This window comes from Nicotiana tabacum, chromosome 18 (genome assembly GCF_000715075.1).
Source record: "Nicotiana tabacum cultivar K326 chromosome 18, ASM71507v2, whole genome shotgun sequence".
In the NCBI taxonomy this organism is placed as follows: Eukaryota; Viridiplantae; Streptophyta; class Magnoliopsida; order Solanales; family Solanaceae; genus Nicotiana; species Nicotiana tabacum.
Window position 1 is genome coordinate 38190669 of NC_134097.1, and position 144179 is coordinate 38334847.

Below are 144179 nucleotides of genomic sequence, written 5' to 3' on the forward strand. Positions count from 1 at the left end.
CAAAGTATCCGAGTCCGAGTTCGAGGCTGGGTCTGTATAGTTCTGATGTTCTGAGGTATTTTTCTTTTTCCCTTATTCTGTGTTCATGTTTTTTTTATCTGTGTATCTGTTTAGTTTAGTTTTGTTGATTTATCCATTCTTTATCAATTCATCTCCAATGACCTTTTTATTTGGTCGATTTTTCTGTTTGTTGATTAATTGTACCTGTTATAAACTACACATTCGATTTGATTAATGTCGTCGAATAATTAGTTTCATAAGTCCCCTGTTTTGTCCAAAGCCATGAATCACCCTGTTTGTATGTTTGATTCTATTTGTTGTTACCAATTGTGTATGTATAATCGATTAATAAGTTGCGTCGATTAATTAATTTCCTGTTAGTCCCTGTCCATGTTCTTGTCGTTGTTACTTGAATGGCCTGATTGTCTATTTCTGAGTAATTGATGTCAATTGTTGTAGGCAATCATTTAATCAGTTATCATCGATTAAGTCAAGTTTTATTAGTAGTTTCGTAAAATGATTTAAGGTCGAATGTTGTGTATGCTTGATCTGTGGACATTTAGCTTCAGGGCATTGTCAATAGGCTGACAATGAACCTGCATTCATGTTACCTATATTCATGTTCATTTTTGGTTCAATTTTCAGTTTCAGTGTTAATGGTTCTGCTGAGTTCTGTGTGGTGTTAATATGATTTAAATTCAGTTCATTTGTGTCAATTAGAATTCAACCTTAATCATTCAGTTTGTTAGGAGAATTGGTTATAGCTGTTAATCAAATTAGTTTTAGTTAATTGCTAGTTGAGCAGATTTTAGAATCAAAAGTTTTAATATATTTGAATAGTTGTATTAAGGGGGGCAGTAATATTAAGGGGTTTCAGGGGTGATTTGGGAATGAAACAGTTAGAATAATATGTTAATGTTAGTGTTTTGTTAGTGGGATGTTGGTGTTTATAAATTAATGTGGTAATGGGGAACAAAAGGGAATGGGGGGGCTGAAAATAAGGAAAAGTTTTCCTTAGTGGATTTTAAGTGGAAAATTTCAGATTTAGTGGGAGAAAGTGGGGTCGGGCAGTAGGTTTAAAAGGTAAGGCAGGTCTGTATAAGAGGGGGGACATTTTTTCAAAGAAAGGGGAGGAATTTTGGAGAGTTTAAGAGTGAATGAAAGCGGAACTTTGAAGAAAGGAAAAACATTCATAGTTCAAGTTAAAAACCTGCTAGATTTTATCATAAGAATTCAGTAATTTTAAAGTTGAAATAGGCTGACTTTCAAACTAAAATAAATGTTTGGCATTGTTGGTTTTCAAGTAGTATTTCCTGAAGTGTGTTATTGGACATCTGTTACTGTTTCATTGCTACTTCTGGGTTTTGCTCCATTGGTTCTCGGGACTACTGGTTGACGAATTTTGTTCCGTTGGTTTTAAGTTGCCTGTTGGTTATTGTTGTAAGCACGTGATTTTTGACCCTCCCCGAGAATTTTCACGTTTTAGTGTGAATATGTGAAATTGGGTCTAGTGTAGCTATTTTAACTATTTTTACTTTATTTCGTTGCAAAAAGAAAAATTTCAAAAATATATATATATATAAATTTTAGTTTATGTATCTCTCATAAACTTGAAAAATACAAAAATTGCACTTTATTTTTGTACTTTATATAATTTCGAAAATTACAAAAAAAATAGTTTTATTAATATTCTATAGTCATTTTTAACTTTGAAAAATACAAAAATATTATCTCATATTTTATCTTAATATTTAAAAAAATGAAAATTACAAAAAATATAGTTTTATTAATATTTTGTAGCTATTTTAAATCTTGAACAATATTCAAAAAGATATAGTTTTGCTTAAATACTAGTCTTATTTTTGGTAGTTATTTTGCTTACATAGGACTAGTTAAGCAACGTGTTCCTATTTCTCGGGTCCGGGCAAAAGAATAATATTCGGGTTCAAACTACCCGGTTTTAGGCCTAATTTTCGGACCTAGCCCGTAATAAACCGTGTCCAGGACACATGGGGAACCCCACCACGCGTGGGGAACATATGCCTCGAACCCCACCACGCGTGGGGCTCATTTTCCTTGACAAGCCCATGCTAAATACACGGACAAACACAAGGACTTGGAAGATTTCGAAATTTTTGAAAACAGACCACTGTAGCTCTTTCTTCTTAAAAAAGAAGAAAGCAAAAAACCCTACAGGCACTGTTCACGCTTCTTCTTCCTCAAGACCACCAAACAGACCCCAAACCATCTACAACCTCCCAGCTGCCCAAACGACCACTGTTCCTCCGTCTTCTTCAAAAAACCAGTCCGAAAAACCCTACCCCGTCTCCTCCCAACCCCGTCGACCCTGCTACCCATCCCTACGTCCAAACACCAGCTCCCTCCATCCCACCTTCACCTCCGACACCGTCCAAACGAACGCCGAAAACCCATCTGATCCGCCGTTTCTTCAGCTGAGACAACAAAAATACCCCACCTCTATCCTATCTTCTTCTTCAGCCTTCTGCCGTGGTTTCTTCCTAACCAAAAACGACCAACACACACACACAAGAACACAAACCCCAGCAGCTATGAAACAACTCAAAAACAGCTCAGAAACGCAGCGAAAATCATGCTGCAAAACAGGTCCAAAAACTGCTAAAGAGATTATCGGCCATCGTTCGAGTTCGCCGGACGTAGAACCTAGCTCTTGTTTTCGTTTTCTCCAAAGTTTGTCGATGTCAGATTCCTTTGTGCAAAGTTGTTATTGAAGGTTAAAGAAAGTCCGTTGAGGTCGTCTTTGTTCGTCGAGGTCCGGCGCGTCGAGTCCGTCCGTTGAAGTCGATGTAGAGGTTTGGTCCCTGGTTCTATTCGTTTCTGTCTGTTCAGGTTAGTAAACCTCGATGTATTAGATAAATAAACTTACGTTGAATGTTTGAGATGCAATATAAAAATTGGTATGGAAATGTTCTGCCTATGTTTCATTGTCTGCATTTTGGTTCATTTTCATGTTATGTTATTCTTGTTTATTTGATGTCGTTTAATTAAGTTGGACTAGACGTTCTATGACACAAGTTTGACGTTAATCTGTTCGTCCTTTCCTTCGGTTAGGTCATTCGAAAAAATAGTATTAGTGCATGCTGTTACTACTACCGAAACACTCATTCACTAAACTCCTTTTATTAAACTTTTAACAAGTCATGGGATTTTAGTTGTAAAGAGGCCGTAAGTTTTAGTATTGTTAAAGACATAAAAATGGCATCCTTTAAAAAAATAAAAAATAAAAATATAATAGTAATAATAAAAAATAAAATGAGACGAGCCTCGCCAAATAAAAGGGACAAATTGCGGGGCCCTCACAAAATATATGTATTAAATACTTAGATTCCGGGATGGGTCGTTTAGCAAATTTCACGGCCCTACCCAAAAATAATAATGCGCTAGTTGCTTTAGGCGCGCCTTTAATAATGTTATCTCCCTAAACTCGGGTGCACATTTATGTGACCCAAATCCAAATCTCAACGGAGTCGAAATATGTCTCTAGTCACGGGCGCATTGATTGTGGCGTGGCCCGAGATGCATTTCCATGACGCTGCAAATTCCTTTAAAAAATAAGAATGAGATGAGCCTCGCCGAATAAAAATACAAATTGCGGGGCCCTCAGTAAATACTTGTTTTAAATTACTTAGAATTCAGGAGGGCCGCTTAGTGAATTTCGTGGCCTTCCCAAAATAATAATGTGATAGTCTCTTTAGGCGCGTGTTTAATAATTTACTTTCTTAAGCTCGGGTGTGCATTTCATGCGACCCAAATCCGATCCCAAAACATCAAATAAAATGTGTTCCGGATTATGGGTGCATTTCATGTGACATAGTCCAAAGACGTGTTTTAAATGATGTTCACATTTCTTTTTAAAAAACAATAATAGTAAAGCGGTTAAAAGATAAATTTGCACATAAGTTCATATTGTATTAAAAATCAGATAAATAAGCCAAATATAACAGTTGAGCGACCGTGCTAGAACCACGGAACTCGGGAATGCCTAACACCTTCTCCCGGGTTAACAGAATTCCTTATCCAGATTTCTGGTACGCAGACTATAATATAGAGTCATTATTTCCTCGATTCGGTATTAAAATTGGTGACTTGGGACACCCTAAATCTCTCAAGTGGCGACTCTGAAATAAATAAATAAATCCCGTTTCGATTGTCCTTTAATTGGAAAAAACTCCCCCTGCGCCCCCTCGGGTGCGGAAAAAGGAGGTGTGACAATTGTTGCTGTTGTCTGCTACTGATCTACTAATCCTCACCTTTTTCTTCTGTTCTATTATCAGGTACACTACTTTGAATCACATCGATGTTTGATTATTGAAGTTGAAATAAAATGGAAAGAAGATTTCTGTATTTAACTATAGAATAATTGTATTGTAGTTAGATATTAGTTATGTGTTTCATGTTGTATGAAAGGTAGAGGCATGTAGTATTAAGACTATTTTTGTAAAATCACTGATTAGCAGCTCGATAGGGCATAACGTTAGATTACAGACCTAAGATCCTTGAAATGACGTGAATATTAGTCAATACAGTATGCATGTTTAATTTGAGCAGAATTGTTAGATTGTTGAACTATTAGACGTATTTCTGTAAAAATTGCATAGTTATCAGTTTCATTTTTGCTAATTCATATATTTAAAAAAATGTAGCTTCGGAATCACATCCAACTCGAATTGGTAATTAGTTAATGTGGTGAATCGATTTAATTGGTTGGTAAAATCTAGCTTTGAACTCGTGAATATTGGAATAGAAGTAACTTGAAGTTTGTGAATTTTTTTTTGAATCTTGTTAGTAACAAAGATTCGTAAGTGTTAGGCAAATATAATTGGTTAGTAATTTCGTATAATCCGTAGGCTTGATATATTTGAAGTGCGATTCAATGTAGTAATGCTAAGAACACTAATCCAACAGGTTATTTAAGTTAATGATCAAGCTTAAGCAAACTTCCGTAATCATTAGTAATTAAGTTTGGCTTAGTTTCAAGTAGTTGAAATTAATTAGTTCCAACGGTTCATTTCATCTAACAGTGTGGGTTTAAATTAGTTATAGGATAATTAGTTTCTTTTGAATATATATTGTTTGTCAATTCCGTATTTATTTATAATTTCAATTTCAGTAGTATTGGCCTATAGAATAAGGCATGAAATAATCTCCTTTTACGCAAGTTTGATTGCAATTTTCCGGTTGCGTTTGCTTTAATCCGATAAATAAGTGATGGTCTTTTCAAGCATGTAATTAACTAGGATTTTTCTCTTTTATTTTAGAGACAAACTTAAACAGAAAATGTAGACACTTTAGGAATGTCCTTTTAAAAATAAAAGAGGCGTGCCTCTCCAAAATAAAACGTACAAGCGGCGAGGCCCTCTATTTTTAATAACTATCTAGCTTTCGGGAGAGGCCGTTTAGCGAATATCCACGTCATTCACCGATTTAATAACACGATAGTCTCTTTAGGCGCATATTTAATAAAATTACTTTCCTAAATTCGGGTGCGCATTTATGTGAGCCAAATCAAATCTCAACGACGTTAAAATATGTTAAAAACTACGGGTGCATTTATGTGACGTGGTTCGAGACGTGCTTTAACGACATTGTAATTCTCTTTTAAAATAATAATAATAAAAGCGGCTAAAAGTTAAAATTTGCACAAAGGTTCAAAATGTATTAAAATCAGATAAATAAGTCGAATATGACAGTTGAGCGACCGTGCTAGAACCACGGAACCCGGGAATGCCTAATACCTTCTCCCGGGTTAACAAAATTCCTTACTTGGGTTCTGGTTCGCGGACTGTTAAACAGAGTCAATTTTTTCCTCGATTAGGGATTTAAACCGGTGACTTGGGACACCATAAATCTCCCAAGTGGCGACTCTGAATTTTAAATAAAATAATCCCGTTTCGATTGTCACTTAAATTGAAAAAACTCCCTTATACACCCTTTCCCGGAGGTGTAGGCGAAAAATGAGGTGTGACAATTACTTACCTCAACCGGATGAGAATCTACTCCGCAATGCCCTTGGCTCTCGACTCGGCCTCAAATTGTCCCAAATCTATCCAAAATTAGAATCATATCATCTATACATGCCAAAGGGACAAAGCCCACGCGAAAAGTATCAAATTAAACTCAAAATTTCGAAATTGGCCAAAGGAGCACGTCTCAGAATCCGATAAAAATCACAACAATCCTTATCCTCCCACGAGTCTATACATACCAAGAACATTAAAATCGGACTTCAAATGGCCCCTCAAATCCCCAATCAAAGATATCCAATTACAAGCCCTAATTCTCCAATTTTAACCCTTAATTTCCAATAATTTCATGCCTAATCAGTTAGAAATCACCATAGAATCGAGTATTGAGTTCACAAATCTTACCTCCAAGCATTACACCTTGAATCCCTCTTCAAATCCTCGCAAAAAGCATCAAAGTCGTTCAAAAATGGTGAGAAATGGGCTAAAAATTACGAAGATGGGTGTTTATACATTTTGCCCAGGTGCTCCCTTCATCGCGAAAGCGACCATCCTCTCGCGTTCGCGTAAGCCAACTCAGACTGCCTCTCCGCTTAAACCTTCGTGAATGCAACAGTTGCTTCGCGAACGCGATGCTTAACCATCTCATTTCTTCCTGAACGTGGACCTCACCTCGCTAACGTGTAGACCAAAGACCTAGGTCCCCAACTGCCTAACTCCTCTTCGCGAACACGTCCCCACTCACGCGTTCGCGATGCACACGCTGCCTTATCCTTCGCGTTCGCTTCCTCACCTTCACGAACTCGTAGAAAAAAATCCACCACCACAAAAGACACTCTTGGCGAACGTGAGACACCCTCCGCGAACGCGATGAACAAACCTCTGCAACAGAAATCCAGCAAAATCTGCAACTATCAAACCCAAGAATTTGGTCCAATAACCTCCCGAAACTCATCGAGGCCCTTGGTACCTCAAACAAACATGCCAACACATCCCATAAAATCATTCAAACCTAGTCGATCCTTTAAATCACTCAAAAAAACACCAAAACACCAAATCAACCTCAGATTCAAGCCTAAGAACTTAAAAACTTTCAAATTCCACAAACGACACAGAAACCTATCAAAACAACTCCGAATGACCTGAAATTTTGCACACACGTCACAAATGACACTACGGACGTACTCCAATTTTTGGAATTTCATTACGACCTCTATATCAAGATTTCCACTGCCGACCGAAAGACGCCAAATTTCAATTTCGCCAATTCAAGCCTAAATCTACCACTGACCTCCAAAATACATTCTGATCACGCACCTAAATCCCAAATCACCTAACAAAGCTATTTGAACCATTAGAATTCACATCTGAGACCTTCTACACATAAGTCAACATCCGGTTGAGTTTTCCAACTTAAGCTTACTCAAAAGAGACTAAATGTCTCATTCCTCTCCAAAACCACTTCGAACCCGAACCAACCAACCCGATACCACATAATACCATTGAACAACATATAAAGAAGTAGAAATGGGGGAAATAGAGCGGTAACTCATGAAACGACCGGCCGGGTCGTTATATCCTGTTTCTCATAAACAAACGTTCGTCCTCGAACGTGCCAAGAGTTATTCCGAAAACCATCAAATCATTGTGTAACCTTACCATGCACATACCCGGGGGTGATCCCATGTCACCCTATCCCATATAGGTCCGATAACACAACATAATTGAAATTTCACAATTCACCCTAGTCCATAATCTTAGAACCAATTTTCCACTTCCGAAATTATCTATAAGATCATAATCTCACATCTACACCCTGAATAAGTCTGAACACGCTGTATCAAGCCATAACCACAATTCAAGATAAAAATCACATGATATACCGCACAACTCAAACACTCGTAGTGATAACTTCTAATCACAGTAGCTGTTCAAAACAACCGAATACCGATAATAAATCTCTTATCAGATAAAGACTCATTCCAACACTTTTGTATACTGCCAATGATGAATGAAACATGCATAAAGTCATAACTATTCCTTAGATCAACCATTCATGAAGCTCCTTCTCCTTCGGCAAGGACCTCAGTAAATTTCTAAGCCAAAAGTCGATATTATCCTTCCAACATACTAAAATCGAATCCGTTAGTATCCATTCTAGGTCCAATGACCTCATCTCATCGAACCCGACTACTCTAGTGATATGACACATCTATGAAATCTAAATCCACAACCCGTGCGACCCGGGCACCAATTAACAACAGTCCAAATGTACTCAAATCATGGAAAAATGACTCAAATGAGAGAGCAGTACCACCATAACACAATGCTGAGAACCCATCACACATCGTAGAACCAGAACACACGAATCTAACCCGAAGGATCATACCTCCACATAACTTCGCTGCAATACGCGACCCAATCCAAACACTTTTCCATATGAGACACCTCAAGTCACCATGCTCAAAATTAACAACCATACGCAATTTGATATCTAGCACCAAGAGTGAATCTCCATAACCATGGAGAAGCAAATGGTGCAATTCCACACCGGCCTGAAAGAACATACCCAATGCACAATCAATCGTGCAATACCCAGATGCCCATCTCACTCAATTTCCGCTATAAAGCCCAAATAGAACCATACCATTTGTGCATCTAATCGACGAATCAAAATCCCACGTAGCATACAAGAGTAATTCACAAATAAATCTCAGAACACGAATAAGCTTAACAATAACCGAATGGCACCTCTCTCAACAACAACAGTTCGGAATCAACATATCCAACTCGATGCAGAACGCACATCCATATTGGCCTACCAATGGACCCCAAATCAACTCTGGTCACCCACAATAGATAAACAACTCTCCAAAAGTTCACAATGACTGAATCATAGAACATACTAACATCTGACTAGCTTTGCTCGCATCTTCATAGTCCACAATCACAAAATAACCTATTTATGCGGACTCCCAGTCTCGAAATCCATAAAGCGCACGAATTACCATATTTGATCCCAACTCTACCGCTCGAATAAATAACACACCTCTAATACTCAATCATTCCATGAGGGATACTCCTATAATTCTTTTGTGCCACCAAGAAAACTTGAATTTCAGCAGTCGATCCAACCAGAGAGCACAACAATACCAATAAAGTACCCTTAACTCAAACACATTACCCTTTCTGAAATGTATACCCTCATCAAGCCGCACCGATTAGTGATATCATTTACCTAGTCATCTGAAACTATTCATGTTGCCTAAGAATTTATGACATTCCTTCCAAAACTGAACCTTGACCTCACACATGCAAATCTCAACCATACACAACATACCGCATATATCCTGCCATCCTATGATAAATATGAGAACTTCATAATTCATTCCGAGCCACAAGCAACTACGTACTCAACTAGCCAAGAACTTTCCATTTGATCCCATCTAGAAGAAAATCACTATACATCACATGCTCCTCACTCCAATAGAAAATATACATCTCCAACCGTGGTAGAAGCCATCAAGGACTCTCCGAATCCCATTTGTACAAAATCAAACTATCAAAACTGAATCCTTCTAGCTCAACCAAGCTATGCAGGTCACTAAAACCCAAGAGCATTGTCACGAGACACTTGTAGAAACTCATTGCCTCATAAGCACCCAAATAACTAATCATATCCCTTACTATACCGATCCGACCTACTACCAAGCTGTCATATTATCCAAGTTCCATCCGAATTACCTTCGAATTGATGTTTCTCCTTATCATAATACCGAAATCCTCAACCATGACTCACCACATGAGACCCAAGCATAAAACCACACCGTCTAAGGCTCATAAGCCGCTAAATACTCTCTCAAATATCCCCAAAAGCACCACATTCAAAATAATTACCCTAAAGAGACTTCCTAGGAATCTAAAGCCATTACCTTCACCTTCTTAATACTGATATATAGAATCTATAATGATATAGAAATGCCACAAGTCCAAACATCCTCCAATATAAATCTCAGTTTCTAGCCAAACACATATCCCGAAGATTCCCAATTGCCACGTATAAGCCTTGAACTCATTGGAACCATTCTTGAGAGTCATCCACTCTGCTCAAATCTCAATTAGACTTATCAAACGGATCGAATGACTTGTGTCCCATTATCACTCCAACACCCAAGGAAGTAACCCATTCTTCTAAGCCGCCGAGCAATTTTTCCCTACTCCATACATGTTACATTCCTCACAAGCAACAACTAATTCATCTGATGTTCCTCATATACCCATAAAGCATAACACAACCCTTGTCTAAAATGTTTCTTTACATAAGTCATCCTCGATCTCAACCTCTGTAAGCCATAACGGATTCACTAGCATACCCTAAATTGGGACCAACACAACTCATAATTGCACAATCAACTGATCAATAGCAGACTCCCCCACTTGGCTCAAAGCCATGGATCAAAACACACAAAACTCATAATGCCCATACTCTAATACACGATCCAAACTCAAATTGCATCACACATATTTTACTGGTAAAAGAGGACTTACAACAAACAACATAGGGATCATGCCCTCAGGACACCCCGCAGGGGATAACCTACCAGTTTCGCCTCAAACTAACATCTCTTTATACCCTTCCATAATCATAACTATTACACAATTACTTAACCTTCCTGAGTCTGAACTCATATCACTACATGAAATCTACTTCATTCCCCAGCTAGACAACATGAAAAGATCCTTCAACACACATATAACTCGGGGCTACACATCAAATCAAGATGGAGATCAAGCACCAAATAGTTCTTTCTACCCTCAAGCAGGCCCCGCTCGTCACATTCAAATCATATGAACAAATTTCACAGTCACCTCATACTCATGACATAGCCATCCAGTCATCATTTCTACTAATAGGGACACTACTGAACATATAAATCCAGAAGCACGTGCTCACACAATCAACGCCTCAGTGCTCAAGCTATAGGTAAAACCTAGCCTCAAGTCCTCTAGACTAGTTCAACATCAACACACAGAAATCACATCTCGCCCTTCGATCAGGGAATCACAAGCCGTCAATGCACAACTGATACCGAGCGCACATACGAACGCATGGAAGGAAATTTCAAGAGTTACATTTCAAGTTGAACCAATGTTGCATGATAAGAATTTAAGAATGTGGGATTTCCTAAAGGTTCTACAGCCTCTCGAAGCTAAGTACAGACGTCTCCGTATCGATCCTCGAGACTCTACTAAACCCGCTCATGACTCGTGAGACCTATGTAACCTAGGCTCTGATAATAACTTGTTATGACCCCAAAACTAACCCGGTCGTGATGGCACCTATCATGGAACTAGGCCAGCCGACACAAACCCAAAACCAATCATTAATTTTCCATTCTTAGGATATAATCAAGTCTATTTAACAATAAACCTTTATATGATGTTTAAAACAAAACAACGGTGCAAAAAGAAAGCCTGAAAATGGGGTGTCACTAGTCATGAGCTGTATGACAACCTAAAGACCAACATGGTCGGGAAAAATCACAAAATAAACTAAGGGAGAATAAGAAGGGAGAAAAGAAGGGTTGCGATTGCCAGGCAGCCACCTTGCTAACTCCGATGAACCTGCCACGAGATAAGAAATACGTGGATCTGCACACAAGGTGCAGGGAGTAATGTGAGTACGCCAACTCAGTAAATAACAAAAGTAAATAAAGACTGAGTAGTAGGAAATGATAGATCCACATCAAGATAAACTCAGTAAGCACAACAAGCTTTCAAATCAGAATATGAGTCAATCGTCTCATTTAAAATCCAGCTTTTGGTAAAAATCATTTGAAGATGCTTTCCAACAGTTTCAATTGAGGTTCAATATAGTTTGTAGTAAAAGTGATGAAAATCATAATTGGTCCCTCGGGCAAAACATAGTTCGTATATAGCCCCTAGAGCAAACATAAATCATATACATCTCATAACATAAAAATCTCAGTGCAAATAACAAAGCCAAATCAATGATTAAATTCTGAACACCTCGTAAAAACTCCAATTTCAATGAAAGTTGTTTAAAAACATTTGTTCAACATTTTCATAGAGGCTTAGTATAAAAAAGAGTGAAAACAGTAATTTCATAAAAACAAGCCCCTCGGGCAAAGCATCACTCTCTCTCTCTCTCTCTCTCTCTCTCGGTATCACGCAGAATATGGCCTCTCGGGCAGCCTCTCAGTCACTTGTGACTCACTCTCGTCACTCAGTACTCACTCTCAGCACTCAGGCTCATTAATATCTCATAGTAATAGAAATCATAGTAACCACTACAGCGTGCAGCCCGATCCATAATTTATAGTCGACTGCGCTCACTGGAGGTGTACAGACTCCGGAGGGGCTCCTACAGCCCAAGCGTCATATCGCTGCGGCGCGCACGTATTGCACGGACAACTCATGTGCCATATTCATTCATTCCAAGAAAATATTCAGTCTTAAATAATACTCCCTTCGTTTCAATTTATGTGAACCCATTTGACTGGGCACGGAGTTTAAGAAAAGAGAGAAGACTTTTGAACTTGTGGTGTAAAATGAGGCACATATATTTTGTATAGCTATAAATCATTGCATAAAGGTAAATTGTTTCTAAATAAGGAAAGGGGTCATTCTTTTTGGCATGAACCAAAAAGAAAATAGATTCACATAAATTGATGTGGAGGGAGTATGTATATATATATATATGTATATATATATCGTTGTGGTGTGCAGCTTCTTGCTTAAGTTTTAATTAAAAATGTGTACAAAATAGTCCCAAAGGCTCACATGTTGTACTTGATTGCAGGGTTTGATCAACAAGGTGACAATTTATCAAAAACCAGCTCAAAAAGGAGTGAAACATTCACAAGTACCAAGACCAAGGCCAAGCTCAATCAAACAGGGCCAGTACGGCCGCACACCATATTGTGCAGCTCGCAAAGATGAAGTTCAGAGAGAAGGCATTTCAGGCAACCAAGCAATGCGGCCGCAAAGGATTTTGTGCGGACCGTATTGATTTCACTGCGGCCGCACATGATTTTGTGCGGTCCGTAGAGCCTAAGATCAGAGAATAGCCAATTGACGGAGCCCAATGCGGTCCGCGGTCCATTTTGTGCGGACCGCAATAGAAGCCACCGCGGCCGCGGTGCATTTTGTGTGGTCTGTGGTGGCCAACTTCAAAGAGCACATTATCTCAGCCAAGAGCCTTAGTGCGGCCGCACTCGATTTTGTGCGGTCCGCACTAGCCCCGCATGGGTATTTTTGTCCAAAATTTTCAGCCTAGTATAAATAGTTTCTTTTCCCATTTTTAGGTTAGGAGATATATTCTGGGGACAGAGCTGCACTCATGAACACGTCTCTTTTACCATTTTGAGTAATTTTAGGTTAGTTTCATTATTGAATCTTCAAGTTTTATCTAGTAATTAATTATTATGGATTTTTCTTCATCTATTTCTTTGTTTTATTCTATAATCATGAGTAGCTAGACCCATTACCTAGGGTTGTGGCTCAAACCTAGTGTGGGTAATTGATGGGTCTTGTGTTTTGATGCTTGATTGTCTATGGGTGTTTGATATTTGGACTAATTTAGGGTTTTAATGTTGAATTAGTGGTTGCGAACACTAGTTTATGGCTAGTAGACTTTGGCTCTTCTTGAGAAAGAGCGCCTAAGTCCATGAAATTGGTCCAACAAGGTAGTGGGGCGTACTCAAGAGATTGATAGCCCCAATTAAATGGTTAGATCTAGAGATAGTAATACCTGACTTGAACCTCAATTGCTTGCACAAATTATCATACCCAATTGGTCTTGAGAAAGTCAATTCGGGCAAAATCACTCGAACTATCGAGAGGTGTAGAGTGAGTAGAATTGTGCAATGGTTATATCATATTCCCCAAATTTGACAATCTAGCCTTAGATTCAAGAATCCGTCAATTAGCCACCTAGGAGAAAGTTACTACTCTAGTGTCTTTTATCTATTTGAACAACTCTCAATAGTTTAATCTTAGCTTTACTTAGCTTAATTTAGCATCGTAGTAGCATAAAATTAGAAGTAAAAACAAAACCAACAATGTTTAGAAGAGCAATTAGGAAATATTACACAACACTAATTTAGATAGAACTCAACTCCAATACTAGTTTATGCCTAGTAGACTTTGGCTCTTCTTGAGAAAGAGAGCCTAAATCCATGAAATTGGTCCAACAAGGAATTTGGGCGTACTCAAGAGATTGATAGCCCTAATTAAATGGTTAAATCTAGAGATAGTGATACCCGACTTGAACCTCAATTGCTTGCACAAATTATCATACCCAATTGGTCTTGAAAAAGTCAATTTGGGCAAAATCATTCGAACTACCGAGAGGTATAGAGTGAGTAGAATCGTGCAATGGTTATATTATACTCCCCAAATGTGACAATTTATCCTTAGACTCAAGAATCCGTCAATTAGCCACCTAGGAGAAAGTCACTACCCTAGTGCCTTTTATATATTTGAACAACTCTCAATAGCTTAATCTTAGCTTTACTTAGCTTAATTTAGCATTGTAGTAGTATAAAATTAGAAGTAAAATCAAAACCAACAATGTTTAGAAGTGCAATTAGGAAATATTACACAACACCAATTTAGATAGAAACTCAACTCCAATATCTAGCTCCTTGTGGAAATCGATCCCGACCTTCTCAGGTAAAAGCTACTTCTACCTCTCTTGCTGCTTCATAGTAGTACAGGGTTGGCCTCGATCACTTTTTGGCGCCATTGCCAGGGAGCTAACGGTTTTGGCTATCTATCTAAATAGTTTTGTGTATTGTTCTTCTTTCCTTCCATGTTACTAATTTGTGTGTGTCACAACTTCAGGTACAAAATGGCAGCAAACTTAAACAACGCACCTCTTGGAGATCTTCTGCTGGGGGAGGAGGTAGATGACAATGTTGATGATGAGGTCCCTATTGTGCCTTAAGGACAAAGGAGAGGCTGCCAGGCCAATAATAATATTCCAGACTCTCCCCCGTCACCTCCAAGAGCGGCTCCTTGAGTGCTTTCCAACCAAGGCTATGCAAGTGCAATTGTCCCACCAAGAGCGGTTCCACAACGACTAAAGTAATAGAAAGAGTTTTGTTGATGTGTTGAGTCAACACTTGATGCTCTTGTGTCACACTAAATCCATAGTGTTTAAAAGAGTGAATGTTGTTAATGATTCATTTGAATTGATGGCAATTGTTAGTCCCAATTGATGCTATATGAGGTCATTGTAGGTCGGCTGAATTTTCTTGGATTTACTCTTAAGGGGTGGGTCTTATTTTGTTTGCTTGAGGACAAGCAAAAGCTTAAGTTTGGTGGAGTTGATAACTAGGGATTATGATGCATTTTACTCTCCTTCTTGCTTAAGTTTTGATTAGAAATGTGTACAAAATAGTCCTAAAGGTTCACATGTTGTACTTAATTGCAGGGTTTGATCAATAAGGTGACAATTTGTCAAAAACCAGCTCTAAAAGGAGTGAAACATATACAAGTACCAAGACCAAGGCCAACTTCAGTCAAACAGGGCCAGTGTGGCCGCACACCATTTTGTGCGGTCAGCGAAGACGAAGTTCAGAGAGCAGGCATTTTAGGCAACCAAGCAATGTGGCCGCAAAGGATTTTGTGCGGACCGCATTGATTTCACTACGGCCGCACTCGATTTTTTGTGGTCCGCAAAGCTCAAGATCAGAGAGTTTCCAATTGGAGGATTATGCCCAATGCGGTCCGCGGTCCATTTTGTGCGGACCACAATAGAAGCCACCACGGCCGCGGTGCATTTTGTGCGGTCTGCGGTGGCCAACTTCAGAGAGCATATTATCTCAGCCAAGAGCCTTAGAGGTCGTTTGGTAGAGTGTGTTAGAGAAAATAATGCATGCATTAGCTTTGTGTATTAGTAATGCTTTGTTTGGTACACTTTCAACATATGTATAACTAATACAAGCATTAGTTATACATTATATTTGGTATTATCCTATGTATAGCTAATGCATAGAAAATTATGGTATTAGCTATACAAAGGCTACTAATGCATGCATTACCATGGTTAAAGACAAAATTATCCTTAAAGTCCCTTAAGTTAAAGAATATGGAGGGCATTTTTATAAACAATTAAATTTCTTAAAAATTATGCAATGCATTTTAATTTTTAATACACTACACCAAACAATGCATAAGAAATAATCTTTGTATAACTAATGCTTGCATTACTAACCCATGCATTACAAGTGCACCTTATTTAGCATTATTCTTATACGCCCTACCAAACGACCCCTTAGTGCGGCCGCACTCGATTTTGTGAGGTCCGCACTAGCCTCGCATGGGTGTTTTTGTCCGAAATTTTCAGCCTAGTATAAATAGTTTCTTTCCCATTTTTAGGTCAGGAGATATATTTTAGGGACTGAGCTGCGCTCGTGAACACTTCTCTTTTACCATTTTGAGTAATTTTATTTTAGTTTCATCATTGAATCTTTAAGTTTTATCTAGTAATTAATTATTATGGGCTTTTCTTCATCTATTTCATTGTTTTATTCTATAATCATGAGTAGCTAGACCCATTAGCTAGGGTTGTGGCTCAACCCTAGTGTGGATAATTGATGGGTCTTGTGTTTTGATGCTTTATTGTCTATGGGTGTTTGATATTTGGACTAATTTAGGGTTTTAATGTTGAATTAGTGGTTGCAAACACTAGTTTATGGCTAGTAGACTTTGGCTCTTCTTGAGAAAGAGAGCCTAAGTCCATGAAATTGGTCCAACAAGGTATTGGGGCGTACTCAAGAGATTGATAGCCCCAATTAAATGGTTAAATCTAGAGATAGTAATACCTGACTTGAACCTCAATTGCTTGCACAAATTATCATACCCAATTGGTCTTGAGAAAGTCAATTCGGGCAAAATCACTCGAACTACCGAGAGGTGTAGAGTGAGTAGAATTGTGCAATGGTTATATCATATTCCCCAAATTTGACAATCTAGCCTTAGATTCAAGAATCCGTCGATTAGCCACCTAGGAGAAAGTTACTACTCTAGTGTCTTTTATCTATTTGAACAACTCTCAATAGTTTAATCTTAGTTTTACTTAGCTTAATTTAGCATCGTAGTAGCATAAAATTAGAAGTAAAATCAAAACCAACAATGTTTAGAAGTGCAATTAGGAACAATTACACAACACCAATTTAGATAGAAACTCAACTCCAATATCTAGCTCCCTGTGAAAATCGATCCCGACCTTCTCGGGTAAAAGCTGCTTCGACCTCTCTTGCTGCTTTATAGTAGTACAGGGTTGGCCTCGATCATGCAGCCGGATCCATAAATATATAATCCTCACAACCAGGCCCTCGACCTCTCTCAGTTATCAACCTCACAATCAGGCCCTCGACCTCTCTTAGTCATCAACCTCACAATCAGGCACTCGGCCTCTCTCAGTCATCAACCTCACAAGCCACTCGGGCTATCAGTAAAACAGGGTGCTCAGCCCAAAATATCATTTTTATGCATCAAAGGAGTAATAAATATTGAGTTATGAAATCAATAAAAACATATAATGACTGAGTATAGATCTTAAGTCAAAATAGTGAGGAAATAATAAGGAAAAGCCCCTAAGGGTCTAAACAACTTGGTATGAGGCCCAAATATGGCATTCAGCCCAAACATAGTAATAATTTGAAAAACACAAGTGAATCAAATAGTTTTTAGTCAAATACACAATTTAAGAGTCGCTACGAGACGTACCGAGTCACAATCCTCAACATTGCATGTTCCCATGCTCGTCATCTAGCGTGTACATCACCTCAATATAGTCAAACGAAGTGAAATCCAGGGCTTCATACCTTCAGAACAAGATTTACAATCATTACTTACCTCAACCGGACGAGAATCTACTCTGCAATGTCCTTCCCTTTCGACTCGACCTTAAATCATCCCGAATCTATCAAAAATCAGAATCATATCATCAATACATGCCAAAGGGACAAAGCCCATGCAAAAATTATCAAATTAAACTCAAAATCCCGAAATTGGCAAAACCTGACCCCAGGGCCCACATCTTGAAATCTGATAAAAATCACATCACAAGAATTCTTGTCCTCCCACGAGTCTATACATACCAAGAACATCAAAATCGGACCTCAAATCCCCAATCAAAGGTTTCTAATTACAAGCCCTAATTCTCCAATTTTAACCCTTAATTTCCAATAATTTCATGCCTAATCAGTTAGAAATTACCATAGAATCGAGTATTGAGTTCATAAATCTTACCTCCAAGTGTTACCCCTTGAATCCCTCTTCAATTCCTCTAAAAAAGCTTCAAAGCCGTTCAAAAATGGTGAGAAATGGGCTAAAATTGCGAAGATGGGTTTTTATACATTCTTCCCAAGTGCTCCCTTCATCGTGAACGCGACCGTCCTCTCGCGTTCGCGTAAGCCGACTCGGACTGCCTCTCCACTTAACCCTTCGCTAACGCAACAAATGCTTCGCGAACGCGACGCTTAACCATCTCATTTCTTTGTGAAAGCGGCCTCACCTTGTGAACACATAGACCAAAGATCTGGGGTCCCCAACTGCCTCACTCCTCTTCACGAATGCGTCCCCGCTCACGCGTTCGCGATACACACTCTACCTTACCCTTCGCGTTTGTGTCCTCACCTTCGTGAATGCGTAGAACAAAATCCACCACCACAGAAGACACTCTTCGTGAATGCAAGACATCCTCCACGAACGCGATGAACAAACCTGTGCAACAGAAATCCAGCAAAATATGCAATTCTCAAACCCAAGAATTTGGTCCGATAACTCCCGAAACTCACCCGAGGCCCTCGAGACCTCAATTAAACATGCCAACACATCCTATAACATCATTCAAACTTAGTCGAGCCTTCGAATCACTCAAAACAACACCAAAATACCAAATCAACCTCGGATTCAAGCCTAAGAACTTAAAAACTTTCAAATTCCACAAATGACGTCGAAACCTATTAAATCAACTCTGAATGACCTGAAATTTTGCACACACGTCACAAATGACACTATGGACCTACTCCAATTTCTGAAATTCCATTCCGACCTCTATATCAAGATTTCCACTATCGATCGAAAGACGCCAAATTTTCAATTTCGCCAATTCAAGCCTAAATCTACCGCGGACCTCCAAAATACATTTCAATCACGCACCTAAGTCACAAATCACCTAACAAAGCTATTTGAACCATTAGAATTCACATATGAGACCTTATACACATAAGTCAATATCCGATTGACTTTTCCAACTTAAGCTTACTCAAAAGAGACTAAGTGTCTCATTCTCCAAAACCACTCTGAACCCGAACCAACCAACCCGATACCACATAATACCACTGAACAACACATAAAGAAGCGGAAATGGGGTAAACAGAGCGGTAACTCATGAAACGACTAGCCGGGTCGTTACATCCGGTCATCTCTATGTGAAATCATTACTACATTTCTATAAATGTTGTTCTTGAGATGCTAGACTCTATACTTGTGTTGTGGATCATTTATGAGATTTGTGGAAGTATTGGAATAATACGGTTCTTGAGGATTGTTGAATCATTATTGACTTAGAATGTTGTGATTGGAAATTGTTTGGAATATTCGTTAAAACACTCTCCTTGATGTCATTTATGCTTCCTGCCTTGCTTGTCCTTGTTGTATGTATGCTTGGTAAGGAAGAGTGTAAAGCACGAAGGGTGATGCCTTGCCATATCATTTGAGAGTAAAAGCACGAAGGGTGATGTCGCGCCATATTATTAAGAGTAAAAACATGAAGGGTGATGTCGTGCCATATCATTTTAGAGTAAAAGCACGAAGGGTGATGCCGTATCATATTATTGAGAGTAAAAACACGAAAAGTGATGCCGTGTCATATTATTAAAAGTAAAAATACGAAGGGTGATGTCGTTCTATATTATTGAGAGTAAAAGCACGAAGTAGATGTCGTGCCGTATCATTTGAGAGTAAAAGCACGAAGGGTGATGCCGTGCCATTTCATTTATATTGTTATGCTTGTATGTTGTGGTGAGGTCATGGCACGAAGGGTGTTTCCGTGCAAGTGGGGACGAGGTACATGCATTATGATGTGATATCTATTTTCCGTGTATATATTTGTGCCTTACCTTGAGTTGTTCTTGTTGTATTTACGTGTTTTGTGTAACTTGTTGTTATTGTCATGTACTTGACCTTTACCTCAATTGTTGTTGCACTGTCCATGTATTTTACTTGCTTAACTTGCGAATACCGTGTCTACTTCATGCTTTTATAATTATACTCATGTTGTATCCATTTTGTTGCGCTTTAGTTTAAGTCTTTCACCATGCTAGCCATTCATGTCCTTACTTGTTAACTTGCGAAGATCATGTGTTTCCGTTCTAATTGTTATAATTGTACTTAGCCTCCAATATTCTAGTTAATTGAAGTTGATATTACTTGCTTTCCAGTTGTTGTTATTACTCATGTGCTTTCTGTTTAGTTCTTTATTGTTGCTCACATGTATATCCTTATCCATTGTTGTTATCTGCGTATTCCCTACCTTCTAAGTCCTGTCATTATGTTCCTGTCATATGGTGGGTTATATTATATGTTCATTTGAAAGGATGAGTTGAACGCACGAAGGGTGTTGTCGTGCTAATTGAAATGTTATATAATTTATTTATACATGGTGAGGATGAGATAGAAGCACGAAGGGTGTTACCGTGCCATATGATTTCTCAATTGACATTTTGGAAATATATTTCATACCAGGAAAGATAGTAAGTATTCTACTGTGGTTCTTTTTTGCAAATTTTGGCTGTCTCGCTGAGTTGTTTATGATAATTTTTATCTGTTATGCTTCGAACTGCTTTTACTGTTAAACTAATGTACAAGTTATATTAATAAGCATCTTTTAACTCAAAATCTTGTCACTACTTCGACGAGGTTAGACAAAATACTTACCAGTACATGGGGTCGGTTGTACTGATACTGCACTTCTACACGTCCTGTGCAGATTTTGGAACGGAGCTGCTGGTGACGTCGGGTGCTAATTTCAGAAGATGTTTGTGCGTCTGGTTGAAGCTGTCACTTGTTCTTGGTAGTTTTAGACCTTCTTAATCTGTTTATGTGGTTTTCGAATAGATCGTGTGAAAAGTTGTATTAGCTTTGAAAATCCTAAATTCTAGATGTTCGTGACTTGTACTACCAGTTCTTGGGTAAAATTTGTGAAAGTTCAAATAAATTCTAATTTCTTTTTTTTTCTATAAGTTATTTGGTTGTTTCTTTGGGTTAATTGGCTTACCTAGCGGGTCAAGTTAGGTGTCATCATGACTAGTGGTTTTTAGGTCGTGACAGCACCTGTGTATGAACTTCCAGCATATTATGCTGGACCAATATATTATGCTGGAACTACAGTATATTATGCTAGAATATTTTCTGGATTTTGAATAGTGTTTTCGTTCATATTTATCTTTACATAAAAAATGGCTAAATTTCGATTACTTTTGAAACTGTGGCTATTTTTGAATGACCACTTATAAATCTGGCTATTTTTGAATTTCTCCCAAAAATTAAAAAGAGTGAAGGAGTGAAAATAGCACGAGCTATACAGTTTTCGGACTAATAATTGAAAAATAGTCAGGATTTGCAATGTCATTAAAAATAACCACTATTTTGCTGCAATACGAAAAGTTCCAGCATAATATACTGGAGATTGTAGCACCTACATATGAACTTCCAGCATATTATGCTGGACCAATATATTATACTAGAACTGCAGTATGTTATGCTGGAACTCCAGTATATAATGCTGAAATATTTTTCGGATTTTGAATAGTATTTTCGTTCAGATTTATCTTTATATGAAAAGTGGCTAAATTTCAATTACTTTTGAAACTGTGACTATTTTTGAATGACCGCTTGGAAATCTGGCTATTTTTTGAGTTTCTCCCAAAAATTAAAGAGAGTGGAGGAGTGAAAATAGCGCGGGCTAGCCAGTTTTCGAACTGCTAATTGAAAAATAGCCAGCGTTTGCAAAGTCATTAAAAATAGTTACTATTTTGCTGCAATACGGAAAGTTCCAGCATAATATATTGGAGATTGATGCACCTGTGTATGAACTTCTAGCATATTATGCAGGAACTCCAATACACGGAAAGTTCCAACATAATATACTGGAAATTGGAGTACCTGTGTATGAACTTCCAACATATTATGCTGGACCAATATATTATGCTGGAACTCCAGTATATAATGCTGGAATATTTTCCGGATTTTGAATAGTGTTTTCATTTAAATTTATCTTTATATGAAAAGTGGGTAAATTTCAATTACTTTTGAAACTATGGCTATTTTTTAATTATCACTTGTAAATTTGGCTATTTTTTTATTTCACCCGGTGGAGGATGAATGGATGATTCTCATATTGGGCTGAATGTTCATGGGCCAAGAGCAGTGGCATACCCTCCATTTCTATGTGCAAATATGGGCCACTGAAGCAACCTCAATGACTTGGGCATAGATTCGTGCAGTGACTTCCAATCATTTGATAACTTTTCAGGGTATGAGTAGGAGTATTCAGAGGAAATTAATAAATCGTACTAAATTGATAAACCGAGTTAAACTCAAAAAAAAAAAAAAAAAAGATACATAATTTGGTTTGGTATAAAAGATTTGATAATAATAATAGGTTTGGTGGGTTTTAACTAAAACAAAATCAAATCGAAATCAAATTGAATCGACATTATATGAACACATTTTAAAAAAATATTTATTATTTATAATCTGTAAATATTTATTAGACTTCTCATAGTTTCTACTTCTTAACATATTATTTTATGTTTGAACTTATAATATTGAATGGATACAATAAATCTATTATTGAATTATAGCCTATAGGTGTGTAGTAGACTAGTAGTAACTCGAATAAAGCCCAAATGAAACTATCTTCATTTTCATTATCTCTTACTCCCGGTACTTGTTTTATAACTTTTTTATTATTATCTTTATTGTTAGTGATGCTATATTTTTGGCAATAATGTGATGACTCATTTCACATTTTGTATTTATTTCTTGGGAAGTACCATAAAATTGTTGTATCGTACTAGGCAAAAGAAATATTTGGAAGCACTAGTGATATATTTTGTGTTGTGGAAGCCTTATCGGAAAAAAAAATTGAAAAAATCGAACAAAACCGAGGAAAAAAGTAAATCCAAGACAAGAACAACCAACTTTAATTTGGTTTATAGATTTTAAAATTGTCAAAGTTAATTTGGTTTGGTAAATAAAAAAAACGAACCTAACTGCCTCTAGGCATAATATGAGCGATTATTTGCTTTTCGTGCCAAAGGTATGAGCTTTAAAGCAAAGTATAAGATTTGTATGTACAATAACTCCTTAATAAAAAGAGTTTAAGTTCTGAATAATTTTTTTACATCAAAGTTAAGTTAATCTACAAAATTCGCACCAAGTACATTTGCTTATGAAAGAAGAGCCGCTTCTGTAACAATTTTTTAACCTCTGTTCGGATGTAACGTTTCATGGAGAACCTGATATAATACATTCAAAAAATAGAATAACATATAAACAGATGAGAATGCATGTAATTAACCATGGTTAAATGATTGAAATTGATATGCAAGACACATGTCATATATCTATTGATTTTGTGTAAACACCCGGTGCAGGTAGGTTTTTACCATTATACCTTCTCCAATTTTCTTTCATTTCATTTTAACTTCAACTCGTTCGCATTTACTTTAATTCACGTCCAATTATTCATATACATATGAACACCAAAATTTAGCTCAAGTTGCCTCAACACACATTAAAATTAACAATATTAGAGCAAAATGTGAGACAATTCACATATAAAATATGGACTTTTAGCCAAACATCAATATATATATATATATATATATATATATATATATATATATATATATATATATATATATATATATATATATTAGAGCAAAATGTGAGTAGGGGACTGTTGGTATTATTTATAATGCAAAGTCAAAAATTTTTTTTGAAAATTCATTTACAACCATTAGTCATGGGTCTTTTTATTTTTCAATCTATTTCCAAGTGGCTTCTTACATGAAGCCTTAAAACCAAGTGTTGAATGGTTTTGACAAGGGGCTATGCAAATCTACCATGTGTCTTCATGCATGGAAGACTAGGTACACTTGTCAAATGGACTAATATATTTGGACAAGTGTTAAAAGACTCTTCACACTTGTCATACCTGCAACTTCCCTAATTGTCTTTAAATAAGATGATCATTAGCCATCAAATTCACTCAATTCTTAACCAAGAATTCATCTAGCTAATCATTACTTTCTTCCTAGTCTTCTTTGTGAATTATCCAACACATAAAATACCTTCATCTTTTCTTCTTTTTGGGCAACTATTTTGTGCAAATTCTAAACTTTCAGCCACGAGTGCACGTGTTTGGAGGTGCTGTGGAACCTTGGGGAGCGACCGGTCTTAACGATTTGCACCTAGTCGGGCTGAAATCACTTTCAAGGCAGTGGCTTGCCACGACACAGTATTTTTTGATAAGTTGTAGTCTTCTTTCCTTCTTGTTCGTAGTTGTGCACGATGAAATCTGGGAGGCCAATTTTTCCTCCACAAAATGCCTCGAAGGGTGATCCCGGAAGCCCGGACCTCGAGCCAGTCACTTACCTCAAGATCGGTCGGTACCGTGCCAAGAATAATGTCGATCGAAGCCCCGACAAATGCAGAAATCTTTCGAGGAATGCACCCGGGGGCGATCAGGTCTATTCAAGCAGCTCGATATCAGCCCACGCACGCATCGTAAACCTAGCCGGTTATCCCATCCCCTTTCTTTTATCACGCAACGTATCTTGTACTAAGTTTGGGCTTCCTCCTTTCTATAAAAGGGGAGTCGCTAACACCCTGTAAAGGCAGAGATACAAACATTCTATTCCAGTGCAATAATATCTTCTCTCTTTCTCCTCTCTAACTCGCCTGCCCTCACTGGCTTAAGGCCATTTAGCTTTTATTGCTTTCTTACTTGTTCTTTGTTTATCGCTTAGTATTGGCCATAAAGAGCCTTGTTTAATCATATCCTTAAATGTTATCCCATTCCTGACTATCCCTGGTAGCTCGAGCTCGACCCCGAGGTCCCTCATCGACCAGTCCTATACCCGGTCAGCGTGCCCCTTGGTTTGATTACTATCTCGTTTTAGCCTGCATTTCATCATTAAACTTCACATTCTTAGCATCAACCGTTCTAACAACTAGCTCGAGAATAGATTACATATTTTTAGAATCCCATTTACAAATTTAATTATTGTTACCATTTTTACGGTAAACAGTTTGGCGCCCATCGTGGGGCTAAAAATAATAGTGATTATTTTCTTGTTGGTTCCATTGTACAAACGCACATTATCTCTCACACTTTTTCTTGTCCAAGATCCTTTGATTTCAGGTCGAAATGTTTGGCTCGGTAAACAGAGTCGAGAACGACAACCTCAAAAACCACGGGGAAAATGGCGTGGTTGTCCTGGCTGCTGGAACACCATCATAGAATCCCGATAATGCGCCCAGACCGATTCTCGCGGATGCAGATTCACAGGACGCACAACAAGTCAACGAAACTTCTCACACCGACAGGAGCATACAGCACAACGACCGACAGGAAGCTCAAACAAACCCAGCCCGGGAAGAACAAGAAGTTAGTCTTCATGTTATTTTTGAAATGTTGCAGGCACAACATATGTACATTTCCCAATTGCAAAGCCATCCGAAGACTCCCAGCACATCGGCACTAGAGACAGCTCCCCCCGCCGAGAAAGTACCCGAAAGGTAAAGCAATAACGGGTTAGTGTATCGGAAAACAATGCCAAATGAGGTTTCCTATAGGAAAACAATGTATCGGACAGAACGGCCGATATAGTCGGGCCCCGTCGGCAAAAGCATGTACTATTGTATCGAGCAATCAAAAAATACCTTTTTGTCAAAAAAGGGGAGGGAACTCCTTCTCAGAATAGGGTAACAAATTATTTCACCAGAAACGTCCTGAAAACTCGGGAACAGATGCAGCAGTTCAAGCGCTCCGACAGCCTCCGGATCGAAGCTTTGAAATATTAGAAAAACTTCAGGCAAGGCAAATCTCCGAGAGATCGACTTCGACCCGATATAGGTCGACTCAACACAACAATATATATTACGACAATGGATCGAAAAATATCTTTCAACATCTCATTCTTCAAACGAGGAAATTGCAGTGTGTTCCCGGCAGGAACCCCTTCACCGGATGCATCCCAAAACGCTCGGAGACTTAACGTCAACAATTTGGCACTCGCACGACCCCAGGGTTGGAACTCCGGGCTCATGAAACCCCAGCAAGGTAACTCCGAGCTCAAAAATAACGGCCTTCGAGCTCAAGCAAACTCAATAACTCGGAGACTGTCGCCAATCACCATGCACTGGGAAACCGGAAACTGTAAGACCCCGAGCCGGCAGACTCGGTGTAACCAAATCTATTTTACAAAGCAACACAAACTATAAGACCTCATTTGGCATGACAAACTGTAAGACCCCAACAGGACGACAAACTGTAAGACCTCAACAGGCATGGAATTCGAAATCCCGAAGTTTAGGCTATACGTCGCAGTTGTAAAAGTCCCGAAAGGGCATACCCTCGGTGTAGACGCCTAAACTATCACTCGGGATAAAAAATGGCTCCGTCCAAACACATATGACTACGGTCAAAACGTTTGATACAGCTAAACTAACGTGACTCGGGGACGCTCGACCGTTGCTAAACAAAAAATCGCGGGCCACTACTTCCAATATACTTCGGAAAGAACCGGTTAAAACATGCTTCCCTCAACAGGCAAAAATGAGCTTCGACCATGTCAGCTCCAAAAGGCTCTGACCTACTCAGCCTATGAGCTATGAACCTTCCGAGGTGCTCAAAACATCGCCGATAACGACTCGGAATTGAGGTTCTTCCAAAACTAGCGACGGGTTAGGCAAAACTATTTCAGAAGACCTTAACGAGCGAAAAACAAAGCCTACAAAAAGCCCACGGGCAAAACAGCATAAGAGCCATTTTTGCCATCCAAACAAGCCTTTGGGCCGCACATTAAAAGGTCTCTACGACCAAACAGCGTAAGAGCCATCGTCGCCAGCTTGAAAATTGACAACTTGAGGATTAAAATAAGCTCAAATAGTAACCCGATTCGGAGACCGGATCCAAAATAGTTAACTATGCAAGCCTTCGGGCCACATATTAAAAGGTCTCAACGGCCAAAACAACGTAAGAGGCACTATCGCCGGTCTGAAAAAGTGCTTAAGGATCAATTGAAGCTCGAGTCGCAACGCAACTCAGAGACTGGACCCGAAATAAGTAAACTGCAATATGCCTAAGGGAACAACATAAATACTACTATCGCCAGCCAAGTGAGCCTCCGAGCTACATGCCTATAAGGTCATTTCAACCCAAACTGCAAAAGGCCATCATTTTCCGCCCATGCAGGCAGGAAAGAACTTAAGGGTCAATTAAAGCTCGAATCGTAATACGACTCGGAGACTGGACCCGAAATAGTTGAAACAACAAACGCCCGAGGGCGACAAATGAAGGCCATAATTGTCTGCCCATGCAGGCAAGAAAGAACTTAAGGGTTAATTAAAGCTCGAATCGCAACGCGACTCGGAGACTGGACCAGAAATAATTAAAACAACAAACGCCCGAAGGTAAGAAATGAATGACATCATTGTCCGCCCATGGAAGTAAGAAATAATTTAAGGGTCAACTAAAGCTTGAATCACAACGCGACTCGGAGAATGGACCCAAAATAGCTAAAACAGCGAAATACCCAGGGGCAATAAATGAGAACAATCACCATCCAGGGCCCCCTGAAGTATAGCCCCTTGACGGAGGAGATCAAAGCTGGGTCTGTCAGAGTCTTATGGAGGGAAAACCTGATAAGAAAGGGAAGACCCGAGATACGGAGGAATCATGCTGAAACTTACCACGAAGTGAAACCGGCAAACCTACTCGACGACCGAGCACCCTCCTAGTGGCCCAACCCTTATTGTCCCAAAGGAACCGCTTCTACGGAACCAAGGACTCTAGGAACGCCAGGCTCGAATGATGCACTCTCTTCAGAAGCACGGGCTCGTCTCGCTCCGATAAAAGCTTCTTCAAGATTATGAAGCGCACATCTCATTTATAGCCGTACCCCGGCCTCTGCCGTTCCCCGAATAAAAAGCCGCTAAGGGCATGACCCACCAGCACTATGAAATCAGCAAACCCCGAGGACCCTCGGGAAGTGGAAGCACCTTCATTATTACCTGCGAGAAGGGCGGGAATGATCCAACACCAACCAAAGGCACCAACCATCGGCACCGCCTCCAGTTTCGAGGTAATGCTCAACCTCGAAGACCTCCATCATAGCAAGACAGCGCTCCGGCAGGCCAACAATGCCTTCACCAACACAAGAGTGGCATACAACTTCAAAAGGCCTCCGCCAAAGAAGGCTAGTTTACGAAGAAATGGGCGTCTCTAACAAACACTTGTGCGAAACAAGTTTCGGGTAATGACCAGGGTGGCCCGAAGCACGGCCAGTCCTCCATTCAGAGATCGCCTCCAGGAAGTCACCATCAACCCGGGACCGCGAGTCCTCAGACAAGTCTCTTCTCGAAGGCTATTATGAGGCCCGAAGATATTATCCACGCTTTCACGCAGAGAAAGGGTCCCGGCGGCCTGAGGTTATTGGCCTAATTCGGGTCCAGTTCGAGAAGTCACGAAGGACCCCACACGAAGTCGTTTCATCAACCAAAGGCCGGGAAGAATACTCGCGCCCAAGGCCAGTACCATAGGCGATAAAACAAGATCATGCATTCGAAACTGCCAAAAATATAAAAAGATACAGCAAGTGTCGAAGGAAGGAATCAAGAAAATATCTTTGTATTTATACAAGTGTTCGCTTACAACGACCCTCGGGGGGTCCTTACATATAATTACATTACAAATGATTACAAAAGCCCACATGGGATCCTTACGTAAAAATAAAGAAGTACAAATGATATGCATACAATAAGAGCTTAAGGGGCCTACCCTCATCCAGGGCCCCCAGAAGTATAATCTGAGCCCCCTCTTGAGCAGCAGTGCATAATCCAAAGTATCCCCGGGGTCAAAGGAAATTGGTCCTCTGCCTCATCACTCCGGACCAACAGCGACAACAACAACAACAACAACACAGCGGCATAACTTTACCCAACCAAAAGAGGATCGAGAGTTGGGCCAAGGTGCACATGGCGTAATATTTTGAGGCTACGGGCCTCAAACATGACGAGATGGCAGAAACTCAAGCTAGCAGGAAAGGAAGAAAAGATGGGTATCAAAGGAAGTTTGAATAAAAAGCCAACCATGAAAAGCCACATTTATAGGAAGGGTAAAGTAACCGATGACACCATTACCGCCCTCGAAAAGTGTAATAGCAGACGCAATAAATGCATTCATAGAAGCTGAACCGATAGCTAGAAAATCAAAGAGCTGCGACATTTCGGGTGATCTTGGAGAAACGAAAAGGAGAAATGCCTCGATACCTGTAAAAAGAGGGTTGCACCGTCAGCGCAACGTCGTTATGGGAGACCGAGAAGTGGGGTGTCAAAATCATTTCTTATCACTTCCCTCTAAGAAATACGGAGACTATCTGTGCACGGTGAAATCTGGGAGGCCGATTTCTCCTCGACAAAATGCCTCGAAGAGTGATCTCGGAAGCCCGAGACCTTGAGCCAGTCACTTCCCTCAAGATCGGCCGGTACCCTACCAAGGATAATGTCGACCGATGCCCCGACAAATGCAGAAATCTTCTGAGGAATGCACCCGTGGTCGATCAGGTCTATTCAAGCGGCTCGATATCAGCCCGCGCGTGCATCGTAAAGCTAGCCGGTTGTCCCATCCCCTTTCTTTTATCATGCAACGTATCTTGTACTAAGTTTGGTCTTCTTCCTTTCTAATAAAAAGGGAGTCGCTAACACCCTGTAAAGGCAAAGCTCCAACCATTGTACTCAAGTGCAATAATAACTTCTCTCTCTTTCTCATCTCTAACTCGCTTGCCCTCACTGGCTCGAGGCCATTTAGCTTTTATTGCCTTCTTACTTGTTCTTTGTTTATCACTTAGTATTGGCCATAAAGAGCCTTGTTTAAACATATCCTTAATTGTTATCCCATTCTCGACTATCCCCGGTAGCTCGAGCTTGACCCCAACATCGACCCCGAGGTCCCTCATCTACCAGTCTTATACCCGAGCAGCGTGCCCCTTGGTTTGATTACTATCTCGTTTTAGCTTGCATTTCATCGTTAAACTTCACATTCTTAGCATTAACTGCTCTAACAATTAGCTCGAGAATAGATCATGTATTTTTAGAATCCCATTTAAAAATTTATTTGTTGTTATCATTTTCACGGTAAATAATAGTCAATAGTATCTACTCATTTTTCTTACAATTTGAAAGCGATTTACATATAATATTGACTAATGGCTACCACTTTGAACAAAACACTTCCTGATCTCTCAAAGCTTGAGCCTTTAGATGGAAATAATTATAAGCGTTGGTCCCAGAAACTTTTAATTTTCGTTGAACAATTAGAAGTAAATTATGTTTTGTTTAATGATCCTCCTGCTGATATTGTTGCTAACAGTTCTAATGCTGCTAATACTATTACTGTTGATGATGCTACTAAAAAGAAATTTGAAAAGGATAATAAAACAGTGAGAGGGCATCTGCTTAACTATATGACTAACCCTCTCTTTGATTTGTTTATAAACTATAAATCTGCTGAAGTTATATGGGATGGTTTGGAGAAGAAATATGATGTTGATGACGCAGGAAAAAAGAAGAATGTTGTTGGAAAGTGGATCAAGTTTCAGATGGCTGATGATAAGCCAATCATGGAACAGGTTCACGAGTATGAGAACTTGATTGCTGATGTTTTAAATGAGGGCATGGAGATGTGTGAGATTCTTCAGGCCAATGTTCTGCTTGAAAAGTTTCCACCTTCCTGGAGTGATTATAGGAATCAACTAAAACATAAGAAGAAAAACTTAACTCTTCAAGAACTGATTAGTCACATGAGGACTAAGGAAGCAAACCGTCTCAAAGATGAGGAATCAGAACGGCTTAAGGATAAGATGAAATCTCTCTCTCTTAATTCTTCTAAAGCTAACCTTGTGGAATTTTCTATTACTTTTGTGAAAGATAGGTTTAAAATAAAACAGAATAAAGGACATGTGAAGAAGCAGGACTACTTTAATAAACCGGAGGGCCATATTCAAAAGTCGAAAGGACCTTGCTATGTCTGCGGCAAAATTGGTCACGGGGCTTTTCAGTGCAACCAGAGACAAGGACAAAGCTCAAAGAATGGAGGAAAAGCTCCAGTCCAAGCTAACCTTACTGAGGGTGGTGATGTCATTGCTGTTGTGGTTGTTGAGGCAAACATGGTGGCTAACAAAACCGACTAGATAGTGGACACATGTGCTTCAAGGCACCTTTATGCCAATAAGGAGCTGTTTCATGACTTTGAGGAATCTGCTGATGGTGAGTGTGTCTACATGGGTAACTCCACTACAGCTGGAGTTATGGGTAAAGGAAAAATTCTCCTTAAGTTAACTTCTGAAAAACCTTAGCCTTGAACAATGTTCTGTCTGTACCCTCCCTTCGTAGAAACTTAGTCTCTGGTGCGCTTTTCAACAAAGCATGTCTTAAACTTATTTTGAATCTGAAAAAGTTATTATTTCTCATAGGGGAGACTTTGTTGGGAAGAGTTACCTTAGTGTGGGTTTATTTGTATTGAACATCGCTCAAGAGATTACTAATAATGTTAGTACTTTCAATTCTGCTTATATTGCTGAGTCTATTAATTTGTGGCATGGTAGACTAGGACATGTTAATATTGCTTCTATTAAATGACTCAGAAAAATGGAATTAATCCCTACAATTAATGCTGATAATTTTTCTAAGTGTCTTGCTTGTGTAGAAGCAAAACATACCATAAAGCCTTTTAAGAATGTAACTAGCAGAAAAACAGAATTGCTTGAACTAGTACATTCAGACTTAGTAGATTTCAAGAATATTGTTAGTAAGGGTGGAAAGAAATACTACATCACCTTTGTAGATGACTTTTCTAGATATACTAAAGTATATCTTCTAAAGTCAAAAGATGATGCTGAAAGTATGTTTTTAAAATACAAGGCAGAAGTAGAGAATCAATTAGACAGAAAAATCAAGAGGCTTAGGTCTGACAAGGGTGGTGAATATAGTACTAATAATCTAGAAGCCTTTTGTAAGAAAAATGGTATCATACATGAGGTTAGTGCTCCCTATACTCCCTAACAAAATGGTGTAGCTAAACGAAAAAATAGAACCCCTAAGGAAATGATGAATTTCATGCTTTTGAGTTCGGTTATCTGATAATATGTAGGGGAAACTATTTTATCTACATGTTATGTTCTTAATAAAGTCCCTCATAAGAAGTTAGATAAAACCCTGTATGAGTTATGGAAAGGGATTGCCCCTAACTTGAAAATTCTGAAAGTGTGGGGGTGTTTGGCTAAGGTTGGTCTACCTGATTTTAAGCAAATAACTGTTGAACCCAAGACTTTTAATGCTATTTTCATTGGTTATGCTCAAAATAGTGTTGCATATAGATTTATGTCTTTGAATGATAATTCTATTTGTGAATCTAGAGATGCAGAATTTTTTCAACATGTTTTTCCATTGAAAAATAATGTGCCTAATGATGTGCCTAATAATGCTTCTACATCTATGCATGTTAATTCTCATATTGTACCTTCTTCTAATGTTACTGCTAATGAGCATGAAAATAAACTTAGAAGAAGCAAGAGGCAGAGAATTAAAGCTAGCTTTGGTCCTGACTTTATTACTTCTTTCTTGACTGAAAATATTGATCTTGATATTTTGAGTGATGAATTAGTGTCAATCTATTTAATAGAAGAAGACTCTAAGACATATAGTGAAGCAATGAGGTCAATAGATGCTAGTTTTTGGAAAGAAGCTATTAAAAGTGAATTAGACTCTATAGTTTCATCATACTTGGGACTTGTTTGATTTGCCTAATGGTTGTAAACCCATAAATAGTAAGTGGATATTTAAGAAGAAATTGAGACCTGACGGTACAATTGAAAAATATAAGGCTAGACTTGTTATTAGGGGTTTTAATCAAAAGAAAGACATTGATTACTTTGACACTTATTCTCCTGTGACTAAGATAGTGACTATTAGAACTCTTGTTGTTGTAGCCGCTATTCATAATTTAGTGATACATCAAATGGATGTTAAAACGGCTTTCCTAAATGGTGATTTAAAGGAAGAGATCTATATGTCTCAACCCGAGGGATTTGTGATTCAAGGGCAGGAGAATAAAGTTTGCAAATTGAGAAAGTCTTTGTATGGTCTAAAGCAGGCACCTAAGTAATGGTACGAAAAGTTCAATAGCACATTAGTGGTTAATAGTTTTATTGTTAATGCATCTGATACTTGTATTTATTCCAAGATGATAGGATCAGATTGTGTTATTATATGTTTGTATGTGGATGACATGTTAATCTTTAGCCCTAATGTGAATGCCGTTAATAAGACTAGGAATTTTTTTGTCTTCTAAATTTAAAATGAAAGATCTTGGAGAAGCAGATGTGATTTTAGGGGTTAAAATCAAAAGAACTTCAAATGATTTTTCATTGTCTCAGTCTCATTATATTGAGAAAATGTTGAAAAGGTTTAATTGTTTTGATGTAGCACCTTTGAGAACTCTTTATGATCCTAGCATACACTTGAAAAGAAATAAGGAATCTAGTATTTCTCAAACTGAGTATGTTAAGATAATTGGCAGTGTAATGTTTTCATGAATTATACACGATCTGATATTGCTTATGCTGTTAATAGATTCAGTAGATATACTCACAACCCTAGTAGTGAACACTGGAATGCTCTTCATCGTTTGCTAAGGTATTTGAGAGTTACTATGGATTGGTGTTTGTATTTTAATAGATTTCCTGCTATTTTAGAAGGGTTGTTTGATGCAAACTAGATTACTGACAATGATGAAGTTAACTCCACTAGTGGCTATGTGTTTACTTTGGGTGCAGGTGCTATTTCATGGAAGTCTTCAAAACAGACTTGATTAGTACGATCTATTATGGAGTCTGAATTCATCGCTCTTGAGTTGGCAGGGCAAGAAGCCGAGTGGTTGAGAAACTTATTGGCAGACGTGCCTTTGTGGGGAAGACAAGCTTCACCGGTTTCTTTACATTGTGACTCATAGGCGGCAATTGGAATTGCCAAAAATAGTGTGTACAATGGAAAAAGAAGACATATCCGCATTATGTATGGTGCAGTAAAATAGTTGTTGAAACATGATGTTATTTCCTTGGAATATGTAAGATCCGAAAGAAATTTAGCGGATCATTTAACCAAGGGTTTGGCAAGGAGAGTTATCCTTGAAACGTCAAGGGGGATGGGGCTAAAGCCTATGGATTGAGGAAGTATGGTGGATACCTATTTGTAGTCAAACGAAGCCACATGAGACCTCAATATGCACTATATTTCCTATCCCTATGGCGTGGTGGTAGTGCTTTATAAGGTTGACCTTATTTTGCTCTTAATGATTCCATAGTATTAAGGTAGTCTATGTGTAGATTGACTTGATGGAATCACCTATGTGAGTGTAAATGTGCGATCACCTTTTATGAAAGACTTGGGATGTCTTTCTAGAGCACTAATGGGACCCAAGGTATGTGCATGCCAATAAAAGCACTTTGTTAGTATCGTGGAGTTTGCATAAAATTAAGGATATAGTATGTGTTGTGGGAGTCTCAACTAATGTCCATTCAGTTCAAGAGTACTTCACTTTGTGGATGTTAGTTGTTGCCTCATTTCACTACATATCAATTCAAATAGAAAGATATTGACACTTAAGTACATGTTCCTTCTTTTGCCCAGAATTGTTCTATTTTTGTCTTTGCATTAGTGGGGGATTGTTGGTATTATTTATAATGCAAAGTCAAAAATTTCTTTTTGAAAATCCATTTACAACCAATAGCCATGGGTCTTTTTATTTTTCAATCTATTTCCAAGTGGCTTCTTGCATGAAGCCTTAAAACCAAGTGTTGAATGGCTTTGACAAGTGGCTATGCAAATCTAGCATGCGTCTTCATGCATGGAAGACTAGGTACATTTGTCAAATAGACTAATATATTTGGACAAGTGTTAAAAGACTCTCCACACTTGTCATACATGCAACTTCCCTAATTGCCTATAAATAAGATGATCATTAGCCATCATATTCACTCAATTCTTAACCAAGAATTCATCTAGCTAATCATTACTTTCTTCCTAGTCTTCTTTGTGAATTATCCAACACATAAAATACCTTCATCTTCTCTTCTTTCTGGGCAACTATTTTGTGCAAATTCTAAGCTTCCAGCCACGAGTGCACGTGTTTGGAGGTGCTGTGGAACCTTGGGGAGCGACCGGTCTTAACGAATTGCATCCAGTCGGGCCGAAATCGTTTTTAAGGCAGTGGCTTACCACGACACAATATCATTTGATAAGTTGTAGTCTTTTTTCCTTCTTGTTCGTAGTCAGTATTATCTACTCATTTTCCTTACATTCACATATAAAATATGGACTTTTAGCCCAACATCAATATATATAATATTTTTTTTCGACGAAGGATTTGGATAAACCCCTTCTGCCCTAGCTTCAACCATTCATGAATGTACATAGGAAAGTAAAAGAGAGATTGCATATTTAATTTGCCCATTTCTAACTCTCTGTGCTACATTTGCTTCTGCTATTTATAAAGTTTGAACCTTTTTTCTTTTATTATTATTATGGGGAAAAAGGTATAGTTACACTTGCGGATGAGTGCAAGACCTTCGATAGCTGTACTCAGCTACAACAATACTTATTTGAAGGATAGCGAGCAATTTTAAATGAATTAATTAACTGAAAGAATCTGAATTCTTATCTGTCATTGTATAATTTAATAACCAGAGGCGGATCCAGAATTTGAGGCTTATGGGTTCCTCCTATAATTTTAAATTAATATGCAATAATAACTGGATTCACAGTTAGATATTTACAAATATTTAGTGAATTTTTTAATATAAATACAGAGTTTACGCAAGAGTTACTGGGTTCTCGGGAACCCATATTTCATGCTCTACATCCGCCCCTGGAAGCAACAACGAATGACGGGCCAAACATGTTACACTATTTAAAAGGGTCGTTTGATACATGAGATAAAGATAATAATTTCGGAATAAAATTGGAGATTAACTTTATCTCATATTTGATTTGGGGTATTAATTAATATAATGATATGATTAGTTATCCCATCTAGATGATGGGATAACTAATCTCAAATTAGTAATTATACATCTCATTGTATTTGGTTAATACACATTTGCAACATCAACTTACCACTATAAACTAATATAGATTAATGTAAATATTGGATGTGTGTGACATTTTCTTTTGGTTCTTTTTTTTTTCTTTCTCCATGCTTTTGCTTCTCATTATTTTTTTCTTTTTCTATTTTCCAATTATTTTCTTTCTCTTCTTAAATTTATATAAATAGTGATTGGGGAAATCTTTCAATTTGTTTGTTTCAGGGATTAAAACCCACACATATAATTTACTTAATTGAAAGTCAAAGTGTGCTTTAATTTGTTGAGTAACACGAGTCAAATTCGGCGAAGTAAAATAATATTTCATGTATTAAAAGTCGTTATTTTCCCAAGTCATGAATATTACAGTTATTCTAGTGCTTAGCACTACTGAGAATTAATCTAGTGCTTTGCACTACTGAGAATTAATGATTGACTACCCTTTCCCGAAGCATAAGGTTATTTTATGATTTGTGATTTTGAAAGGTTGGACTAATTAAAGTGATGAATTGATAAGTTTTTCTATTTAATTAAAAGGTAGAGAAAAAGAACATTTTATAGGTCCACCACCACGAGCGGAGGAGGCATTTGAAGAAAGCAAGGGCCAATTATGGTTGAACAATAACATGCAAAAAGAATAAACTTGCAAATTTTCATACTTAATATTATTGACCTTAGTTTATTATATTTTTTTATAATAATGAGAAGGAAAAAACATAAATAGCTATATAAACTATTTCATTTTATATTTCTAGCAATTATTCCCTTGTTCAGTTAAAGTTATCCTTTTTGTTTGGTAAGAATCATTTTTCGTAAGAACCATTAAAGAATGAAGACTTTCTGCTAGAGGCTGAATTTTTGAATAAAAATTAAAATTGTCTTTGTTTCTAGTTAGTCCGGAAAACTTTGATCTTTTTCCATCCAATAGCTAAAACGAATTTATGGATATTATTACTTCTATTATTTCAAAGTAAATGGGATATAATATTTGTTCAACTAATTACTTCACATTTCACTTTTCAAACTATTTAAATCTTTTTACTATACTAGCTCATATGTTAATTTAATAATGACCACAATTAGAAAGAGTGATAAAGACGTCTGCCAAATGTACTAAATGGAGGACAGCCAAAGTATACGGAATTTGGGTTACGGAGAATTCTCCTTCATACCCAACTAGAACTGTACGGCCTCATTATTGTTTATATCCCTCACTATATTCTCTTTTCATCACCTAAAGTAAACCTCCCCCCCCCCCCCCCCAATAATTCAGAATTTAACTTCTTTTTTAAAATATTTTCTTGGGCTAATAATGATACTACTTTGTTCGGCATTTTCTCACCTAATGCTACCAACCACTTGAATTAGGCGAAAAAGTTCCTGTTTTTTTCCCCCTCTGTTTTCTGCCATTTGATTTTGGTTTTTTATTCGGTAATTTAAATTCGTATTGAGGCCTCAAGTGATATGAATTTATACGGTATAACTTATAAGCCTTAGAAGAAGCGTTCCCTACCCAAAAAAAATTATTTTCAAAACTTGATATAAGATCTCTAATTGAGGGTGAAGTGATACGGAGAATCTTATCCATCCATGATCCCACCACAATTTTTGTTACTATTTCCACCATTTTTCATTCACGTGGAGTTGTTGATCTGAGTGTCGCTTCATTAAGCATTATTTGACTTTAACTCTTAATTTATATTTTTCAATTGACTCTTTTATAGATAAACTAAATTTATATGTAGATTGAAATTGAATTAATTTAAACTAATAAATTTGCATATAACTTTTCGTTTTCAAAATACATATATTTGGATACAATCCCCTTGCTTTTGTAGCTTCTTTTAACTCGCTCTACCGTACCACCTCTGGCCTTCTTTAAGTGATTTTTTGTTTTTTTATGGTCAACAATATTTGATTTTTTCAGATATCAAGAAGGAACTAACTTCTTGTTTCCAAAGTTGTCTTTGAAGTAAAGAGCGTAGGAGTAGTTTATTATATTTTCAAGGCCAAATACATAGACATGCACCGGAACTTGGCACCGATTTTCACATGGACAAGTAAAGTTTGGCTCTTTCCTATCAGGCACGTGAATATCCTCCCATGTGTGCCAATTAAATACAGACCTCATATCCGGTCTTAAAATTTAGGAGCATGTATGTAAACGCGGCTGATGTATAATATGTAGCTAATAAAAATCCTCCACGTGTCTAAGTAGTCCATATAAGCTCTGTTTGTCTTAAAACAGATTTAGTCACTTCATTTTTACCCTAAATCAAACCCGTTTATCAACCCTCTCCCCTCTATACAGTTTTGCACTACCCATCTCCCTGTAGTCTACCACCATAAAATCCCAAGAAATTGTAGGTCGATTAGTGTTCGATTTCAATTTTCTTCCATCCTTACGAGTGTATTTTGTTGTTTAATCGACTATTAAGCGAGGTATTTGTTGAGGGGTCGGTTGCATGTATACAAACTAGAAGCCCATATTAATGAGCTACTAATTTTCAGGAATAATCAAGGCTTTTAAGTACAGGTAAGCTTGTTGTCACGATCCCAGTTCGCCCTCCGTGAACAGTCGTGACGATACCTAGTCTCTACGACTAGGTAAGCCTAACAAATGCTAAACATAAATGAAACTTGCGGAAGAAATAATCAAAACCAAAATAACTGAATGGAAACAATAGTTATAATGTCGCTCGGCATATACAACACAATATTCTCAAAACCAAATACATTATCCCAAAATTCGAAAAATCACGGAAACACAAGCCTTTGGAATATCTAACAGTCTAACTCCAGAATATCTAACAAGAAAGAAAATACAGAAGGGAAATGTTTAACAACTAGAATAGAAAGGGACTCCTCAGTCTGCGGATGCGGCAGATGTACCTCGAAGTCTCTAGAGCAGTCGCCTCCCTCAAGGATGGTAGGACTGAGTAGCGGTACCTCGATTTGCACATGAAAAACATGCACAGAAGGGGCATGGGTACACCACATCGGTACTCAGTAAGTGCCAAACCTAACCTCGGTTGGGTAGTGACGAGGAAGATCATGACCCTACTGAGGTTAAATAAAACATAAAGATCAACAGTGTAGTACAGAACAATATAAATAAGTACGACAGTAAAATAACACAGGATGTACAGAACAACAACAACTATACAGAAACAAGGTAAACATGGAAAGGAAATACAGCTCAGCACCAATAGTAACAATCGGGGATCTCCCAAGATACCATCCTGTAGTCCCATCTTTATAAATCCAGTGGATCTCCCTCCCGTAGTCCAACTCATAGTGCGCGGGGATCTACCGGAATCCCGTTCCGTAATCCCAAATATAAATACCCAGTACTAGGGGAATCTACCGGGTGCATTCCCGTAGTTCCATATAACTGTGAAGGGGGATCTACCGGAATCCCACATCCGTAGTCCCAAAATAAACAGGCAAGGAGGAGCTACCAGAATCCCACATTCGTAGTCCCAAGATAAATAAACAGCAGCAACAGGAAAATATATAGAAATGACAATATTTCATATGAAGGCAACAAGTGATTCTAGCATAGCATGCTGCACAGAATCCAAGTAAGGCAGGTTGAACAAATAAAGCAATTAAGTCACTTAAACATACTTTCCTAAGCTAACACAGGCTTAATAGTGCAAGTAATAGAAACAGGAAAGGAAACTTGCTAATAATTACATAAAGAAAATCAGATTTCCAACAATTAGCAGAAGTACGCACTCGTTACCTCACGTAAAAGGCATTTCAATTACCAAATATACCAATCCTAAGGGAAAGGTCCCCCACACAAGGTTAGACAAACTACTTACCTCGAACCGGCTCAAAAAGCAATCCGAAACCACGCTCTTGCCACGAGTACTCGACTCCAAATGACCCAAATCTATTCAATTCAATTTCATAATGTAAATAACACTTCAAGTAACTGATTCTACAATTGAAGTCTAAGCTAATACGCGAAATTATGTAAAATGACCGAAATGCCCCTCGGGCCCACGTCTCGAAATTGGGTAAAATTTATAGTTTCAAAATCCTCAAACTCTCACGAGTCTAACCATACAAAAATTATCCAAATCCGATGTCAAATCCTCAATTAAAACTCAATTTCTTGGTCTAAGAACTTTTCCCCAATTTTCATACAAATTTCGAAATTAAAGGATGAATTCATGTTTAGATTAATGGGTTACAAGCAAAAAGGAGTCTAGAATCGTTACCCAATCGATATCTCTAAAAATCCCTCAAAATCCCGCTCAAATCCGAGCTCCCAAGCTTAAGTTTTGATAAAAATGGCTAAACCCTCGATTTCGAAATCTTATATCTGCCCAGGAAATTCCTTCTTCGCGAACGAGAGGCTACTATCACGAACGCGATGCACAAAAGTCCTGCTGACCAAATTCCTCTTTCGTGAACGCAAGGTCCACTCGCGAACGTGTAGCTTACACGGGCAGACCCTACGCGAACGCGAGGATCATGTCGCGAACGCGAAGACCAACGGGTCCTTACTTTTGCGAACGCTGGACATCATCGCGAACGCGAAGCACATTTCAGCTGCTTCACCCAGATGCTCTACGCGAATGCGATACCCCCTCGAGAACGCGATGAAGGTTTTCTCTACAACACAACAGTAGAAAATCTGCAATCTTTCCAAGTCCAAAAATGGTTCGTTGAGCATCCGGAACACACCCGAGGCCCCCGGGACCTCAACCAAACCTGCCAACCAATCCTAAAACATCATTCAAACTTGTTCCAACCTTCGGAACGCTCAAAACAACTTCAAAACACCTATTTTTCATCGGATTCAAGCCTAAGAATTCCAAAAACTCTAAAAAACGCTTTCGATCAGAAAGCCTATCAAACCTCGTCCAAATGACCTGAAATTTTGCAGACAAGTCACATTCAACACTACGGAGCTACTCCAACTTTCGGAATTCCATTCCGACCCTCGGATCAAAAATCTCACTATCGGACTGAAAACTTCAAAAATTCAACTTCCGGCATTTCAAGCCTTATTTAGCTACGGACCTCCAAAACAAAATCCGATCATGCCCCTAAGCCCGAAATCACCAAACGGATCTAACGGAATAATCGAATTTCCATTCCTAGGTCATCTTCACACTATTCCGACTACGGTCAACTTTCCAACACTTAAGCTCTCATTTAGGGACTAAGTATCCCAAAACTCTCCGAAACTCAAAACCGAACATCCCAGCAATCAAAATAGCAGAAATAAACTTGGGTAAAGCAGTTAATAGGGGATCGGGGAGTTAATTCCTACGACGATCGGCCGAGTCGTCTCATCCTCCTACACTTAAACATCCGTTCGTCCTTGAACGAGCATAGAGACATACCTGATGTAGTAAAAATATGAGGGTAATGGCTGCGCATATCCTGCTCGGTCTCCCAGGTCGCCTCATCGACCGGCTGGCCTCGCCACTGAACCTTTAGCGAATCAATGTTCTTTGACCTCAGCTTTCTAACCTGCCTGTCCAATATTGCCATTGGCTCCTCAACATAGGATAGATCCTTGTCTAACTAGACTAAACTAAAATCCAACACGTACGACGGATCACCGTGATACCTACAAAGCATTGAAACATGAAATACCGGATGAACGCCTGCCAAGCTGGGAGGTAAGGGAAGCTCATAAGAAACCTCCCCAACATGCCTCAATATCTCTAAAGGGCCAATAAACCTCAGACTCAACTTTCCATTCTTCCAAAATCTCATAACTCCCTTCATAGGCGAAACCCAAAGCAGAACCCGCTCTCCAACCATATAGGAAACATCACGAACCTTCCAGTCTGTGTAACTCTTCTGTCTGGACTGGGCTGTAGGGAGTCTATCCTGAATCACCTTAACCTTCGCTAAAGCATCCTGAACCAAGTTTGTGCCCAATAGTCTAGCCTCACCCGGCTCGAACCAACCCATCGGGGATCTACATCGTCTCACATATAAAGCCTCATACGATGCCATCTGAATGCTTGACTGATAGTTGTTGTTATAAGCAAACTCCGCCAATGGCAAGAACTGATCCCAAGACCCTCCAAACTCAATCACACACACATGGAGCATACCCTCAAGAATCTGAATATTGTGTTGGACTGTCCATCCGTCTGAGGTTGAAATGCTGTACTCAACTCCACCCGAGTACCCAACTCATGCTGAACAGCCCTCCAGAACCATGATGTGAACTGAGTACCTCTATCTGAAATGATGGACACTGGAATACCATGCAGACGAACAATCTCCCGAATATAGTTCTCCGCCAGCCGCTCCAAAGAATAAGTAGTACACATAGGAATGATATGAGCGGACTTGGTCAGGTGATCCACAATCACCCAAATAGCATCAAACTTCCTCAAAGTCCATAGGAGCCCAACTACAAAGTCCATGGTGATCCACTCCCACTCCCACTCCCACTCTGGGATCTCTATCTACTGAAGCAACCCACCCGGTCTCTAGTGCTCATACTTCACCTGCTGACAGTTGAGGCACCGAGCTACAAATCCAACTATATCCTTCTTCATCCGCCTCCACTAGTAGGGCTACCTCAAATCCTGATACATCTTCGTGGCACCCGGATGGATGGAATACCGCAAACTATGGGCCTCCTCTAGAATCAACTCTCGCAGCCCATCAACATTGGGTACACAAATCCGATCCTGCATCCTCAATACCCCATCATCACCAATAGTCACATCTCTGGCATCACCGTGCTGAATCTTGTCCTTAAGGACAAGCAAATGAGGGTCATCATACTGCCGCTCCCTGATACAGTCAAATAAGCAAGACCGAGAAACCACGCAAGCTAGAACCAAGCTGGGCTCCGAAAGATCCAATATCATAAAATGGCTGGCTAAGGCATGGATATCCATCGCCATAGGCCTCTCCGATGCTGGTAAATAAGCCAAACTCCACAAACTTTCTACCCGACGACTCAAAGCATCGGCCATCACATTGGCCTTGCCCGGGGTGATACAGAATAGTGATATCATAGTCCTTCAGCAACTCTAACCATCTTCTCTGGTGCAAATTTAGATCCTTTTGCTTGAACAAGTGCTGCAATCTCTGATGGTCAGTATAAATCTCATAAGAAACACAGTATATGTAATGACGCCAAATCTTCAGGGCGTGAACAATGGCAGCTAACTCAAGGTCATGAACAGGTGTAGTTCTTCTCATGTATCTTCAACTGTCTGGATGCATAGGCAATCACCCTACCGTCCTGCATCAACACCGCTCTGAGGCCAACCCTCGAGGCATCACAATAGACTGTATAAGACCCCGAACCTGTAGGCAATATCAAAATTGGGGCTGTGGTCAAAGATGTCTTGAGCTTCTGAAAGCTCGCCTCACACTCCTCCGTCCACTGGAATGGAGCACCCTTCTGGGTCAACCTGGTCATACGGGCCGCAATCGATGAAAACTCCTCCATAAAATGACGGTAGTAGCCCACCAAACCAAGGAAACTGTGGATCTCGGTAGCCGAGGATGGTCTGAGCCAACTCTACACGGCTTCTATCTTCTTCGGATCCACTTGAATACCCTCACTCGATACCACGTGGCCTAAGAATGCCACTGAATCCAACCAGAACTCACATTTTGAGAAATTAGCATATAACTTCTTCTCTGTCAAAGTCTGAAGCACAGACTTCAGGTGCTGCTCATGATCTTCCCGACTCCGGGAATACACCAGAATATCATCAATAAAGACAATGACGAACGAGTCAAGATACGGCTGGAACACACTGTGCATAAAGGCTGATGGGGCATTGATCAACCCAAATAACATAACAAGGAACTCGTAATGACCATACCGAGTCCTGAAAGCAATCTTCGGGATATTTGGCTCCCGAATCTTCAACTGATGGTAACCTGAGCGCAAATCAATCTTAGAAAACACCCGTGTGCCCTAAAGTTGGTCAAACAGATCATCAATATGAGACAAAGGATAATGGTTCTTAACTGTCACTTTGTTCAACTGGCGACATTCAATACACATACACATAGAACCATCCTTTTTCTTCACAAACAAGACAGGAGCACCCCAATGTGATACACTGGGCCGAATAAAACCCTTATCAAGCAATTCCTGTAACCGATCCTTCAACTCCTTCAACTCAGGAGGAGCCATACGATACATGGGAATAGAAATGGGTTGAGTGCCTGGCAATAGATCAATGCCAAAATCAATATCCCTATCAGGCAGCATGCCTGGAAGATCAACTAGAAACACATCGAGAAAATCCCGTACTATTGGGACTGAATCAACTGAAGGGGTATCAATACTGACATCTCTCACATAAGCTAAATACGAGTCGCACCCCTTCTCAAACATACGCTGAGCTTTAAGAAAAGAAATAACTCTACTGGGAGTGTGATCTAATGTACCCCTCCACTCAACACGCGGTACACCTGGCATAGCCTGCGCCACGGTTTTGGTGTGACAATCAAGAATAGCATAATGGGGTGACAACCAGTCCATGCCCAAGATAATGTCAAAATCTACCATGCTGAGCAACAATAAATCGGCTCTAGTCTCAAAACCACTAAGAGCAACCAAACACGACCGATAAACGCGGTCTACAACATGAGAATCTCCCACAGGAGTAGAAACATAACCAGGGGAACTCAAAGAATCCTGAGATACACCCAAATACTGAGCAAAATAAGAAGACACATAAGAATAAGGGGAGCCTAGATCAAATAGAACCGATGCATCTATGTGACAAACTAGTATAATACCTGTGATGACAGAATCGGAGGCAACAACCTCGGTACGGGAAAGAAGGGCATAGTATCTGTCCTGGCCTCCTCCCTCTAGGGTGACCTCTACCTCCCCGACCTCCACCTCTAGCTGGCTGAGCAGGTGGGGTAGCAACTGGAGCTGTAACCATAGCCTGAAAACTCTGCGAGGCACATTGTGGCTGAGAAGTCTTTGGAGGTGCACCCCTCCCAAGTCTGGGGAAATCCCTTACCATATGATGTATGTCACCACACTCAAAACAAGCTCTGGGAGGACGTTGTGGCTGTGACTATCTCGGACCAGGTCTGCTGGACTGACCTCTGAAAATACCCCGCATAGGAGGCCGCTAGAAACCGGAGGTGCATAATAAGGCTTCTGAGGCCTAGGAGGAGCTGGAGCACTACTGGCCGCTGGAAGAGCTGAATGAACAGGATGACTCATATAACCCCTACTATGACGGCCTGCAGCTGGGGTACAGGCATCAGAATAATGTCCCGACTCTCGAGACCTCTTGGCCTCCCTCTCCTCTCTCTCCCTAGCATGCATACCTTCAATCCTCCTAGCAATGCTCACCACCTGCTGATAAGAAATATCTATCTCCAACTCACGAGACATGCTAGACCTGATACTGGGAATAAAGCCCTTAATAAACTGGCGAACCCTCTCGCGAATAGTAGAAACCAAGGCTGGTGCATGCCTAGCCAAACTGGTGTAATAGACAACATACTCTGAGATAGTCATAGCACCTTGGTGCAAATGCTGAAACTCTCTGCGCCATGCGTCCCTGAGGCTCTGAGGAACATACTCCCTCAGGAACAGATCTAAAAATTGAGTCCAAGTCAGTGAAGCAGTCTTATCTGTACTGTCTAACTCATAGGTGCGCCACTACTCATAGGCGGCTCCTCGAAGCTAGAAGGTAGTGAAGGAAACCCCGCTCGATCCTGATATACCCATGGTACGGAGAATGCGGTAACACTCATCTAGAAATCCCAGAGCATCGTCCGATGCTAGACCATTGAATACGAGGGGCTTGTACTTCTTGAACCTCTCAAGCCTCAACTGCTCATCCTCGGAAGCCGCTGCCCTGTCCTCGGGCTGAACCGGCACTGCAAGCGGCACATGAATAATCTCAAGGACCTGCTCAACATGCACTCACTGCTTAGGAGTGCGGGCGGCGGAAGTCTGTGCTCCTCCCCCAGCCTGAGACATAGTTGCAGCAAGGGGAAGCAACCTTGCCTAAGCCAAAGTGGTGTACATGCTCATGAACTATACCAAAGTCTCCTAAAGATCTGGAGTAGTAGTAGCAGTAAGCATGTCAGGTTCCTTGACTCCGGCTGGAACTGCTGGTGGTACCTCATCGGCAGCTCGCGTAGGTGCTCTTGGTGCACCACGTGCGCGTCCTCAGCCTCTACCCCGGTCCCGGCCTCTAACGGCTGCAGTAGGGGGTGCGGGTGCCTGATTATCTCGGGTAGCACGTGTCCTCACCATTTGTGAGAGGAGAGAAGACAGAAGTTTAGAATTGTGATGTCAAAATATCGCACGACATGGATATCAAAGGAAGTGGAATTTTCCTAACAGTTGCATAGCCTCTCGTAGATAAGTGCAGACGTCTCCATACTGATCAGCAAGACTCTAATAAACCAACTTGTGATCCATGACTCCTATGAACCTAGAGCGCTGATACCAACTTGTCACGACCCTAGTTCGCCCTCCGTGAACTGTTATGATGATTTGCGGAAGAAATAATCAAAACCAAAATAACTAAATGGAAACAATAGTTATAATGCCGCTCGACATATCCAACACAACATTCTCAAAACTCGGAAACTCACGGAAACACAAGCCTTTGGAATATATAACAGTCTAACTCCAGAATATCTAACAAGAAAGAAAATATAGAAGGGCAATGTTTAACAGCTCGGATAGAAAGGGACTCCTCAATTTGCGGACGCAGCAGATGTACCTCGAAGTCTCTAGAGCAGTCGCCTCCCTCAAGGATGGTAGGCCTGAGTAGCGGTACCTGGAGCTGCATATGAAAAACATGCGCAGAAGGGGCATGAGTACACCATAGTGGTACTCAGTAAGTGCCAAGCCTAACCTCGGTTGGGCAGTGCTGGGGAAGGTCAGGGCCCTACTGGGGTTAAATAAAATATAAAGATCAACAGTATAGGACAGAACAGTATAAATAAGTACGGCAGTAAAATAACACAGGATGTATAGAACAACAACAACTATACAGAAACAAGGTAAACATGGAAAGGAAATACAGCTCAGCACCAATAGTAAACATGGAAAGGAAATACAGCTCAACCCCAATAGTAACAATCGGGGATCTCCTAGGATACCGTCCTGTAGTCCCATCTTTACAAATCCAGTAGATCTCCCGAGATCCCGTCCCATGGTCCAACTCATAGTGCACGGGGATCTACCGAAATCCCATTCCGTAGTCCCAAATATAAATACCCAATACTAGGGGAATCTACCGGGTGCATTCCCGTAGTTTCATATAACTGTGAAGGGGGATCTACCGGAATCCCACATCCGTAGTCCAAAAAAAAATCAGGCAAGGGGGAGCTACCAGAATCCCATATCCATAGTCCGAAGATAAATACATAGCAACAACAGGAAAATATACAGAAATGGCAATATTTCATATGAAGGCAACAAGTGATTCTAGCCTAGCATGCTGCACAGAATTCAAGTAAGGCAGGTTGAACAAATACAACAATTAAGTCACTTAGACATGCTTTCCTAAGCTAACACAGGCTTAATAGTGCATGTAATAGAAACATGAAAGGAAACATGCTAATAATTACTTAAAGAAAATCAGATTTCCAACGTTTAGCACAAGTACGCACTCGTCACCTCATGTACAAGGCATTTCAATTACCAAATATACCAATCCTAAGGGGAAGGTCCCCCACAGAAGGTTAGACAAGCCACTTACCTCGAACCCGCTCAAAAATCAATCCGAAACCACACTTTTGCCATGAGTACTCGACTCCAAATGACCCAAATCAATTCAATTCAATTTCATAATGCAAATAACACTTCAAGTAACTGATTCTACAATTAAAGTCTAAGCTAATACGCGAAATTATGTAAAATTATCAAAATGCCCCTTGGGCTCACGTCTCGGAATCGGGTAAAATTTATAGTTTCAGAATCCTCAAACTCTCACGAGTCTAACCGTACCAAAATTATCCAAATCTGATGTCAAATCCCCAATCAAAACTCAATTTCTTGGTCTAAGAACTTTTCCCCAATTTTCATACAAATTTCGAACTTAAAGGATGAATTTATGTTTAGATTAATGGGTGACAAGCAAAAAGGAGTCTAGAATCATTATCCAATCGATATCTCTGAAAATCCCTCAAAATCTCGCTCAAATCCGAGCTCCCAAGCTTAAGTTTTGATAAAAATGGCTTAACCCTCGATTTTGAAATCTTATATCTGCCCAGGAAATTCCTTCTTCGCGATCGCGATGCACAAAAGTCCTACTGGCCAAATTCCTCTTTCGCGAACGTGAGGTCCACTCGCGAACGCGTAGCTTACACGGGCAGACCCTACGCAAACGCAAAGACCAACGGGTCCTTACCTTCGCGAACGTGGGACTTCATTGCGAACGTGAAGCACATTTCAGCTGCTTCACCTAAATGCTCTACGCTGCGAGACCCCCTTGCGAACGCGATGAAAGTTTTCTCTGCAACACAACAGCAGAAAAATCTACAATCTTTCCAAGTCTAAAAATGGTCTGTTGAGCATCCGGAACACACCCGAGGCCCCCGGGACCTCAACCAAACCTGCCAACCAATCCTAAAACATCATTCAAACTTCTTCCAACCTTTTAAACGCTCAAAACAACTTCAAAACACCTATTTTTCATCAGATTCAAGCCTAAGAATTCCAAAAACTTTAAAAACACGCTTTCGATCAGAAAATCTATCAAACCTCGTCCAAATGACCTGAAATTTTGCACACACGTCACATTCAACACTACGGAGCTACTCCAACTTTCGAAATTCAATTCTGACCCTCGGATAAAAAATCTCACTATCCGACCGGAAACTTCAAAAATTCAACTTCCGACATTTCAAGCCTAATTTAGCTACGGACCTCCAAAACAAAATCCGATCATGTCCCTAAGCCCGAAATCATCCAACGGAGCTAACAGAACCATTGAATTTCTATTCCGAGACTGTCTTCACACTGTTCTGACCACAGTCAATTTCCAACCCTTAAGCTCTTATTTAGGGACTAAGTATCTCAAAACTCTCCAAAACTCAAAACCGAAAATCCTGGCAAATCAAAATAGCAGAAATAAACTTAGGGAAAACAGTTAATAGGGGATCAGGGCACTAATACTTAAGACGACCGTCCGGGTCGTCACACTTGTATATTATTTATATTTATGATTGTTATAGTTATAGTGGTGATTTTGAAATTTTTCCTAAAAAGCTAGGTTTTTTTTTCAATTGAGAGAATATGAGCTGAGTTTTTTGTCGTTTATTTTGTTTCACAGTGTACAATATTTGTCATAGCTAGGAAATTATTTCACCATGGTGGTATTTTTACCAATGAAGCCAAGCCCAAAATACATAGGTGAAAGACACGTGGGAAACTATGGTAATGAAAAAGATAATTTTTCCTTGGTCGAATTGCAATTTTATTCTAAAGACCTTGGGTACAATACTGTTGTTGGTTTCTATGTTTTGAACCAAGAGACAAAAGACTTTGTTTTGTTGGAAGATGACACTCGGCTTTATAATATTGTCTCTCCTCTTAAAACCTTATAGTATTTGGACTTATTTATTGAGCATGCTATTAATGACCATATTGTAGTGGAAAGGGTGGTCCCATGTGGTCTTACTAGTGGAACAGATGGTGAAGACAACCTTTCATTTATTTGGTCTAGGGCAACACATGTTGGGTCAAACAATATAAATACAAAAATACCCGCTGAAGATAACCTAAGTGTGGTTGAAGGAGCACAAACAATAGAGGACTTGCCACTAGAAGATGTTGTAGTTTTTGAAGACTTATATGGGATTGAAGACACAACAGATTTTGATCTTCTATCAAATTTGGATAGTAGTGAGTCTGAATTGGATGTCATATCTGATGTAGATGATAGTGAGGTTGATAAAGAGCTAGGAGAACTAAGAAATGAAAGAATGAGTAAAAAATAGCAAAAAAAGAATAGAAAAAAACCTACTGCAACACATGAAGTACCAATAGGAGAAGCTGGGCTAGATAAATGGTTTGAAGACATTGAAATAAATACGAGAGACAAATATACAGGGAACTTAGGTGGGGATGAGGACTATCTTGGTAGTTCAGACCTTGGAAGTGATGATTCTGAGGATGAGTTAGATGTTAAAGCTGAAAGGGGTGTTGATTTACCAGCTAGAAGAAGAAGCAAAAAGGTTAGACATGATCCTAAATGTAAAGTTACTATTTTTGAACTTGGGATGGTATTGAAAATGCTATAGAGTTTGGAAGGCAGTGATCAATTATGATATTGAGTACAAGGTTTAGCTGAAACTAAAACCAAATGAGAGCCACAGAGTACTTGTAAAGTGTAGGACTGGCAGATGCAAATGGACACTGTATACAAGTAAAGATAGAGATTCTGGTGACTTCATTGTTTAGAGGTACCATCCACAACATAAATGCAATAAGTACACCAAGAATAGGTTGTGCACACCAAAATATATTGCTCACAAATTTAGAGAAAAACCATATCCATACCTGGTATAAAACTGTGGGAGTTACAAGATCATATCAAAGACAAGATTGTTTTGTATGTTGGAAGAACTATTTCTTATAGGGCTAAGTGTAGGGTAATACAAGAGTTCATGAGGGACTGAAAAATGAAATTTGCAAGGTTGTGTAATTATACTGATATTATTAAGGAGACTAATTCTGGGAGTACTTACTGGATCAGAACACATACAAATACTGTACCTGAAAAGAATTTATTTGTATATTTTTACATATGTTTTTGATTGTTACTTTTTAAAAGTAGCATGGAAAGGTGAATTATTGGTAGCAATTGGAAAGAATGAAAATTAATAGATGTTTACCATAGCATGGGTTGTGGTGGACCAAGAGACCAAGCATTCTTGAACATGGTTCATCAACTTGCTGAAATTATATTTGGATCTAGGAGATGGAATTGGCTTAACACTGATGTCAGACATGCAAAAGGTGATGTATTTCTATTTTTAAGTTGTTATTTTACTTCATTTACTCCTACTTCATTCATTTTTAGGTCTGTTTTTACTTGTTATTGCAGGGATTTTTCCAACAATTGCAGAGTTACTACCATTTAATGAACACAGAATATGTGCAAGACATATTTGGTCCAATTAGGCTCAAAACTGGAGAAGTGAAGAAAGAAGAAACCAATTCTGGAGATGTGACAAAATCAACATATGAGGTAAAGTTCAGGGAAGAGTTATATGCTTTGAATTTATTTGGTGGTCCTAAACTGTGTTAAGGCTTATTGAAGTATATTAAAGAATGTTGATGCAAGGTTTACTTTAGTGAGTTTTCTAAATGTGATGTTATTGAAAACAATATGTGTGAAACTTTTAACTCTTGGATAGTTGGACCTAGACATAAATCAATTATAATAATGTTGGAGGAAATTAGACACAAAATAATGAATAGGAATAATGACACGAAGAACTTTGTTGAGACTTGGATAAGTGACATTTCAACAATGGCAAGGATGATTTTAGAGGAGAACAAGGAATTGTCTAGGAGATGTAAAATAAGATTCAATGGACATGATGGTTTTGAAATTGAAGAAGGTGATAAGAGATTTATTGTTAATCTGGTGGCAATGACTTACACTTGTAGATCATGGATGTTGAGGGGGAATACCATGTCAACATGCCAGAACAACATGTTGAATTTTGGTATAGAAAAAAATATTCCTAAAGGCTTACAAGTATTTTCTTCAACCCATGCCCAATGTGAAGATGTGGCCAAAATCTAACAAATTCAGTTATTGAGCCTCCAGAGCCAAAATCAATGCCAAGTAGAAAAAAAAAATGTAGGAGAAAAGCAAAGTATGATCCCAAAAAGGCAAAGTATGGCAAACTGTCCAAGGAAGGAGTGAATATGACATGTTCAAAATGTCATCAAGTAGGACACAACAAGAGAGCCTGCAAAACAAAGGTAATATGTTGTTCAATTATGTTTAATTGTGTTTTACAAATTAATACTCAATTATTTATTTGGTATTAACATTGCAACCTGCTAGGGGCAGCCAAGTCAGCCGACTCAGCTAACTCAACTAAGACAACAAAGACAACAAAGACAGCCTGCTCAATTTTCAATTTGTGATGATACAATTGCTATCACCAGATATAATCCAACACAATCAACTGGTGCAGGAAGGGGAAGGGGAAGAGAGAGAGGTATTGGCTTAAGAAAAGGATCATTCCAAACAGCTGCTTCTAGAGGAAGAGGATCTGAAACCAGTCAAGAAAGCACATCCTCTAACATTGGATAAAAGAAGCCAAGATTTGTAGGATTTGGAATATATACAAACACTATGAGTGGAGAAACAATTCTGAATGTAAGCAACAATTATTTGAAGCAAATGTTATTTTATCTTTTATATTAATTGTGACTAATATGTGATATTTTTCAGCCTGGTAATCTTTCTGAAAGAGTGATATCACATGGGAAACCTCTGAAGAATATAGCTGAAACTAATACAGATATTGAATTTAAGCCGCCTGGTCTAAAATGGAAAGGCAGACAATCAATAACATCTAACCAACTCCAGCGGATGAGTGCATCAAGGAGTACAAAGACTTTCCGTCAAGAAGGCACATCCTCATCTTTTCTGTCAAACCAAAGGGTTGGAACCAAGTGACTTCATTGTTTAATATGGTTTAGGTGCTTATTTAGTTAAGTATTTGGACATGTAGTAATAACTTCTTGAAAAATAACTTTATTTTGGTATGGCCTTTTGGTATTATATTGGTGGTTACATGATTAACCTTTGGTTTAGTTCTTACATTGGCTTCAACGATAGCATGTGCTTCATCTCTTGTATTTTGGTCTTATATCGGCATCATGAAAAACCTATTTTGTAGCTATTTATGAGCTTGGTCTTGTATGTATAAGTTTTCATTTGGCCAATATTATACGATCTTACTATCAACATTCATATGCTTGTATTTTGATCTTGTGTTGGCATCGTTTATCAATACCATCTATACAAATATTGCAGCAATCAAATATAGTATAAGCAATGTAAAGTACACCCCAAAATACCATTATCATTGATTGAATACGTAGTCCAAAATTTAGGTATAATTTGTGTCCCAATTACAACCAGTGATATCGAATACAATGGGTTGTTATCGTAGCTAATACGATCAAAGTAATACCATTCCAAACCCATAACATAAATATCATAACTAACACCAAGCAACATTTTTTCCACCTTTTAGTATTAAGTTAAGTTGCATCATTCTTTTTGACCTTCTTCAACAACCCCCATATCATCCTTGTAGCTTGATCTAGAAATTGAGGTTCATACCACATAAAAAATTTGCATCCACCTTTCTCCTACATAAAATAGACCAAAAAAGATACAATTTGTAAAATCGGCAAACAATGAAGAAGAATTTAACAACGAAGATAAATTCATGTGCCTACTTCGTCAATTCTGCAGCGATAAAATCAAAGACCTGGGTTTCTCTCTGAACAAGATGTTTTCAATAGAGAATTGATCCCACCGTGACAAATAATAGGTCTATTATGTGAATTCATTGTCCTTTGCGAAACCGGACCAGACAAATCCACTGTCAATTACATCGAGTAACTAAAGAAAAGAGGAAGAAAAAAATAGAAGAAAATCATTTACATGTTCGAGCCTTCAGTTACTGGTATGAAACAAGAGAAAGATATTGAGAAATTTCGGTTTGGATCTTCGATCTCCTCTGTTAGAGACAACCTAGGATTTTTTTGGGAAAAAATACGGTAGATTTTCGGGTATGGGGAAGGGATTATAAAGAATCCAATTTTTTACGGTTGGAATCCTCCATGTCAGCAAAAAAATCAACCTTCACGCACCTATTTTTGTAAAGTCACACTATATTACAAGTCAACAGTCTGTAGATAATTGGCACACATGGGAGGATGTTCGTATGCCTGATAGGAAAGAGCAAATTTTATTAGAGTTAGAATTTTTTTGAATCAATCAAAACTTATTTGAGTTAGAAATAAATAAATCAATCTATCAAGACTGATTAGAGTTAGAAATTTTTTAGAACTAATTGTTTATTTTACCGGAAATTGGTATTCTTTCCCTATTTGGAGATCATTCACTATCTTTTTATCAAATGTATATTTTTTTCTCAACAAGAATATTTGTGTTTACCGTAAAAATGGTAATAACAATTAAATTTGATTTAGTGGTTCTTAAAATACGTGATCTATTTTTATGCTAGTTGTTAAGCAGTTGATGCTATGTGAAAGACTTAGAAGCGAGATAAGAGCTTGAGAGCAAGGTGATAACCAAACTGAATCGCTGTCAATCGGAGTCTCGAGCTTACTTATTTGGGGCCTTGGGGTCGAGTTCGATGTCCGCCGAGGGTGGTCGATAGAGACTAACAGTTAGAATAAAATCAATGACGGCTCTTTATGGCCAATAATAAGCAATAAATGGAGAATAATAAATAGAACACAATAAATATGGGCAATAAATGGAAGCAATAATATAAAGAGAATATGTTAGAGAGCAGAGAGGATATTCTTGTGTATTTAGTATTGAGCAACAGATCACTACAAAATGACAAGGATCCCCTTTATATACGAGAAAAAATTCCAACATAGTACAAATACATTTATTACAAAGATATGGAGATGGGATATCTAATTGATGTCATGATTCGGGTCTGCTTAGCTCACTAGACTTTGTGAGCTCTAGTTATGCGCCTTGGGAACTCCCCACTTTTCCATTATAGCCGTTGGTCTGCATCGCCCCAAGGTCGAGCGTCGATAGCCCTCGAGGGTGAACCTCGACCCTAGTCTCGAACCTGCGAAATATGCTTATGAGGCACCACAACGAAGGAAAATTGAACCCTCCGATTTTACCTTATACAGATAGTCCCCGCGTTTATTAGAGTGAAAGTGATAAGAAACGACCTTGAATTCTGACCCCTCTGGTACTTCCGTAACGATAGTGTCCATAAGGTGCCAAAAGACGGTGTACACACAGCCCTTGAAAACCTTTGCATTGATTACAGCGGTTGGATGTCCCTTGGCCTCCTTCAACGTGCATGCGGGGCCTTTATAAATACTTCTCTTCTCGTTCTTTAGAACTCACTGTACCACCAAGCCCCCAAAAAGGTTCCTTCTACCTTTACTTTTGTTCTTTCTTTGAAAAGCAACTTCTCTTTCTCTTCTGAAATCTTTTAGGAATGGCGAAAACTTCCGCCTCTGCGTCTCAGGAGAACGTGACCTTCTCTTCTCCACCTCCATCTAAAGGCAAAGCAGCACTGCCTCCTCATGCTGAGGAATGCGTTCCATGATTTTTTGCAGCGGCTTTCGATTTCAAGGTAGAGAGACCTTCTTCGAAGCCGAGGCGTCGTGAACCTGTCTCAGTATATTAGCTCAATAACAGACGTAGAAAGGGTGAGGACTGATTGCCGCTGGGGACACAGTGCTTGTGGAGATCCCTACTTGGGAGGAGGACATAACAATATACAAAGCCGATTTTCTCAGTGTGTATACTTACCCATTTACCCTTAGTCTGGTGGGGCCATCCTTGCCTCCAATTGATCCCGTGATTCTCGACTTCTGTCAACGGTATCAAGTGACCCTCGGCCAAATTCACCCTTTGTCACACCTCCTTTTTACCCGAGGGCGGATATAAGGGAGTTTTTCCAATTAAAGTGACAATGATCGAAACAGGATTATTTATTCAAATTCAGAGTCGCAACTTGGGATAATTTATGGTGTCCCAAGTCACCGGTTTAAAATCCAGAATCGTGGAAGTTTGGCTCTATTTACAATTCGCTAATACAAAAATCCGAGTAAGGAATTTTGTTAACCCGGGAGAAGATGTTAGACATTCCTGAGTTCCGTGGTTTTAGCATGGCCGCTTTAATCATACTTGGCTTAATTAAATTGTATAACTTCTCATTTTAAAACCTATGTACATTTATCTTTTACCACTTATAATTTGACGCGTACGTGTACTCATTTGTTTGACGCGTCAAGAATCATGTCACGCGCACGTGTCCACAATTAATAACACTTTATTAATATTAATAAAGTTGGCCGAGGTTGCGCGAATGCATACCTCGATTTTATATTTTAATAAATCATAATTATGTCACGCGAATGTGTACAAAATCACGATAGTCAATTAAAATCGCGCCTAAAGCAAACTACGAATGTTTATAAGTTATTATTGACCCTTTTATTTCCCTAATGATCAAAATCTCATGGCCTCCTATGTTAAATTATTTTAATCTCCAAACGTTTATTAACTAGACTCAAACACGTATGCAAGACTTTAGTAATTTCTCTGTCACGACCCCGACTCACCCTCCGTGAACTATTGTGATGGTACCTAGTCCTCTACGACTAGGTAAGCCTAAATTGCGGAAGATAACCAAAGTGCGGAATAAAAATAAATTAAAACAGAATGAAGAGTGATAAAACAGTGTTTAAAAGTGTTGCTCGGGTGTCGCTCGACATATACAATATTTAACTCTCAGAAACCAATACATATCTCCAAGACTCGGAAACCCATGAATCACAAGCTAAGGATCACTACACAGTGCTCTAACTCCAGAATATCTAACAAGGAAAAGAAATATAGAAGGAAAAATATTATATTCATATTTTCAGAATCTTTATACTCCCACGAGTCTAACCATATAAAAATTATCCGAATCCGATGTCAAATCCCCAATCAAAACTCAAATTTTTGGTCTAAGTTCTTTCCCCAAATTTTCATATAAATTCCGAAATTTAATGATGAATTCATGTTTAGATTAATGGGTTACAAGCAAAAAAGAGTTAAGAATCGTTACCCAATCGATATCTCTGAAAATCCCTCAAAACCTCGCTCAAATCCGAGCTCCCAAGCTTAAGTTTTCTCAAAAATGGCTAAACCCTCGATTTAAAATTTTTATATTCTACCCAGCATTTCCCTTAATCGCGATCGCGGAAGTCCAGACACGATTGCGAAGAGCAAAGACCACGCGCCTCAAATTGAACCTTCAAAATAGCTTTCCTTATTAAAATGATCCTTTGGCAAAACTTTATAGCAACAATTATTTGATGGTAACAGAGGCCGGAACCGAGCCGGAAACTCGAATACAACCTCGACTATTTTTGCGGTGGTTTAATGTTTGATCAGCGTTGGTTTGTTGGGCTGATTTACGAATGAGTTCAAGCTATTTTCAAGTGAAAGAGAACTAGCCGGAGATGGCAGAACTCCGGCGAAACGTTCAGCGAGGCAAGGAGCTAACAGGGAATGGTTACATGGCTGTTTTTGCTGCGTCTTTTAAAGTTATTTCAGCTATTTATTGGCTATATTTAGCTGGATTTTGCTGAGGAACTCGAGCTGAAAAATGGCTGGTTTTGGGGCTGGTTATTGATGTGTTTTTTTCATTGTTTTGAGGTATTTTTGGAACACTTTTAGCTGATTTTCATGCTGATTTTTGGCGTGATTTGGGGGCTAATTCAGGGCTATTTTGCAGCTGTTGAAGGACTAGTTTTAGGCCTGTTTTCCAGCAGGTTTTTTCAGTTAAGTTTTTGAGGTTATTTTTTTAGAGGTTTTGCTGTGTGTTTAATGGTGTTTCTAAAGGAAGAAGATGAGTTTATGGGTTAGGAAGACGAATAGGAAAGCAGCTGCGTTTTCTCACCAAGAATAGCTGCATTTTTAGCTATGTTTTTCATCTGATTCCCCTGTTTTTCCCTTTTTTTCTTTCCTCCCTCGTCTTTCTATTTTCTCAGATTTGTTTTCTCTCCATTTTTCTTTTTCTTGGCTGATCCCTCTCTTTCGACTCTCTTCCTATATTCGTTGTCCTCGGTTCTTGTGTTAATATATGAGTGTCCCTCTTAATTTGCTTGGAGAAGACATTTTAGAAAAAGGTCGTGTGGACCCCAGAAAAAAATGAAAGCCTAGAAATTTCTTTCGTTCCTCTCTTGTGTGCATGTAAATTTTTGTTGGAATAAAACATGGATGAGATTAATGGTGAGTACATGTGAGTTAGTTAGGGAAGGGATAAGGTAGGAATCTTTTGGCAAGTGGCACAAATTGATTGGCTCATTTTCTTTTCTTTTGTTTTCAAATTTCTCTAAAAATGTAAAATAAAAATACTAGTTAAATATTTTTAAAATCAAGAACTTACATAATTTGTTTTTTGATTTTTGATTTTCTTAAACTACTAAAAATGAAATAAAGATTAAAATATATAGCTTAAACTTAAAATTATTTACATACTAAAAAGTGTTAAAAAATTCAAAGTATGGTCAAGAATTAGGTGCTCACAGCTGCCCCTCTTTTCTCGAAAACACGAAGAGTTTTCGGGCAAAGAAAAAGTGAGCCATGTGACTAATTTCTGACCATATCGTTATTCAAAAGAGGAAGGAAATAAAAGAAAAAGGTGCAACTGAGTCCTGATTTTGGACAACCTACATATCCTGGGTTATAAGGGAATCACGTCGCGTGTAGTTCAAGGAGAATGATGGAATGCCGAGTTCGAGAGTCTAGTGAGGTTCCGTCCAAGGCTTCGGTCCGTGGTCATGTTATTACATCAAAAATCAAATTAAAAAGACTAACTAAGCCTACCAGCTACGAGTTACAAGATTCCTATCTATAAGTCTTCTGAAGCTTGATCTTGAGTCTTGGTTGGTTCTTAGTGCGGACTTTGATCTGAATCTTGACACTTGTTAGCTGCAAGTGCTGGTTCATTCCTTTTCAACTTCTCGGATCAAGGTGGAATATGCAAAGCTTGTGACTTCAATCACGTCTTGAGCATTCCAACTTTTCTCTGCTTCTGCATTTGGATTCACTTCCCTTTTTATTTCTTTTCTTTCTTTTTTCTTGGATCGAAACTTTTTATTCTTGCCGCAAGCTTATGCTACTTCTAACTTGAATTGACAACAGGACTGGAGGTTTCCCCTATTCTTCAGGAGGGATCATGCTGTCTTTGACTGGAACTTGAAATGAATTCCCTTATTCTCCAGGTGGGCGCCTGCTACTGACTTGAAACTTCAGACGACTCTGAAATGAATTCTGAAATGAGTTCCCTTGTTCTCTAGGTGGGCGCCTGCTACTACAACAAAACAGACAAAACAAAAGAAACCTTTCTGCCCTAGTTTGCACCGGGAACATCTGTGAGTGTTAATCGAATCCTGTTATCCAAAAGAGTTCTATGAATTTAAAAGCTAAATCCTAATATACAAGAGGGTCCTGATTTCAAGACAACTAAAGATTGATAACTTAAGAAAACTAAAATTGACCCCTTCTTTTTTTTTCAAATACAGACTTCCTTTTTTTTTTTCAAATTATCATAGGAGAAAATTCGTCAGACTAGGTTTTCTATCTTAGGAGAAAGATTCATCAGGCTAAGACGTTTATCTTAGGAGAAAATTCATCAGACTAGGTCCTTTTCTTCTCCTTTTTTTTGGTATCTTAGGAGAAAGATTCATCAGACTAAGTTTTCTAATTTATTATCTTAGGAGAAAGATTCATCAGATTAAGTCCCTTTTTTGTTATCTTAAGAGAAAGATTCATCGGACTAAAATTTCTATCCCAGGAGAAAGTTCATCAGACTATGTATTTTTGTTATCTTAGGAGAAAGATTTCTATCCTAGGAGAAAATTCATCAGACTAGGTCTTCTATCTTAGGAGAAAAATTCATCAGACTAAGATTTTGGTCCTAGGAGAAAGTTCATCAGACTAGGTCTTTTTTCTTTTTTTGGTATCTTAGGAGAAAGATTCATCAGACTAAGATTTCTATTCTAGGAGAAAGTTCATCATACTAGGTATTCTATCTTAGGAGAAAGATTCATCAGACTAAGATTTTGATCCTAAGAGAAAATTCATCAGACTAGATTTTCTATCTTAGGAGAAAGATTCATCAGACTAAGATTTTGATCCTAGGAGAAAGTTCATCAGACTAGGTCTTTTTTTGTTATCTTAGGAGAAGGATTCATCAGACTAAGACGTTTATCCTAGGAGAAAATTTATCAGACTAGGTTTTCTATCTTAGGAGAAAGATTCATCAGACTAAGATTTCAATCCTAGGAGAAGGTTCATCAGACTAGGTTTTCTATCTTAGGAGAAAGATTCACCAGACTAAGATTTTGATCCTAGGAAAAAGTTCATCAGACTAGGTCTCTTTTTTTTGGTATCTTAGGAGAAAGATTCATCAGACTTAGACTTATATCCTAGGAGAAAGTTCATCAGACTAGGTCTTCTATCTTAGGAGAAAGATTCATCAGACTAAGATTTCGATCCTAGGAGAAGGTTCATCAGATTAGGTCTTCTATCTTAGGAGAATGATTCATCAGACTAAGATTTCTATCCTAAGAGAAAATTCATCAGACTAGGTTTTCTATCTTAGGAGAAAAATTCATCAGACAAAGATTTCTATCCTAGGAGAAGGTTCATCGGACTAGGTCTTCTATCTTAGGAGAAAAATTCATCAGACTAAGATTTTGTTCTTAGGAGAAAGATTCATCAGACTAAGTTTTTATTGTTTTGGAGGAAAATCCATCAGACTAGGACTTTTTATACTAGGAGGAAAAATGTGAAGAGCAATGGCAATATTTATGCATAATAGCAAGGCAAATAAAAGCAAAGATTTGAGAAACTTCCCTTTGTCAGCTCTACCCTTCTTTTCTTTTCCTTCTTTTTTTTAAACCACTTTCCTTGCACTGCTTCGTTCCTGTTCAAGCAAAGAAAATATTTGTCAGTTTTAAAAGTTGTGGTCGGTTTGTGGCCTTGAGTCTTGAGCAGCTTGGCTTATGCTCAATCAGCTTGAGTTGGTTTCAAGAGACTTTTGCTCTGTATCAACCCTTATTGTTTCACACCCAGTACCATTTGTATTTGTGGCTCAATCAGCTTTATCCCAACTAGAGATCTTTGTTTAGGTGACCTTTTCTGATATCTTGAATGACTTCCTGCTTTTTGAGCAATTTGTCTATCAAACAGAATCACAAGTTATCTTTGCTTGTGCCAAGCAGACTGACAAGAGTCTTTTGGGAGAGCTTTTGCATGAATCCTCAAGGCATGTTGACAGTAATAACAGAGTGTGCTGGCCAAATTTACTTTGTGCGACTGAAAATCTAGTAGCAGATTTTGAAATCTTTTCTTGCTTGTTTTGACAAGGACTGACTTAGAGTGAAGGACACAATGATGCAAAGAAACAAGTTTTAACAAGAAATGCCCCTGTTGGAAGGACAGAAGGAAGAGCTTTTTTTTTTCCTTTTTTTTCAATAACTAGCCTTAATGATCATGACATGCATTTTGGACTCAACGGCTTGATCTATCAAACTGATCTAATCTTCCCTTTTACCATTCTTATGAACTTTGAAGTCGGGCTTGTTTGTGCTAATTCTTTGCATCAACTTCATAACTCACTTTCGACTAGTGGTGCCCCGAGGAGTTTTCACCAATAAGTCTCTCTCATTTATTTATCTCTGTTTACCGCCGCCTTACAGTGCCCGTGAGGGTATTCACTAGTAAGACTCTCTCATTTTTATTTTTCTCTTTCTTTTTCTTTTTCTTTCCCCCTTTTTTTGTGAGCAACTTGAAAGTGTTCTATGTCGTGTGACAACTGTTGCTCATTGCATGCGTCTCTTGACATTCTTGAAGGCTTATCGGGAGGTCTTATTGGGAAGGTTTTTGGATAGGGTTGGAAAGAAAGGATGGCATAAGGCTCAAAGTAGACTCAAACTGAGGGGGTTGTTGACTTAGAACTCTTGGAATCGACTCTTTTATACCTAAAATAAAATCTTTACCCCAGTTTCAGATACTGGGGATTTTTGGAATTTTTTCTTTTTTTTTCTTTTTCTTTTTTGTGACTTTTATTTTGTTGCACCGAACCGTGTAAGGCTACCGACGTATCCTTTTTTCTTCTTTTTTAAGGAGTCAGGTCTAACGTAGTTCAAACATCTGACCTAAACTATTTTTCATCTTTCTTTCTATTTTTTTCTTTTTTTTTCTTTTTTTCTTCTTTTTTTTTCTTTTTTTTTCTTTTTGTTTGCCCCAACTTCTATCTTCTAGGGGCATTGACCTTTGACAATTCTTTTGTTGTTATTTTTTTCCACTTGAACTTTCAAAGAGCTGCCCCAGTTTGTACTCTTGGGGCATGGACTTGTATTGTTCTTATTTTTCTTTTTTTTTGGACTTTTGATTCTTAACATGATTCCAAAAGAGGGTGGTCAAAGAAAATAACACAGGATCAAAAAGAGTAACGAAGGATATAAAATATTTGGATAGCAGAAAAAGGGCCTCCCAGCCTCGAGATTGCCAAACAGAGTATCCTTTTGCGATCACAATATTGATGAACATGCCTATCTTCTTGGTGTGTCGTGGTCGAAAGAAACCTTCCATCCCTTAATGTAAAACTTTCCAACAAACTTCAATTGATTCTTCCTCAACCCGATCTTCACAATGATTTTGAAGGTAAAGATTCTTAACCTCCATAGGTATGACTATTCTACTTCCACTTGAATTTTACTCGGGCTTAATTCCAAGGTATTTCAACTCTTTTTCATCCTCAAAAGTTTCTTTTTCTCAGTTGTCCAATTCAAGCTTAAATTAATTTTCTAATATCTGGATAAAAATTTCGCATGCATGTCATGTCATTAAAACTAGAGGGAAAAGAACTAAGAATGGAATGACACAAAAGGATAAATTGTATTTCATTGAGTAAACAACCAGCCAAACAACCTAAAATCCGAGTTACAACCTTAAAATAACCCGGCTAATGAAAAATAGCAACAAAACAGATAGATAAGACTCACACAGACATAATGGAGGGAGGGAAGGGTTTGACTCAATAAAACAAATAAAATCTGGGTAACAACCCCGAAATAACCCAGATAGTAGAAAAAACATCAAAACAAGATAACAAGATTTCTTCCTAGTAAAGAGGGAATGACTTTTCAATTTCTTAGGCTTGACATTTAGCCACAAATTTAATCATCAGAATCACCAGAGCCTTCTCCAATTTCGTTCCCGAGAGGATTCTCATACTCCATGTCAGCAGACATCATCCCCACAAAGTATGCATCATCATGTGCAGGTAAAGGATTCTGCGTGATATTCTAGGCGCCACTGTCTTGGATCACAATCAGTTTTTCCTGGATCATCCTTTCTATTTCTCTTTTCAAATCATGACAGCTTTCAACATTGTGCCCCTGAGCATTGGAATGGTATTCACACTTTTTAGGTGGGTCAAAGCTTCTTGCATGTGGGTCCACATGATTTGGAGGAATGAGTGCAATTATGTCATGATTTTTTAACTTCTCAAATAAGCTTGCAGAGGACTCTCCTATTGGTGTAAAATTATCTTTCAACCTTTGTTCGCTTCTATACCCCTGGCATAGATGTGGGTTATAGGGCACTTGAAAATTTTGTGGAGGCTAGTGGAGATTTTGCGGTGCTAGTGCTCGCCTTTTGGGGTATGTTGGTGGCCGGGCAACAGACTGAGGTGAAGCAACAGAGTATTGAGAGTTCTGAGGTGGATAATAGTGCTAAGGGGAGTCATGGAAAACCAGAGGAGGCTGCTCGTACCTTCGAGATGTTCTCCTGAGACCTCTTCTCGACCCTGATGTCATCATGATTTCTTCAACCTTCTCATTCGTGTCACCAAATTATTGGATTCAATCTGGACAGCCTGAGTTGCGGCTTTGAGAACTGCTTCACTTATAATTCTACCCGTCTTAAGGCCGTTCTCTACCATTTATCCCATTTTGATTGCTTTCGAGAAGGATTTGCCAACTGCGGACATCATATTTTGAAAGTAAGCTGGCTCTTGAGCATGAAGGAAGACAGTGATTAGCTCATGGTCGATGGGTGGCTTAACTCTAGTTGTTTGTTCTCTCCATTTAATGGCATATTCCCTGAAACTTTCAATTGGTTTCTTCTTCAGGTTTGAAAAGGAATTGCGGTCTTGGGCAATGACAATGTTGTATTGGAATTGTTTGACAAAGGCCTGTGCCATGTCATCCCAGACGTACCAGCGAGATGTGTCTTGATCCATAAACCATTCGGATGCTACTCCCTTAAGGCTTTCCCCAAAATAAGCTATTAACAATTCTTCATTTCTTCCTGCACCTCTTAGCTGATTGCAATACCTTTTCATATGGGCTATGGGGTCTCCATGTCCATCATACTTTTAAAATTTAGGGATCTTCAAACCAAGTGGCAAGTGGACATCGGGGAACATACATAGATCCTTGAAAGCAATATTCTTCTAACTTGCCAACCCTTGTATGTTTTTCAACTGTTATTCTAAGCTTTTCACTCTTTGGGTCATTTTTTCCTGTGCCATCTTTCGGGCAGGCTTCTTAACGTTTGCAGGAAGATCAAACAAGTTGAAGTGGTACTCAGGAGAGTGGTACTACTCTTGCTGGGTAACAAATTGTGACTCATAACAAGGCTGCCCTTGGCCATTGGCCCATGCTTGACACATTTTGGTCATTTACTGTTTCCGTATTCTATTTTCCTCAAACGCAGTAGACTCTTATTGAACCCTTTGACCCTGAGTTTCTTGAGCACTTATAACAGCTTCAATGTCAGTTGTCATTTTTCCTTGGATCTTGTGTTGTCCGCTTACCACAAACCGACCACCTCAAACTTTCTTCACAATTCAAAACAAAAGAGACATTAGAATGGACTCAGTCAGTCCTTATTATTATCATCATTTTTTCATTTTTTCCTATTTTTTCATTTTTTTAATGGTGATCGAACCTGATGTGGGTTGTCTACGTATCATGTGGGAACATGAATCAGATCTTGGATTATTCGGGAAGACGGAAAATAAAGTAAATAAACTAACTCTTTTTTTGGATTTTGAAATTTATTTATTTTTTTCGAAAGAAATACTTACAAAGAAGAAAAAAAATATTTTTGGATTCTGACTTGTTTTTTTTTTAAAAGAATTTTTGAAAAGAAAGACGTCTAAAGAAGAGAAATTTTTTTTTTTGAATTTTAACTACTTTTTTTTTTCTGGAAATTTCGAAAGAAAAACTTTTAAAGAAGAAAGGAAATATTTTTGGACTTTCACTTTGAATTTATGAAAAAATACTACAAAATAAAAGAGAAAATATTTTTTGAATCTTAAATTTTCTTTTGAATTTTCAAACAAATATTTTTGGATTTTGAGATAGATTAAAAGAAAATATTTTAAAATTGTGGTCTAAAAGAAAGACTTTCTAAAGAAGGAAGTAACAGATTTTTTTTTGGATTTTTAGAAAATGGTGGGCCGGAACCGATGAGGTTTGCCTACGTATCTCACATCCGGTGAGAATCAGACCTGCGTAGTTCGTCAGTTTTGACGTAATTGGAAAAATATGATATTGACTCACTTTCATTTTTTTTGAAATACATTTTCCTTTCTTTTTTTTTCTAAATTTTGGCAGAGTTTCGAGGCATTTTCAAATAACAGAATTTTTATAACTGGGTGAATCCTCTATCCTACCTCACTCTTGGTTTTTCTATTATTTTTCTTTCCTTCGCCGGTCAACATACAAGCCGAAGCAAATAAATGTACAAATATCACTTAAGATGCATCAGGATGGTCTTTCATTTCGGGTACACCAGTCCTAGACGAACCCAACCCCTGTCTTGAGTGCCCTAAGTCAAATGCACATGATGCAAACAAATTTTCCTACTAGGGATCCGACATTAGGCTATGTTATTCTAGGTTTAAACCCTAGGGGTGTGTTCTAGACATGGTTTACCCAAGTAGACTATAAAGACCCAACCGGTCGTTTTGAGATTTTGCACTTCGCTCGCCAGTTCTAGGCATGACTAGTCCTGTGTGATGTATTATGACTTATGTAAATTGTCAATTTTGGTTTTTAGGATAATCGGAATGAATTTGGAAGAACAGTTCTCAGTTTGAAGCTTAAAATTTGAAAGGTTTGACCAAGTTTGACTTGTTAGTATATGATCTCGGATTGGAATTTTTATGATTTTTCAGCTCCGTTAGGTGATTTGGAACTTAAGAGAGTGATTAAAATGTATTTTGGAGGTCCATGGAAGGTTTAGGATTGAATCAGCGAAATTGGAATTTTGGCGCTTTCCGGTTTATAGGTGAGATTTTGATATAGGGGTCAGAATAGAATTCTGGAAGTTGGAGTAGGCATGTTGTGTCATTTGTGACGTGTGTGCAAAGTTTCAGGTCATTCGAACAAGGTTTGATAGACTTTTTGATCGAATGCAAAATTTGGAAGTTTTTGAAATTCTTAGGCTTGAATTCGATGATGATTTGGTGTTTTGATGTTGTTTTGAGCGCTACGAAGGTTGAAACAAGTTTGAATGATGTTATGGGATATATTGGCATGTTTGGTTGAGGTCCCGAGGGCCTCGGATGAGTTTCGGGTGGTTAAACAGACTAATTGTGTGTTTGCATCATTGCTTTTCTCCCTCTTGTTTTCGTTAGACTGTATTCAAACACTTTCAAACTTTTCTGTTGTATTCAAACCTTAGTAGATGCTTGTGACTTGTGACACCTCGATGTCGGGCTTGTATATTATTTCCGCACTGTTCATGTAGACTTACATTATGAAACATTTGTTTAATTAAAGGCTTAAAATAATTCTTATTGATCAATGGTTAATTTGAGAGTTGTGTGGGCTAGTCTTATTTCACGATAGGCACCATCATGACCGGGTCAGTTTTAGGGTTGTGACAAGTTGGTATCAAAGCCTAGGTTACATAGGTCTCACGAGTCATGAGCAGGTTTAGTAGAGTCTCACGGATCGGTACAGAGATGTTTGTACTTATCCTCGGGAGGCTGCAGAACCTTTAGGAAAAAAAACTTCACATTCTTGAATTCTTATCGTGCGTCCTTGATTCAGCTTGAAATGTAACTCTTTGAATTCCTTCCACGCGTTCGTATGTGCGCATGAGTGCTCAGTATCAGATGTGCATCGATGGCTTGTGATTCCCTATTCAAGGGGCGAGATGTGATCTCTGTATGTTGATGTTGGGCCAGTCTGGAGGACTTGAGGCCGGGTTTTTCCTACAGCTTGAGCATTGAGGCATTGATTGTGTGAGCACATGCTTTTGGATTTGTATGTCCGATGGTGTCCCTATTAGTGGAAGTGATGACTGGGTAGCTACGTGACGAGTGTGATGTGACTGCGAGTTGTGTGCATATGATTTGAATGAGACGAGAAGGGTCTGCTTGAGGATAGAAGAACTATTTGGTTCTTGATTTCCATCTTGATTTGAGGTATAACCCCGAGTTATAGGAGTATGAAGAACCTTTTCATGTTGCCTAGATGGGAAGTGAAGTCAATTTCACGTTGTGATATGAGTTCAAACTCAGGAAGATTAAGTAACTGTGTAATGCTTATGACAATGGATAGATACAAGGAGATATTAGTTGAGGCGAGGCAAGTATGCTATCTCCTGCGGATTGTTCTGAAGTTTGCGTGAACTAGTATGTCGTTTATTGGGAGATATCTGTTATCAGGGAAATATATGTGTTGCAATTTGAATTTGGGTCGCCTAAGAGAGTGGGCTTGACTGTTAATGCAAGATTTTCAGAAGATTTAAAGTACTAGATGGTCTATGTTTCACGAGCTTATGAAGGATTGAGTTTAATCTCACCATGGTGTTATGGCAGTAATAGAGTATATATGTTATGAGCTACTGTGTGTTTTGATCTATGGCTTTGAGCCAAGTGGGGGAGTCTGCTATTGAATAGTTGATTGCACGGTTATGTGCTATGTCGGTCCCATTCTGAGGCGTATGGGTGAGTCAGTTATGACTTATGAAGATTGAGACCGAGGATGACTTGAGTAAAGAAATTTCATTAAAGGTTATGTTATGCTTCATAGGTGTATGAGAATCACAGAATGTCTTGAGTGGTTATTGGTAAAGGATGTGCGGTGCATAGAGCAGGAAGTTTCTTGGTTGTAGATGAGGTTACATTCTACGGTGTCAGAGCGCTAATGGGGCACAAGTTGTTCGGTTCTTTTGATCGGTCTAATTGCAGTTTGAGCAGAGAGGATGACTCTCGAGAATGGTTCTAACGGATTCAAGACTTTACATGTAATAATTGGAGATTTTCAAGTTGTATTATTGTCTAAAAACTGAGGTTTGCATTGGATGGTATCAAGACTCATTGTAGTTCTATATCATTATGGGTTCTACACATCAGTATTAGGACGGTGGAGGTAATGGCTTTAGATTCGCAGGAAGTCTCTTCAAGGTGAGTATTTCGAATGTGGTGCTTTTGGGGATATTTGAGAGAGTAGTCAGTAGCTTATGAACCGTAGGACGATGTGACTTTATGCTTGGGACTCGTGTGGCGAGTCTGAGTCGAGGATTAGGGTGCTATAGCAAGAAGAAGTATCAAGTTGAAGGTAAATCAGTAGGAACTTGGATAGATGGGATAGCTTGGTAGTAGGCCGGATCGGCATGGTAAGGATATGACTAGTTCTTTGGGTGCTTACGAGGTAATAAGTTTCTACAGGTGTTTCGCGGCAATTCTCTTGGGTTTTAGTGACCTGCGTAGCTTGGTTGAGTTAGAAGGATTCAGTCTTGACGGTTTAGTTTTGTGCAAATGGAATTCGGAGAGTTCTTGATGGTTTCCACCACGGTTGTCGATTTAAGCACAGTGACTTGAGGTATTTCATATGGACCAGTGTTTGGATACGGTTGCGTATTGTAGTGAAGTTATGTGGAGGTTTGAACATTCGGGTTAGATTCGTGTGTTCTGTTTCTATGACGTGTGATGAGTTCTCAGCATTGTGTTGTGGTGGTACTGGTGAGCTTGCAGTACAACTCTTTCATTCAAGTCATTTTCATGATTTGAGTATGTTCGGATTGTTGTTTATTGGTGCACGGATTGCACGAATTGTGGCTTTAGTTTGTATTGATATGTCATATCACTAGAGTGGTTGTGTTGGGTTAGGTGAGATCATTGTGATCTATAATGGGTACAAACGGATTCGTTTTCAGCATGTTGGAAGGATAATATCGAGGTTAGGCTCATAAATTTGCTATGGTCCTTGCCAAAGGAGAAGTGGCTTCATGAATGGTTGATATGAGGAATGGTTATGACTTACTGCATGTTTTAGTTATCATTGATAGTATACGGAAGTGTTGGAATGAGGCTTTATTGGATAAGAGGTATTATCGGTATTCGGTTGTTTTGGGCAAATGCTGGGATTAGGACTTATCGCTGCGAGTGTTTGAGTATGTGGTATATCATGTAATGACATTTGAGTTTGCGGGTATGGTTTGTTATAGCTTGTTCGGGCTTATTCAGAGTATAGATGTGAGATTCTAATCTTGTGGATGATTTCAGAAGTGGAAATGGGGTTCTAAGGTATATGGTCTAGGTTGGATTGTGAAATTTTAGTTACATTGTGTTATCGGACCTATATGAGATAGGGTGACATGGCATCACCCCCGGGGTATGTTCATGGTAAGGTTATACTGCGATTTGATGACTTTCGGAATAACTCTGGGCACGTTCGAGGACAAACGTATGTTTAAATGAGAGAGGATGTAATGACCCAACCAGTCGTTTTGAGCTTTTGCACTTCGCTCGCCCGTTCTCGGCCATGCCTAGCCCCGTGTGATGTATTATGACTTATGTAAATTGTCAGTTTTGGTTTTCAGGATAATCAGAATGAATTTGGAAGAACAGTTCTCATTTGAAGCTTAAAATATGAAAGGTTTGACCAAGTTTTAACTTGTTAGTATATGATCTCGGATTTGAATATTTATGATTTGATTAGCTACATTATGTGATTTGGGACTTAGGAGCGTGATCGGAATGTATTTTGGACTTTCGTGGAAAGTTTAGGCTTGAATCGGCGAAATTGGAATTTGGTGTTTTCCCGTTGATAGGGTGAGATTTTGATATAGGGGTCAGAATGGAATTCTGGAAGTTAGAGTAGGTCCGTTTTGTCATTTGTGATGTATGTGCAAAGTTTTAGGTCATGCAGACGAGGTTTGATAGACATTTTGATCGAAAGCAAAATTTGAAAGTTTTTTGAATTCTTAGGCTTGAATTCGATGATGATTTGGTATTTTGATGTTGTTTTGAGCGTTCCTAAGGTTGGAACAAGTTTGAATGATGTTATGGGATATGTTAGCATATTTGGTTGAGGATTCGAGGGTCTCGGATGAGGTTCGGGTGGTTAAACGGACCAATTATATGTTTGAAAAATTGGAGATTTGGCTTCAGTTCTGTTGCAGACTTTTGTTCTCTACGATCGCATAGTAAGGTTCGCGATCACGTAGGTCTATTAAGGGCAGCTGAGAAATTCGTCTTATGCGATCGCCAATTTGGGTCTATGATCACGAAGGTATGTGGTTTTGGCTATCGCGACCGCAGGGATAAGGTCGCGATCGCGAAGAAGGATTTGGAGCGGTCGTGAGAGAAGGATTTTCTCTACGCGATCGCGTAGTGAGGGTTGCGTTCGCGATGATTGATGAGTTTGTTGTTCGCGATCGCGTTTTTCCGCGATCGCATAAGGTAAGTTGAAGGGCAGTTCATTTTTGTGCTTCGCGATCGCGAGGTAATTTCCGCGATCGCGATGAAGGAAATAACTGGGTAGAATGTTTAAGTTCAAAATCGAGGGTTTAAGTCCAATATCACAAAAACCATCGGAGAGCTCGGGAAAAGGTGAAATTTGAGGAGATTTTTAGCGGAGCTATTGGGTAAGTATTCTTCATTCATATTTGGTTTGATTCCATAATTTAGTCTTGAATTTCATCATTTAATTTGAGAAATTAGAGTGGAAACTGGGGGAAAATGGAAGAAAAGTTTGAGAATTCTTTTGGGGATTTGAATGGGCAGTTGAGGTCGGATTTTGATAAATTTGATATGGGAAGACTCGTGAGAGGATGTGGATTCTATTGATGTGATTTTTATCAGATTCTGAGATGTGAGCCTGGGTGCCTGGTTTGAGCAATTTCGGGATTTTTTATGTAAATTGGATATTTTCGAGTGGGCTTTGTTTCCTTAGCATATTTTAATAGTTATGTATTGATTTTGGTTAGATTTGGAGCATCCGGAGGTCGATTCGAGAGGGAAAAGGCATTGCGGGATAGAGTTTGGACCGAATAGAAGTAAGTAATAATTGTAAATGTTTGTCCTGAGGGTATGAAACCCCAGATTTCACATCGTTGTGCTATTTTGAAGTGAAGCACACGCTAGATGACGAGCGTGGGGTCGTGCACCGTTGGGATTGTGACTCAGTCCATCTCAAATGACTATTTTACCGCGTATTTGATTGAAAATTGTTTGCTATCATCATGTTTTGGGCTGAATGCCATATTTGGGCCTCGTGCCAACTGTCTTGGACCCTTAAAGGATTTTTACTGCTATTTCCTCACTGTTTTGATTTTATATCTGTACTCAGTCATGCTATATTCTACTATTTTCATAACTTAGCCAAGTATTACTCTGTTTTAACTCTTTAAATGATATTTTGGGCTGATCATCATATTTTACTATGCCCTAGTAGCTTTTAGAGATTTCTGACTGAGTAAGGTTAAGGGCCTGCATTGTGAGAATACTATTGGGTTGGGTTGCACGTCGCAGCAGTGATACACTGATTTATGATTATGAGGCCGAGGGCTTGTGTTTTATGCCACAAGGTGGCTTGATATGAGGCCGAGAGCCTATTGATTATGCCACACTTGATATTGCTCTTGGCCCGTAAGGGGCCCCTCCCAAAGTCTTTACACCCCCAGTGAGAGCCGGTGCCCTGAGTCAGTGATATATTGATTATGCTATGAGATGTCTTGTTATTGCGCTTGGGCCGTAACGGGCCCCTCCCGGAGTCTGTGCACCCCCAGTGAGCGCGGGTACCCAGTATGAGATGTGATATAGCCCAATGGGCTGATGTTGTTCCATGTTCTTGGCCTACGGGCGGTTCTAAATTTATGTTATGCCTAAGGGGCTGATTACGAGTGATTGTGAGGTAGCACGAGGGGTTGGTTCTGTTGATATTATGCCTGAGGGGCGGTTTATGGTACATGTTTTGCTCGAGAGGCTGGTTATGTTTCCATCCTTTTTAGGCACTGTTTTATCACTCGTTTGAAACTATTAAAAGTTGTTTTAAAAAGGTTATACGGAAATTGAGCTTGATTTACGAAATAAATAATTTTTGTACTGTTTTGGAAAGGTACTGCATTTGCTGTAGTGTAACCCTGTGTTTTACGTGTTTTCTTACTGCTCAACTATCATTTACCTTTATTACTTACTTAGTTGGAGTACTCACATTACTCCCTGCACCTTGTGTGCAGATTCAGGTATTTCTGAACCCGGTAGCGGGTGTTGATTGCTCGGAGACAGAGTCATCGGAGTTTAGCAAGGTAGCTGCCTGATGTTCACAACACTGCTTTTCTCTCTCTTGTTTTCGTTAGACTGTTTTCAGTACACTTTCAGATTTTTTCATTGTATTCAGACCTTAGTAGATGCTCGTGACTTGTGACACCCCGATGTTGGGCTTGTATATTATTTGATCACTGTTCATGTAGACTTACATTATGAAACATTTGTTTAATTAAAGGCTTATAATGATTCTTGATGATCAATGGTTAATTTGGGAGTTGTGTCGGCTGGCCTAGTTTCACGATAGGCGCCATCACGACCGGGTCGATTTTAGGGTTGTGACAAGTTAGTATTATAGCCTAGGTTATATAGGTCTCACGAGTCATGAGAAGGTTTAGTAGAGTTTTGCGGATCGGTACAGAGACCTCTATACTTATCCTCGGGAGGCTGCAGAACCTTTAGGAAAAAAACTTCACAATCTTGAATTCTTATCGTGCGTCCTTGATTTAGCTTGAAATGTAACTCTTTGAATTCCTTCAACGCATTCGTATAAGCACATGAGCGCTCAGTATCATATGTGCATCGATGGCTTGTGATTCCCTGGTCGAGGGGCGAGATGTGATCTTTGTGTGTTGATGTTGGGCTAGTCTGGAGGGCTTGAGGCCGGGTTTTGCCTACAGCTTGAGCATTGAGGCGTTGATTGTGTGAGCACGTGCTTTTGGATTTGTATGTCCGATGGTGTCCCTATTAATGGAAGTGATGACTGGGTAGCTACGTGACGAGTGTGATGTGACTGCGAGTTGTGTGCATATAATTTGAATGAGACGAGAAGGGTCTGCTTGAGGATAAAAGATCTATTTGGTGTTTGATTTCCATCTTGATTTGAGGTATAGCCCCGAGTTATGGGAGTGTGAAGAACCTTTTCATGTTGCCTAGTTGGGAAGTGAAGTGGATTTCACGTTGTGATATGAGTTCAGACTCAGGGAGATTAAGTAACTGTGTAATGCTTATAACAGCAGATGGGTACAAGGAGATGTTAGTTGAGGCGAGGTAGGTGCGCTATCTCCTGCGAATTGTTCTGAAGTTTGCGTGATCTTGTATGTCGTTTATTGGGAGATATCTGTTACCAGGGAAATATATGTGTTGCAATTTGAATTTGGGTCGCCGAAGACAGTGGGCTTGATTGTTATAAGGGTGAATGCGAGTTTTGCAGAAGATTTAAAGTACTAGATGGTTTGTGTTTTACGAGCTTATGAACAATTGAGTTTAATCTCACTAGGGTGTTATGGCAGTAATAGAGTATATGTGTTATGAGTTATTTTATGTTTTGATCTATGGCTTTGAGCCAAGAGGGGGAGACTGCTATTGAATAGTTGATTGCACGATTATATGCTATGTTGGTCCCATTCTGAGGCATATGGGTGAGTCAGTTATGACTTATGGAGGTTGGGACCGAGGATGGCTTGAGTTAAGAAATTTCAATAAAGGTTATGTTATGCTTCATAAGTGTATGAGAATCACGGAATGTCTTGAGTGGTTATTGGAAAAGGATGTGCGGTGCATAGAGCAGGAAGTTGCTTGGTTGTAAATGAGGTTACATTCTACGGTGTTAGAGCGCTAATGGGGCACAAGTTGTTCGGTTCTTTTGATCGGTCTAATTGCGGTTTGAAACTAATCAGGCGTACATGTACTCATTTGTTTGGCGCATCAAGAATCATGTCACGTGTACGTGTCCACAATTAATAACGCTTTATTAATATTAAGAAAGTCGGCCGAGTTTGCGCGAACGCATACCTCGATTTTATTTTTTTAGAAATCATAATTATGTCACGCGAACGTGTACAAATTCATGATAGTCAATTAAAATTGTGCCTAAAGCAAACTACGAATGTTTATAAGTTATTATTGACCCTTTTATTTCCTAAAGATCAAAATCTCATGGCCTCCTATGTTAAATTATTTTAATCTCCAAACGTTTATTAACTAGACTCAAACACGTATGCAAGACTTTAGTAATTTCTCGCGGCCCACCAAATTCACAAGATTATTCACTACCCTAATTATTATTTCTATCAAACCAACCCATTGTCCATTAGTTAGATTTAGCAACATAGACCTCATTAGGTATAACCCACCAACGGATTATGCACAAACTTTAAACCAACATTTTACATGTCACTTCTTAAGAGAGAGTGAGATAAGCACATGGGTAAGCTATTTTCTAATTAAGTATGAAATAAAATAAAATAAAAACTCAACAATCAATGAAAAACCAAACAAACAGTAAGATCAAACATTTTATGGACATAAATTTCACAAGACGAAAGCATGTATTAATAAGCACAGTACTAGAATAAAATGAAAGTGGGAGAAATGAACCTTCAAAATAGCTTTCCTTATTAAAATGATCCTTTGGAAAAACTTTATAGCAGCAGTTATTTGATGGTAACAGAGACCAGAACCGAGCCGGAAACTTGAATACAACCTCGACTATTTTTGCGGTGGTTTAACGTCTGATCGGTATTGGTTTTTGGGCTGATCTACAAATGAGTTCGAGCTATTTTTAAGTGAAAGACAACTGGCCGGAGATGGCAGAACTTTGGGAAAACGTTCGGCGAGGCAAGGAGCTAACAGGGAATGGCTACATGGCTGATTTTGTTGCATCTTTTAAAGTGATTTCAGCTATTTTTTGGCTATTTTTTAGCTAGATTTTGCTGGATTTTGATGAAGAATTCGAGCTGAAAATGGCTGGGTTTGGGGCTGGTTATTGATGTGTTTTTTCATTGTTTTGAGATGTTTTTGGAACACTTTTAGCTGATTTTAATGCTAATTTATGGCGTGATTTTGGGGGCTAATTCAGCACTGTTTTGCAGCTGTTGAAGGACTGGTTTTAGGCCTGTTTTCCAGTAGTTTTTTTCAACTGAGTTTTTGAGGTTATTTTTATGGAGGTTTTGCTGTGTTTTAATGGAGTTTCTAGAGGAAGAAGATGAGTTTATGGGTTAGGAAGAAGAATAGGAAAGCAGCTGCATTTTCTCACCTAGAATAGCTGCGTTTTTAGTTCTGTTTTCCGTCTAATTCCCATGTTTTCCCCTTCTTTTCTTTCCTCCCTCGTCTCTCTATTTTCTCAGATTTATTTTCTTTCTCTTGTTTGATCCCTCTCTTTTGACTCTCTTCCTATTTTCGTTCTCCTCAGTTCTTGGGTTAATATATGAGTGTCCCTCTTGATTTGCTTGGAGAGGACGTTTTAGAAAAAGGCCGTGTGGACCCCAGAACAAAAAATGAAAGCCCAGAAAATTCTTTCGTTCCTCTCTTGTATGCATGTGAAGTTTTTTTGGAATAAAACGTGGATGAGATTAATGGTGAGTACATGTGAGTTAGTTAGGGAAGGGATAAGGTAGGAATCTTTTGGCAAGTGACACAACTTGATTGGCTCTTTTTCTTTTCTTTTGTTTTCAAATTTCTCTAAAAATGAAATAAAAATACTAGTTAAATATTTTTAAAATCAAGAACATATATTTTTTTTTGATTTTTGATTTTCTTAAACTACTAAAAATGAAATAAAGATTAAAATATGTAGCTTAAACTTAAAATTATTTACATACTAAAAAGTATTGAAAAATCCCAAGTATGATCAAGAATTAGGTGCTCACACCCTTCGTTCTGGCGCATTGTCTACATGATCAGGTACTATGTGAGCATGACTGAGAGGATGCCCTTCACCCCCGATCACCTGATCAGGATGTATAACCCCCGTCTCTTCTGTGGGGGTCTGATTAAGCTCTACTTCCGAGCTTCGAGGGATCTTTTTGCTTGCATTGAAGAAGTAGGGAACAGAAGGTAGATGAGTAGCGTTGTCCGAGTTAGGACTTCGGACCTGATCCTAGTGGAAAGGATGTCGTTCCCCGAGAGGTGGAACATGGAACGTAAGTAGATATGTTATCCAGCATTTCCTTGCTTATTTTTAGGTACATTTTTCCACGCACTTAATTTCTTCCGCTAATGCAGTCATAGCAATTTACCCCAGCGCGGTCACGGACCTCTCGGGCTGGGTTGGCTAGATGGACTCAATTTGCCCATACGCTGAGTGAGTGTGGCGTGATCTGTCCCAAGCATGATGGGAAGCTAAGGACCATGGTGAGCCTTCACCCTTGTTGCAGTCATACCTTCTAATCTGAATCGCTATTAATAGCACTCTCATTCCTTGTGCTTACCTCTTGCATTTGTGTAGATCTAGGGAAGGTCCCCTTGATGAAGGGAACATCACTTGGTGAAGACGGTACTTTGGGACCCGGCGAGGGGAAGAAAAGACAAAGGGATCCGTCGAATGAACCTTCGCAATCCAAAAAGATCAAGGTGGAAGAAACTAAAGCCGACCCGGAAGCCCTAACTCTAGAAACAACGGGAAGTCCTCGAGCTGAAAGTGAGGGGGGAAATAATTTCTCAATAGCTTCCAAGGGAGGGGAAAACCTGATCGACCCTCAGGCCGTAGAGATGGTGGCTCCCGAGCTGGAGCTTGATGTCGTCGCGGTCCAACTTCGGAATGGAGAGGCCATTGAGGGAGTATCGGGTGAGGTCTTCGAGCTGGCCGATGGCCAAAATACTCCTCGAGTTGGAACATATTCGGTAGGTGGTTCGGAGGAGCCAGTTTTGGAGCCCTGCATGGACAAGAGATGGCCCTAATCGACCCTGCTGGTGCCGTTGTCGTGAGTCATTCCCCTTAGGGAACGACCTTACCTCCTAATGGAATGCAATATGCACTGAATGAAGAACCTTCCATTGTGGGGGTGCCTATTAGAGACAGAGATGCGCTTGAAAGGCCTTCAGCCGCTCCAGAGGGGATTCCCGAGCTCGATGCTTCACTCGTCTTCGACGAGATAAGCAGGCTTTGTGAGCAGGTAGTTTTTGTAAATCCTACCTGTCGTTCTGATCTTCGTCTTTCTAACTTGTCTTTCTCATGGCTTTAGGCCATGGTGCTTTATAATCAGACTTTCGCCCGATTTCAGGATGAGGTGGCCCGTCATGAGCATGAGAAGGCTCATCTTGTTGAACAGGTTACCTAGTTTCCATTTGCTATTGTCTGAATGTTTTCCAAATCTTAGTGTTTTAACATCTTGGATCTACTTCATTCAGTTTGAAAAGGAAGGTGCCCTGCTAAGGGAGGGGCTCCGAGCCAGAGACTCCAAAATCCTTGAACTCAAACGGCGCATGAGAGAGATAACCTCTAAGAGGGATACCCTCCAGGAAAAGGTGGTCTTAGTCGGGCGTCAGCTTCAAGATGCGAGGGCGGATATTGAAAAATATAGAGGTCTCCACTCTGAGTTAGATGTTGCACTATCCAGGATCAAAACCGAAGCTAAGGCGCTTATATCTGTGCACAAAGAGGGTGCCATTGTAATAGACGCTCAAACCGGGAGAGTGCCTGAGGAGGCCGAACTGAAGTTGACTCAAGCCGTGGAGCATGCTCGGTTAGAATCTCGAAGGCGGACTCTTGAGGATATACATGCGGGAGATATTAATCTGTCTGCCGAGCTAGAGAGGGTGAAGACCCTAAAGAAGAAAGTTGTTGCCCTGTTCGCTTCCGGAGGTGTGCCGGATAGTGGCTTAGGAGATGATAAGGATGAAGGCAAAATCCCTCGAGGAGAAGAGGCCGTCGAAGGTCCTGAGATTGTAGCCGAAACCGTTGGGGCAGCAACCTCTGACGGAGCCATCAAAGATGCATGCTCGATGATAGATTAGGGTTCTGTTTGGCCCTTTCTTTGTAAGGATTTTTCAAAAGCCTTGTAAATGTACCTCTGCGAGCCATATGTATAATAGGCTTTTCGTTTTTTATCATTTCTTTTCTCCTTTGCCTTTTGAGAATAATGTTTGATACTTTTGATAATCGATTCGAGATCTTAGATCTTGGGTTACACCCTCGAGTTTTTCCTATTGCTGAGCAGCCCGTGATGGTCGAAAGTCTATCCCCGAGTGTTCTCGGGTTAGACCTGGCTTTTATATGTTGCGTCACTGTGACCTATTTTAGCACTAGCGGCAGTGGCTCTTACACATTTTGTCGGTGCGACTTTTAATTTTAGCGCTGGAGATAATGGCCCTTACGCTTGTGCTCTTAGGCATTTTTTGTTAACTATTTTGGGTTTAGTCTTCGAATCAGGTTTCAACTCGAGCTCATTCGACCCTCAAGTTTTTTATTTTAAAGCTGGCCCTTAATCTGTTACGCTTTGGGTCAGTACGACCTTTTGTATGGGCTGGCAATAATGGCTCTTATGCTTTTGCTCTTAGGCATTTTTAGTTAACTGTTTTGGGTTCAGTCTCCGAATTGAGTTTCGACTCGAGCTCATTCGACCCTCAAGTTTTTGAATTTAAAGTTGGCCTTTAGGCTCTTACGCGTTGGGTTAGTATGACCTTTTGTATAGGCTGGCAACAATGGCTCTTATGCTTTGGGTCGGTATGACCTTTGATTTTAGTGCTGGCGACAGTGTCTCTTACACTTTTGGTCGGTACAACCTTTTATAGGCTTTATTTTTCCCTCATTAAGGACTTTTTGAAATTGTGTTTTCCTAAATCTTTGACGGTTCGAAAAGAACCTCGATTGTGAGCCGTTATATGGCGATGATCGAGCACCTCGGGAGGTTTGGCAAGGTGGCTGAGTATCTCGAAGCCTTATAGTTGGAGCTGACATAGTCGAAACTCTTTTGCCTATGTCGAGGGTAGCCTGTTTAACCGGTTCTTTTCGAAGTATATTCGAAGTAACTAGAGGCCTGTGATTTTATAGCGACAGTCGGGCGTCCCCGAGTCATGTTAGTTTGGCTGGTACAGCCTTGTGACCGTAGTCATTTGTGTTTGACAAGAGCCTTTCAGTCCCGAGTGAAGTAGTTTCGGCATCTATATCGAGGGTATGCCTTTTTAGGGGTCTTACAAGTTCGATATATAGCCTTAACTTTGAGATCGGGTTTATGCCTTTAGTAAGGTCTTATAAGTTTTACATGCCTTTGAGGTCTTACAGTTTTGGATACTTGGTACAAGTATTGTTCATGCCTTGCTTGAGGTCTTACAGATATTGTCACTTGGTACAAGTGTGGCTCATCCCTTTCTTAAGGTCTTACGGGTATTGTTGTTGCCTTATATAAGTCTTACGAGATCGAGGCTGCCCGCATGCAGTCTTATGGCTTCAATTTTTGATAAGTCAATGGAGATGGTGATTGACGGCAGTCCCCGAGTTAAGGATTTCTCGGCTCGGGACCTATTACTTGTAAAATCAGTATTGCCTCATTGAGGGCTTACGATTTCGGAGTTTCTGACCTGGAGGTCAGGTGGCCTTGAGTTTTTGTCGCCAGTCCTCTTGTGTTCGGGACATTTTTGGCTCTAGAGCTATTTTTGCGATCCTGATGCTGCCTCATTGAGGGCTTATGAGTTAGGAACTCCGACCCGTGGGTCGCATTGTTGTGAGTTTTTGAAGCTAGTCCCCGAGTGTTGGGGGCGTTTTTTACAGAGGAGCCATTTTTGCAAAAATACCGATTTCCTTCGATTACTTGGTACAAGTATACACGTTTTTGTTGTTGTGGGCTCGGTTGCTCTATGAGGACACGGTTCTTCGACCGTTTGTCCCCATATATTATTTTCCTATCGAGAGTCCATTTAGCGCATCTTGGCTTCTTCGAGTAGGTGACCTTCCAGGGGGATGCCCCTAGTATTTAAGGTTGATTGCGAAAGAAGCCTTGAATACTTGTTGATTCTTCCTTAGGTAGCATATAGATATTGTCTCGTTAAAAACCTTACTGATAAAACCGTTCTAGGGACAAAATGCGGTCAAAGGAAAAGAGTGCAACACATGCTTACAAGAGCCCGTGGCCCTCGAGCTTGAGGGTGTTTCAGAATATTCCATCGGATGCCTTAGCAGTAGTATTGTTTCAGCATTGAAATGTTCCAATTGCTTAAAAGTTGCTCGCCTTCCATGGTACCGAGCTTGTAGGACCCTTTGCTGATTACTCCGAGGATGCGGTACGGTCCTTCCTAATTTTGGCCTAGCTTTCCTTCATTAGTGTTTCAAGTGTTGAGGGTGACTTTCCTTAGGACCAAGTCCCCGACTCCGAGATGTCGGAGGTTTGTTCTCCTGTTATAATACCTTTCGATTCTTTGCTTTTGGGCGGTCATTCGGACCAGCGAGGCTCCTCGCTTTTCATATAATAGTTCGACGGCCGTAGTCATGGCCTCGTTGTTCGCTCTCAGTGGTGTGTCAAAATCTAGCGCTTGGCTCCCCGACCTCCAGTGGTATCAAAGCCTCGGCATCATACACTAGAGAGAAAGGTGTTTCCCCTGTGCTTGATTTTGAAGTTGTTCGGTATGCCCATAGCACTTCGGGAAATATTTCTCTCCATTTTCCCTTAGCGCTTTCCAACTTCTTTTTTAAGTTTTGGATGATGGTTTTGTTTGTGGACTCGGCCTGGTCGTTTGCACACAGGTGGTAAGGCGTCGACAGGATTCTCTTGATTTTGTGATCATCAAGGAACTATGTTACTTTGCTTCCGATGAACTACCTCCCATTATCTCCTGTTATCTCGGAAGGAATACCAAATCGACGCATAATGTGGTCCCAGATGAAGTCAATGACTTCTTTTTCTCTTATATTCTCGAAGGCCTGCGCTTCCACCCATTTTGAGAAATAGTCAGTCGTAAATAAAATGAATTTAGCTTTACCTGGTGCCGTTGGTAGAGTTCCGACGATGTCCATTCCCCATTTCATGAATGTCCACGGCGATAAGACCAAATGTAGTTGTTCTCCGGGTTGGTGAATCATAGGGTCAAATCTCTGGCATTTGTCGCACTTTCGGATGATTTCCTTAGTGTTTTTTTTCATGTTTCTCAGTAGTAGCCTGCCTTGATCACTTTTTGGACTAAGGAATCGGCACCAGAGTGGTTTCCGCAAGTACCCTCATAAATTTCTCGGAGTACATAATCTGTGTCTCCTGGCCCCAGGGATACTGCTAGGGGGGCATTGAAAGTTCTTTTGTATAGAGTCTCGTTTTCATCGAGCGAGAACCGGGCTGATTTGGTTCGCAGGGCCCTCAATTCCTTTGGATCCGTGGGTAATTTTCTGTCTTTCAGATAATCAATATATTTATTCTTCCAATCCCATGTTAGGCTAGTTGAATCAATCTCGGCATGACCTTCCTCGACCACTGATTTGGACAGCTGAATAATAGCCTTGGGGAGTAGGTCATCTTCTTCAACAGATGATCCCAGGTTGGCGAGGGCATCAACCTCGTTGTTCTGCTCTCGAGGTATATGGACCAGGGTCCATTCTTTAAAACGACGTAATATGACTTGGATTTTGTCCAAATACCTTTGCATCCTGTCTTCTCGAACTTCGTAGCTCCCATTTACCTAGTTTATTACCAGGAGTGAATCGCATTTCACTTCGATGATCTCAGCTCCAAGGCTTTTGACCAATTCCAGACCTACAATCATAGCCTCATACTCGGCTTCATTGTTAGTCAATCTTGCAATTTTTATAGATTGCCTGATTATGCCATTTGTAAGCGGCTTCAGGACTATACCGAGTCCGGATCCTCTCACGTTTGTGGCACCGTCAGTGAACAGGGCCCATACACCGGAAGATGTGCCTGATTTTAGTAAGATTTCTTTTTCTATCTCGGGCACGAGGGAGGGAGAGAAGTCGGCCACGAAGTCCGCCAGAATCTGGGACTTGATGGTCGTTTGGGGGTGGTACTCGATATCATACCCCCCGAGTTTGATGGCCCATTTGGCCAATCGGCCCGATAGCTCGGGCTTATACAATTTACTTTGGAGAGGGTACGTTGTAAAAATGCAAATACGGTGGTATTGAAAATAGGGTTTTAATTTTCGAGATGCGCTTATTAACGCAAGAGCTAATTTTTCTAGGTGTAGATACCTGGTTTTGGCATCCCCTAGGGTCCGACTTACATAATAAATAGGGAATTGCATACCTTGATCGTCTCGAACCAGCACATCGCTTACGCTATCTCAGATACGACCAGATATAGATACAGTGTTTCATCCTCTTTTGGCGTATGGAGTAAAGGTGGACGAGTCAAATATCGTTTCAATTCCTCTAAGGAGTGTTGGAATTCTGGAGTCCACTCGAAGTTGTTTTTCTTTTTGAGTAAAGAGAAGAAATGATGACTCCTATCTGATGACCTCGATATGAATCTACCCAGAACCGCTATCCGCCCCGTCAACCGTTGCATGACCTTTACATTATTTATCACCGTGATTTCTTCAATGGCATTGATTTTGTCGGGGTTGATTCGATCCCCCTGTTCGATACCATGAAGCCTAAGAACTTGCCCGAACCCACTCCGAAGGCACATTTCTCGGGGTTAATCTTCATGTTGTAGCTTTTGAGGATGTCGAATGTTTCTTGCAAATGAGTCAAATGGTCCTCTGCACGCAGGGACTTAACTAGCATGTCATCAATATAAACTTCCATGTATTTGCCTATTTGACGCTCGAACATTTTATTAACTAGACGTTGGTATGTGGACCCTGCATTTTTCAGCCCGAAGGGCATTACATTGTAACAGTAGGTACCATACTTTGTGATGAACGAAGTCTTTTCCCTATCCTCGGGGTTCATCTGAATTTTGTTATACCCAGAGTAGGCGTCGAGAAAGGTGAGGGTCTCGTGGCCGACCGTAGCATCGATTAGACGATTGATGTTAGGCAATGGGAATGAATCCTTAGGGCAGGCCTTATTTAAGTCTTTATAATCTACGCATTATTAACTTATTTCCCTTTTGGGCACTACCACTATGTTGGCTAGCCATTTGAGGTACATTACCTCTCTAATAGACCCTATTTTAAGGAGTTTCATTACCTCGTTCTTGATGAATGTGTGTTTTAATTTGGACTGGGGTATTGTTTTTTTCTTCACCGGTTTAAACCTGGGGTCGACACTCAATCGGTGGGTGATTATTTCCGGCGGGATTCCTGTCATATCTTCCGATCTGGGAGATGCTCGATCAAAACGGCTTGCTCTAGTTCTTCAATTGTTGATTTCGTTGCATCCGACTCTTCGGGGGCACTGAAAGTTCGAGGAGCGAGGAAATCTTCTTCATCATCTTCGGGAGTTTGTACGCTCCCAAACTCATCCGAGGTGGAGTGTATGGGATTCCGCACCTCATGGTAAACTACAAACATTTCTTTTGCCGCATGTTGTTCTCCATATATGGTTGTTATGCCATCCTTTGTTGGAAATTTTATCATCTGGTGCAGAGTTGAGGGCACTGACCTCTTGTTGTGTATCCATGGCCTGCCAAGCAATGCGTTGTACCTTATGTCACTACTGATGACGGAGAACTTGGTGTTTTGAACTGTACTGGATATGTCAACCAGGAGGGCGATCTCTCCTTTTCTGACTTCGCCGGCCATGTTGAAGCTGTGGAGGACCCGGGAGGCGGGTACGATCTGATCGAGCAACTCAAGTTGTTCTACTACCTTTGACCTGATTATGTTTGTCGAGCTACCTGGATCCACGAGCACACGTTTAATTCAAATGTTGCTTAAAAGAAATGAAATTACCAGCACATTGTTATGTGGTTGAGTCAAGGTCTCGAGATCCTCCTCTCTAAATGCAAGGGTGTCTTCAATCATGCGGTCTCGGATCGGCCCTTCTATTGCAGCGGATATTTTTATCCGTTTGATCACGGGTCCTTGGGGAATGTCGGTCCCCCCGATAATCATATGAACGACATGTCGAGGAATATCTTTTTTTGCCCAGGTTGGATTTTTCCGAGTTTCTTGCTGAATTTCTCGGCACGCTCCATGGTTAATGTGAGGACCGGCGTTAACGCATTAGGCGTTGCACGAGGTCGTACCCTTGGGAATCGGCTCCGGTGTGCTCTCAAGGTTTCATGGTGGCACACCCATACCTGGAATAACCATACCGCCCTTTCCATAGTTTTTGAGGCTGTTATTCTCAGGTACATTTACTGGTTTAGGCATTTTGACCTGAAATCAAAGATCTCGGACAAGAAAATGTGTGAAAGATAACTTGCGTTGTGTAGTAAAACCAGCAAGAAAATAATCACTATTATTTTTAGCCCCACGGTGGGCGCCAAACTCTTTACCGTGAAAATGGTAATAACAATTAAATTTGATTTAGTGGTTCTAAAAATACGTGATCTATTTTTATGCTAGTTGTTAGGTAGTTGATGCTATATGAAAGACTTAGAAGCGAGATAAGAGCTTGAGAGCAAGGTGATAACCAAACCGAATCACTGTCAATTGGGGCCTCGAGCTTGCTTATTCAGGGCCTTGGGGTCGAGTCCGATGTCCGCTGAGGGCGGTCGATAGAGACTAACAGTAGAATAAAATCAATGACGGCTCTTGATGGCCAATAATAAGCAATAAATGGAGAACAATAAATAGAACATAATAAATATGGGCAATAAATGGAAGCAATAAAATCAAGAGAATATGTTAGAGAGCAGAGAGGATGTTCTTGTGTATTTAGTATTGAGCAACAGATCACTACAAAATGACAAAGATCTCCTTTATATACGGGGGGAAATCCCAACATAGTATAAATACATTTATTACAAAGATATGAAGATGAGACAACTAGTTGATGTCATGATTCTTGTCTAAACTTAGCTCACTAGACTTTGTCAGCTCTAGTTATGTGCCTTGGGAACTCCCCACTTTTCCATCATAGCCGTTGGTTTGCATCGCCCCGAGGTCGAGCGTCGATAGCCCTCGAGGGTGAACCTCGACTCTAGTCTCGAACCTGTGAATATGATTACGAGGCACTACAACGACGGAATATTGGACCCTCCGATTTTACCGTATACAATTTGATTTTTTCTCACTCATATAGCCGGATAAAATTAACAAATAGCTACTTTTCAACTCCTGTAATTGAAAAATAATTATGCCATGTAGTTTCAAAATCAACAAGTGAAACTGCAGAAAATTATCATGATTTTAGCTGTGAAATTTGAAACTTCATGACAATAACTATTTCTTAATTATAAACTTTGCTTATAGAGATCTTTAGGCTGAGTCTTGCTTCTACATATTCAAAGAATGTAAATTTTCCACTACAAATTCTTTTTCAGTTAGATTGTTGATAAGAATTTGGAGATCAGTTGTATGGTCTATTATAAATATTAGTAATTCTATGACCATTTTTATATGAGATCAATAAAAATAATATGAGACATTGGACATATATAAATGATATTTATAAAATTATTTTATTATGTTCAAATTGTAACTGCTGATATAAGATATTTTTTCATTGAAACCATATGCTATTTATAAGAATATATTTGAGAAATTTTTGATGGGATGTCCACTATCTTGTTGGGTTCATTCCAAAGTATTGTTCTATGCTCATATAATATCTCATGGACCAATCTCTATTTTTATTGGAAAAATATAGCATTATATTTCATAGAATAAAAAAGACAGCACAAGTTACAAGGTTCGGCCAACCGGAAAAAATTTACTTCTACTAAAGTTGGGCATGAACTTTCTAAAAGCGCTGATTCACTCGAGAAGTTCCATCTTTCGAACACGTAGCGATAGTTGTTTTCTTCTGAAGTGTAACCCATGATTTTTTTTGGCTAAGTAATAGATTATGTTCAGGCTTTAAGTTGGGCATTGGGTGTTTGAAATGCTATTTCTCCAGTCTCGAACTTAATTCGTATTTTATGCTCTAATCGGATTGGGTGCTTGATTTATAATATCTAAATCTTATATTTGAAAGATAATATGGATGTTTAAAAGAGGGAAAAGATGGTTCAGAAAAATTTGACATTGTTTAAAGGGAAGAAGAAGACCTTAGTCACTCGCACATGCTCTAACCTCAAACAATCACAACCAGGGGCGAAGCCACCTTATGGAAACCGGTGTCACATTCGGAAAGTTTTACTAAGTATGTGTATATAGTATAAGCAAAACCGAGTTATTTTGAAAAAATAAATAAATGACACCATTTTGAAGCAAAAACACTTGGTGATATATTTGTTTAGGGCTACAATTTTTTACTAGAGGTCCAGAGTTCGAATCTGGTTCACAGCAGGCTTATAAATTTGGAGAGTTTCTTTATTAAAATATACTTCCTCTGTTCTAGTTTATGTGAACCTATTTCCTTTTTGGTCCGTTCCAAAAAGAATGAACCCTTTCTAAATTTGGTAACAATTTAGCTTAAAGTTACAACTCTAACCTTAATGAGAAACTTTTATAACCACACAAATACTCTGGGCCCTATTTGGAAAATCCGTGTCCAGTCAAACAGGTTCACATAAATTGAAATGGAGGGAGTAATTACATTTTAGTGAGATTAGAGGTCCAGAGTTCGAATCCGGTTCAGAGCAGGCTTATAAATTTGGAGAGTTTCTTTATTAAAATATAATTATGGAGAGTTTCTTTATTAAAACATAATTACATTTTAGGGAGACTTGAACCACTAACCTCTAGCAAGTTATGTAGCTATAAAACAGCTTGAGCTAGAATTCATTTCTTTGTCAAACTAACAATAAATATAATCAAATTATTTAAACTAAGACATATTTAGTGCATTATTTTTAATGAGGTTATTATGAATATAGTTTTAAAATAAAAACTCGTTATTGAGAGTTGTAGTACTATTTTAAATTGTGTATGTTTTAATATGATGTTATTATAGTAATTAATTTATTTGTTCACCTTTTTTTTTTTTACTTATAAAAAATGTAACACCGCTTATAAAATATTCTGCATACGCCATTGATCACAACTCTCAACGTACAACGAGTTTAGCCATGAAATAAGATACCAAACTAAAGCATTTAAAATTTACTTTTCAATGCTTCAAACCATTTGTTATTTGTAAATTCCTACATAACCATTTTACTGAAGATTGACTTATTAGATAATCCATACGCGCGAATAAAGCAACATGCGCCCAAAATCAGAAAAGTGAGATGTTATGCGATTAACAAGTCCAAGAGAATGAAGGTGATATATGTAAATCCTAGTTTCCTCCATTAATGGAGCTTGATAGAAGAATGAAGAGGATGATGAGATAATGATTGGGTATTGATTATTAACAATTTGGGTGTTTTTAATGAATAATGATAACTTAAACTCGTTAAAGATTAGATTGGGACGGGTAAAAGTAGTTGGAACCTAATGGACAACTAAATTAGCCAAGGTGAATGGCTTAATGTTGATTGAAAACTTGTGAATGATGGTTTGGACAAAATTTAAGTTAAACTTGTAGCTCGAGCTAATTTGAGGCATACTCTTTTGAGTTGAGAACATGACCAATAAAATACATCATAGGTAATTGTTGAATTTGTGAATATGTGAATTTGAGGCATACTCTTTTGAGTTGAGAACTCTCCATACGTGTGTTGTTAGTCTTCATGTATGAAGGGCCATACTATGATAAACTCTTTTAAAATTTTGAATAGTTATTTCCTTAAGAATAGTTTCTCAGTTTTCAGATTTCAGTATTAAATATATGACTGCTTATATTATTTTCCTGCATGTCGTTATAATTATTTAGCCAGGATAGTCTTGTTCCCCTACTTTGGTGATTGTCAACGAGACTTACTGGGTACATTATCGGTTGTACTTTAGCCCGTTTGATCTACTATGTCATGTGACGTGTGTTGAGGATATAAATGACGAAGCACATGGCTAGAAACAAATTTTATAGATCTAATTGGTGAGCTCTATTGACTTTTCCAGGTGCTAGTTGTTTTCTTCAATGTATGCTATATTTTCATACAGCTATAGTTTACGGTATAGTTGAATTTGTAACGTGGTTTATACACACATGAATTAATTTGATCAGAAAATATGAAATATATAAGAATGAAATCAATATTATGGATACTTAAAGAAATTACGAGCCTGACTATGAATTTAGCTTCTCCAATACCAATAATAAGAATTATATTAAGAATAAAGGCAAAAGAGCAATTTGATAGAATAAGAGCTCATCGTCTTTGTGTACAAAAAATTTTCTTTTTATAGCTCTATTTAGGGAGACAAGATCTCCAAATCAAGCTCTTCTTGAATGAGATAAAACCCTATTGATGGTTGTATAACGGTTGGTCTTTAACATAGAGATTCCTTGTAACGGCTGCGCGTAGAATGCTGTCTTTTCCAACTGATGTCTTTCTTCGAATTCTTTGTCATCAGTTCTCATGCCTTAGGAACTCACCCAGCACCGGTCACATGCTTGTATTATATGACAACTATTTGCTGACTCACATCTTACTTATCTTCAGTTTCATGTGTCATCCCGTCATTCGTCCAACTGACGCTTACCAATTTTACTCCATACAGATAGTTCCCTTACTTTTCGGTGATGCAACTTAGTGTTATCAGGAAGTAGATAAGACCTCTTTTCTTGGTGAAAAAGTTTCTGAACAGTTTTTGACACTTGAAAGGATGCACGTCTCATATTTAATGACCCGAACACTTGTTATCCCATGATTTGGCAAAGACTTTTGCCATTTTTCGAGATAATCATGACCACAAATTTTGCCGTCTATAAATTTCTCCATTACTCATCACTTTTACAAATCCTTCTTCTTCTCTGAATTTTCTTAAAACCCTATTGCAAAATTCATCTTTCTAAGTACCATCTCATTACTCAAATTTCTTATTAACATGTTTTCTAATACCGCTGTCCTTAGAAACTTTGGTCTTCTCTTCGGTGGAGGCCCAAAGAAAAATAAAATGAAGGAGCAATGTTGAATCCGAGCCTCCTACAACTAATACCATCATTCCTCTTCAACTCGACTTCTTATTAGATCTTCAAGTCCAAAAAGAACCTATTAATCCCAAAAGCGACAGACACTGACTTGTTCGCAAATACCCTTCTTCCATACGTCTTGCTAGCATTCCCTTCGTGAAGAAAGATTGTGATTGGAAAGACATTGAAATCATTGCCCCTAATGAGGTAGAAAGGGTCACCTTCTCCGAACTAGGGTTCATGTATGTTTATACATACCCCTTCACTTTGAGATTTCTTAAAGAAATTGACCTTATACTTTTAGAATTAGCCATTAGTCAAATATGCTTGGCTCAAGTAGGTCCATCAATTTGGCGTACGGCGGCCTGCCTCCGAAAATTATGCTCCAAGATCGGGAAAACCCTAACTCTCGCGCACATAATCAAACTCCACTCTCCAAATATCTTCTGTGGGGGTGTGTTAAGGCTCAGTAAACGCGGTCACTATGCCCTTCTTACCAGCGTTGATGATGATAACGATCGTGGATGGATGGAACAGTTAGTTAACATTGCTACCAGGTACATCCTCCCGACTACTACACCTGTTATTCTTGAACCAGGTAAACTTTTTCATAATTTTTGGATATCTTTTCCTTTCCATGTTAAAAAAGATTTTTCCCCTTTGTTAAATTTGCATTTTCCTTATTCAAGCTAGTCATCCGGGAACCACCGCAGGTTAACAGCCTAGCCCAATTGGTACAGAAAATTTAGACATTTCTATATCGGACTCTCGAAGGTGGAAAGAAATGGCCCCAAGACTTGGGTGGAAATCCAAAAACCATGGTAAGTAAAATTTCTTCCTTCATTCTTTCAATCTTTCAATATGACTTTACTCAGTTTACTGACTCTTTTCCACAATACATATGTCTTCCGAAAGGATCTTCCATTTGCCTCTGCCCTCCCCCCTCAAGGTTCCCGACGACCTAGAGAAAGACTAACGAGCATTGCAAAATGTCCTCGACCGAAAGATAGCTTGAGAAGCCACTATCGCTTCCAGTAAAGGTGCCTCTTCCCGGTGTCCCCAGCCTAAAGACAAAAAATAAAAGAAAAAATGTACCACCTCGATTGGGACCCATGAGAAGAATTTAAAAGAAACACCAACCGGACCGGCCACAGTGGTCCTTGATGATGAAGGAACCGATGATGACGCGTCTCCCGTTCAAAGAAGAAAAGGATCTTCATTATCTCAACCAAATCCTCAGTCGGGTGTGCTTCTAACTCCTCAATCGGAAAAGTTCAAGGACTCTTCACGAAAATGGTATTGGCCGAAAATGATGCATCTCATTTTTGAATCCCCATTGTCGCTTCTGGTCAATAGAGTTCTACCTCTAACATTCCTCTACCACCAAATTTTAAGCCAGCTAAAATGGTATCTCTTTCTACCCCAGCTGCTATATCTCCACTGGCCCCATCCGAACAGATAGAAGATGCTCCTTTCCCACGATCATCTGACCATGGAAATTTGGGGAACACTTACCCGACACCCACTCAAAACCCTAATAGAAAATGGAGTGTCATCTTTATAGTTTCGAATGACTATCAAGTAATTTCCAAGCTGCTAGAGCTTTTCAGCTATCTAAAGCCATTGGCCACAGAAAAGATTGGAGAAAGATGGACTCTTTTTTGCTAGGTGTCTATTAAACAACATCATGCAGTATTCAGCGCATGTATCAATCTACTCTTATTTTATCCCCTTTTTATTTATTATACTTTATCTTAATAACCTTAACTTTAACCCTTTAGTCCAACCTTCTTGCTTTTGAGGGCCTCCAAAGATTGATTTTGCATAAAAAAACTTACTATGGAAAAACATCAACTTTTGGTCAAATGGAACCAACTTGTCGAGCGCTTCCTTGTTTTGGAAGCAAAAGTTACCCAAATGGGTGAGCTTGAGGCTTGGTTGTAGTAATCCCAGCAAGATAGAATGGCTCACAGCCAAGAAGCCGCCCAATTACATGAAGACCTTAAAGAGGCGAAAACCAAGTGAGCTGATCTGCATGATGCCATAACTACGATGGCCGAGCGTGAGTCTGCTTTTATGGAGAAAATCAAAAACTTGGAAGCAAACTTATGCTTGAAAACTGAAGAAGCTAATGTCGCCGAGGAGAAAAGATCCAAAATAGAAGAAAGGCTTATAAGGGTCCTGGAGCAAAACCAACTTCAGCGACAACCAATGTTGAACTTGATTCCAGGATCAACGTAGTGAAAGCTAAAAATGATAAGCTCCAAACAAAAAATGAGAAACTCTGAGATAAACACCAAGACCAGGAAGATTCTATCCTCCTCGAGTAAAACATATGCCATTTATCACATGAAGAGGAAAACTCTGGAGGAGGTCAAAGAAGGCATTGCAAATATCGATGATTGCATTGCCAAAGCTCATGAATTGAAGACAACTACTCTCGAGAACCTCCCTGCTCGGTGTGCTGCTTCTGACTTTTCGAATACTAACTCTGAGTATTCGAGAACCGAAGAAGAAACTGAAGAGAAAGAAAATAAGGATGAAGTCCTTGAATCGGAAGCGGAACAACCTTCTCCTGAAAAGGAAAATGAAGACTATTTTCTCCCTTCGGGCTCTGGTAGCAAAAATAACTGATGTATATCTTTCTCCTTTGTAACTATGCCAGAACTGCTTTATTGAGTTTAGCATTTTAAGTAACGAAAGATATTATTTTCTTAAATATTGTGTAAGATATATTCTCTTTTATTTAACTGATAAAGTTCAGGAATTCTTTTTACATCCAATAACTTTTAATTTCGGGCATTCACACTTCTAGAATCCACCCTTTAACTATGAGAGTTTTATAAGAGGACATCCCATGTTCATTCCAGCACAAGCACTTTAAGTTTAAAATAGCTTTCAAATGAAAAAAAATTAACTTATCATTCGGACAAGAAATAAGATAAAAATAAAAGGTCTTTGATCTATTCCTTCAATCTTTAAAAGTACATTTACATAAATATTCATTTGCTTAGGTAAATAAATCTACCAATACATGTGGCTAACTAGTATAACTTATTTCTACGGGGCTGATCATGCAGTCCCTGGTCCTGATAAGACATAGATCCCGTTCTACCAGTCCCCCATCTTCGTAACACTTTTAGTGCCTTAGTATGTAATGGTTCCCCCCAGTGTTCAGATGTTAAGTATGAGAATTCGAAAATTGGAGATCTTGTCATTGCCGATGACCCTTTCTTAGTAGTATACGTTTCATTGCTACCTCATTAAAACCTTGCAAAAAAACACAATTGGGACAAAAACTAGACGAATGGAAAAAAGTGCAACACATACTTTTAGTATCACCAAATATTTTCAGCAGTAATACATTTTGAAGTGAGTCACATTCCAATTATTTGGCAATTTAACTCCATCTTGATTTTCCAACTAATATGAACTTTTACCAGTTATAGCTAAAATCCGGTAAAGTCCTTCCCACGTTGATCCCAACTTTCCAGCGTTAACCTCCCGAGTACTTTGAGTTACCTTTCTCAAAACCAAATCCCAGACTTTGAAATATCAAAGACTTTCTTTGCGGTTGTAATACTTTCCATTCTTTGCTTTTGTGCCACCATCCACACATAGCTAGATTCTGATGCTCTTCAAGTAAATCGAGTTTAACTAGCAATGCTTCATTATTTTCCTCCTCATTTACTCAGGAATACCTTAGGGTCGGTTCCCTAATCTCCATCAGGATCAAAGCTTCTGCATCGTACACAAGTGAAAATGGTGTTTCACCCGTGCTCGATTTTGCCGTTGTTCGATATGCCCACAATACACCCCTAGCTCATCTGGCCATTTTCCTTTTGCATCTTCTAACTTCGTTTTAAGGTTGTGAATTATTATCTTGTTCGTTGACTTTAGTTGTTTGTTAGCACTTGCATGGTACGGAGAAGATGTAATCTGTTTGATCTTCAAACCTTCCAAAATTTTTGTAACTTTAGAACCTATAAATTGCGGCCCATTGTCATAAGTGATTTCTTTTGGTATTCCAAACCTACATATCATGTGATCCCATATGAAATCCATTATTTCTTGTTCTCCGATATATTTGTAGGAACCTGCTTCAACTCATTTAGTGAATTAGTCAGTTAAAATCAAAAGAAATCTTACCTTCCCAGGTACTTGTGGTAAGGGACCAACTATGTCCATTTCCCATTTTATAAATGGCCATGGTGATATAGTTACGACCCGGATTTCCCACCCTCAGGAGTCGTGATGGCAGCTACTCATGAAAGCTGTAAAGCCCCAGAAAATTTTGCTTAGTAATTTAAGATTTCGTGGTGCCAAGGTAGGCCAAATATTTTATCTTGCGTGCAAAAGAGGATTAAGGAGATTATGGATATCAATTGGATATGTTAATAAGTGTATAAGTCATAGTAAAAGTGAATTGGGGTCTAATTAGAGGCCTAAGTCTAAGCCAAGTTATAAAATTTTATAATAGACGAAAGTTGCAAATGAGTGCACAAGACCTCAATTTGGATAATTATATCTCCAGTTATATAAGGATTTTTGTGATGCACATCCTATCAAATAAAATGTATTTGAGTCTAGTTTCCAACGCTTTAAACCGTTTGTCATTCGGACATTCCTACACAAAGTTATGACCAAATTACCAAAGCAGCGCAGAAACTTGAACTACCGCGGCGCCCCATGCGGCGCCCGGCGCGCCGCGCCAGTAGTAATTCCAGTATGGTCCGAAATTTCATTTCTAGACACATTTTGCACAGACGCCCCGTGCCCCGTGGCTACCCACGCGGCGCGGCAGTACAAAAAAATGGGTTTTTAAGACCTGAACCCCATTTCATTTAACTCGATTAAGGTTTATTTTTGGGGAAATTTCTGGTATTCTAGAGTGAAGGGAGAGCGATTCTAGAGAGAGGAAAAGGGTAAACTAAAGACTTTACTACTCTTCCTTGAACCACACCTTGAAATCGCATCAAAGGGTTGCTAAGGCTTCAAAGAGGTTAGAATTTATTTTCCCCAATTCTTCAACTTTGAAATCTAACTAGAAATGGGTAATTAGTAAGATGATTCTTGGATGTGAGAGTATTTATTATTTATGTATGTACAAATTAGGTTTGTGGGAAGATTGTTGAATATAAACAAGTTAAGATTGGGTTGGGAAATGAAGGGAATCTTGTAAAAGAGATTTGAAATCAAGATGCACAACTAGTAATTGATAAATTTCTCAAATGAACTAGAATTATGAATATCTTCCTAATTTGTGTTCAAATTTTGTTATGTCTCAAAATAGATTGAAGTTGCTAGAATTTCCGGAATATCGTAGTAATTAAAGGAAATATCAAGAAAGGTATGTATGGCTAACTTTGAACTTTGTAAAGTCACTTTGTTTGGTGTACGAATATTTGGTATGTGATATCTACGTGGATTATTTGTGGAATTCTTGTGATTGGTATGATTTGATTGTTCGTGGTTAAGTCTCCCGATATAATGGTGTACATAATTGGCAATAAACCAAATGTGTGATTGTGAATGTGTTATGTGGTAAGAGTTGAGAAACAAATGATGGAATGAAATAGTAAATGATGCAGTTGGAACAACTGTGGTAAGAACATATATGGCTTGTATTGACAATTATCGCGGTGACATAAAATGCATATGAGTTGTTGAATATGATGGAAATAGTATTGATGGCTATAGAAATTCTTTGAGAATTGTTGTTGTTGTTCTTTGTGAATTGTTGTTGTTGTTGTTGTTGTTGTGTTGTTTGTGAATTGTGATTGTTCGGTGGGATCGGGTTGCGCGCCGTAACACGAAGTAATAAGGTGTGGGTTGTTGTGATAAGGGTGGCCGAGGTAATAAGGGTGGCCGAAGTGATCGAAATCACTATCGAAATGAAAATATGAGAAATTGTGAAATCATTGATGTGAAAATTTTGAAGGGGAAATGGAGAGATTGTAACTTATTTGGCTTGATGGTTTTATTTCATGTGTATTTGATTGTTGGTTCCATGACTACTTGTTACTTGTGTATGGTTTGAGTTTACTTAGGGCAAGTTTGTTCATACATACCAGTACAATTCAAATGTATTGACGTCCCTTTTGCCGGGGGCGCTACATTCGTGTTATGATTGTAGGTGGATCCATAGGAGGTACTCCAGTCCACCGACCGTAGCTCCCCTTCACTTTCCGCCAGAAGCATTGGTGAGCCCTTTTCCTCCCGGGGCCTTGCGTGGCTCATGCCGCTTTTTATTTCGGAGTCTTATTTTGGTTTTTGGTATAAGGTATAGCCGGAGCCTTGTTACCGGCAAGTATTGTATCACTCTTTTGTATCCCTATAGGCACCGTAGACAAGAAATGTGGGTTATGTACTTATGTATTTTGGGCAGTATAACTTGTAAACCACGCTAAGTAACTATGTATGCTATGTAAATCTCGTAAGAATGTGTTTAAATTTATAAATGGCTATTTCACTTGGTTAATGGGAAATGGAAACGCGGGGTAACACGTGGAATAGGAAAGGCACCCAGGTCCGCTTGGCTGGGGCTGCCCGGTCGAGCGCCGGTCGCGCCCCTCGGTTTTGGGGCGTGACAAACTTGGTATCAGAGCCTAAGGTTTTAAAGTGTCCTATGATGTCTCGGAGCCGTGTCTAGTAGAGTCCTTCTTATCGGTGTGTTGTCAACCACATCTATAAGTTGGAGGCTATATGGACATTTTGGAATGTTACCCTTCTTCTACACTCCAGATCGTGCGATAAAGCTTTACTATAAGATTGTCTTATAACTCGTTAGTTGAGATTCAAGGTAAGTTTAGACGCTCTTTCGTCTATTTCAAGTAATGTTGTCATACGGAATGACCAGTGGGCAAAGGCCTGGATATTAAGGAGATGGCATATGTGTTATGTTTAACGAATGGTACACATATATGAGGTACGTACATAGTACCAGAAGCATACTTTATTCGAGAAAGTGTTAAAAATGATTGTAACCTCCAAAGAAACATTGAATTGATAAGTGCTATATAAGCTTGAATAGCACATGTGGGTAGTGTAAGAAGTATGTAAATGATCCTAAGGTGTGAAAGAAAACTGGTTATATAAGCATGTGATATATGGGAGACATGACCAGGAGATTGATGATGAGAGTGCAAGTCTCCCCTAGGAGACAAGAAGTTATGAAATGAGAGTCAATTGAACCCATAATGAGAAGACCCTTATGTTACGAATGTTATAAGAACCCCATAAGTGTATGAAGTTTTGTTACACTCCTAAAGGATATTGGTATGAGGAATTGGAATCCCAAGCTCGTGTGGCTGAATAAGAGCAAAGGACTTATGAGGTTTGTAGACACCTGATTTTTGACCCTCCCCGAAAATTTTCACTTTTTTAGCGTGAATATGTGAAATTGAGTCTAATATAGCCATTGTAACTATTTTTACTTTATTTCGTTGCAAAAAGAAAAATTACAAAAAATATATATATAAATTTTAGTTTATGTATTTCTCATAAACTTGAAAAAATACAAAAACTGCACTCTATTTTTGTACTTTATATAATTTCGAAAATAACCAAAAATATAGTTCTATTAATGTTTTGTAGTCATTTTAATTTTTTGAAAAATACAAAAAATATTACTTTATATTTTATCCTTATATAAAAACGAAAATTACAAAAAATAGTTTTATTAATATTTTGTAGCTATTTTAAATCTTGAAAAATATATTAAAAAAGATATAGTTTTGTTTAAATATTAGTCTTATTTTTGTAGTTATTTTGCTTACATAGGATTAGTCGAACAACGTTGTGTTCTTAATCGGGTCCGGGCAAAAGAATAATATTCGGGTTCAAATTACCCGCTTTTAGGCCTAATTTCGGACCTAGCCCATAATAATCCGAGTCCACCACACATGAGGGGACACGCGTGGGGAACACGGACGGAATCCCGTACACGGGGAACCCCACCACGCGTGGGGGACACAAGTCTTGAACCCCACCACGCGTGGGGCTCATTTTCCTAGCAAAGGGATACTAAATACACGGACAAACATTTTTGGAAGGGAGGACTTGGAAAATTTTGGGGGGGACGAACAGATTTTTGAAAAGAAAAATGCACTGTTCATCTTTCTTCTTCCTGAGAAGAACCAAGGGAAAACCCTAACGGACACTACTGTACATCTCCTTCCTCCTTTGGAAAACCTAAAAACCAAAGCAAAACCAGTCCAAAAACCCTCACCCAAAACCAGTCCGGCAGCAGCATCGTCAACCCGTCAGCAGCCCTCCCCCCATCGTAACTAAAACCAGTCGCGACAGTAACGACCATCGCCTTCCTCCTCCTTGAATCCACCATTGTTGCCGTTACCAGCTCAGTCCTCGACCACTGCCCCGACGACACTGCTGTTCGTCGTCACCCCCACCAAAACACCGCCTCCATCGACACGTCCAAGCCCCCACAAAACGACCACTCGTCTCCTCCCAAACTCCAACCTATCAGTCCGTCAGCTTTCTCCTTCGTCGACCACCTGCGTCCGACGACCACTGCTGGCTCATCAACGTTTCCCTCACCAGCTGAACCAACTAGCCCCCCCACTCCCTCACGTCCAAACACCTCCACCAAACGACCCTTCCGGCAAGCACCTCCATAGCCCTCGACCCTACTGTCGCTACCTGCTACCCAGCTCGTCGTCCCTCCCTGTCGACCCAACAATTCCCCAGTCTCATCGTCCCATATTATCACTCACCCCCGAACAGCTGCGAACACCATAGCCAGCCATAGCAACAAGCTTAACCCCGCTGCCCGTCGTCAAACACCACCAGTCGACAACCAATCAGCTCAGTTATCGTTGTTTCTTCACTGTCATCGTGCAGTCCGTTGAGGTCGTCGTTGGGGTTGTGCTCATGGTTTCCGGTCTGATATCGTTGAGTTTGACATCGAGGTTCCGTCATTGGAGAGGTTCCCGATAGTTGTCGGGACAGTTTGGTTGTTGTTCTTGCTTCAAACAGGTGCATACACATTTCCAAACTTGTGATATTTTCTTAAATGGAATGAAATGATATGGATTTCCTATGCACTGTTTGTGTATCGGCTTTGTTGAATGTCTCTTCCTTCGTTTCATTATTTTAAGTAGTTATTCCGCATTTTGTTTCTTCATGCTCAGATTATTGTTATCTAAATGCTTGTCTCAATAGTTGTTTGTACATGTAGTAGTAATGTTAAAATCATAGGAGTAATTTTAATCCCGCGGAAAAAATACTCATTTCATCAAATAAGTTTAATCTACAACCCATGACCTCGCAAAGTAGCAAAAAATGTAGTTATTTTAGCCTTAAAAAAAATAAATAAATAAAATGAGACGAGCATCGAAAAAATGCACAAGCGGCGGGGCCCTCTAAATGTATGTATTAAAATAATTAGACTTCGGGACATGCCGTTTAGCGAATTTTTACGGCCTTCCACAAAATAACAACACACTAGCTGCTTTAGGCGCACCTTTAATAATTTATTCTCCCTAACTCGGGTGCACATTTATGTGACCCAAATCCAAATCTCAGCGGAGTTGAAATGTGTCTCTAAATCGCGGGTACATTGATTGTAACGTGGTTCGAGATACATGTCCACGACGCTGCAAATTCTTTTAAAAAATAAGAATGAGATGAGCCTCGCCGAATAAAAATACAAATTGCGGGGCCCTCGGTAAATACTTGTTTAAAATTACTTCGAATTCAGGAGGGTCGTTTAGCGAATTTCACGGCCTCCCCAAAATAATAACGCGATAGTCTCTTTAGGCGCGTGTTTAATAATTTACTTTCTTAAGCTTGGGTGTGCATTTCATGCGACCCAAATCCAAATCTCAAAACATCAAATAAAATGCGTTCCGGATTGTGGGTGCATTTCATGTGACGCAGTCCAAAGACGTGTTTTAAGCGATGTTCACATTCTTGTAAAAACAATAATAATAAAGCGGTTAAAAGTTAAAATTGGCACATTGGTTCATAATTGTATTAAAAATCAGATAAATAAGCCGAATATGACGGTTGAGCGACCGTGCTAGAACCACGGAACTCGGGAATGCCTAACACCTTCTCCCGGGTTAACAGAATTCCTTATCCGGATTTCTGGTACGCAGACTGTAATATGGAGTCATTCTTTTCCTCGATTCGGGATTAAAATTGGTGACTTGGGACACCCTAAATCTCCCAAGTGGCGACTCTGAAATAAATAAACCAATCCCGTTTCAATTGTCCTTTAATTGGAAAAAACTACCCTGCACCCCCTCGGGTGCGGAAAAAGGAGGTGTGACAGCTCTGGCGACTCTGCTGGGGATAAAACCCAGAACCACTGGTTCAGGTTAGAAATTCGAGCTTATATAAATTGTTATATTTGATTTTATCTGATTTTTACATGTTTGAGCCTAATGTGCTAAATGCTGCTTTTACCGCTTTGATATTATCTAAACTGTATATAAATTGTGCCGAAACCTTTCTCTTCTTACCTTCGGGGATGTGCTTACTGGTTGAGACTCCCTATTCTGTTAGTGTCATACCCTAAATAAAAGAGGCTCGGAAAGTTTCTAAGCCGGCTGGCCTTTTGGTTCCCGGAAAGGAGCTCCTTCCTCAACTCGAGTTGTCCGCTCGGGTACACAGTCTAGAACAAATACCTAGGTTATGAACTTAGAATAACTCAGCTTCATGTCGGATCCCTAGTAGGAGCGTTTATTTGCATCACGTTGCATTTGACTTAGGGGACTCAACACAGGGGTTGGGTCCGTCTAGGACGAGCAACCTGAAAATAATGGACCATCTTTTGGCATCCTATGTGCTACATGTTGTGTTTATTCAAGGGTGAATGGGTCATTTGGCGGACCAATGATATTTGAGGACAAATGGCACTCTTTATCATGCTGATCAAGTTAAATAAGAAAGTTGCACAATTTTTTAGATAAGCATGTTATTAGGTTAATTAAGCACATGAGGAACATTGTGGAATTCAAGAAGCCTTGGTATTCCACATGTCCCCCACGCTTCATTTTTTGGAAAAGCACATGGGGACCATTTGTGGAATCCAAGAAGTCTTGGAATTCCCCATATCCCCCACGCTTCATTTTTGGGAAAAACACATGGGGACCATTTGTGGAATCCAAGAAGTCTTGGAATTCCCCATGTCTCCCACGCTTCTTTTTTTTTGGAAAAAGCACATGGGGAACATTTGTGGAATCCAAGAAGTCTTGGAATTCCCTATGTCCCCCATGCCGCATTTTTGAAAATAATAACAAAATAATAATAAATAAAAAAGAGCATTGAAAATTCAAAAAGATTTTATATGGTGTCATCATTCTCCACAAATTAGAAAATCGTGCAAAAGAGGAGAAAATAACAGTGTAGAGATATAACTACTTATTTTTGAAAAAAAAAAACAATGTCCAAGTAGTGTCGAAACTCTGCCAAAATTTTGGAAAAAAAAAGAAAAATGGAAGGAATGTTTTATGTTTTTTTGTTAGTTTGTTAGTTTGTTATGAATGAAAAATAATAGTTTGTTTGTTTGTTGTAAAAAAAATAAAAAAAAATAGAAAATGGAAAAGGGTCTTCTCAAAAATAGTTTATCCGCCCGAACTACGCGGGTTTGATTCTCACCGGATGTGAGATACGTAGGCAACCCTCATCGGGTCCAAGTCCCCTTTTGCTAAAAAGTCAAAAACAAATAATAATAAAAAAAAACATGTCATGATTTTTTCATAAATAAGTCGGGTGATGTCCAACTTCCCCTTTTACAAAAAAAAATAGCAAAAATATATATGTCAAATTTCATAAAGAAGTCGGGTGACGCTGTTTTATTAAGACATAGCCGAATGTTCCCGAAAGGGACGCCGGAAGGCTGACTTTGCATAAACAGCCACTTTTGGGTCATTTTTAAGACTTGGTCCAGTTGACCCCCACAGCCTAAAAATCTTCGTCCCCGAGACGTTGAAACGCCGTGTTTGCAATATTGACTTTTCCAATTTGAAAAACGATAAAAAAGAGTTATAAATAAGTCAGGTGATGCTGTTTTGTCATAAATAGCCGAATGTTCCCGAAAGGGACACCGGAAGGCTGACCTGGCATAAACAGCCACCTTTGGGTCATTTTGAGATATGGACCCACACAGCCTTAAAAATCTTCGTCCCCGAGGCGCTGAAGGGCCGTGTTTGCAACACCAGGTTTTTATTATAATTTGAAAAAAAAACAAAAAGTCGGCGGTCAGGTGAATACCGTTTGAATTTTGTCATAATAAGCCAAGCCAGCTTCGGCCGCGTCTTAAACCGTTCTTGCCGAAACAGCCTTAGAGTATCTTTCAGTTGTCGAAAGGTTGTTTTCGTAAAAGAATGGACAAGTTGGTAAAAGTGTCATAAAATAATCCTCCCCGGCCTCAAAATTCATGTGAGAATTGGAAGGGGCCACATTTGCAAAAAATAACCATTTGGTTAAAATTAGCAAACGGAGGAAGGAAGTTGGCCATTTGTTTTGAAGTTTATAAATCTTTTGACTAGAATATGCGGTTTATTTGATTTTCAAGTTTGTGGGTTAATAATTAAATCTTTGAAACCCAGTTTGTTTTAATATGAAATTGAAAAAATGTTCATTATCGTTTATCTTTTATGGTCCGAACTACGCAAGGTCTGATTCATGCGGGGTTATGATACGTAGGCAATCTCCATAAGATTCGACCACGACAAAAAAATGATGAAAAAGAATGAAAAAATAGGAAAAAAAGAGAAAAAAGAAAAAAAACATCAAAAAAAGAGAAAAAGAAAAAAGATGTTGTTAATAATGAGGACCGCCTGAGTCCATTCTAACCTGTTTGTTTCGCAAATAAAGTTAAGGTGGTTGGTTTGTGGTATGCCGGACAATGACACTCAGAGTCCTTCACTTGCATCTCATGATACACACTCTGCGGGGATTGGGCCTGATAGCATAAGCACTCAAATCCTATCGGGAACTTGTTGACGGAGGTTGATGATATTGAAGCTTGCAATGGTCTTGACAATACTAATGCAAAGCTCAGTGGCTAAGATGCCAGTTTTGATAAAGTGGGAGGACGCTCCGTTCCTTGGTTAGCAAGAAAGAGGCATTTGGTGGCGTATTTTGTTGTCATTTCTGTTGTTCGGATTATTAAGATTGTAATTCGGATATTGTTTTATGTCAATGTCTTTCCGCTTATCTTTCCGTTTTGTCATAGCGGTTTGTTTAAGTTTTGTCCAGGTTGTTTAGGATTTTATTCCGGTTTGTTTTTGTTTTTTCAAACCATTTCACCGGTATCTAATGCAAAATCCGGTCTTCTATTATTTCCAATTTTCTTTTGTTTAGTCCTTTTATCATTTTTATTCAACGCCGATTCTAGTGACATGACATGCGCACCCAGTTTGGGCCTAATCTTAAAAGTTAATCATAAAACCCTAAGAAGGTGATCAAAGCATTTAAAGGAAATAAGAACGGTTTGAGATTATTTGGATCCCGAGTCATGTGGAACTGGGGCCAGTTAAACACAAAGAAAACCGTTAAAAAGCAAAGATTCGCCAAATTGGCATGAGGGTCGTTCATAATAATGAGAATGAGAGCGTCGCCCAATGGTGCTTTAAAAGTGACAAATAAACAAGCAGATGTTGAATATTATTGTCAAGTCCAGCACCATCAGAAGAGACTACAAATCTATTGTTTAATTGTGTTGTTTGCACTTGGCATGTTTTGAAGACTGGAATGATGAAGGCATTTTGTTCTGCTACCTAAACACTTTATCCTTCGTTAGCCCTTTGAGCCTTATTTGTTTTCTTTCATACCCCTCGTTCGGAATCAGTAGCAACGACCAGAAGATACGAACATGGAAGAAAAAAAAGAATAGCAAAACGACAAAAGAAAAATGAAAAAAAGAGAAAAGAAAAGGGAAATGATAACAGAAAAAAAACGAAAGTCAAATGAAAAAAAAGGAATTAGGAACTACGTTTGACCTAATTCCTCAAAGAGGATACGTAGGCGCTTCACGGCTCGGTCATAGTTTTGGAAAATGAAAAAAAAATCAATCAATTAAGATATCCCCAAGCAAGAAACTGGGGCAGAGGTTGCGTTCGTTGTAAATAAATCTGGTTCCGAAGGTTGTAATTAATAACCCAAAATCAATGCACTTTTGAGCCTTTAATACCCTTTTTTTCTAGCCCTATCCAAAACCCACATTACGGTCCAAAGAAAGACATTCTGACCAGTCTTCAAAAGATGCCAAGTCAGACAAATGAGAGTCTTACCAGCGAACATAACATTCTGTTCCACAGCAGAAATGACTCTAATCTCCAGCAGAGAGAGTCATACCGGCAACACTCCAAATACCCAGCCGAAAAGTGATGCAAATGAGAGAGTCTTATCGGTGAAAACCTTCACAGGCACCATAAGGCGATGAAAGTTGAGAGAAAAACTGAAATGAGAGAGACTTGATAGTGAAAACCCTTCGGGCACTACAAGTCGAATAAGATTGAGAATCAGATGGGGAATCGCCAATTGAAGATCTTGAAAGATGATTGACGGTAGAGGATAGGCCACATACGCATGTCATGGCCATTAGAGTCGGTATCTGCATTTGATAGGTTTTTATTTATAGTTTCTTTTGTTAAAGAGTCATTTTTTCCCTTTGTCTTTTTATTCTGTTCCCTTTTATCTTTTTCCTTTCATAGAAAAATCCCCAATAGAGTCTGTCTGGTCAGAACAAGTGAATTGACTTCAAAATATGCCATCAGCTTTCCAAATATGCAAGATGAGATCTGACTAGTACATCCAAGTGGTATAGTCAGCAAGGAACAAGCGCGGGGCCAGTGTCAAAAGATATCCCCAGCAAAATTGATAAAAAGATTGACAAATGTCAAGAGGGATACCCTTGCAAGAGTCAAAGGTTATAAACCTCAAGGCCAAAGCCCGTGGGCAAATCAAGGAGAGCAATGAGCATGATTTGGTAAATTCATTCTAGACTAAAAGGTCGGGGAAATGCCAGTTTCCGAGCTATGCCACAAAAGAAGAGGGATATCCCCAGCAGAAAGGGATTGTACCCAGCAAATAAAATCGTCCCCAACAAGTTGGGCAACGCATAGCAGGGAAGGAGAAAGGGAAAAGTCATCCCAGTAGGAGTATCACAACCAACCACCGCGTTTTAAACTAACAAATTTTTTTTGATTTGAAACATGTAAAGGAAACGGCATTGATGCCAGAAATGCATGCACAGGGATATTATCAAACTGGGGCATAAAATTTTCCTTCCATTTAGAAAATTTTCTGGAAGTCAGGTACCCATTTGGGGAAGGATAAAGATGACACAAATCTCAAGGGAAGTGGTCTTTGAACCAGTGTTGCCCCCGACATAATAAGTTTCAATGGAGGAAGTTGTTCCGCAGCGGTCAACAAAGGGATGAAACTTGAGCTCAGTAAGCACTAGTTCTGAAGGAATCAGAATCCCCCAGCAGTGTTATCCTCGACAGCGTTATCCCCGGCTGATAACATTTTACCCCCCAACAGGTAAGTAAATAATTCCCCAACAGTGTTATCCCTAGCAGTTTCGAGGAGTCCAACACAAGTTTGGTGAAAATCGGTATCCTCAGCGGTTAGTCTTCGAAGGAAGAAGCTAATAATAATAATAATAATAATAAAAAAGAATAATAATAAAAAATAAAAAATAAAAAATAAAATGGGGAAGGTAGAAAGGGAAAATTCATCCCAATCCCCAGCATGTATTCGAGGTAAGACATTTTCAAGTCTTAAGGATCTTTTGGGTTCATCCGCCCTCGAATAGGATATTTTGGGTTCATCTGCCCTCGAATAGGATATGTTGGGTTCATCCGCCCTCGAATAGGATTTTATTTTCTAAGCTGTTTGTTTGAAGACAGGCGCCTACCTGAATAACGAGAGGAATACTTTTTGTCTGTTCATTTCACATTTTTGGCGCCCACCTGTATAACAAGGGAATACATTTTGTGTCTTTACCATTAGGCGCCCACCTGTATAACAAGGGAATACATTTCACGTCTTTTCCAATAGGAGACGCACTTCCTAAGTCTAGTTTTACCAATAGGAGACGCACTTCCTAAGTCTAGTTTTGCCAATAGGAAATGCACTGCCTAAGTTAGTTTCACCCATAGGAGACGCATTTCCTCCTAAAGTCTATTTTACCCATAGGAGACGCACTTCCTAAGTTAGTTTCACCCATAGAAGACGCATTTCCTCCTAAAGTCTATTTTACCCATAGGAGACGCACTTCCTAAGTTAGTTTCACCCATAGGAGACGCATTTCCTCCTAAAGTCTATTTTACCCATAGGAGACGCATTTCCTCCTAAGTTGAAATCAGGAGCCCGCCTAAAAAGAGGAATGGCATTTTATTTTTAAAATTGTTGAAATCAGGAGCCCGCCTGAAGAGAGGAGTGACGTTTATTTTTAAAGTCGTTGTTGAAATCAGGAGCCTGCCTGAAGAGAGGAGTGGCGTTTACTTTTAAAGTTGTTGTTAAAATCAGGAGCCCGCCTGAAGAGAGGAGTGGCGTTTATTTTAAAAGTTGTTGTTGAAATCAGGAGCCCGCCTGAAGAGAGGAGTGGCGTTTATTTTTAAAGTTGTTTAAATCTCGCCAACCTAAAGAAAGGAATGACATTTTATTTTCAAAGTTGTTGAAATCAGGAGCCCGCCTGAAGAGAGAAGTGGCGTTTATTTTTAAAGTTGTTGTGAAAATCAGGAGCCCGCCTGAAGAGAGGAGTGGCGTTTATTTTAAAAGTTGTTGTTGAAATCAGGAGCCCGCCTGAAGAGAGGAGTGGCGTTTATTTTTAAAGTTGTTTAAATCTCGCCAACCTAAAAAGAGGAATGACATTTTATTTTCAGAATTGTTGAAATCAGGAGCCCGCCTGAAGAGAGGAGTGACGTTTATTTTTAAAGTTGTTTAAATCTCGCTAACCTAAAAAGAGGAATGGCATTTTATTTTCAAAGTTGTTAAAATCAGGAGCCCGCCTGAAGAGAGGAATGGCGTTTATTTTAAAAGTTGTTGAAATCAGGAGCCCGCCTGAAGAGAGGAATGACGTTTATTTTAAAGGTTGTTGTTAAAATCAGGAGCCCGCCTGAAGAGAGGAATGACGTTTATTTTTAAAGTTGTTGTGAAAATCAGGAGCCCGCCTGAAGAGAGGACTGACGTTTATTTTAAAAGTTGTTGTTGAAATCAGGAGCCCGCCTGAATAGAGGAATGGCGTTTATTTTAAAAGTTGTTGAAATCAGGCGCCCACCTACATAACGAGTGGAATATTTTTCAGTCTTTAAATTTCTTGTCAGGCGCCCACCTACATAACGAGTGGAATACATTTCAGTCTTTAAATTTCATGTCAGGCGGCCACCTACATAACGAGTGGAATACATTTCAGTCTTTAAATTTCATACCAGGCGCCCACCTGTATAATGAGAGGAATACATTCCAGTCTTTACTTTTCAAGTGTTGAAATTGGGAGCCCGCCCATAATAACAGAGGAATACATTCCAGTCTTTACTTTTCAAGTGTTGAAATTGGGAGCCCGCCCATAATAACAGAGGAATACATTCAGTCTTTACTTTCAAGTGTTGAAGTTGGGAGCCTGCCCATATAACAGAGGCATACATTCAGTCTTTAGATTTCTAGTGTTGAAGCCAGGCGCCCACCTGTATAACGAGAGGAATACTTTTCAGTCTTTACATTTCATGTCAGGCGCCCACCTGTATAACGAGAGGAATACATTTCAGTCTTTACATTTCATGTTTCAGGCGCCCACCGGTATAACAAGAGGAATACTTTTTAGTCTTATACTGCAGATTTTGGAAATCAGTAATCCCACTGGAAGGTAGAAGGTTACAACAGGAATCCCCAGCAGGAAACAATAAAGATCCCCAGCACCGGGAAGCAGAAGGCTACAACAAAAATCCTCAGCATTCAACCAAGTTATAAATAGCAGAAGCTCACCTCAAGAATGCGAGTCAACAGGCTGAGATGGTCAACAAAAGCTGGTCACAAAAACAAAACAAAAAAAAACAAGAAAAAAAAAAGACGAATCCAAAGCAAGGAAGTGGAGAACAGATGTGGTCTGCACAAGAACTAGCACCTACAACTAGCAAGTATCAATGTTCAAATCCAAAGTCTGTATGAAGCACCATTCAAGAGTCAAGATCAAGTTTCAGAAGACTTAAAGATAGGAATCCTTGTAACTAGTAGCTGATAGGCTTAGTTAGTCTTTTTCAGTTATCATTTTGATGTAATGACAGGACCGCGGACCGGAACCTCAACGGAACGGCACCTCGATCGACTCTTCACCTCGGTACTCTCTACCATCTCTCTCTCTTTTCCGAACTACACGTGGCCTGATTCCTGTAAAACCAAGGATATGTAGGCATCTCAGATACCAGGGCTCTGTCACATTACCTCCCTTTCCTTAGTGTAGTCCGTCCATGTAATGGTCGGGTAAAAAACATGTCTAGTCGATCTTTGTCGGAAAACTCTTCGTGTTTCCAGTCAAAGAGGGGCAGCTGTAGACACCTGATTTTTGACCCTCCCCGAGAATTTTCACATTTTTAGCATGAATATGTGAAATTGAGTCTAATATAACCATTTTAACTATTTTTACTTTATTTCGTTGCAAAAAGAAAAATTACAAAAAATATATATATAAATTTTAGTTTATGTATTTCTCATAAACTTGAAAAAATACAAAAACTGCACTCTATTTTTGTACTTTATATAATTTCGAAAATAACCAAAAATATAGTTCTATTAATGTTTTGTAGTCATTTTAATTTTTTGAAAAATACAAAAAATATTACTTTATATTTTATCCTTATATAAAAACGAAAATTACAAAAAATAGTTTTATTAATATTTTATAGCTATTTTAAATCTTGAAAAATATATTAAAAAAGATATAGTTTTGTTTAAATATTAGTCTTATTTTTGTAGTTATTTTGCTTACATAGGATTAGTCGAACAACGTTGTGTTCTTAATCGGGTCCGGGCAAAAGAATAATATTCGGGTTCAAATTACCCGCTTTTAGGCCTAATTTCGGACCTAGCCCATAATAATCCGAGTCCACCACACATGAGGGGACACGCGTGGGGAACACGGACGGAATCCCGTACACGGGGAACCCCACCACGCGTGGGGGACACAAGTCTTGAACCCCACCACGCGTGGGGCTCATTTTCCTAGCAAAGGGATACTAAATACACGGACAAACATTTTTGGAAGGGAGGACTTGGAAAATTTTGGGGGGGACGAACAGATTTTTGAAAAGAAAAATGCACTGTTCATCTTTCTTCTTCCTGAGAAGAACCAAGGGAAAACCCTAACGGACACTACTGTACATCTCCTTCCTCCTTTGGAAAACCTAAAAACCAAAGCAAAACCAGTCCAAAACCCCTCACCCAAACCAGTCCGGCAGCAGCATCGTCAACCCGTCAGCAGCCCTCCCCCCGTCGTAACTAAAACCAGTCGCGACAGTAACGACCATCGCCTTCCTCCTCCTTGAACCCGCCATTGTTGCCGTTACCAGCTCAGTCCTCGACCACTGCCCCGACGACACTGCTGTTCGTCGTCACCCCCACCAAAACACCGCCTCCATCGACACGTCCAAGCCCCCACAAAACGACCACTCGTCTCCTCCCAAACTCCAACCTATCAGTCCGTCAGCTTTCTCCTTCGTCGACCACCTGCGTCCGACGACCACTGCTGGCTCATCAACGTTTCCCTCACTAGCTGAACCAACCAGACCCCCCCCACTCCCTCACGTCCAAACACCTCCATCAAACGACCCTTCCGGCGAGTACCTCCATAGCCATCGACCCTACTGTCGCTACCTGCTACCCAGCTCGTCGTCCCTCCCTGTCGACCCAACAGTTCCCCAATCTCATCATCCCATATTATCACTCACCCCCGAACAACTGCGAACACCATAGCCAGCCATAGCAACAAGCTTAACCCCGCTGCCCGTCGTCAAACACCACCAGTCGACAACCAATCAGCCCAGTTATCGTTGTTTCTTCACTGTCGTCGCGTAGTCCGTTGAGGTCGTCGTTGGGGTTGTGCTCGTGGTTTCCGGTCTGATATCGTTGAGTTTGACATCGAGGTTCCATCATTGGAGAGGTTCCCGATAGTAGTCGGGACAGTTTGGTTGTTGTTCTTGCTTCAAACAGGTGCATACACATTTCCAAACTTGTGATATTTGCTTAAATGGAATAAAATGATATGGATTTCCTTTGCACTGTTTGTGTATCGGCTTTGTTGAATGTCTCTTCCTTCGTTTCATTATTTTAAGTAGTTATTCCGCATTTTATTTCTTCATGCTCAGATTATTGTTATCTAAATGCTTGTCTCAGTAGTTGTTTGTACATGTAGTAGTAATGTTAAAATCATAGGAGTAATTTTAATCCCGCTGAAAGAATACTCGTTTCATCAAATAAGTTTAATCTACAACCCATGACCTCGCAAAGTGGCAAAAAATGTAGTTATTTTAGCCTTAAAAAAAATGAGACGAGCCTCGAAAAAATGCACAAGCGGCGGGGCCCTCTAAATGTATGTATTAAAATAATTAGACTTCGGGACATGCCGTTTAGCGAATTTTTACGGCCTTCCACAAAATAACAACACGCTAGCTGCTTTAGGCGCGCCTTTAATAATTTATTCTCCCTAACTCGGGTGCACATTTATGTGACCCAAATCCAAATCTCAGCGGAGTTGAAATGTGTCTCTAAATCACGGGTACATTAATTGTAACGTGGTTCGAGATGCATGTCCACGACATTGCAAATTCTTTTAAAAAATAAGAAAGAGATGAGCCTCGCCGAATAAAAATACAAATTGCGGGGCCCTCAGTAAATACTTGTTTAAAATTACTTAGAATTCAGGAGGGTCGTTTAGCGAATTTCACGGCCTCCCCAAAATAATAACGCGATAGTCTTTTTAGGCGCGTGTTTAATAATTTACTTTCTTAAGCTTAGGTGTGCATTTCATGCGACCCAAATCCAAATTTCAAAACATCAAATAAAATGCGTTCCGGATTGTGGGTGCATTTCATGTGACGCAGTCCAAAGACGTGTTTTAAGCGATGTTCACATTCTTGTAAAAACAATAATAATAAAGCGGTTAAAAGTTAAAATTGGCACATTGGTTCATAATTGTATTAAAAATCAGATAAATAAGCCGAATATGACGGTTGAGCGACCGTGCTAGAACCACAGAACTCGGGAATGCCTAACACCTTCTCCCGGGTTAACAGAATTCCTTATCCGGATTTCTGGTACGCAGACTGTAATATGGAGTCATTCTTTTCCTCAATTCGGGATTAAAATTGGTGACTTGGGACACCCTAAATCTCCCAAGTGGCGACTCTGAAATAAATAAACCAATCCCGTTTCGATTGTCCTTTAATTGGAAAAAACTCCCCTGCACCCCCTCGGGTGCGGAAAAAGGAGGTGTGACAAGGTTAATACCATTGTGACTTCAATATCCCTAATACTCGAACATATATGTGAGGGATAGAGAAATGAAACATATGTCCATGAAGTTGCTAAATTCAAGACTTGTGTCAAAATCCGGGACATTCGCCCTAAGTGGGGGAGGAAGGGTCATAGCAAGGCCACTTAAATACAATGAAACAAGAGTAAGACCATGTAGCTTTGATGTTTGAATATTTTTGTTGAAGACAGGCGTAGTCTAGACAAGTGATAATGGATAATGTGATTATCTGAAAGGATATGCTAATGATAGACCACTAGTACCTCCAAAAAGGTGGAAGGTTAAGGAAGGTAAATTCTTCATACATGGCAATGTGAATGATAGGGTCAACGATCCTAGAAACTAAGAGTAGGTTTGTAAAGGGGTTCTATACTTGTTAGAGGGCTTGGGACAATGCATCCCAAGGAAGTACTATAGATCAAAGGTGAAAGTTTTGCGAGTTTTTAGAATGGGTTAATTATGGAATTGCGATTCAACTAAAGTTCCAGGACATTAAGAAAAGTGGACCGAGTGGGAGAAATAAATGTGATGCTATAATAACCCAAGAGAGTATTTGGGCTTGATGGAAACCTTACAAACAAATAAGTGTTAAGTGATATGTGGATGAACACACTTTCCCACGGATATCCTCACAAGAGTTAAGAGGTGAGCATGATGAAATAACTAAGGGAAAAGACCACGTAGCACATTGAGGAGTGCATGGCTATTCATTAGCTAGGATGAATGAGGTGATAAGAAATGGGGAGAAAATCTATAAATCGAGATGTCCATGGTTATCGCAAAATAGTTCATATCAGAATGGTGGACTCGCCTGGAGCACAAGTGTTAATATAAGGTATAAAGAACTAACCGTAATGCTATCGACTTGGGTGACACTGAATGGTAACTAAAAGAGCTAGAGATAGTTCATGTCTACATATAATGGAAAGTAGGACTACTGGTGGTGAAGTTGCAATATGATAAACTCATTAAACTAGGCACAATGATATTACAAGTTCACGGGAGGTAGACAAGTGTGTTGCAAATTAAGGCTATAAATTATGCACTATGAGCAAAATAGAATGGGAATTAATATTCCATTTAGAAAGAAAATATGGTACCAATATATTGTTCGGGCAAGTGGCGCTTTCTGAATTGAATATGTACGAAGGGTGTTGATATGCGTTTTGGGTGGTGTTGAACAGTGAAGAGAGATCACGAGAATGTTTACAAGGGAAAGTAGAGTGGTTTCTTAAATCCTATAAGGCACACAAGGAGGAAAGAGGTTGACCAGGAAAGGTTTGAGCACAATGTTACATTACACTTGATGCAATGTCTTGCATGTTAATGATATTAAGGTGTGTGCGCAGGCTAGAAGATGTTATTGCTTTGAAATAGAAGGTTCAATAAGAAAACTCATCCAGTAATGTCTTTTGTTGAGAATTTGGAAGAGCAAGTTGCAAGAGAAATGTGATATAGATGGTTCACTATTGATGGAACATGGCTAGGTGATCACTTATACCTCTAGGCAACCCAAGAATCATGGAAAGAACTATCCGGCATATGGTTTAGAACTTGCGGCGGTAATTTTTGTATAAAGATTTGGCGACATTACGTGTATGGGGTCCACATTGATGTATTTATGAACCACAAGAGCCTTCAATATATTTTTAAACAAAAAGAGTTGAATCTGAGACATAGAGGATGGCTCGGGCTACTCAAGGACTATGATATTGAGATTCTCTATCACCCGAGAAAGGCCAATGTTATGGTGGATTCTCTTAGACAGAAATCTATGGGTAGTTAGCTCACTTGGAGATATATCAAAGGTCGTTGGCCAGGGAGGTTCACCAGTTAGCTAGTCTAGGAGTTCGTCTTGCGGACTCTAGTGAAGGGAGAGTAATTGTGTAGAATAAGGCTGAATCGTCACTTGTAGCGGAGGTCAAAGAAAAGCAATACAATGATCTATTGTTGGTACAACTGAAGGAGGGAATTCATAAACACAATATCACATCTTTTCTTTTGGCATTGATGATGGTACCCTACGGTGCCATGAACGCCTATGTGTTCTAGATATTGATAGTCTTCGGGAAAGGATTTTGGCAAAAGCTCACACTTCTAGGTATTCCGTACACCCAGGTTCTACTAAAATGTATCATGATCTCAAAGAAGTTTATTGGTGGAATAAAATGAAAAGAGATGTGGCGGACATTGTGGCAAAATGTCCGAACTATCGGCAAGTGAAGGCTGAACATCAAAGGCCTGGAGAATTGTTACAAAGCATAGAAATTCTAACGTGGAAATGGGAAATGATCAATATAGATTTTGTGGTAGGATTAAATAGTACTATGCACAAGTTTGACTCAATTTGGGTGATTATGGACAGACTCACGAAATCAGTGCACTTCTTGCTAGTCAAGTCCACCGATATTGCAGAACAATATGCTCAGTTGTACATCAAGGAAGTAGTCAGACTTCACGGCACTCCAGTTTCTATTATCTCGGATTGAGGGGCTCAGTTCATGGCAAACTTTCGGACAAAATTTCAGCAAGGTTTGGGTACTCAAGTAAATCTCAGTACGGCCTTCCATCTATAGACTGACAGTCAGGCAGAGCGAACTATTCAGGCGCTTGAAGATATGTTGCAAGCTTGTGTTCTAGCTTTCAAAGGTAGTTGGGATGACCATTTGCCGCTTGTTGAGTTTGCTTACAATAATAGCTTTCACGCTAGTATTTAGATGTCCCCATTTGAGGCATTGTATGGAAGGAGGTGTAGATCTCCGATTGGGTGGTTCGAGGTTGGTAAAGCAGAACTGTTAGGGCCATATCTTGTGCATCATGCTATGGAAAAAGTTAAAGTCATTCAGGAGAGGATGAAAACTGCTCAGAGTCGTCAGAAATCCTATGCAGATGTGCGTCGAAGAGAATTGGAATTCCAAGTAGATGATTAGGTGTTCTTGAAAGTATCTCCCATGAAGGGAGTCATACGATTCGGGAAGAAAGGGAAGTTAAGTCTGAGGTATGTCGGACCGTATAGAATCATTCAGAGGATCAGTCAGGTGGAATACAAGCTCGAGCTGCCACCCGAGATGTCGTCGGTACATTCGGTCTTCCATGTGTCTATGTTGAAGAAGGTAGTGGGAGATCCGTCCGTTATTGTGCCAATTGAAGCTATTGAGGTTAATGAAGAACTATCTTATGAAGAAATTCCAGTTGCCATTCTTGATAGGCAAATCCGGAAATTGAGAACTAAGGAAATTGCCTCTGTAAAAGTGTTATGGCGGAACCAACAGGTTGAGGAAGCCACTTGGGAAACCGAGGAGGAAATGAAAAAGAAGTACCCACATTTGTTTGAATAGTTATGTAATAGCTTTCATGCATTTGGTTCTTGTAAACTCTTATCTTTTAATTTGATCTATGTTAAACTATTCCATTTTTGTTATATATGTTGCCTATGCGGCCATGGTTGGTGTTGTACAAGTTATGTCATGTCTATGAAACATGTATATGCTGTTAGGATATGTATCCAGGGCCCTCTAACAGGTGGGTAGGTCTAGTTACAAAGGAAACTATGGCAAAATTTTCGGAAATTTAAGGAGTTAGCCAAAATCGGGGCTGATGATATATTTCATAATGTGAAAAAGCAGAAGTTACATAAGGATGGCTAATGAATGAAACTTGATCCTTATTCGAGGACGAATGATCTTAAGCGGGGGAGAATGTAAAGCCCCAGAAAATTTAGCTTAGTAATTTAAGATTTCGTGGTGCCAAGGTAGGCCAAATATTTTATCTTGCGTGCAAATGAGGATTAAGGAGATTATGGATATCAATTGGATATGTTAATAAGTGTATAAGTCATAGTAAAAGTGAATTGGGATATAAGTAGAGGCCTAAGTCTAAGCAAAGTTATAAAATTTCATAATAGACGAAAGTTGCAAATGAGTGCACAAGACCTCACTTTGGACAATTATATCTCCAGTTATATAAGGATTTGTGTGATGAACAACCTATAAAATAAAAGGTCTTTGAGTCTAGTTTCCAACGCTTCAAACCGTTCGTCATTCGGATATTCCTACCCAAAGTTATGACCACATTACCAAAGCAGCGCAGAAATTTGAACTACCGCGGCGTCCCATGCGGCGCCTTGCGCGCCGCGCCAGTAGTAATTCCAGTATGGTCCGAAATTTCATTTCCAGACACATTTTTACACAGACGCCCCATGCCCCGCGGTGCCCCACGCAGCGCAGCGGTACAAAAAAATGGGTTTTTAAGACCCGAACCCCATTTCATTTAACTCGATTGAGGTTTATTTTTGGGGAAATTTCTGGTATTCTAGAGTGAAGGGAGAGCGATTCTAGAGAGAGGAAAGGGGAAAACTAAAGATTTCACTGCTCTTCCTTGAATCACACCTTGAAATCGCATCAAAGAGTTGCTAAGGCTTCAAAGAGGTAAGAATTTCTTTTCCCCAATTCTTCAACTTTGAAATCTAACTAGAAATGGGTAATTAGTAAGATGATTCTTGGATGTGAGAGTATTTATTATTCATGCATGTACAAATTAGGTTTGTGGGAAGATTGTTGAATATAAACAAGTAAAAATTGGGTTGAGAAATGAAGGGAATCTTGTAAAAGAGATTTAAAATCAAGATGCACAACTAGTAATTGATAAAATTCTCAAATGAGCTAGAATTATGAATATCTTCCTAATTTGTGTTCAAATTTTGTTATGTCTCAAAATAGATTGAAGTTGCTAGAATTTTCGGAATATCGTAGTAATTAAAGGAAATATCAAGAAAGGTATGTATGGCTAACTTTGACCTTTGTAAAGTCACTTTGTTTGGTGTACGAATATTTGGTATGTGATATCTACGTGGATTATTTGTGGAATTCTTGTGATTGGTATGATTTGATTGTTCGTGGTTAAGTCTTCCGATATAATGGTGTACGTAATTGGCAATAAACCAAATGTATGATTGTGAATGTGTTATGTGGTAAGAGTTGAGAAACAAATGATGGAAGAAAATCGTAAATGATGCAGTTGGAACAACTGTGGTAAGAACATATATGGCTTGTATTGGTAATTATCGCAGTGACATAAAATGCATATGAGTTGTTGAATATGATGGAAATAGTATTGATGGCTATAGAAATTCTTTGAGAATTGTTGTTGTTGTTCTTTGTGAATTGTTGTTGTTGTTGTTGTTGTTGTTGTTGTTGTTGTTGTTGTTGTTGTTGTTGTTGTTGTTGTTGTTGTTGTTGTTGTTGTTGTTGTTGTTGTGTTGTTTGTGAATTGTGATTGTTCGGTGGGATCGGGTTGCGCGCCGCAACACGAAGTAATAAGGTGTGGGTTGTGGTGATAAGGGTGGACGAGGTAATAAGGGTGGAAAAGTGATCGAAATCACTATTGAAATGAAAATATGAGAAAGTTGTGAAATCATTGATGTGAAAATGTTAAAGGGGAAATGGAGAGATTGTAACTTGTTTGGCTTGATGGTTTTCTTTCATGTGTATTTGATTGTTGGTTCCATGACTACTTGTTACTTGTGTATGGTTTGAGTTTTCTTAGGGCAAGTTTGTTCATACATACCAGTACAATTCAAATGTGGTGACGTCTGTGAGCACGTGATTTTTGCCTCATACGAATTACTCCAAAATAATTCCCAAAATTAGGTCTTTTCTTTAATTTTGTGTTATTTTTAGAAAATATTGTGCGATTTTCCTGTTTGTTTGCATAGATATATGTGCATGTTTAATTTTATTAATGCATTAAAAATACAAAAAAATATAGCATTTGCATTTAGGATTGGATTTTTATATTTTGGAATTAATTAATAATTAGGTGTTTTACAAAAAATGAAAATTCACAAAAAATAACATATTATTTGTATTTTGGTCAGATTGTGTGATTTTCTTTTAATTAAGTGTTTAATTGTTAGTGATGGGTGTTATTTAAAGTTAATTGATATTTTTTTAACTTAGGTCTTCTATAATTTAATTTAGGATCTTTAAGTTTAAATTTTGAGAGAAAAAGAAGAAAAGAAAAGAAAAGGAGTTGATAAAAAAAAGAGGAAATCAAATTTGTGCCAGAAGATCCTCAAGCCCAAACAAAATCCGTCCAAACCCACGCCAAACCAGCCCAGACCCGTCTACCATACCTGGTCCACCCCCACCAGAACCAAACGACGTCGTTTGGACACGTTTCAATCTGGACCGTTGATCTCAGCCGATCAAGCGGTCCCAAAGCATTGACCAAATCCGACCCCCGACCCGTCACTCCAATACTTGGACCGCCCCAGTACTACTCCAAACGACACCGTTTGAGTTAAGTGAACTAATCTGGACCCTCGATCTCTCTTGATCGAACGGCCAAGATCAAACCACCCCCCCACTATATAAATGAAATCTCATACCCAGCCTCCCCAGTCCAAACCCCTGTTCATCATCGTCTCTTAGAGACGAAGCCCTTCCCCCAAACCCTAGCCGCCATGGCATCCCTCTGCCTGAAACCCAGCGGCAACGACGTTGTCGGCCACCAAAATAACACCCTTGAACCTCCTAACCACCCCCAATCCAAATCCCTTACCCGTTTTGCTCGAATCAGACTCCAGCTTCTCGAATCTTCAATCGAAGATTCGAGCAAACTTGAAACCCATCCCAGCCAGTCCCAAACTCACACCAAGGCACCCCTTGACCACCCTCGTTATGGATCTGTTAACCGTTTGCCTCGAATCAACCTCCAGCTTCTCGAATCTTCAATCGAAGATGCGAGCAAAACCTGGACCTACCCCAATCTACCTTGAACTCACACCCTGGCACCCCTTGACCTCCCTCATGACCAAACAACCGTTGGTTTGGTTCGAATCTGGCTAGAAACACTCGAACCCCAAATCGAAACAAACAGAAACCTAGAAAAAACAAAACCGGTTTCTGTCCAAATTTTAAGAGGTTTTGGGTGTTTAACTGACCTTAGTCGAAGTGTTCTCAGTTGAGAACACTCGATTAAGGTCCGTTTGACCTCAAAAGAAGTTCAAATTCGAGTCGATTCAAGTCCGCCTGTTCTTTGTTCTATTTAAGGTATTTTTTCTTTTTTCTTTTATTCTATTTTCTGATGTTTTAAGTGTCTGTTTATGTGTTTAGTATGGTTATATTAATTTTTCAGTTTTGTCGATTGTTATGTTCTTCTCCCTCAGACCTTTTTATTTGGTCGGATTTGTTTCTGTTCTTTGTTGTGAATAATTATAGGCTGTGTAATCGATTCGAATAAGTTCGTCGATTAGTTGTTTTATTATAAACCTCTGTACTTGTCAATGCAGATTGAAATTTCCTGATTATCTATTTTTAGATTGATTGTTATCAATTGTTGTAGGTAATCGGTTAATTAGTTTTCGTCGATTAATTCGTTCTTGTTTGTAAACCAATAAGTTCGTCAAATGGTTGTTGTGTATGCTTGATCTATGGACACTTAGCTTCAGGGCATTGTCAGTAAGCTGACAATGAACCTGCATTCATGTGCATTTTGAGTCAATTTTCAATTTCAGTTTAAATGATTCTGTTGAGTTCTGTGTGGTGATTTAAATTCAGTTCATTTGTTTCAATTGGAATTCAACCTTAGTCATTTAGCTGCCAATAAGTTTGGTTATAGCTGTTAGTCAGATTTAGTTTTTAAATCTTTGTTAGCTTGAACAGATTTCAGAATTAAAAGTTTTAATACAGTTGAATAATTATATTAGGGGTAGTAATATTAAGGGGTTTCAGGGGTGATTTGGGAATGAAACAGTTAGGATAATATTTTAATGTTAGTGTTTTGTTAGTGAGATTTTAATGTCTTTAGATTAATATGGTAATGGGGAACAAAAGGGAATGGGGGCTGAAAATAAGGAAAAGTTTTCCTTAGTGGGTTTTAAGTGGAAAAAATTCAGATTTTAGTAGGAAAAAGGGGTCGGGCAGTAGGTTTAAAAGGTAAGGTATGTCTGTATAAGAGAGGATAGACATTCAGAGAGAGGGAGGCATTCGGAAAAAAAGAAAAACATTCAGAAAATACTGGAAAGGATACAAAATATTACTGTTCCATTAAAATTTCTGAAATTCTTAAGGCTTTTCATTTCTGAAATAATTCCTGACTAATCAGATGTTAAAAATGATTTGAACTTGTTGGTTTTCAAGTGTTTGGTTCAAGTGTTGGCTGCATTTTTTGATGAACTGATAATCATTTGATCTTTCTACTGGTTTGAATTTGGCTCAAAATTTGGTTTTCCTTGGTGTATTTCTGTTGCTGGGTCTTGCTGTTGCTACTGCTGAATCTTAACCCTTCTTACTCTCATTTCCAGGTATATGTTTTTAGACTTATCTCATACAAGCTTTCGATATCGCAAGGAAATGAAATTCGGAGTTCCAAATATGTCCTCTGCCCATTTAAATCTATTAGTTTAAGTTTAAGTTCTTTTTTTTTAGTTAATTAACATATCTTATGCTCAACATGGGAGCTATTAGCCAACTGGCCTCTGTTGAAGTTAGTATAAGCTCTGCAGTAATTTTACTTATTTCTGAAGCTCATTGGTTATAACTGCTTTCGAACTGTTGAGATGGGGAATTTGGTAGAAAGTTGGCCATTTAATCTCATTAGAAGAGTTTAATTCTGTCTTTATTTCAAGTTTTAGTTTGAACATGTTTGCGTTTGAATGTTGGTCAGTGATAATGCTTCTAGAGGTTGAGTTTGGTTTAAAATAGATATGGGATTCGATTTCGGTCGAATATTCTGTAATCTAAAACTAGCATTGTGTAAATGGACCTGGTCATAATGTTAAAATCTGTTTAAAATGTCAGGACAGCATGTTTGCTTAGTTAGGTCAGTAATGGAGTTCTGTATATAATTTTGGGTAGTCATTTGCTTAATTAGATATTGAATGATCAAATATCACTAGATATGGTAGCTTCTGCGTGGGAGCAACGTGATTAGTTGCGTTGTTGCGAAATTGAAATGGCTAAATTCCATTCCCTTTTGTTAATCGTTGAAATTGGAGTGTAATCCTGCTTTCATAATCCAACCATTATTAGGTTTGATTCGTTTGGCTTTTAAGTTTGAATGGAAATCTGAAGTATGTTGAATTACGATCCTCCAATTCTACTGCAATGGATTTGTCGTAATTTCGAAATTTGGTTGATATATGTTTGTTTAAGTTATTTCGATGGCTATTATCTTTTAAAGGCTTTAGATATAAACTAGTAATCATTTTAAGCCAGCAATAATCGGCGGATTTGTATTGTTCTCTTGGTACGTAAGAATTGAATAAATACAATTTGCCTCCTCTGTATTTATTTAATCATTTGCTAGTATTCATAATTTTGCTACAATATCATGTAGCGTCTATCTTTAGTTGGAAAATAAGCTATTTGAAAAAATATGAATTTCATTAAACTGAATTCCCATTGCTTTACTAATCGATAGGCTGCTTGGTTAGCATTTACTTTGGTTAGGCCATTTGTTAACCTTAGGAAGATACAAAATTGGATTGGGATTAAAACAAATATAATCTATTGGTTCGAACCATTTCGTATAGGCATTGGTAAAGCAATTAAGTCATAAAGCTAGCATATTTTTCCCATTTAGAAAAATAATCACTTATGAACATCCTTAGTTCGTTTTGGCTTAGTAAAACAACTCGAGGTGTGCCATGTTGAATTAATCCCAAAACTCATGGCCCCCCATTTAATTAGTTTTAACTCTTTAGAAATTGAGATTGCCATTTTGTTGAATAATCTATGGCCCTCAGATAATTAATACTAACTCTTTTATAATCGGGATGCGTCGTGCCAAATAAAAATGACAAATACGTGGCCCTCATATAATTATTTCTTTCAAAAATACTTAAAATTTGAAGCGTGCCATTTAGTTAATTTTCAGGGCCCTCGCAAAGTTAATAACGCGTTAGTTGCTTTAGGCACGTTTAATATACGGTCGTGGTTGTGGACACGTTCGCGTGACATGATTACAATTCTAAAGACAATTCGGAGTATGCGTTCGCGCAACTTCGAACAAATCTTCTCAATAAAAAATGGGTTTTCAGAGGTTATTAAATTAAATTATCTCATATAGTCCGAGGCGCGCCGCCTACCATTTAATCATACCAAAAATGACAAATGTTCGTAGTTTGTTTTAAGCACGCGCAACTTTGGCCAAATTCGTTTTTATAATAAAAAAATGTTATTAATTTAATTATGTACACGTACGCGTGACATGATTCCTTACATACAAAAAAAACGAATATACATACGCGTGATTTGTTTCAAGACAATTCTATAATTACAAATAATCAAGCTAAAAGCGGTAATAAAAGTTAAAAATACGCAATAAGTTTAAAATGTGTAATAAGTCAGATAATTAGGCCAAGTATAAATTGTTAAGCGACCGTGCTAGAACCACGGAATTCGGGAGTGCCTAACACCTTCTCCCGGGTTAACAGAATTCCTTACTCGGATTTCTGGTTTGCGGACTGTTAAACAGAGTCATATTTTCCTCGATTCGGGACTCAATCGGTGACTTGGGACACCAAAAATCTCCCAAGTGGAGACTCTAAATTTCTTAAAATAAATCCAGTTTCGATTGTCCTTTAATTAGAAAAACTCCCCTATACACCCCTTTCCCGGGGTGTAAGAAAAAAGGAGGTGTGACAGCTCTGGCGACTCTGCTGGGGACCGAACCCAGAATCTCTGGTTCAGGGTTCAAGAATTCGAGCTTAGAATAATTGTATTATTTGGCTTTATTTATTTTCTGATTTTTACATGTTTGTGCCTAATGTGCTAAATGTTGCTTTTTACCGCTTTGATATTATCTGAATTGTATATATAAAACTGCTACGAAACCCTTCTTCTTTCTGAGTCTTCTGAATTTATGGTGCACACGTGCGCGTGGCCCACCTTTCTGTTAGAAGTCATATCAAATAGAACGAAGTTGGGACAAGTAACTAGGCCAGGTAGACTTTCGTGCTCCCAGTACGTTGCCCCCACTTCGGCTCAAGATGTCTGCTTGGGTAAGCCAGGTCTAGAACAGTATACCCCAGGTTTTACACTTAGAATAACTCAGCTTCATGTCGTATCCTAGTAGGAACGTTGTTTGCATCATGTGCATTTGACTTCGGAGACTCAACACAGGAGTTGGGTCTGTCTAGGACAGGTGCACACGAAATGAAAAAACCATCCTGATGCATCTTACTTGCTATTTGTGCATTCATTTGTTTCGTATTTGCATGTTGACCAGCTTATAGGAAAAGTTAGAAAAGGAAAATCAATGTGAGAACCGAGAGAGAAAATTGGCTGTTTTCGAAAAAAAAATTCCAAAATAGTTTGAAATTCTAAAAAGGAAAGGAAATGTCGTGTTTTTTTTAAAAAAAAATAGTTTTTTGAACTACGTAATTTTGATTCTCTCCGGATGTGAGATACGTAGGCAACCCACATCGGGGCCAACTATTTATTAAAAAAATAGATAATAAATAATTAAAAGTGTGGGTATAAATTTCATGGTGTTGTCATAAGTAAGACGATGTCATTCTTGTCCAAAATATGCCGAATGTCCCCAAAAGGGCGTCGGAAGGCTGTTTTTGCAAGAACAGCCGCCTTTGGTCATTTTTCTTCAAAAAAAAAAAATTTGCCGGTCAGCAAACACAGCCTTTAAACCTTCTTCATCGAAATGTTTTTTTTATATTAATGATTTTTTCAAAATGAGTCTTGATTTTGGGTTTTTAAAATTAACATCGCTCATAGGTACAAAATTAGCACCATCCAAAACTCACCGTTCACAGATGTAGATGAGTTTCTATTTCGGCTTCAGATGTGGTGGCATGAGTTAGGAGGAGATGGTCAGAAATGGGTCATTAAGTTTTTGGGAACTCTCACAGATATTATGAACGTTAAACCACCCGATGATTTGATTACGGCGCTAGTGACTTTTTGGGACCCTGTTCACAATGTCTTTCGCTTCTCTGATTTCGAGCTTACTCCCACATTGGAAGAAATAGCTGGATATTCCGGTTTTGACGGAGATCTGAGAAACCAGAATCGTATATTCCCAAAGGCTCCCTCAGTACACCGATTCTTTAGTCTTCTGAATATCAGTAATCAAATCAGAAATAGCAACGTTGTCAAAGGGTGTTGTTCTTTCAACTTCCTATATTCAAGGTTCGGAAAGCCGGATGGATTTCAAATTCATGAAAAGGGCCTTACCTACAAACAAAACAAGGACACCTGGCAGATTCACCGACGCTTCGCTTTCATGGTGGTTTTTCTGGGAATCATGGTTTTCCCAAACAAAGAGCGGACAATTGATATTCGCATAGCCAGAGTCGTACAAGTCCTCACTACCAAGGAACGTCACACCCTTGCCTCAATCATTCTCTCAGACATTTATCGGGCATTGACTTTATGTAAATCCGGGGCAAAATTCTTCAAAGGGTGCAATATTTTGTTGCAAATGTGGTTGACTGAACATCCCGACATCACCCCGAGTTCATGCAGTATGGTCCAAGCAAGGACAATTTCATCGAGAGTTATGAAGAAAGAATAAAAGATTATAAATCTCCAGAAGGGGTGGAAGCCTGGATATCCCATTTAAGATCTTTAATGGCAAGTCAAGTTGAGTGGACTTTGGGATGGCTCCCGATAAGAGAGGTGATACACATGTCAACCTTGAAGAGTTATTTGCTGTTGTTGGGTTTAAGAAGAGTTCATCCGTATGCACCATAGAGAGTTCTAAGACATCTAGGGAGATACCAAGTGGTGCCTGATGATGAAGATTTGAGTGTGCAAGTGATCGAGCTACACCCCAAAGCCACTCTCCCTGAGGCTTTAATCCAGCAGATTTGGAATGGTTGTCGATACTTGAAAGATGATACTCAAGTTCCATATCCTGCGAAAGGCGAGAAAAATATGCTAGGTGGTTTGAGAAAAGATCCCGCGTGGATGATGCACCAGAACCTAATCTTAGAAGGCCCATAAAAAGACCGCATGTTCAAACCATTGATGACAAAATCCAAGAATGGTTGGCTTGGGGTGAAAAGGAAAAGGGGTACAAAGCAACTATTCATGCCTTAGAAGAAAGTCTGAGGAACCTTAATTTGGAGAAAGACTTACAAGCACAAGAAGCAGAAGGTGAAAAGAAGAGTCTGATTAGCGAGAATAAAACTCTTTGCGCTCAGTTTCAACAAATGAAGAAAGCCTCTGAAGCGCCTGAGAAGTTTGAAAGATTAGAAAATCATTGCCAATCTGATGGAAAAAAGGCAAGATTATGACTCCATCTTGACAAAGACTGAAAAGGCGTTAGACAAAGCTAAGGAAAAAATCATACAGTTAAATGAGGAGGCCAAATCTAATAAGGAACACCAAGTAATAAGATTCGAAGAAGACATGGCTCAATTCAAGAGAGAGAAGGACCATTGGATACATTCAGAAGCTCAACTCCATGCACAGTTGGAAGAAATGAGAAGGTACAATAGAGAACATCAGCACGCAGATATTGATAGGGAAAGAGCACAGGCAAGACTCGATCAGGCCAGATTTCGAGCTCAATTGGAGTCAGCTTTAGATCGCGAAGACCGCATAAGAGATATAGCCACCACTCGCCAACAGCGATTGCAAAACCAAGACCAAAATCTCCAAGATTTCAGAGCACAAATCCATGATTTGGCTGTTTACACCTCTCAAAGTTATGTAAACTGCCAAGGGATGGATTATGAAAGGTTTTTAGAGCAAGCACCTACTTTTGGCTGTCATCTTGCAATGGAGTTAGAAAGAATGTACCGTACATTAGGAGGTCAGCCGGGTCAAGTCCCACCGTGAGCAGATGTTCCAGTGATTGAAAGCAAAAAATTGTGGAGTGGAGCGTAGTCATAGTTGTTGGAACTTTTTATATAATAGTCATGTTTTAGTTTGAGTCCGTGTCAAGTCTTTTAAACCATTTTCTTAAAGTGTTGTCCAAAAGTAATGTCATTTCTGTCTTTGTACTGTTTCGTTTGTTAAAGAATAAATAAGAGTTAATAATTGTTTCCCCCAGAACTACGCACGATCTGATTCATGCGGGGACCTGATACGTAGGCAATCTCTATAAGATTCGACCACAACCAAAAGAAAAGAATAAAATGAAAAGGGGAGGGAAATAAAGATAGGCGTGAGTGACAATAAAAGGAAAGATCAGGAAAGCTGGGATGACACAAGCAACCAAGCAAATACATGATAGAAAATGGTTAATTGCCTAGGTGCATTGCATCCCAACGTGTAATTGCCTATGTGTTAAACTCTAAAAACTAACAAGTTTGTTGTTTTCCAGAGAATTCAAGCAGTTAGTTTATCTAGAATATACTGGCACATTATCATTACCAAACCAGATCAAAAGGACCAATACCCGAAATCATGTCTATCCCGGATGTCGACACAAGTGTTGAGGTAGAGGAGCTGGACGTCAGTAAAATGAAAGAGGAGATGCTTAAACATAAGCAACAGATGGCCGAGATGTATCAGGCCTGGTCTAAAGGATAATCACCCCCAGCTTACCCTACTAACCCTGCTTCCACCCCACCACCGGCTCAAACTCAGGATCATCCTGCCACCGATCTATCCCCGAGCTTTCCCATTTACCAGCACTACCGGGGCACCACTTCTCATACACCACAATCTCCACCCCCTAAACCAATTCCATACCCTCCTCCACCAGTAACTCCTGTCTTCGTAGCACCTCCACCAGCTACACTCCACAAATCTCCTAGCGAGCCTATGTTCCAGGTCCAGGACAACCAATACTTCCCTTCGGAGCCCACTTTCAAAGCTTCAGAAACCCATTCATATACTCCTTGCTTTGACCTCCCAATAGAAGCTGATAAACCAGTCAAAAATACCGAACATGAGGAGATGTTCAGGAAAGTTAAAAGCTTAGAACAATCGTTCCGCGACATGCAGGGGTTAGGAGGGCAAGTCAGTATGGCCTACAAGGACCTATGTTTGTTCCCAAATGTGCAGTTACCGGCCATTTTCAAGATGCCCAAGTTCGATCTATACAACGGCACGGTTATCCAAAAGCCCACTTGAGGGGTTTTTGCAGCAAGATGAGGAGAGCCGGAGGAAAAGACGAATTGTTAATGGCTTACTTCAGTCAGAGTTTGAGTGGATCAGCATTGGAATGGTATACCCGCCAAGACCATGGGAGATGGTACACATGGGATGATCTGGCGCAAGAATTTGCTTATCACTTCCAATACAATCTTGAGATCATTCCAGATCGACTATCCTTGACTAAATTTGAGAAAAAGCACAGTGAAAGCTTTAGAGAATATGGTTTTCGGTGGAGGGAACAAGCAGCAAGGGTGGATCCCCCAATGAAGGAAAGTGAGATGGTAGATTACTTCCTATAGGCTTTGGAACCCGCTTACTATGGCCATTTGGTCTCAGCGGTGGGAAAGTCAGTCAACGAAGTAGTAAAGATGGGGGGCATGGTAGAAGAAGGCCTCAAGTCGAATAAAATCATGAGCTATTCGGCTATCAAAGCGATTACTCAGGCTATTCAAGGCGGCATAGGAGGGATTGGGAAGAAGAAAAGAGAGGAAGCGACAATGGTTGATTCAATAACTTGGTCCGGATCCAGAGGTTCACCTTACTACTACAATCAACCTCGACCCCACCAACAAACTTATCACCATAATACACCCCAACACTACTATCCCCCGCCAGAACCTCATTTTTCCGTCCACCATGCATAAGCCTACAACCAACCTCCTGCCCACGCTCAATGGCATGCTCCTGTTCTACCAAATACTTATCCACATCCACAAGCCTACCAAAACACTCCCGGACCAAGTTTCAGGACTAGTCAAGCACTCAAGGGTGAAAGGTTGCAGAAAAAGAAAACCTTTACTCCGTTGGGAGAATCCTACACTAGTCTGTTCCACGGGCTAAAACAGCTAGATATGCTAAGGCCGATACAGTCCAAACTGCCAAATCCTACTCCAAAGAATCTTGACTATACTGTCAGCTGCGAATATTGTTCTGGTACTCCGGGTCATGATACAGAAAGGTGCTGGCACTTGAAAAGTGCGATACAGGAGCTGATTGATACCAATAGAATTGAAGTTCAAGCTCCCGAAGCGCCCAATGTCAATAGGAATCTGATGCCAGCCCATCAGGAGGCAAATATGATCGAAATAGTGCATGCGGAGGGGGAACCCAAGAAGCCATCACAAACCTTCATGATGATTCGGTCTAGTGGAGTCAAGACCGATGAACAATCAGCAGATGAGAAGTTGGTGCTCAAGCAGAGCAAAAAGAGTGTTGAGCCATCTGTGGCAGTTGAGAAGGGGTCTTTAAGAAAAGTTGCAACGAAACAGGAAGGGGTAAAAGTGATTGTACCGGGAGCGGCCAGCAAACCCATCATAATCGTGGAAGGAGCCCGCACAGATCGGGTTATTATCAAGCCAGTAACCCAGCTACCAGTAATCAACAGCAAGGCTATTCCATGGAATTACGAATAGGTAACGGTGATGTACAAAGGGAAGGAAGTCAAGGAAGAAATCTGTGAAGTAGAGGGTTTGACTCGCTCGGGAAGGTGTTTTACTCCCGAGGAGTTAAGAAGAGCTAAAAATAATCCAGCACTAATAAAGAAATCCGTAACTGAAGAAGAAGCAAAAGAATTCTTGAGGAAGATGAAGTTGCATGACTACTCTATCGTGGAACAATTAAGAAAGACGCCCGCTCAAATTTCACTATTGTCATTACTGATCCATTCGGACGAGCACCGTCAAGCGTTAATGAAGATCTTGAATGAGGAACATGTTCCCGATAAGATCTCCGTGAATCACTTGGAAAAAATAGCCAACAAAATCTTCGAAGCAAACAGAGTCACGTTTTCTGATGATGAATTGCCTGTAGAAGGTACTGAGCACAACAGAGCTCTTTACCTCACATTAAAATGTGAAAACTCTGTGGTGACTCGGGTATTGGTTGACAACGGGTCAAGCGCAAACATCTGTCCTCTCTCCACTCTAAGCAAGTTGAAAATAGAAGAGGAGAGGATCTATAAGAACAGTATTTGCGTGCGGGGATTTGACGGCGGAAGTAAAGATTTAGTTGGGGACATAGTGCTGGAGCTGACGATAGGGCTAGTTGAGTTCACAATGGAGTTTCAAGTGCTGGATATAGCTGTTTCCTATAATTTACTGTTGGGTCAACCATGGATCCACGCCACTAAAGCAGTCTCATCAACACTACACCAGGTGGTCAAATTTGAATGGGATAGACAAGAAATAGTTGTGCATGGGGAAGATAGCTTATGTGCTCACAGCAATGCCATTGTACCAGTCATTGAAGTGAAAAACGACCAGGGACCGTAGGTCTACTAGGTTTCTGACACGATGTTGGTAGAGAAAGTTCCGGAGGGGAAATACATTCCAAATCCAAAGATAACCGCCGCATCAGTCATGGTAGCCTATGAGATGTTGAAGAATGATTTTGTACTCGGTAAAGGTTTGGGTTCATCTTTGCAAGGCATCATACAACTGGTGTCTCTTCCCGAAAACTTGGGAACATTTGGTTTGGGATTCAAGCCCACTGCCGCAGACATAAGAAAGGCCAGAAAGCTAAAACAGAAGGCATGGGTCCTTCCAAAGCCAGTCCCATGTCTTTCCAAATCTTTTTCAAGTCCAGTACCAGAAGTCGCCCAGTAACAACAATTCCTAATTCTATGATTAATCCTGACGAGGAGTTAATTGAAAGATTTGAAAAGTTGTTTGACAGTGTGAACATGGTGGAAAGTGGTGAAGGTCCCAGCAACGCAGAAATTCAATTCGTTGGGCCAGAAACAAAGCTTAATAATTGGAAAGCCACTCCTCTACCCATTCGAAAGGAGTCTTGGTAGTTTATTTTGATTTTCCTTCAATTTGTTTGGGTTATTCCAGGGTTGTAATCCAGATTTTTTATCGTTCAGTTTGTTTGAAGTGTGCAAACCTTGTTATCTTTCATCATTTAATGAATGCAGTTTCCCTTTCTTTAGCATTCCTGATAGTTTTTCTTTTGTTTTTCTTTTCTTTTCTGTATAGTTCTTTTTACACTGGCTCTAGTGATGTGACATGCATAAGGAATCCTCAGCCCAGTCTTAAAAATCAATCCGAAATAATAGTGCAAGAAGTAGATTGTGATTACGAATCAAAATACGTTGAGGATGAGGCTTTCGAAGAAATTAGTAAGGATTTAATTTACTTCGAAGAAAAAACCAAACCCAACCTGAATAATACAGAATCCGTCAATTTAGGAGATATAGATAAAATCCGAGAGACTAAAATAAGTGTACACCTCGAGCCAAAGATCCGGGAAGAGTTGATTAAAGCACTCATCGAATTCAAAGATGTTTTTGCATGGTCATATGATGACATGCCGGGCTTGAGCACTGATTTAGTGGTCCACAAAATGCCCACCGATCCAGTATTTCATCCCGTCAAGCAAAAGTTGAGAAAGTTCAAAACCGATATGAGTGTAAAAATTAAAGAAGAAATCACCAAACAGTTGGATACAAAGGTCATTCGGGTTACTCGATATCATGTTTGGTTGGCTAATGTCGTGCTTGTGCCAAAGAAAGACGGCAAGATCAGAGTATGCGTCGATTACCGCAATCTCAACAAAGCAAGTCCGAAGGATAACTTCCCATTACCCAATATCCATAATTTGATCGATAATTGTGCCAAGCATGAGATAGGATCTTTTGTGGATTGCTATGCCGGGTATCATCAGATTCTAATGGATGAAGAAGATGTAGAAAAGATGGCATTCATCATGCCGTGGGGAACCTATTGCTACCGGGTAATGCCATTTGGTTTGAAGAACGTCGGGGCAACTTATATGAGAGCAATGACTACGGTGTTTCATGATATGATACATAAGGAGATTGAGGTATACGTGGATGATGTGATCATAAAATCAAAGCATCAGGCCAACCACGTTAGGGATTTGAGGAAATTCTTCCTGAGACTTCGCAGGGACAACCTCAAGCTTAACCCTACCAAGTGCGCATTTGGTGTTCCATCCGGAAAGCTGTTGGGATTCATAGTCAGCCGGTGAGGCATCGAGTTGGACCCATCAAAGATCAAAGCCATCCAAGAATTGCCACCTCCGAGGAACAAAACTGAAGTGATGAGTTTGTTAGGGAGGTTGAACTACATCAGCAGGTTTATTGCTCAGCTCAGGACAACTTGTGAGCCTATTTTCAAATTGTTGAAGAAGGATGATGTGGTCAAGTGGACTGATGAGTGTCAAGAAGCATTTGATAAGATAAAAGGATACTTGTCAAACCCACCCGTGTTGGTTCCGCCAGAACCAGGAAGACCTTTGATTCTTTACTTGACAGTCTTGAAAATTTCATTTGGTTGTGTACTGGGGCAGCATGACATCACTAGCAGAAAGGAACAAGCCATCTATTATCTTAGCAAGAAGTTCACGGCTTATGAGGTTAAGTACACTCATTTGGAAAGGACATGTTGCGCCCTAACTTGGGTAGCTCAGAAATTGAAACATTATTTGTCATCCTACACTACCTACCTCATTTCGCGTTTGGATCCGTTGAAATATATCTTTCAAAAGCCTATGCCGATAGGAAGACTTACAAAGTGGCAGATATTGCTCACAGAGTTTGACATCATCTATGTGACTCGGACTGCGATAAAAGCCCAAGCATTGGCCGATCATTTAGCCGAAAACCCGGTCGATGAAGATTACGAGCCATTAAGAACTTATTTTCCCGATGAAGAAGTGATGCATATCGATGAACTGGAGCAAATTGAAAAACCAGGCTAGAAACTTTTCTTTGATGGGGCTGCCCACATGAAAGGAGTCGGGATAGTAACTGTGATTATTTCTGAAACAGGGCATCACTATCCTGTTACGGCTCAACTTCGGTTTTATTGCACCAACAATATGGCTGAGTATGAAGCCTGTATTTTAGGTGTAAGGCTAGCTGCAGACATGGATATCCAGGAAATCTTGGTCTTGGGCTCGGATCTGCAGGTACATCAAATTCAAGGAGAATGGGAAACGCGAGACTTGAAGCTCATACCGTACCGACAATGTTTACATGATCTTTGTCAACGGTTTCGATCAGTGAAGTTCAGGCTTATTCCAAAGGTCCATAATGAGGTCGCCGATGCATTGGCTACCCTGGCATCAATGTTGCACCATCCAGACAAAGCTTATGTGGATCCACTGTATATTCAAGTTCGAGATCAGCACGCTTACTGTAACATGATTGAAGAAGAACTTGATAGTGAACCATAGTTCCACGATGTCAAGGAATACATCAGAATGGGGATATATCCAGTGCAAGCCACAGGGGATCAAAAGAGAACAATTAGACTGTTGGCAAATGGATTCTTCTTAAGTCGAGGAGTTTTGTATAAGAGAACACCAGACCTTGGATTATTAAGATGCACAGATGCTAGACAAGCTACGGTTGTCATGTCTGAAGTACATTCGGGAGTCTGCGGACCACATATGAGCGGATATGTATTGGCAAAGAAAATTCTCCGAGCAGGCTATTATTGGCTTACCATGGAGCGAGATTGTATCAATTTTGTGCGCAAATGTCATCAGTGCCAGGTACACGGAGATTTGATTCATTCTCCACCATCGGAATTGCACACAATGTCGGCACCATAGCCCTTCATTGCTTGGGGCATGGATGTCATTGGACCAATTGAGCCAGCAGCATCCAACGGGCACAGGTTCATTCTGGTAGCCATTGATTATTTCACCAAGTGGGTTGAGGCCAAAACTTTCAAATCGGTGACCAAGAAAGCAGTGGTCGATTTTGTTCACTCAAATATCATCTGTCGATTCGGAATCCCAAAGGTGATCATCACAGATAATGGTGCTAATCTTAACAGTAACTTGATGGAAGAGGTATGTCAACAGTTTAAGATTACACATCGCAATTCTACCCCATATCGGCCCAAGGCGAATGGAGCAGTCGAGGCAGCCAACAAAAACATAAAGAAGATACTTCGGAAAATGGTAGAAGGTTCAAGGCAATGGCACGAAAAATTACCATTTGCATTGTTGGGATATAGCACTACTATTCGTACTTCGGTAGGTGCAACTCCTTATTTGTTGGTATATGGCACTGAAGCAGTAATACCTGCAGAAGTTGAAATCCCTTCCCTTCGGATTGTCGCTGAGGCTAAGATTGATGATGATGAGTGGGTCAAAACCCGTTTGGAGCAGTTGAACTTGATTGATGAAAAACGATTGGCAGCAGTATGTCATGGCCTAGTTATATCAAAGAAGAATAGCAAGAGCATACAACAAAAGGGTGTGTCCCCGAAAGTTTGAAGTGGGTCAGCAAGTGCTGAAACGTATTCTTCCACATCAGGTTGAAGCAAAAGGCAAGTTCGCCCCGAATTGGCAAGGGCCATTTAATGTGACTAGAGTATTATCCAATGGCGCTTTATGTTTAACAGATATTGAAGGAAAATGCATAGACATGGCCATCAATTCCGACGCGGTCAAGAGATATTATGTATGATTTCTTTGTTATAATTGTTGATTGTTTGTACTTGGCATTGTTTCAAAGATTGGAATGACGAAGGCAATTTGTTTTGCTATCTAAACACTTTACCCTTTGTTCCCCCTTTTGAGCCGCATTTGTTTCTTTCATACCTCACTCTCGAAATCAATAAAAGGAAAAGAAAGAAAAAGAGAAAAGAGAAAAGAAAAGAAGTGAAAAGAGAAAGTATGACAACAAGGAAATTCAGGTGTGAACTACGTTTGACCTGATTCCTGTTAAGGATACTTAGGCAGCCTCACGACTCGGTCATAGTAAAATAAAATATCAAAAGATCCCCAAGCAAGAAACTAGGTACGAAGTTGTACTTGTAATAAGAAATGTGATTCCAAGAGTTGTAATTTTAAACCCATGTCAAATTGTTTTGAGCCTTTGATACCCTTTTCTTTCTAACCCCATCCAAAAGCCCACATTACGGTCCAAAGAAAGACCTTCTGATCAGTCTTCGAGAGATGCCAATTTGAGCAAATAGAGGTGATTCATATCAGGATAACACTCTGGTCCAAGTAGGAAAAGTAATGAAAATGAGAGAGTCTTATGGGTGAAAACCCTCACGGGCACCATGAGGCGAAGAAAGCTGAGAGAAAGTAAAAATGAGAGAGTCTTATCGGTGAAAACCTTCGCGGGCACCATAAGGCGACAAGGAATTGATGGAACAAACAAATGAGAGAGGTTTGTCGGTGAAAACCCTTCAGGGCACTACAAGTCGAACAAGGTCCGTAAGTTTGCGGAAAGTAAAATTAGGTTGTGGAAATCTTGGAGAACAAAGTAAAACAATTGGAAAGGAGATTGGTTAAATAAACTGGGTTGATTAATCCAAAATGCATACCATGATCATTGGTGCCAGTGACTCCACTCAGATAAGTTCCTTGTTCATATCTCCAACAGTCATCCAAATTTGAATTTTCTTCTTTATTCTTAATTTTCAAAATCGTCGCATTTCATTACTGTTAATTTTTACTCCTCTAAAGCTCTTCTGAGGTTAGCCTTGTTCCAACAAATAAGAAGGAATGTCAAGGTATACTACCAAGATTCAAAATTGCACAAGGCAAAATACGGGTAGGATATGCTGGAGGTAATATGATGAAAAATGAGACATAGGGTGTAAGCAAAAGTTAAATCGGTGAAATGGTTCAGTAATGTCATGAGAGATGTATGGTTACGAATAGAAGGGTCAGAAGTGAAAACAACAGTTGGGGATTCTACAGTTAAGGATAAATCATGAGGTCAAAACAGTCCTTTCGACCGGTTCAAGGCAGTCTGATGAAGCAAAGCAGGGCAAAGAGAAAACCCTCCCCAGCAAGAAGGCCACAACTAACTACCACCTTTTAAACTGACAAGATTTTCTTTGATTTGAAAACAGGGGCAAAGACGGCATTTGTATCAGGAAGCACCCTGTGAGGAAAGCAAGTACCATGCAGGTTTGATCGTATAAATTCTCAGGACCCTCCTGGAAAATGGGACTTAGCTTTAATTCAAAACATTCATGAATACAAGATCTGGCATAAGCTCTACTTCGTGAAAATATAAGTTGGTTTGAATTTGTTTAAGACAAGACTCAATTAGAAACTTCAGGACCCTCCTAGAAAATGGGACCTAGATTAAACCCTAAAACAATCATAAGTAGTAAATGTAGGACAGATGTGCACCAAAGAGAATATAAGTTGGCTTCAAAGTTCGCATAAGAGTTATCAGGACCCTCCTGGATAATGGGACATAGTTTAAAACTGGTTTAGATAACAAGATTTAGTAGAAGTCATGCCTTTAAAAGATATAGCTTAGATTTAAAATTGTCATTTAGTTAAGAGTTGTCAGGACCCCCTGGATAATGGGACATAACTTTCAAATTCTTAATAATATTTGGTAATATGATTTAGTTTTACAATCACATATGTCCCCAACTACCAAACTGGGGCAGAAATTTTTCTTTGCTTTTGTCTATTTTGTTGAAATCAGGAGCCCACCTGGAGAACAAGGGAATACAGTTGAAGTATCAGCAATCAGGCGTCCACCTGGAGAACAAGGAACAACAATTCAAGTTTCGGCAATCAGGAGCCCACCTAGAAAATAAGGGAATACAACTCAAGTTTCAACAATCAGGAGCCCACCTGGAGAACAAGGGAATACAACTCAAGTTTCAGCAATCAGGAGCCCACCTGGAGAACAAGGGAATACATTTCGAGTCACAACAATCAGGAGCCCACCTAGAGAACAAGGGAATACAATTCAAAATTCGAGTAGTCAGGAGCCCGCCTGGAGAACGAGGGAATGCAATTCAAATTTCAAATAATCAGGAGCCCGCTTTGAGAACAGAGGAAAGGAAACAATAGTCAAAGGAAGACATTTAAAGGGTCAGCAGTCAGGAGCCCGCCTGAAGAATGGAATGGTGTTATATTTTTAAGGAGTTGTTGAAGTCAGGAGCCCGCCTGGAGAATAGAGGTGTTATATTGAAGTCAGGAGCCCGCCTGGAGAATGGAGGTGCTATATTTTAAGAAGTAATTGTTGTTGAAGTCAGTAAAGCAGCGGGAAACAACAAAAATCCCCAGCAGAGGAAGGCAGTTCAAGATTCAAAGGAAAATAACTCGAAGGAAATAAACAGTTCGAGATTGGCGATCAAGGGAGAATACAAGGCAAGTCAGAAGTAAAAGCAACATCAGAGGAAACACAAGGCAACGAGGCAACACCAGTCACATGACCAAGTTTGAGAATAAAATTTTGTAATGCATAGATCATAGCTTAGTATAACTTCTTTATCTTTCATCAAGGTGTAATAAGGAGGTCAGTAAGAGGTAACATCAACAGCAACAGCAGCAACAGCAGTAACAGCGAAAAGGCAGTCCCATGGTAGTCCCAGCTACCCAAAAACTTCCCGAACTACATTGACCTGATTCCTTTATAGCCAAGGATATGTAGGAAACCTTTGAAGCAGAGGTTCGGTCAAATCTTTCAAAAAATGCTTCCTACGGAGTATTTAAACAGGCAAAAATTGCTCGTATCCGCTCACTTTATCTTTGCACGAAAACTCTTCGTGTTTCCGGACAAAGAGAGGCAGCTGTGAGCACGTGATTTTTGCCTCATACAAATTACTCCAAAATAATTCCCAAAATTAGGTCTTTTCTTTAATTATGTGTTATTTTTAGAAAATATTGTGCGATTTTCCTGTTTGTTTTCATAGATCTGTGTACATGTTTAATTTTATTAATGCATTAAAAATACAAAAAAATATAGCATTTGCATTTAGGATTGGATTTTTATATTTTGGAATTAATTAATAATTAGGTGTTTTACAAAAAATGAAAATTCACAAAAAATAACATATTATTTGTATTTTGGTCAAATTGTGTGATTTTCTTTTAATTTAAGTGTTTAATTGTTTGTGATGGGTGTTATTTAAAGTTAATTTATATTTTTTTTAACTTTGGTCTTCTATAATTTAATTTAGGATCTTTAAGTTTAATTTTTGAGAGAAAAAGAAGAAAAGTAAAGAAAAAGAGTTGAGAAAAAAAAAGAGGAAATCAAATTTGGGCCAGAAGATCCTCAAGCCCAAACAAAATCCGTCCAAACCCACGCCAAACCAGCCCAGACCCGTCTACCATACCTGGTCCACCCCCACCAGAACTAAACAACATCGTTTGGACACATTTCAATCTGGACCGTTGATCTCAGCCGATCAAACGGTCCCAAATCTTTGACCAAACCCGACCCCCACCCGTCACTCCAATACCCGGACCGCCCCAGTACTACTCCAAACGACACCGTTTGAGTTAAGTGAACTGATCTGGACCCTCGATCTCTCTTGATCGAACGGCCAAGATCAAACCACCCCCCCCCCACTATATAAATGAAATCTCATACCCAGCCCCTCAGTCCAAACCCCTGTTCATCATCGTCTCTCAGAAACGAAGCCCTTCCCCAAACCCTAGCCGCCATGGCATCCCTTCGCCTGAAACCCGGCGGCAACGACGCTGTCGGCCACCAAAATAACACCCCTGAACCTCCTAACCACCCCCAATCCAAATCCCTTACCCGTTTTTCTTGAATCAGACTCCAGCTTCTCGAATCTTCAATTGAAGATTCGAGCAAACTTGAAACCCACCCCAACCAGTCCCAAACTCACACCAAGGCACCCCCAGACCACCCTCGTTATGGATCTGTTAACTGTTTGCCTCGAATCAACCTCCAGCTTCTCGAATCTTCAATCGAAGATTCGAGCAAAACCTGGACCTACCCCAATCTACCTTGAACTCACACCCTGGCACCCCTTGACCTCCCTCATGACCAAACCACCATTGGTTTGGTTCGAACCTGGCAAGAAACACTCGAACCCCAAATCGAAACAAACAGAACCCTAGAAAAAACAAAACTGGTTTCTATCTGAATTTTAAGAGGTTTTGGGTGTTTAACTGACCTTAGTCGAAGTGTTCTCATTTGAGAACACTCGATTAAGGTCCGTTTGACCTCAAAATAAGTTCAAATTTGAGTCGATTCAAGTCCGTCTGTTCTTTGTTCTATTTAAGGTATTTTTCCTGTTTTCTTTTATTCTATTTTCTGATGTTTTAAGTATTTGTTTATGTGTTTGTATGGTTATATTAATTTTTCAGTTTTGTCGATTGTTATGTTCTTATCCCTCAGACCTTTTTATTTGGTCAAATTTGTTTCTGTTCTTTGTTGTGAATAATTATAGGTTGTGTAATCGATTCGAATAAGTTCGTCGATTAATTGTTTTATTATAAACCTCTGTTCTTGTCAATACCGATTGAAATTGCCTGATTATCTATTTTCAGATTGATTGTTATCAATTGTTATAGGTAATCGGTTAATTAGTTTTCGTCGATTAATTTGTTCTTGTTTGTAAACCAATAAGTTCGTCAAATGGTTGTTGTGTATGCTTGATCTATGGACACTAAGCTTCAGGGCATTGTCAGTAGGCTGACAATGAACCTGCATTCATGTGCATTTTGATTCAGTTTTCAATTTCAGTTTAAATGATTCTGTTGAGTTCTGTGTGGTGATCTAAATTCAGTTCATTTGTTTCAATAGGAATTCAACCTTAGTAATTTAGCTGCCAATAAGTTTGGTTATAGCTGTTAGTCACATTTAGTTTTTAAATCTTTGTTAGCTTGAACAGATTTCAGAATTAAAAGTTTTAATACAGTTGAATAACTGTATTAGGGGCAGTAATATTAAGGGGTTTCAGGGGTGATTTGGAAATGAAACAGTTAGGATAATATTTTAATGTTAGTGTTTTGTTAGTGGAATATTAATGTCTTTAGATTAATATGGTAATGGGGAACAAAAGGGAATGGGGGCTGAAAATAAGGAAAAGTTTTCCTTAGTGGGTTTTAAGTGGAAAAAATTCAGATTTTAGTGGGAAAAAGGGGTCGGGCAGTAGGTTTAAAAGGTAAGGCATGTCTGTATAAGAGAGGATAGACATTCAGAGAGAGGGAGGCATTCGGAAAAAAAGAAAAACATTCAGAAAATACTGGAAAGGATACAAAATATTACTGTTCCATTAAAATTTCTGAAATTCTTAAGGCTTTTCATTTCTGAAATAATTCCTGAATAATTATATGTTAAAAATGATTTGAACTTGTTGGTTTTCAAGTGTTTGGTTCAAGTGTTGGCTACATTTTTTGATGAACTGATCATCATTTGATCTTTCTACTGGTTTGAATTTGGCTCAAAAATTGGTTTTCCTTGGTGTATTTCTGCTGATGGGTCTTGCTGTTGCTACTGCTGAATCTTACCCCTTCTTACTATTATTTCTAGGTATATGTTTTTAGACTTATCTCATACAAGGTTTCGATATCGCAAGGAAATGAAATCCGGAGTTCCAAATATGTCCTCTGCCCATTTAAATCTATTAGTTTAAGTTTCAGTTTTATTTTTTTTTAGTTAATTAACATATCATATGCTCAACATGGGAGCTATTAGCCAACTGGCCTCTGTTGAAGTTAGTATAAGCTCTGCAGTAATTTTACTTATTTTTGAAGCTAATTGGTTATAGCTGCTTTTGAACTGTTGAGATGGGGAACTTGGTAAAACGTTGGCCTTTTAATCTCATTAGAAGAGTTTAATTCTGTCTTTAATTCAAGTTTTAGTTTGAACATGTTTGCGTTTGAATGTTGGTCAGTGATAATGCTTCTAGAGGTTGAGTTTGGTTTAAAATAGATATGGGATTCGATTTTGGTCGAATATTCTGTAATCTAAAACCAACATTGTGTAAATGGACCTGGTCATAATGTTAAAATCTGTTTAAAAAGTCAGGACAGCATGTTTGCTTAGTTAGGTCAGTAATGGAGTTCTATATATAATTTTGGGTAGTCATTTGCTTAATTAGATATTGAATGATCAAATATCACTAGATATGGTAGCTTCTGCGTAAGAGCAACGTGATTAGTTGCGTTGTTGCGAAATTGAAATGGCTAAATTCCATTCCCTTTTGTTAATCGTTGAAATTGGAGTGTAATTCTGCTTTCATAATCAAACCATTATTAGGTTTGATTCGTTTGGCTTTTAAGTTTGAATGGAAATCTGAAGTATGTTGAATTACGATCCTCCAGTTCTACTGCAATGGATTTGTCGTAATTTCGAAATTTGGTTGATATATGTTTGTTTAAGTTTTTTTGATGGCTATTCTCTTTTAAGATCTTTAGATATAAACTAGCAATCATTTTAAGCCAGCAATAATCGGCGGATTTGTATTGTTCTCTTGGTACGTAAATAAATACAATTTGCCTCCTCTGTATTTATTTAATCATTTGCTAGTATTCATAATTTTGCTATAATATCATGTAGCGTCTATCTTTAGTTGGAAAATAAGTTATTTGAAAAAATGTGAATTTCGTTAAATTGAATTCTCATTGCTTTACTAATCGATAGGCTGCTTGGTTAGCATTTACTTTGGTTAGGCCATTTGTTAACCTTAGGAAGATACAAAATTAGATTGGGATTAAAACAAATATGATCTATTGGTTCGAGCCATTTCGTATAGGCATTGGTAAAGCAACTAAGTCATAAAGCTAGCATATTTTTCCCATTTAGCAAAATAATCACTTATGAACATCCTTAGTTCGTTTTGGCTGAGTAAAACAACTCGAGGTGTGCCATGTTGAATAAAATCCCAAAACTCATGGCCCTCATTTAATTAGTTTTAACTCTTTAGAAATTGAGATTTGCCATTTTGTTGAATAATCTATGGCCCTCAGATAATTAATACTAACTCTTTTATAATCGGGATGCTCCGTGCCAAATATAAATGACAAATGCGTGGCCCTCATATAATTATTTCTTTCAAAAATACTTAAAATTTGAAGTGTGCCATTTAGCTAATTTTCAGGGCCCTCGCAAAGTTAATAACGCGTTAGTTGCTTTAGGCACGTTTAATATACTATCGTGGTTGTGGACACGTTCGCGTGACATGATTACAATTCTAAAGATAATTCGGAGTATGCGTTCACGCAACTTCGAACAAATCTTCTCAATAAAAAAATGGGTTTTCAGAGGTTATTAAATTAAATTATCTCATATAGTCCGAGGTGCGCCGCCTACCATTTAATCATATAAAAAATGACAAATGTTCGTAGTTTGTTTTAAGCACGCGCAACTTCGGCCAAATTCGTTTTTATAATAAAAAATGTTATTAATTTAATTATGTACACGTACGCATGACATGATTCCTTACATACCAAAAAAAAACGAATATACGTACGCGTGATTCGTTTCAAGACAATTCTATAATTACAAATAATCAAGCTAAAAGCGGTAATAAAAGTTAAAAATACGCAATAAGTTTAAAATGTGTAATAAGTCAGATAATTAGGCCAAATATAAATTGTTAAGCGACCGTGCTAGAACCACGGAATTCGGGAGTGCCTAACACCTTCTCCCGGGATAACAGAATTCCTTACTCGGATTTCTAGTTCGCGGACTGTTAAACAGAGTCATATTTTCCTCGATTCGGGATTCAATCGGTGACTTGGGACACCATAAATCTCCCAAGTGGCGATTCTGAATTTTTTAGCATAAATCCCGTTTCGATTGTCCTTTAATTAGAAAAACTCCCTTATACACCCCTTTCCCGGGGTGAAAGAAAAAAGGAGGTGTGACAACGTCCCTTTTGTCGGGGGCACTATATTCGTGTTATGATTGTAGGTGGATCCATAGCAGTTACTCCAGTCCACCGACCGTAGCTCCCCTTCACTTTTAGCTAGAAGCATTGGTGAGCCTTTTTCCTCCCGGGGCCTTGCGTAGCTCATACCGCTTTTTATTTCGGAACCTTGTTTTGGTTTTTGGTGTAAGGTATAGCCGGAGCCTTGTTACCGGCAAGTATTGTATCACTCTTTTGTATCCCTAGAGGCTCCGTAGACAGGAAATGTGGGGTATGTACTTATGTATTTTGGGCAGCATAACTTGTAAACCACATTAAGTAACTATGTATACAATGTAAATCTCGTAAGAATGTGTTTAAATTTATAAATGGCTATTTCACTTGGTTAATGGGAAATGGAAACGCGGGGTAACACGTGGAATAGGAAAGGCACCTAGGTCCGCTTGGCTGGGGCTGCCCGGTCGAGCGCCGGTCGTGCCCCTCGGTTTTAGGGCGTGACAAAAGCTAGGCAAGCCGAGTGTTACAAATTTTATTACCCTTTTTCCTTAACCTTTTAACAATTTCAAATGAACATATGATCAATAGTTGAATGATAATAGTAATAAAAGAAATGCGGAAAACGAAATCTGATAATTTAACTAAATACTAGTACGAAAATCCAAAATACAACTCTAACCAGAACTGGTATCACAATGTCACGGACCATCTACGAATACTACAAACAATGGTCTGAATAGAAAAATACAAGTCTGTCTCTAATATAAATAAAAACAGAATGGAAAGGATAGAAGGGGATGCCAAGGCCTGCGAACGTCTGTAGGACTACCTAGGGTCTCCGCTGGACTGAAGGTAGCAACCTCGTTATGGTCCAGAAGCTCTAGTACCGGGATCTGCACATAGTGCAGAGTGTAGTATCAGCACAACCGAACCCATGTGTTGGTAAGTGTCAAGCCTAACCTCAGCGAAGTAGTGACAAGGCTAGGACAAGACTACCAAATAAACCTGTGCAGTTAAAACATATACGGAAAATAATAATAAGGGAAGCTAGTAGCTAAAGATGGGAATGGGGAACATGCTACGGGGAATATCAAGTATTAACAAAATTTTAGTAGAGGAGCATAAAGAACACCATAATTTCATATCAACAAGAATAAGGAAAACAGTAACGAATCAATATTCACTTTTATTCTTTATTGTTGCGGCGTGCAACTCTATCCCAGTCATATAATATTGTTACGACGTGCAACCCGATCTAATATAATGTTGTTGCGGTGTGTAACTCGATCCAAATCATATGATACTGTTGCGGCGTGCAACCCGACCCCACATGTCCTCCCTTATTACTCCTTGTTGCGGCGTGCAACCCGATCCCATATAATATTGTTGTGGCGTGCAAGCCAATCCCAATATACAAATCAACACCAATTACAAAGAATCCCGACAAGGGAACAATAATATAACAACAATATCCCGGCAAGGGAAACAATATCACAAGAAATAACATCCTGGCAAGGGAAACAATATCATAAACACTAACTTCCTAGCAAGGGAATCAACTATAACTAATCCAGTTTCAACAGTTAATTCACAAGATAAACCTCAACCTGAGTCAATACTTGACAATTGACAATTACTAATAATTCATCGTGAATCTTGTGCCACGGTTGCTAACCATCCAATTAAGCATGATCAATACATAATAAAATCACAACAAATCCAATTATAAGACTCACGGGTATGCTTGACACCAACATATAGATACTCGTCACCTCACCTATACGTCGTACTCGACACTAACACATAGCAAATAAGATACAACACTTATTCCCTCAAGCTAAGGTTAGGCCAAACATTTACCTAAATGTCACGAACACAATCAAGCCTCAACTACCGGTTTACCTCTCGATTCGACTTCCAATTCGCTTGAATCTAGTCACAATTTACTTAACGATATCAATAAATGTTAAATAAACCAATTCTAATGCATGAAAATAGGTTTTCTAATAATTTTCCCAAAAAGTCAAAATCGACCCTGGGCCCACTTGGTCAAAACTCGAGGTTCGGACCAAAATCCGATCATCCATTCACCCACGAACTCAAACATATAATTTGTTTTGAAATCGGACCTCAAATCGAGGTTCAAATCCCCAAAATTTAAAAATCCTAAGTTCTACCCAAAATCACCCAATTTCCCATGAAAATCCCTTGATTTTGAAATGAAATCATGTAAAAAGATGGATTAAATTGAAAGAAGTGAGTTAGAAATGACTTACTAATGATTTGAAAGAGTTTGTGCCCTTGAAAAATCGCCCAAAGATGTTTTAGGGTTTGAAAAGTTGGAAAAATGAAGAGAAATCCGTCTAAGTTATAATTTACACAGGTGCAGATGTTGCAATTGCAACCAGGGGTTCGCATTTGCGAACCTTTTGAAAATCTTCTATCTTCGCAAATGCGAAGAAACTGTCGCATTTGCGACCCCCTGAAAAATCCTGTCATTTTCGCAACTGCGAAGGAAGAATCGCATTTGCGATAGGTGGGCTTCGCAATTCCAACAAATGCTCGCATTTGCGAAGAGGGACTGCCCAGGCTTGGTTCACATTTGCGACGCCTTGGTCGCATTTCCCAAGCCTGAGAACTTCGCATTTGCAAAGCCTGATCTTGCAATTGCGAGATCAGAGGCCTGGGCAAAAATACCAGATACCAGCTGAAACTTCCTAAGTCCAAATACACTCCTTGGCCTATCCAAAACTCACCCGAGCCTTCGGGCTCCAAACCAAACATGCACGCAAGTCCAAAAACATCATACGGACTTGTCGGTGTGATTAAATCATCAAAATAACATCAACAGCTATAAATTATACCTCAAATTTATGAAATCACTCAAGAACATTGAAATTTCTATTTTCTCCTCTATAGGTCCGTTTTATACTAAACGAACTCCGATTCTTACCAAATTCCACATACTCAATTAAATTATTATTTTAAACTTGTATCGGGGTCCGAAACCAAGATAAGGGCCCGATACCATCAAGAATTGCATCAATTCACTTCTAAAAACCTTTATATTTTCCAGCAAATAATTTTTTAAAAATTCTTTTCTCGGGCTTGGCACCTCGGGATTCAATTCCGGGCATATGCCTAAGTCCCATATTTTACTACAGACCCTACGGGACCGTTGGATTATGGGTCCGGGTCCATTTACCAAGAATGTTGACCAAAGTCAACTTTAATCAATTTTAAAGGCCAATTTCCTTATTTTACTTATATTTCAAATAAAAGCTTTTCGGAAAATGCGCCTGGACTGCGCACGCAAAGTAAAGTGAGACTAATATAGGTTTTTAAGGTCTCGGAGCATAGAATTTACTTTTAAAACAAGCGATGACCTTTTGGGTCATCACAGATATCCCTGAATGTAAGAGTTCTATCGGTTGATCCACTAGTTGTGCATGACGCTGAAGTTTATCACATTTTTATACAAAAATCTTTGCATCTTGCTCCATCC

General features: G+C 39.2%; 1 protein-coding gene and 1 long non-coding RNA gene across 2 annotated transcripts; one reads left to right on the plus strand and one right to left on the minus strand.

The window, feature by feature from the left end:
- Positions 1 to 30538: 30538 nt before the first annotated feature.
- LOC142172479 (uncharacterized) lies at positions 30539 to 31522 on the plus strand. The gene has a single exon (XM_075236109.1). It carries the CDS (start codon positions 30539 to 30541, stop codon positions 31520 to 31522), a length of 984 nt encoding a protein of 327 aa, XP_075092210.1.
- Positions 31523 to 54998: 23476 nt separating this feature from the next.
- LOC142172892 (uncharacterized) lies at positions 54999 to 76094 on the minus strand. Its single transcript, XR_012702020.1, has 2 exons — positions 75152 to 76094; positions 54999 to 61177 (listed from the first exon to the last, which is right to left on the minus strand). It is a non-coding gene; the product is annotated as an uncharacterized LOC142172892 (long non-coding RNA).
- Positions 76095 to 144179: the final 68085 nt, after the last annotated feature.

Coding starts and splice junctions, on each gene's coding strand:
- LOC142172479 (XM_075236109.1), top strand. CDS start 30,539: ATGGCTACCACTTTGAACAAAACACTTCCTGATCTCTCAAAGCTTGAG.